At 34.3% G+C, this 144,179-nt stretch overlaps 2 protein-coding genes across 2 annotated transcripts; one reads left to right on the top strand and one right to left on the bottom strand.

Moving 5' to 3' along the window:
• Positions 1-38,335: 38,335 nt before the first annotated feature.
• LOC129316434 (uncharacterized) lies at positions 38,336-107,747 on the bottom strand. Its single transcript, XM_054960864.1, has 8 exons — positions 107,678-107,747; positions 70,880-71,175; positions 63,309-63,347; positions 62,366-62,489; positions 46,298-46,367; positions 45,113-45,229; positions 41,586-41,774; positions 38,336-38,633 (listed from the first exon to the last, which is right to left on the bottom strand). The coding sequence occupies exons 1-7, from the start codon at positions 107,745-107,747 to the stop codon at positions 41,588-41,590; spliced, it is 903 nt and encodes a 300-aa protein (XP_054816839.1). The 3' UTR covers positions 38,336-38,633; positions 41,586-41,587.
• Positions 107,748-132,586: 24,839 nt separating this feature from the next.
• Positions 132,587-133,777, top strand: LOC129316433 (uncharacterized). The gene has a single exon (XM_054960863.1). The coding sequence runs from the start codon at positions 132,587-132,589 to the stop codon at positions 133,775-133,777; it is 1,191 nt and encodes a 396-aa protein (XP_054816838.1).
• Positions 133,778-144,179: the final 10,402 nt, after the last annotated feature.

Below are 144,179 nucleotides of genomic sequence, written 5' to 3'. Positions count from 1 at the left end.
GAAAACTATGTAAAATGGTAGAGGGAAAGGCTAATTAACACTCTTATATGATTCTAGGCCCAATATAATATTTGATCAAATGCCTAAGCAATTAACTACTATTAATAAACCTTAACTACACATAATTTCCAGCCAAAATCAAAATTCAATCCTCAACATACATGTTTCCTTAATTAAACCTTAAAATAATAACAATCATAATGTAAATCCTCAATTAACCCACAATATTCCACCCTTAATTCCTAAGTTAGAAATCTGGACGTTACAATACTCATATAAATAGTGACAGCATAGAGGAGTCGCACAGAGCCAATATGCATTTATGGTTTCTTTTTATTGATATATTAGTGCAATGATACAAATGTAATGACTAAGCGGCATGATAATGGTAGATACATAGAGAGTGATGTGGCAACATGTGGTAAAGGTGGAAATCTTATGTCTTCTAAGAGAATTATTTTTGGCATTTACAAATATTGCCACTAAAAGTGTACGTTGTTGCAACCAAGAGCTAGTAGCAATAGGAGCTCCAGTAATGAATTCTTTCGAGATGAAAAGCCATTTCTAAAAGTTTTTAATGGTAACTTTTATACTTCTGGTAGTGACTTTTTGATGAAATGTGGATCCAATCTTTGAATGCATCAAGGTTTTGTTGTACGCCAACCTTGTTTTAGTATGATTAGTTATAGGATTTTATGTTTGTGGTCCCCTTCAAGGACATCATTGATTATGCTAGACTTTTTTTACCATAGAGAGTGGAACTTGACCCTCCATCAATTTAGTAGAACTAGCATATGCCTCGTGCAATACACAGAGATTGAAGCACATAATTAATAGTTTAACTAAATAATAAGATTTAAGTTATAATAAAATAATAACAAAATTAAAGTTACCTTCATTTTTACATAGTAATTTGAATTTAAATTAAATATGAAATTGATTAGTATTATTTGAATGAATTACAAAAATTAATTATTATTATTTCACATAAAGGGTTTGGTTATTCAAATTAATTCTATTTACACATATACATACATTTATAGATACACACAAACACATATAGTTGAGAGATTTCATTTATTTTTTGGAAAAAAATATTCTCATATGAATTACATAATATTACATATGACATGTTTAAATTAAAGTTAAATATAATATTATATGTTTTCTATGTACATCCGTGATGAATTGCACAGGATGTTGCCATTCTGTCACCTCCGCAATGATATTTTTTAAGTATAAATAGTATATCACTATTACCAAATGCACATAGGGAATATAAAGATAACTCTCAATAAAGTTGAAAATTTGTTTAAAAAATATAGTATAAGTTAAAATTGATTATTAATGCAAGTAAAACCAGTAAATCACAATAAAATAGTTTCAAATAGGGTTAATGAGCAAATAGTATCCAAAATTATTACTCAAAAATCACTCTAAATCCTAAATTCTTAAAATATGAAAAACAAACCCTAAATTTTAAATTCATACTAAAGTAAACCTTGACTGTTAATTTTTTAACATCGTTACTGTCCACGCAGGTATTATTTAGGGTTTATTTTTTTTATGAATTTAACCCTAACCGTTACACTATCCGTGTGCATAGTAACGGTATTAAAAAAAGTTAATGGTCAAGGTTTATTTTGTTAGGAATTTAAAAGTTTAGGATTTATTTTATATATTTTAAGAGTTCAGGGTTTAGGGCTATTTTTAAGTAAGAGTTCAGAATTCTATTTGCTCATTTACCCTTTCAAATAATAGAACAATATAAGAGCACAACATAGACAAAGTGAAAAGTACAATTGACATATTAGAACAACCTTTTTCTAATAACTTTTAAAATAAAATAAAATAATTTGGGATGTCCATGATATTTTTACATTGATTTTTTGTAATTATAATTATGATATAGTTAAGATGAATTAAATTTAAAGAAGTCATCAAATAAATTTGAAAATAATGGCAAAATTTAATCTAACAAAAAAAGGGTAGAAAGAGAATCTCATCTTTAGGACAAAATAATATATACTTCACAAATTTATGATCTAAACTTGACCATCTTTAAAGTTCTTTCTCTTTAGCAAAATTTAGACAATCACATAATTGATTTGTTGAACATAGTGCAGTTGTAGCTTTGCTACCACCTAATCTTACCCCCAGTGGGCACTTTTTTATTAATAAATCTACCTAGAATATGAATATAGGCTTCATAAATTAAATATTATATTAAAATAAGATGAACACAAAGTAGGGACAATATATCTAGGTCATGGCCCAATTTTTTTTTTTTTTACCTCCATTCTTCTTCTTGTAAAGATTAAACATCTTAATAATCAATGAAAAAAAAAACATAACAGTCACTCTCTAATAAATATGAAAAGGAAATAAAGAGAAATAATTTTGAAAACAAAACATTAGTTTTTGTTATCTTATCAAATTATTATTACCAATGGGCCACCAAAACATAATGGCAGGGCTAGGTGGAGTGATAAGCAATTGGCGGCAGGACCAGTGGTATTGTTATTCTATGTTAAAATCTTCTTCTTGTTTATCATCATGGTTATTGAGGTTGTTAGTCTCTGGCTAATTTGATATGAATGCAAAAGAAATGAAGGGGGATTTGAATTTAAACAAGAACAATTAAATTGTGTCTAGAAAATATTGAGAAGAGGCTCAATATGGCAAGGGAGTGTTCCATGATAGTTGGTAAAAGAAGTTACACAAAGTTTGTTTTTTATCAAAATTTTCTCAAGATTTTTAATATGAATAAAAAGTTGGGAAGTTAGGATAATGAAGAGAATTTTGGGAATAAGGAAGTTACACATAATTTTCTTATTATGAAAAATTTTCCCACATTCTTAAAATAGAAATTTAAAATTATGAGTAATTTTGCATGAATTTTAAGGTTAAAATTAAAATTTATGGGTAAAAAGTCAAGAAGTTAGGATAATTAAGAGATTTTTGGAGACGATGAAGTTACACATAACTTACTTATTATTTTCAGTTTTAAATTTGAAATTATAAATAAATTAAGGGGAAGTTGGGGTAGTGAGAGCTATTTGGGAGGTGGGGCAGTTCTATATTTTTGTATATCATGATTATAAGAATGATGGAATATTTTGAATAGCTAACTACATCAAAAAGAGTTATCATGGGATTAGGAAATTAGATCATGGATGAGGAAGTTATTAAAACAAAGAAATAAAAATAAATTATATTCACTAATTAAAAATAATTTTGTAAATAAAATCCTATGTGGATTCACAAAATTGAAGTATTTGAAGAAAATGACATTTATTGTCCATAGAGATATGCTTGTTATTCTTTATTATATTTATAGATAAATTTGTAACTCTTTTGTTGATAACTAGGATGTCTCATATTTGGAGTCTAATTTTTGTACATTTGATCACACCTACCTCTTCCATGGGAGGCAGTGGGTGATGATTAATGAACGCATTTTTTTAGTAAAAAAAAATTAAAATAAGTAATAAATTGATCTCAATGCAAAATTTAACAAAAAATATTGAAATAGATCATCTTATTTGATAGAGTAGATCAATCATATTATCACATTATCACAATTTATTGGAAATTCTGATATACTTTTGTTGGTTATATTGTTTTCTCATATTCACTCATAATCACTTGAGTTACTTGATTTTAATATTTTCATCAAATATTCTTGCAAAAAAAGAAAAAATCATCAAATACCCATGTTATCATAACATCACATGCATGTTATCGTATGAGTTGACTATAATATCATTAAAAAATTAATTAAATGGTATACTGACGTCTTCATCATAAATGATATCCTATACAATGCACGAGGTTTGTCGCTGAGTGTCTTCGATAGATTCATGTACATGGCTCACTTTCTGCTCTGGCTTGATACTAATCTGTTTACATCATCAAACTCATCCTTACCACCTATATTAACTTGTCACAAGGTACTATTAATTTATTATATATTTTATTTAATAATATAATTCATTTGAATTTCAATCTTGGGGTGATACTAGGTCATAAATTGTTTAAAAATATATTGATTAATAATTTGATTAAATTGAAATAATTAGAGTCAGGGAAGTGGCGTTTAATAACTATGTAATAGTGAAATTTACTTGCAATGTAACCATCTAACCTTCACTTAAGTTAAATGCTGAACTTGGAGGGGTAGAAGCTGAACTTAAGGACTTGCCTTGGAAAGACTTTACAGGGTGGGTTGATTCAAAGCATAATTCCAAGAAAAAAAAAAATTATTGGAGATTTTAATGGGCATGTTGGTAGGGAGGCAAACAAATTATGCGATATGGTGCATGAGGTTTTGGTTTTGAAGAGCAAAACAATGAAAGATAATCTGTTATTGATTTCTCTTTGGTGTATATGATTTAGAGATTGTCAAAATTTGTTTCAAGAAACAATATAAGCATCTTATCACCTACAAAAGGGTGCCTTTAAGTCACATATTGGCTTCTTCTTGGTAAGAAACATGGATAGAAAACTTAGTTAAAATTGTAAGGTGATCTCTTGGAATGGCATAACAACACAACACAGGGTTTTTGATGAGAAGTTCTTGTCCTTGATGTCCATAGTAAGAGTAAAAAAATCAAAAGCACTAACAAGTATTAAACCCAAGGATTAGGTGGTGGCAATTAAAGCGTGAGTAGCGAGAATGTTTCAAGAAGAATCTTTTGGACAAAGAAATTTAAAAATCTTAGGGAACTGCTAGTATCACATAGGAGGATATGGCTAAGAAGATAAGAAATGTTGTTAAATATGTTTTGGGAGAATCAAAAAGTTTTGGTAGGAGGCATAAGGAATTTTGGTGGTGGAATAGGAATGTATAGGAGAAAGTCAAACATAAAAAAAGAGTATTTTAAAGCCATACATTTGTGCAATAATACTGAAAATTAGAAATGGTATAGCATGGCTGAGAAAAAAAACCAAGCAATTAGTGAGTGAAGTATGTTTTAAAACATTTGAAGAGTTTTATAAGGGTCTTGAGAAGGAAGGAAAACAAAAAATTTATAAGATTGCAAAGAGTAGAAAAAGAAAATCAAAAGATTTGAAATTGGTAAGGTGCATAAAGGATGAAGAAAGAAGACTTTTGGTTTTGGTAATAGATGGTGATATTAAAGACAGACTGAAAACCTACTTTTACGAGCTTTTCAATGATAAAGGGAGTTCATCTAGTAACCTTGAGAATTAGTAATTCATAAAGGAGAACAAAATTTGTCATGCTGTGACTAATACACAATAGTGAGGTAAATGAAGTTCTTAAGAAAATAACAAATGGTAAAACTATTAGACTTGACTGTATCTCTATTGAAGTGTAGATATGTTTATGATAAGAGGGGGTGTTGTGGCTAACTAAGTTATTTAATAAGATCTTATAGTCTAAGAAAATGCTTGATGAATGAAGGAGAGGTACCTTAGTTCCTATTTACAAAAAATAAAGGGAATATTTAAAATTGTACGAACTATAGAGGATTAACCATAAGAGCCGTATAATGAAATTGTGGAAAGAGTTATTGAAAAAAAGTTGAGGCTAGTGACTAGTATATCTAAGAATCAATTTGGTTTCATTCTTTCTATTGTATCCAAAATCAAAAGAATCAATTTAGTTTTGTGCTTGGAAGGGTGATGTTTGTAACACACACACACACACACACTCATATATACAATGTATAGTATAATGTAATAAAATATATGTAAGTAGTAATAATAATAAAATAAATAAATACATAAAGAATAAAGATAGAATTCCTCTAAGAATTCTAGAAGATTCACATATTCCTTTGTATTTTATATATTGACCAAGATACTAATTATTTAATTCCCAAATTGTAGTATTAAAAAAAAAAGAAAAGAGAGAGAGAAAGTAAAGTTTTAAAAACCGGACCGGTCATTGAACCGGACTAAGCACTGGTTTACAGTTTATTGGTTCAATTGTGGTTGAACTGTGGTTGAACCGGTTGATATTAAATTAATATATTTTTAATTTATATATCATAATTAAATAAAAAATACATTTAAATATGTCTTTTTTTTAAAAAAAAATATATCATAAATGCTTTGTAATATAATTTACTATTGATGAATACATGATTAATATTAATTATAAATAAAGCTTTTTGTTAAAAAATTAAGAAGGATATTGATAGAATGATAAATATTAGATTTTTTTGAAAATATGTTTAAGCTAAATTAAAAAGATTAAGTTTAAACAAAAAATATACATAAATAATAGAAAGTATAAAAATTAAAAAAATGTGTAAGTGTACAATATTTGTTTGAGCCCCACATCGTCTATGTGAAAAAGGGGAAGAGGCGTGCATGATTATAAAAGGAGCGGAGGGCGCACGCTGACAGACAAGGGGCTGAGCTGCATTTTTGCAAAAGTTACAGCTCATGGCCCAAAGCTTTTAGTATTTTAGTTTGGAAATTTTGGTTATTTTTTTTTAAATTTTTTTATGTGGACCGGTGTTTTGAAGAAACTGGTCTGGTTTTTATTTGGTTTTATTAGTTCTTGACTGGTTCTATAATGACCGGTTTAAAAGGTTTGATCGAATTGGACTAATGATCGATTCTCGGTTTGATCGGTTGAACCGACTGGTCCGGTGTAGTTTTTAAAATTGAGAGAAAGATAGGAAAAAGGGCAAGTGCCACATAAAAATAAAAATAGGAAGGGGAAAGGAAGGGAAAAAAACATTTGATATGACAAGAAGTAGGCCAAAAAAAAAAACAGAGAGAAAGGAGAAAATAAAAGAAGACCAAGATATCGTGGCAGAAGATAAGCCTAGTAATTATGAGTAAGGGCAACCAGAATAGGGTAATAGTAAATGGTGATTTAGTTTTACCCAATGTTTTTAGAACTGAATCGAATATTGAATAGAAAATGTCAGTGATTTACAGTTCGCATGATTCAAATAGGTTGGACGAATGGTAAAACCGATGATGTAATAATTAAATTAAAAAATTATATATTTATATAATAATTTAAATATAAGAAATAAATATGAAATTGCTACTTAATATAAAAATAAAACCAAATATTTAAAGTTTATCTTAACTTAAAAAGCCACATGATACAATATGACATCAAATGATTAAAAAAAAATTAGTCATTTTCTATAAAAAATTGATAAAAAATTTTAAAAAGGATTTTTTTAATAGTTTAGCTTTTGAAAATAGGATTCAGTTCCTGGCTTGATCCCAGTTCCTGATTCGACCATCAGTCCAAAATGGTCCAATCTAACTCAACCCCCAAAATGGTTTTTACATGATGACTAAGCTGAAATTCAAACCTGTTGATGGTTAGACCAGTCCAACAACTCAGTTTGGTCTAGTTTTTTATTTACTAGTTTCACCCCAACCATTCATTTAAGCAATGTTACCACTCAAATTTTTACCATAAATAACAAGAGGTATGTGGGAAGAGGGGGAGAAAAGGCAAGAGAGAGTGAGAGATCTAGACAAAAGAAGAAAAGAACAGAGAAAATACAATAAGATCTTTTTTCAAAAATATTTTCTATCTTTTAATTATATTGAGATAATATGTTTATTTTTTTAGCTAACACCATTGTTTAGTCTCTATTAAAATCCTCTTAGATGTTTATTATTAATTATCATAGTGTTCTTATATGTATTTTAGTCACACACACCCTTTAGGTTAGAATAAAATATGATTTTTGTTCTTTGTTACTTGGCGACGAGAGAAAGAAAAGGACATGAAAAAAAGGGGCAAATCACATACAACCACTCCACTCACATGCGAGGAGTTATAGTTGTAATTTATGCTTCTTATAATATATACGTATGTGTATATGTATGTATTTTTTTAGTTAGTTAATATTCTTTTTATAAACATAATTGTTTATTTACCCTATATTTATTCATTTAAAATCAATTATGTACCTATGGTTTTAGTATTAAGTAATAATTATTTATGTGCTCATTTAGTTATATTTAGCATAATAACTCATTTAGTTATTTTTGTAATTGCTGCATTATTATTAATGATTTCTTATTTATTGTTCTATATATATAATGCATTGTTTTCTTAAATTTATTCTATTAGTTACTCCCTTTGTTAAATAATTAGTATATATTTATTTTTTCTATAATGGTCACTCATGCACATCAATATGTTTTAGTATTAGTAATAGTTGTTTAAATAATGTACTGAATCTTTAAATTTACCTTAGTTACTCAATTAATATTTATTTCTCTTTGTAGTTATTAGATTTATACATTCATTGTATTAATGTTTAGTTTTTAGTAATAATTGCTTAATTACTATGTCGATATTTATTTTTGGTATTATGACTGTTATGATTAACATTATCACTTGGATGTGTGTGTTTGTGTGTTTTTTTTCCAAGGGAATTTCTTTTATAGAAGTAGATTTAGGATAAACCTAATGGAATTTTGAATCAGGAAGAATATTCGGTTAAGAAAAACTATTTCATGGATCCACTCTAAGGATATCCCAATACAATTTCTTATGATAAAATATGATCAATTTAGTAACGTTTATTTCCAATTATTTAACAATCGTTATGGTACTATTAGCTAATGTAATTAATTATTCATGTTATGCTTCCAATAAAAAGAAGGCTTTCTGCACTTAAGGCAACTGGACCATTATTAGTTCTTAGGTCAGATCTAACTAGAATCTAAAAAATTCTCATTTGATTATTTTTATAATGTGTCTAGATGCCAACAGAGAAAATTGTCATAGAGATCAATTGGATAGCAATTATAGTGCTAGATTATGGACCAACCTGAGTGATAGTGGATACTCACACCCACTCTGAGATCATCCGGAATCCTCTATGATAGGATTTATTCATTTATCCTCGAAATTAAACTAAAGTTAACTCTAATGCAATATTAGGCCAACCCTAGGTCATTTTTCAAGGAATAGTCTTAATCTAATTAAAAGTTATCTAGTGGAATAAATCACCCAAAGTTGTAGGAATTTAGTTACCTAATTATCTAAACTAATTACCTAATATGCAAGTAATTAAAATGCTAATTACAATGAGTGAAATGAACTTCCCTCTTTACAAGAGTAGAACCCTAGAGATTAGTTAATTTTGGACTCATTATCTTCTCATGATTAGGCTAAGTTTAGCTCCCCTTTCATCTTGACTAAAGCTGTCATGGCTGGAGAAAATTATCTTAAGCTAGTTCACCTAATTAGCTAACTTTCCTAGGTCTTAGATTAAAATCCCTAGTTCAATTAATCAATTGGTGTCAAAATTAACCAAGTGAATCACTCGAAACTCTCCTTCAAATGCCACAACCAAAATAAGGAATCAAGTAAATATAAGATTATGTCAAGTTACTCAACAACTCAAGTATTAACATCACAAGATTATGCAACATTAACACATGTAATTCACTAATTGGAAAACACGAGATTATGTGCCAAACAAAGAGTGGCCAAATTCAGTCATGGCTGTTCAAGGAAGAAATTAAATGAAACAATCATCTTCTCTTTACATCAACATTAAATTAAATTAGAATTTACAAGCCAATACGAAATCTAATCATCTAGTAAAAAGAAGAGGATAGGAAACAAAAGAATTTAGCCATATTGAAGCTCAAGACTCATCCTCCATCTTCATTTCTCTAGGATTTCACCAAAAAACTTAGCCAATCTTCATCATCTTCAAGAACCCTAAGTTGGAAGCCTGTTGACCGAAATTAATGGAATTGGGATAAAGAAAATAAGCTTAGAACCTTATGAAATTAGAAGGGATAGAATGAAAATGAAGAGAGGAGAAGAATAGTGTGAGTTTTATGGAGGTTTGGTAGTTGAAAATGGAGGTTAGGGTGCTAGAAAATGAAGAATAAAAGAGAGAAAATGAAGAACACTATGAACAAGACAGAGAGAATATGGAAGATGAATGAGATGAGTGTTGGATCTGATTTGGGACTCAAAATGGCATGCTCCTAGTGTTTCCCTTCAATTGAACACTCAATTAAAAAATGGGAAAAGAAATTAGAAAGAAAATGGGAGCCTTGTCACACTTGCAAGGTGGCACCCTCCTATTAGTTTGTAGATAATTCCAATGTGTGCCTAATTTTTCATGTGTCATCCACATCACTTAAGCTAATTTAATCCATCAAAATAATCATGATTCACGTGCAAATGCTTAGCCATTGATCTCAAAGAATGTTGACCTCAATTGTCCAATTGATGCATAAGTCACATGCCATTAAGGGAGCGCTTCGGTTAAAATGGTTCGGTTTAGTCTGAAATAATTAAAATCAAAAAATTAAAGTGCAAAATTTTTCTGAACTGAATCGAACCGAACCAAAATTTTAATAAAAATGCACTGAAACTAAACCAAAATTTAATGGTTTAGTTTGGTTATTCATTTCAATTATTAGGATTTTTTGTAAATGCATTGGGCTTGCTTTTTGTCAACACATTGGGCCTTTTTTAATCAACAAATTGAGCATGTCTAAAAAAACATGATACTAGTTAAAATGTAAATCCCCCCAACTTTAATCTAGATTCTAGACTGGATCAGTCTAAATGGACCATGTAACATGAAGAGCGACACTAAATAAAGAAATCAGATCATCTAATGGTGTGGAACATTAGAAACACTGAACTAGAACTACCTAATGGTATGGGCACTACCTAAAATAATGGCATGGACAACATGAAAAGGCATACCAAAATAAAAGAAATTAGATATAATGGTGTGGGCACGACCTAACTTAGCACCTGTATTATACTTTTTTCCCCTACCCAAGAAAGTAAAAAACTAATAATTCATCTACTATAAATTCATAATAATCCATCACATAACAATAATAATCCCTTAAAAACTAAAAATAAATCCAAGAGTTTTAACATAATCCAAAATAACTAATTCAAATATCCAATACATCATCACAAAATATTAAGCAAAATAACAAAAGATAGTCAATACATTACAACTTGCAAGTTTCTAGCTGCCAATGATAATCTTTGCTTGAGCCTACATTATAAAAAATGGTTAAATTAAACATTTGCCCAAAATATTATCTTTATAGAATAAAAAGCTTACTTGGTAGCCACTAAGAAAATGAACAAGCTGTTACAGAACTAACCACTAATCAAACAACAAGAAGAGCTACACTAAATGAACCAATTGCCATAGTCTAACAACAAAAAGTAGAAGTTACAAAACTACAAAAAGCAGCAACAAAACAAAGATCATAACTGAATAAACCAATTGCCATAGCAATAATGAAAAGTTACCTTGAAGAGTTCACACAATATCTACAGCTGATTCCAATCCAATTCCTTGAAAATCTACAATTAAATCAATTTACAAGTTAAATTAAATCATAATAAAAGAATTTTAAAGGTAACACAGTACATACATAATGAAGCCAATCTTCAGCACAAATAAGGGCTTGCACAACTTTAGGAGTTAAAGAACTCCTAAATGCATCCAAAACATGTCCTCTAGTGCTGAACATAGACTCTAAAGCAATTGTGGATATTGGTATTGTCAAAACATCTCTTGCTAACCTTGAAATAAAGGGAAATTAGGACTATTCAACTTCTAACAGCCTAAAATATCAAAGTTAGCTTTATCCATTTCAATTTTTTCATTCAAATATTTATCAACTTCAGTCCTATTAGTTTTCCCACCAAGGTGGTCACTTAAAAATTTTTCCTTTTTTGATTCAAGCAACTTCCTAACCTTCACAGCAGGGTCATCTTCATCATCAAACTCAGCTTGGATTTCATCTACAAGTTACTCCTTTTTAGATTGCTTCAAGGGAGGGACATGTTCTTTGTACTCATGGAATAAAGCAATGAAAACATCCTTTACTTGCTATGCCAAATTTCACCAACTTCACTATATAACATTTTATAAAGAGCAAATTCAACCCATTCCAACTTATATTAGGGATCTAGAATAGCAGCAACATGTTACCTACTTTTATTTGTCAATTAGGACCTTCTTATTAATAATTTATCACCTCAAAGTGCACACATTGCATTAGATTTAAAATTTTGCCTAAGCTTCTAGGTTTAGTGCATTAAGGGCATTTTGGTCCAAAAAATAAAATTTTGAGAAAATGTACAAGAAAATTTGAAAAAGTACATTTTATGTCAAGTTAATGAGTTGTGAAATTATATTTTTAAAATTTATTTTAGTTTGAGAGTAATTAAGTAAAAAGTTAATACTTTCTAAAATGTCTTAGTTTAACCTAGTTTTCAATTTGCCTTTATGTGAAAATTTTTATATAATTTTGTGCAGTCTAGAAATTTGTTAATTTAATAAATTAGCCTTATAATTATGAATTTAATTATGGACATTAATTAAATTTTATAATGTCACATGTTATTTAATTGAATTATGTGATTTATGTGACATAGGTGATATGTGACTTGTACATCAATTGGGCAAATGGAGTTAAAAGTCCATGGAATCAAAGGCTGATGGTTTGGACGTGTAAGGGCTCCTATTTGGTAGTTTAGATCAACTAAAATTATAGATGACACATGGGATTAATTGTACACATATTAGAATCATTTATAAACTAATAGGAGAGTGCCACTTTGCAAGTATGACAAGGCTTCCATTTTCTTTTTATTTTATTTTCTTATTTTTTAATTAGACTTCAGCTAATCGAAAACACTTAGGAGCACTTCCATTCACCTCATTTTCAGATCCAACACTCATCTCATTCATCTTCCATATTTTCTTTTTCTTGTTCATAGTGTTCTTTATTTTCTCTCTTTTGTTCTTCATCTTTCAGCACCCTAACCTCTATTTTCAGCCACCAAACCTTCACAAAACTCACACCATTCTTCTCCTCTCCTCAATTTCGTCCTAACCCTTCAATTTTCATAAGGATTAAAGCTCATTTCCATAATTCAAGAGTTATGGAGTTTAGCCTTCACAAGTAATTACTAGGGTTCTTGAATATGATGAAGATTGGCTAATTTCTTTAGTGGAATCCTAGAAAGATGAAGATGGAGGATGAGTTTTGAACTTCAAATTGGCTAAGTTCTTTTATTTCCTATCCTCTTCTCTTTTTACTAGATGGTTAGATTCCTTAATTTAGGGTTTAATCATCTTAGCTTATAAATTATAATTTGAATTTGATGTTGATGTAAAGAGAGAGGATTGTTTCATTTAATTTCTTCCTTGGACAGCCATGACTAAATTTTGCCACTCTTTATTTGGCACATAATATTGTGTTTTTTAATTAGTGATTTACTTGTGTTAATATTGCATAATCTTGTGGTTGCTCAACTTATGTGTTTGACCATGGCTCTTGGGGGAGGATTTTGAGTGAATCACTTAGGTAATTTCTTCACCAATTGGTTAATTAAACTAAGCACTTTAATCTAAGACCTAGGAAGGTTAGCTAATTACGTTAACTGGCTTAGGATAATTTTCATACGTCATGACAGCTTTAGTCAAGAGGAAAGGAAAGCTAAACTTAGCCTAATCATGAGAAGATAATGAGTCCAAAATTAACTAATTTCTAGGGTTCCACTCTTATGAAAAGGAAAGTTCATTTTACTCACTTTAATTACCATTTTAATTACTTGCACATTGGGTAATTAGTATAGATAATTAGGTAACTAAATTTCTACAACTTTGGGTGATTTATTTCTCTAGATAACTTTTAATTAGGCTAAAATCATTACTTAGGAGATGACCTAAGGTTGGCCCTATATTACATTAGGGTTAGCTTTAGTTTTAATTTTAAAGGTAAGTGACTAATTCCTATCACAACATAAATGAGTTGGTTCATCCTTGAAGGATCTCCCCAATACTTGTCATACTTTTCTTTCATTTTAAATGCCATTGATGGTAGCTCAAAATCATCACTCTTTGTCTACTCATCCAAAAGGCAATATAGCATATAAATCTCATAAAACAAGCTATTGGATGTAGCATAGAAAGCACTAGAAACACATAAGGTCATCTCATAAAAATGACTCAAAAACTTCACCATCCTTCTAACATTCCTCCAACCAGAAGCATCAGGCACCCCCTCCCCTTGTTTAAGGTCAATTTGAAAATAAGGGTCTTTATCCTCAAACCTCTTAAAAGCTACCTCAAAATTTTGAACAGTCTCCAACATTAAATAAGTGAAGTTTTGCCTAGTAGAGATATCTAGAGTCAAGAGGTTCTCACTTTGAATCTTCTCATCCTCACAACTCTCTTTAAACTTTTTCATCCAAAGGGCAGATTGCCTAACAAATTGAACAGCCTCTCTAACTCTCTTCACAGAACTTCCTATTAATCTTAACCCATTAACAACAATCAGATTTATAATGTGAGCAATACACCTTATGTGTAGAAACTGACACTTCATAATAGAAAAGCCCCAATTAGAATTTTTTTCTTTTAAGTATAATATAGCAACATCATTAGAAGCAGTATTGTCTACTGTAATTATAAACACCTTATCAATTCCCCTTCAAGCAAACATTTCTCAATTTCTATTCCAATATCCCTCCCCTTATGACTAGATATTAGAACAAAATTCAAAATCCTCTTAGTCAAATTCCAATCAACAACAATAAAATAGGTAGTAATACACATGTAATTGATTCTTTGAATAGAAGTCCAAGTGTCAATTGTTTGACAAACCCTTTGTTTGTTTCTAATCAAGTAGTCTTTGAATCTAAGTTTTTCATCCATGTAAATTTTAAAACAATCATGAGCTACTGTCCATCTAGAAGGAACCTTAAACCTTAGTTGAGCAACAGCCATAAAGCATTTAACCTAACCCCATTAATAAATTTGAAAGGTAGCTCATCAGTTATAACCATATTTGCTAAAGATTTTCTAATTGCTTCTTGATCAAATTTCCAATTAGCAAGAATGGAAGCATTATCGTCTGCACAAAAATTTAAGTGGGTTTGTATAGCTTCCTCAGGAGGAGGTCATTTCTTACATACACCTATATGATTCTTAAGTGCAGTGGTCCCATTCTTCTTTGGATCACACAAAAACTCTCTTTCACAATAATTGCACTTACCTTTAGTCTCTCTGTGCTCATTAACATATTTGTGAAAATGATCCCAAACTTCATATCTTGGCTGTATGGCCTTCCTTTTTCTTGAACTCACTTCAGTATTAGATGTTGAAGATGGAGTTAGAGTTTGGCTCTTTAGAGTATTTGTTTATCCTTTAGCTTTACCGGGAGCAGACATCTAAACCATTAAATTTAAAAAAGTAAATAAAAAGCTAGAACAAGGAGAAAACAAAGAAAGAGAATTCTGAGACAAAGAGAGTTGCAAGTTGAAAATAGAGAGTTGAAGACATACCTTGCAAGTTGCTTGATCTGAGAAGGAAGAAGAAGCCTAAGCTAAGCGAATAAAGGGAGACGGAGAATGGTTAGAGAAGGAAGACGAAGCCTGATCTGTGAAGGAAGATAAAGCTTGAGTTGAGCTTGAGCTATGATTTATGCCTTTGTGAAATAGTGGAAACTAAATGAGAAGAGAGCCAAGCGAGTGAATAGCATAGAGAGCTTGAGTTGAGATGGAATGGACAATAAAGAACAAACGAAGGAGGAGTGGCTAGAATAGGGTTCGACGCTATGGCTGTGAGTTTGTGACAGTAAGAAGAATACTAAAAGAGTGAAACTAAGACAAACTAAATCACAATTCAATTTTGATTGTGAGTCTCTTCACCTATGTACAAACTAAGCCTGTGTCTGTGGCTAGGTTAGGATTGGCTCGGCTAGGGTTCAATTTGGTTATTGGTTTTGATTTAGTTTTGCTCACGCTTACATGCCACCTAAATCACATAATTAAAGTAAATAACATGTGATATAATAAAATATAATTAATCTCCAGAATTAAATTCATAATTATAAGGGATAATTTATTAAATTAACCAAGTTCCAGGTTGCACAAAATTATATAAGAATTTTAACACAAAAGCAAACCAAAAACAAGGTCAAACTAAGACACTTTAGAAACTGTTAACTTTTTATTTAATCACTCCTAAACTAAATGAATTTTAAAATTATAATTTCACCACTCATCAACTGGACATAAAATACACTTTGTCAAATTTTCTTGTACATTTTCTCAAAAGTTCATTTTTTTGACCAAAATGTCCCTAGTACACTAAACTTAGAAACTTAGGCAAAATTCCAAATCTAATGCAATATGTGCACTTTAAGGTGATAAATCATTAATAAAAAAAGGTCCAAATTGACAAATAAAAGTAGGTAACAAATGTGTTCTATCACTCTACTGCCACCTACTCCAAATCAAATAGTATATATCTCACCCTTATCACACCTTTCACTTTCTCTACCATCATTAGTACCCTCACTAACACTAACCTTAACCACCCCTTCACCTACCATACCACCACCACAACCACTCTTTATACTGCCACCTCCACTATTTATGTAGCTACCACCTCCATTTATGCTTCCAATGCCACCGCCTTTTTATATGAAACCCACTTTGATGCGGATGATGCCTCCTAACATGCCCAATAGGCATAATTAGATATTTTAGGAATGTATGTATGATCCCTTTCTTGGGTATATATTAGGGGATAATTTGGTATATTTTAGTATAAGTAAAAGATCTCTTTCTCTCACACTTGTTAGAAATGACTAGGAAAGCCATTAGTTACCCAATATAATTTGGCTACATGTAAACATGTAAACAAATATATATATATATATATATGTATGTATGTATGTATAAATATGTACACCTATATGACCTAACTCAAATATGTGCAGAAATAACTTAATCTATAATGTAATTTTTGTTCCTTTAACTATGGTATCATTAAAAAAAGCGTTCGATTTCCTTTAACTCTTAGATAAATCTAATTAATGACAATAATGTAGAAATATTAAAAAAAATCCATCCTTCTAACAAATGAAACCATCCTAATGGGAGAAGAGTTATAATTGTGGTATCAAAGCTAGGTTTTAGTCCTAAAGACACTATGATTTCTATGCAGCTATGTTTTATAGGAAATATGTAGGAGAGTATTAGCAAGAGTTATATCTTATATATATTTATATTGTTTGCATTTGTGATTTTGTAATTTTCATTCTTCTGACATGGTTAGAATAGTTGGCATTAAGACTGATCATCTTAATACTTACTACTTTACTATGCAAAAAGAAATGGCTTCAAATAGGAGAAGTAATTCTAGTAATGATAACAACCAAATAGAAAATAACTTAATTTATGCTATTAAAGGGATGATTACTGAAATGAAAATACAAGAAAAAAAAGTTGCTACTATTAAGGAACAAGCTATTGCCACTGCTTGATTGGTACAAATTTTTCAAGGAAGTTAAGATGAAAACATAAACTCCACTAATAGGAATTAATCGCCTGTTACAAAATTCCAAAATTTTGTCAACCTAAGGATGATTCTAGAGTTTTCCTATAACATCTTGAATTTCTTAATCCTGTGATTAGCTATTGTTGCTCACCGTAAGTGCATGGGTTGTAGCAAATAATATAAGATGAGTAAAGTATCGTTCCCTTAAGGATTTGTTTCAAAATGATAATTAAGAAAAAGACTAAATGAGTTCTACTAAGTTGAGCCAAAAATAATTAGGAAAAAGTTGATTTTGCAAATTAAGTTAACATTAGAAAATAAAGGAAAGAGATTGATTCACAAACTTCAAGCACAAATTAGGACCTATGATTATTTATCCTCCTTTCATTTCATGACACCAAAATTACCTCCTCTCATATATGCTTTTAATAAAAATAAGTGCCAACCTAGGGTTCTAAAAATACTCAGACAAGCTCTCTAAAGTCATGAACAAGTATTTAGTTAAATTAATTTCCTAATCTCTTATTACAATTAATAAAACTCAATTTTAAACACAAACCCCAATGTAGCTATGCAAAGCTAGCAAGTATATTTCTATCTTACTATCAAAACTATTCATTTAACATGTAAATATCAAGTTCTTACTCTATTTTACCTAAGTTCTATACTCAACCTAGCCCTCTCAAGCATTAATTAAGTAAACCCAATATCTAAATGGTGGCCAATCACTTAGAAGCATTAAGAAGAGAGTAAAATAAACACATATATATCATTAATCACAAAAAGAGAGGACGAACTTAGTGTTAATCCATATAAGGGTTTGAAATAATCCTAGGACAAAGAGTTTAGCTACTCATAATCATCCACAAGCTATAAATATATAAAATAATTGGACCCATTTTAGGTTATAAGATAGAAAAGGGAAGATGAATAGAAAAACCAAAGAAAAGGAGCTCCAAATGTCTTTAGAACTCTATTCCCTTGCTTCAAGCATTTTCAATGCCCAAACCCTAGCATACTAAAGCTCTAAATGTGTCTAAAAGTCCGTAGAATGCCTTTTGGGTCAAGATCTCTATATACAAGTGTCTTACTGAACTAATTTTAGATTAATAAAATGCAACATTTTTCTGACAGCGTCGAAAGTCATGAAAAAAAGTCACGACTTTAGGACAACTTTGGTAGTTTTACATTGTTTTTGAAACTAACAAAAATTATTCACTTTGCGCTTGATTTCTTCATCTAAAAGCCTTCCAAAAACATCAACAAAGCTCCAAAAATGCTTTTAATCAAGTCTTAAACCAAAATAACACAAAATTAGCCCAAAAGTATTAAATTAAAGCCAAGAATGTAAACTCAAAGCAAAATGCACCTTTTCCTAATTTGAGCAATAAAAACATATACAATTGAGCTAAAATAGATTAGAATATAAGGAAAATATGTTGAAATGATATGAAATTCTAGAGATTAACAGCTATTAATTAGGGGTAAAGTGCTAATTAGAAAAGGATTAGAGATTTGGATAATTAGTTGATGATTTGTGTCTTTAAGATGTTAAATGAGTAGATACGGGTGTAAGGATCACATTTTGAGTCAAAGCATGTACGCGTAGTGAGAATTCTTCTTACTTTGTATGGACTAAAAAATGACCTTAAAAGTCATGGATCAGCTAGTGAGCTCAGAAAGGAGAGGAGAAGAAAATGTGAAAGGAGAAGAGAAGAAGCCAAGGTTGGCTAGGGTAAGCCTTTTTCAAGCATTGGAAGGAACTTTTGACTAGTAACTTATCAGATTAGCGCATTTTGTGCGTGAGTTGTGAAATGAAGCTTGTGACAAGCTGTAGTGATAGTTGAAATCTATGGGTAACCTTTATAGTGATAAAAGGGTTGAGGTAACCGAATAACTTCATTTGTTAGACTATTTATCGTAATTGTGTATGAATATGCTATCTATTACATGAAATTGTTTAAAACTAAGCATGTTTTATAGCATTGTATGAATATTACACGAAAATGGCTTTTGATCAAATAGATGAGCAAAATTATATGATTTCATACTTTAAATATATATATATATGCTATATATTGTGGATACATATGTGAATGTGGAACCTATAAGTGGCTCAAAAAGCATGATCATAAGGGTGGGAGTTCACCCGCGTAGAGTGTAGTGATAAGACCATATGGCATATTCTTCTTAGTGCCTGACGGGATACGGTATTGGAGAATTGTATCTCCTTAGTGCCCTTCAAGGTGCGGTGTTGGAGATTATCTTTTTAGTGCCTATTGAGGTACGGTGTTAGAGATTTGGACTCCTTAGTATCGATGTGATGCAGTGTTGGAGTCAACAACACCCCATTGTGTGTATTGGGGGAAACCATAGTCCGGAAGTATGAAAGAATACCTTTGGCCTGGTGATTCTACCACTAGTAGTGAGCTCAAGGTCAATGAGAGTGTATATTGGTCTAAAACGAGCCTATGTTTTTGAGTTGGGGTGATTTAGAGGTTCGGTTGATAGTAATCATGCCATATGTGGAAAAAGTAGTGAAAAGTGAAAAATAAGTGGAAAAAGAGTGAATTGACATATGTTGTTGTAATTTGAAATGAAACATTTGATTATGCAATGTTTACTCATATATTATGCTTTACTTTTATATAGTTGCATGTGATAGTCAATAAAAGTAAGTTATTCTATGACTGAGATTTTTATCTTATCCCTTATGTTGTCATTTTTATAGGACAGAGCAGTGATCAGGGCTAGGATAAAGAGTCTAGACCGGCATAATGGTGCCATGACTGTGAGACTTTCGAGTTTGCATAATGAAATAATTGGATGTGAATATTGTGTATATATATATAAGTTGCCATAGAGTTGCATGCATGATTTGAGTATTTATAAGTTGATGAATGTAGAAATTGTGGTGAATGTTGTGAGTTTTGGTGAATCTTAGCCCATGTGTGGAATTATGTAATGAAATGAGTAATTGGGTCTAAGATTGATTTGTGGTTATGTTGTAAATGTGATAGTAGTAAGAATGAAGTGAACTTGTTGTGATTTTGTGGTGAAAAAGCCAAGTAGGCCAAAATGTGTTAGATTGTGAAAATTTATGAAATTTGGAAATGGGCTGTTGAGTGGCCAAATTGTAAAATATGTGTGTATTTGTTATATAACTTGATCAATCAGGTGTAATAGGTCCTTTTGAACTTGGTTCAAGGCCTTGTGTGGTTTAATAAGACAAATAGATCAATTTGAGTGCTTCAGTGAGTAAAATTCTTTGAAATAGTAACTTTTTCCATCGGGTGTCTAAATTTTGATCAAACCATTAGATTGTGTCCAAACTTATCTTACTAACTAGCTTATGAGATAAGCTTCATATGGGCACTTGAATCACTCTAATTGGATGTCATATGAGAAAACAATACACATCAGAAGTGCATCATTTCTGTTGTCAAATCACAACAGCAAATTCAAACTTTTATGCCGCGGTGTATGGCATGTCATGCTACAACACATGACATAGGGAAGGTTAGGCATGTGGCTTTATGCCACATGTCGTGGCGTATGTGCTCTGAAAATATTATGATTTTGATGATTTTGCAAAATGAGTCTTGTGCCCAAGCTTTTCAACAAAGTATTTGATTACTATTTAGTGTGATTAGTGTGGTGATTTAGTTAACCTTCTCTTATATCAATTGGATATAGGAAGAGGTTACATTTTAGGCCTTATTGAATTTAGAAAGGCCAAACCTCTATCCTTTCAAGGAGAATATAACCCATTTATGGTAGATGAAAGGTTAAAGCAACTTGAAAAGATCTTTGAGGTTATGCAATGTGTAGATAATCAAAAGGTTTCTTTTGCCATATATATGTTAGTAGAAGATGCTTATAACTGCTTATACTTTTAAGGAGAATATAAACTATTTGTGCACAGAATTTGATAATGGCTGACATGCTCAGTTAGTGAAACAGAGGAGAAAAGAGAAGAGAAATGTATGAGAGAGGGAGAAAAGAAGTTAGCTGTACTAGGGCATGGATTTCTAGAAGTTTGGAAGTTAGTTTATGACTAGTGACTTGCAAGGTAAGTTTTGTACCACTCGGTGCTTCATTTCTAACCTAATTTCTCTTAATTTGAGTTATAGAGAAATTGAATTTTAGAGGGATGGATTTTGAGTTAAAGGTTGAGAAAGGGCTCTTGGGTGCGAAACTAAGGTTTTATGACTAGTATGAAGTTTAATGGTTGAGTCTTAGGGATATATGCTCAAATTGATTTAAATTTGTTAAGTTAATAAGGGTAAAAGTGCTAAATTAAGTGAGCAAATGGGTGTTTTTGTCATTTTGATGGCTAAGTGTAAAGTCTCCCATATAATCAGACTTTAACATCCCATACCCATAATTATAATACAATGTCAGAATAAAAGCCTTTAATTATTTTCAAAATACAGGATCCTGCCTATATAAAAAGTATGTCTAAATAAGAGGGTCGACAAAAGTGTCAAGATAATTCCATGACTCAAAATGACAGTATTATCTTTCTTGAAAAAGGGCCATGCACTGTAGCTCACACTACCACGTGCCACGGCATGTGGTACAAAGCTACAGGCTCTTCCCTCTATGCTATGCACCATCGTGTAACACACAATACACCACATGCTGCAAACCGTCAAATGACAGTCTATAGGGGAAACTTTCACTGTACACTAATTCCACATCTAATGTTTGATTGGAGTGATTCAAGTACTCATATGAAGCTTTTAATGTATTCTAGCTAATGAGATAAGTTTGGACATGATCTAATAGTCTGATCTAAAATTAGATACTCAGGTATAAAAAGTCATTTTTTCTTTCAAAACTCACACCCTAAGTGTTCAAATCTCATTCCTAATCCTATTAGACCACTTTGGGATTTGAACTAAGTCCAAAAGAACTATTTATACCTGATTAACACAATATATCACATTTATCACATCAATTACTCATTTTGACCACTTGTGAACTTATATAAGGCACAAGACATACAACCACATACAAATATAGACTTATTCTACTTTCAATCATTGACTTCCTTTTATGGAGCTAAGCTTTAACATATGGTTAGGAATCATAAATACAATTGACTCATACAAATAGGGCTGAGCCTCATTATTTGGTCAAGTTTCCCACAATACACAATTCATATATAACACAAGTAGAACAAGTATATAATATAAAACACACTTATTTGATTAGCATCTAGGCCTGCCCACATATCCAACATTATGATACCCTTAGCGAGGTGTGATACAAGTATACATGCAAGTTCTCACAACATAGTCGCATATTCACATTTATATACAATTATGCATCTTAATTGGCAACTTAAATCTCTAACAACATATTTATAAATTCATTATATAACTAGATAGTCATACCACTACTAATAGAGGCAATAACTCTTTCCTCGCCTCCTTTCTCGACCTTCTTGTCCTCTCTTCACCTGTGTACAAACGTAACAGAGTGAGACATATGTCCCAATAACTCGAATATAACCTAAATACTGGTTAATAAGTAAAATCATAAACAAGAGATAAAGTAGCATTATTTCCATAACAATATAAATATACATGCACTTATTATTCTCATTTATGGCTATACTCATGCATTCTAGGTTCCCCTTAGTAGAGCAAGCTCTATGCTTAGACTATCAAGACTTCCTAGTCTTACACAAAGTAGGACCATAACTCCCTATCCTAATCTAAGGTACACTCATGGATTATTCTCCTAAGTCCTTCTTGGTGGAGCAAGTTCTACACTTATGACCTTTAGGACTTCCTAGCCTTAAACAGAGCCGGATCGTGACCCCCTACCTAGTCTAGGGTATACTCATGGATAAAGTGCATATGCTTATACACATGTCACTGCTCATACATTTCAAACATCACTCACACACCCACATGCATCATTCTTTCACAATATTGCTACTCTATCAGTTCATAAAATACAATGCACACTTTATATAAAGTACTTGTAAATAATTTAGTAAAATAATAAGTAAAAGGGTTACTCTAATTACCTTTTTAACCTTATTATCGAAGGTTACCATTCACACAGTTAACTTTCAAAGATGTAGATTCTCTCAAGCAACTTATCAATGCTCAATCTATATAAGGAACATTCCTCAATTAATTTCTCAATATTTATCATAGGCACTAATTTGGCTAAGCCAAATCTCTCAATGCACAAAACAACTTAACAGAGAATCTTTAAGTTTATATAATCCTTACTCTATAGTCATTATGTAACATCTTAAATTTCTTAATCCCATAATTAGTTATTAATTGAAGGTAAAATGAAAATTAGTGTAAGATTAGAGATTCAGATGATTACTTGGTGAATTGACTTGCTGGTGTGATGTATGAGTAAATACAAGTGAAAGCAAAGCATTTTGGGTCAAAGCAAGTGTACGTGGTGAGAATAAATCTCACTACACCATGCACCGCGGCTTGTGCTGGATGCGCTGCAATGCATGGACTAAAAAATCACTTTTTATGTCATGAAATCTGGTGATTTTTTGAATGAAAATTTAGAAATACATGAGAGGAAGAGAGAAGAAGTGCTAAGAAGCTAAAGCAAGCTATTTGAGGCCATTGAAAGATGCTTCGAATCGATTACTTATCAGGTAAGCTACGTATAACTCTTACCTTTCATTCTACACAAATTTCTCTAAAAATGAGTTATAGGGAAATTGAATCGGTGGAATTTGAGAGGTTTGATTCTCGCCCAATAGTAATAAAAAGGTTATTGGGATTTGAATTAGAGATTTATGATTGGTTTAAAGATGAATGTTAGAGCTTTGAACCCGTAGGCTCAATTTTAGCTTTAGAGAGAAAATGTTAGGGCAAAAATTATGTTTGAGTGAAATAAGACAGGTTGAGGTGATGTAAAGCAGTAAATGGGTAGTAATGAACTTAAAATGGATAAATAAAAAAGAGTTTACGGATGAATATACCCTAAGTAGTAAATAAGAGTTTTGGTCAAAATGAACCCAATGACTAAAATGTGCCAAATGTGTTCAAATTGGCATATTGGATGGGTGATTAGAGAAAGTAAGCTTGAAATAAGCTATAGAGGTTATTGAAATCCATAAGTAACCTTTCTAGTAATAGAAGGGTTGAGATAACCGAATAACTTCCTTTGTTTGACTATTTATTATAACTATATGTTAGGATGCTATTTAGTATATAAGCTTATTTTGGGATTAAGCATGATTTATAGCATTGTGTGAATATTGCATGAAATAGTTTTTGATTGAATAAAAGTATTGAAATGGGTGTTTTAAAATGATATGTAAATATATATATGCTATGTATGAGAAAATGAGAAAAATGGTAAATAGGAACTTTAGAAAGCATGATCATAAGGGTGGGACTTCACTTCAGTGGAGGAGATGATAAAGACCATACGATAAGGTTTCCTTAGTACCCGATAGGGTGCGGTGTTGAAACATTTTTCCTTAGTGCCTTGTAAGATGTGGTGTTGGAGAAGATCTCCTTAGTGCCTATTAAGGTGCAGAGTTTGAGATATGTGAGACTCCTTATTATCTTTGTCATACAATGTTGGAGTCAATGATTCCCCGTTGTATGTATTGGGAGAAACCATAATCCATATATGTGTTAGAACATCTTTGGCCAGGTGATTCTACTACTGTAGGTGAGGTCAAGGCTAATGAGAGTGTATATTGGCCTAAGGGAGTTTATGGTTTTGTGTTGGGGTGATTTGAAAGTTTCGTCGGTAATGGTCATGCTATATCATGTGATATAATGCTATGAGATGTTATGGAATGATATGTGAAAGTGGTGAAAAGTAAGATATGATATATATGATATAAATTCTATTTTTAATTATTTAAATGACATACTATGATTTACTTCCATATTGTTGCATGTGATAGTTAATAGGAGAGAGTTATTCTGTTACTGAGATTTTTATCTCACCCCCGTGGTTACATATTTTTAAGACTAGGCAGTAAGTAGGGCAAGGGAACAGAGTCTGGATCGGTTTGAGTTATGAACCTGTGTGTACTTTGAGTTGTGTAATGAACTTAACCAAGATCTTGTGTATATATGTGTAAATGAGTTTTTATAGGGTTGCATGCATGATTTGAATAGAAATCTTATAATATCTAGCCCGATTGTGTGTATATGTGCTAAATTGAAATAAGGGGCTATGATTTGAACTTTTGTGTTGAAATAGTTGTTAGTTTTAGTGAATCTTAAGCCCAAGTGAGAAATTATGATAAAATGAGTAATTTGGGGTTAAGATTGTAATGTCAAGGTGAATATTATGTGATTATATTAAGAAAAAGGCTAAGTAGCCTATGTTGTGCCAAGAAATGCAGGTTGTGCAAAGTTAGAAAATATGAAAATTGATCGTAGAGGGGTTAAATTTCAATATATATGTATGATTGTGTTAAATTATAGTCAATCAAGTGTCTTAGGTCCTTTTAGATTGGATTCAAGGCCTTATGTGGCCTAATGAGAGAAAGGGATCAATTTGAGTGCTTGAGTGTGCAAAATTTTTCAAAAAAAGTGTTTTTGTACTCAGGTGTCTAAATTTTGATCAAACCGTCAGAACGTGTTCAAACCTATCTCATTAATTAGCTTATGAGTTAAGCTTTGTGTGGGTACTTGAATCACTTCGATCAGAGGTTGTATGTAAAAATGGTGCATGTTGGAATTTCATCTTTTTTGCTATCAAAATGATAGCAAAAACTCAAACAAGTTCGCCATGGTACATGACACAGAACAGGCCGAGTGTGTGGCTCTGTGCCACATGCCGCAGTGCATGTACTACATGCCATGACGCATGTACCATTTCCTACTAGATTTTGTGATTTTAAGGGCATGCATTTGAACAGGGAATGCTTATGGGTTATGTCCACTATGTATTAGATGGTTGTGTAATTGCTTCCACTGTGTATTCTTTGATAGGATATGATTTTGCAAAATAAGTCTTTAACCAGAGCTTTTCAAATAAATTCTTTAATTTGTGATTGATGTGTTTGTACGGTAACTCTATAATCTTCTCTTATATTGATTGAAAATATGAGGAGGTTATGCATTAGCCCTATAGGCTATTCAAATGATCAAAACACCCTTCTAATTCATTTATTTACTAATTTCTCTCATTTTAACCTAATAACTTAGGTCACTTAAGCCTTAATTCTTAAAGTTCAACCATTTAACTTTAAACTAGTTGCAAAACCTTAGTTTTATTATCAAACACCTTTTTAAACCTTTTCTTTAGATTCCATTTCTTTAAAATATGATTCAATTTCTCCACCGATCAAATTTAAAGAAATTTAAGTAGAAATGTAGTATAGGGTTGTATGATATTTACCCAACAAGTCATTGGTCGAAGCAAGCTCCCAATCACTGGATAATGGTTGCCCTAGTAGAGAAACCTTCCTCTCATACCATAAATGCGTTTTCCCTTCCTTTCCTTTCTGATTTCATGAGCTGAAGACATAGCCTTTAAGTAAATTCTGTGCAATGTGCCATGGTACCTCAGATGCATTTCATTCCAGCTTGCCATTCCACCATTTAATCCTATCAGCATAACAGCTAAGAACCATAAAATATCAAACCAACATCCAAACCATAATCAATCCACTAATTACTAATTTACCCTTAATTAACAACTAGTTTTCTGGATTGAAATTCAAGATATTACACTAAGGGTGTGCTAATATAGTGAATGGGTTAAGTGAACACCAAGGGGTGCTAATGAGATAGTTATGTGTGCTAGGTAATGTGGGTTAGTAAAATTAGTACTTTGTATTGAGTGTTGGGAGCTGATCAAGGGTATATGATTGTGTAGATTGAATATTTAAGGATTGCATGTGAAAGTCTACATATTTTAGGAGGTTCAATGAAATGGTAACCCTTAGTATTAAGGAAGTGAGGTAACTGGATTAATCTTTTTATCTATTAGCTTATGAAATTATTTACAAGTTCTTTATGAAAATATGTGTTTCATGTTTTATAAAACAATAGACTAGCATTTTTGTGAAAATTAGTGCATGTGTGTGTGAGTATAGATGCTTGGAATGCTTATGGTGGCACATGTGCATTGGCATCCATGAATGTTGTAACATCCTAAATTCATGATTCTTGCATTAATGCTAATTAAGGAGTAAATTAGTAATTTAATGTGAGATTAGGATTTTGGATGGTGGAATCTTATTTTGACTCTTTGAGATGTTGTATGGATAGATTAGAGTGGAAAGATGTTGTTGCAAAGCAGAGCATGTGACGTGGTGAGAAGTTTCCTTACTGTGCCACACACTATGGCTAGTGATAAATGTGTTGTAGTGCATGGTGCAAAAATCTAGCAGAAAAGGATGTGGGGGACTCATGAGAAACAAAAGGAAATAAAGGAAAAATACATGAGAGAGTGAAGAAGAAAGGGAGCTCTATTAGGGCATCCATTTTTGGGGGTAAGAATGACGTTTTCGACCTGTTGCTTATCAGGTAAGTCATGTACTACCTTAACCTCCTATTCCACACTATTTTCTCTTAGTTAAACTATTGAAAAATTAAATTCAAAAGTTTTAAGGAGTTACCTTATAGTAATAAAAAGGCTCTCTGGGATTAAATTAGGAGTTTGCAACTTGTTTGAATTTAAATGATAAAGCTTTAAAGCTGTAAGCTCAAATTGGTTGAATTTAGAAAGAGGAAAATAAGGAAAATTTAAAAATGGGTGTGATATTGCTTGTATCGAGTAATGATTGGGTATAGAAGTTGGAGATGGGTTTGAGTAAAGGAAGTGATAGTATTTAGGTGCTTAATTGCTATAATTAATGCTATTAGTTAGCGTGACAATTGACATAAGACTCCAATTTTCTGTAGATTTTTTATGTATAATGTGTTGGTTAGCGAGAAGAAACTTGGAGTAAGGTTGGGTAACATAGGTAACCTTTCTTGAGACAGAAGGATTGAGGTAACTATATAATTTATTATGTTTATTAACTATTATAACTATGTAAAAGTAAATGTGTAATTATGAATTCGATGATTTGTAAGCTTTCTTTGCATGGTTTTATAATGAAAATGGTTTTGGCATGAAAGTAAATTGTGAAATGAATGTTGGATGACTGTTGATTTTTGAATAAAATGAGTATGTAAATATATGTAGTGTGTAAAATGTAGAAAAGTGGTGATACATGTGTGAAGGGAATGATCATAGGGGTGGTAGTTCACCGAGGGTATATGTGGGAGGTGTATATGTGTGTGTGTTTCTACCATGGAAGGTGTGTTCGAGTCAAAATGTGATTTATCTATGAGAGCCTATAGTTTCAAGTTGTGGGGCTTTAAAGGATCGATGGATAGATGATCATGCTAGTGGTTGTGAACATGTGAATAGGTTTATGAAGTGGAAAAAAACTATGTTGTTATTGATATATAAATTATTATTTTAGTTTTGTTTACTTATACATGCTTATTTATGTTAATGGACATTGAATGAACTATTTTGGTTACTGAGATTTTGATCTCACTCATGGTTAATTACATTTTTCAGGTTCTAGTGATAATGGTGCAAAGAAAAAGGATTTGAACTGAGATTAAAGATTTCTTATAAAAGCCTATCATAAGAATTGGTGTAATGAACTTATAGTGTATAACTTATGTATCTGTATATAAGTTGCCATAAGGAATACAATATAATGTATGAGCTTGTGAATGCAAGTTTGGATGTGATTTTGGTACCTTAGCTCATTGTGTGTATATGTGCATATTTGAGGTGAATATGGCAATGTGGGCTAGTGATTTATTACGTGAATGTGTAGATGTATTGAATATGTGATAAATGGGATGGGAATTTTGGCTATCAAAATGAATGCAGATAGAAATATGGGATTTTGGCCAATTGCGTGTGTTAGGCAATTAAGAGGCCAAGTGTGTGTATATGTGGGATATAATGTATATTATTGTTCAATCAAGTGTAAATTATCCTATTAGACATAGTCAAGGCCCTAGAAGTGGCCAATGACTTGTAGTTTTAAATGGTAATGCTTGAGTGGTTAATTTTGACTTAAAGTAGTCAAAGTGCACTTGGCTGTCCAACTTTTAAATGAAATATCAAATTTGAATGAAACTAGTATCATTAGTTAGATTTTGAAACAACTTTGTATGGGTGCTTGAATCACCTCAATCAAATATCGAATGCAAAAATAGCACACATTTATAATTTGCATGAGAAACTATTGTTTTGACAATAGAATCTGATGTATGTGCCGCAGTGAATCTGCCAACATTTTGAAATGCAATAGTTGTATATGCATAAAAAAATACTAAGTAAATACTAATATAGTTAGCTATCACCTAGGTCAGATCCCCAATGAGTTAGATTGAAAATTGAATTGAAATTTATTCAAAGTGTATAAATAGTACCAAATTGATTGATTTTGTTAACCTAGTGCAAAGAATTAAAACCTAACTAATGTTTATGAGTTTTCAATTTTTAATGAAAACAAATGAGTGAATAAGTGTTTCGAGAATGTATTATAAGTTATCTAGAGACATGTAAAATGTTTTCCTTGTCAAAGTGATTGGGATAGGTTCAATTCCACTTTCAATGGTCAAAATTTCATTTAAGGCAAGCCTAAAACAAGTAACTCAATTGCAAACCAGTAACTAGATTTCTAGTGATTAATTTGGCACCCAAGTGGTATTAAATGCATTGCCAAAGTGTAAGTTTGATTAATTGGACATAGTGATAGCCCAAAACAATATATATTCGAGTTCTAAACCTAGTTTAAAACATGAATTCAATCTATCCAATGGCATAAAAAGTGACCACACAAGGTAAAACCAAGAGAATACTCAAAAAATTAAGGCAAGTAAATAATTCCACCATGAATTCCAAAAATTCCAGCAAAAATATTTCTAATTCTGACAATCAAATTACAAGTTTAACAATCTCAAATGAATATCCAATAAGTCATATATATCGCTATAATTCCAAACTAACAATTAAATTGAAACTTAGCAATGTTGAAATAGAGAAACTTAAGTAGAATGAATTTCTCCCCTTTAAAGCCCTAAGACTCAAGCATCTCCATAAGCTCCTTGGAACCTATAGACCTTAGCCACAAATGTAATGTCTACCTTGACATTACCAAAACAACACTCTTGCACGCCGTTGTGATAACCAGTATTAGATAAAATCCAAGCAAAAGTTATCACAATCCAAGGGTTTAAAAAATATAATTAGTCTAAAACAATGAGATCCCAAAAAAATCCTTTTTAAAATATTATTTGCAAGCTAAAGTTTAAAAATCAATCAAATATGATAATAGAAGCATGAAAATCAATGGAGAAGACACCATATGAGATATGGATTGAGAAGAAACCTAGTTTGTCTTTTCTCAAGATTTGGGGAAGTGAGGTTTATGTTAAAAAACAAGCCTTAGACAAGTTAGCACCCAAATCCATAAAGTTTCTTTTTGTAGGATATCCTAAAGAAACAAAGGGATACTATATCTACAATCCTAATGATAACCAAGTGTTTGTAATTCAAAATGGTATCTTTCTAGAAAGAGAATTAATCTCTAAAAGAACCAGTAGGAGCAAGATACATCTTGAAGAAATTCAAGAACCACAAAATAGCATAGAATCATAGATGAAAAGCCGAAAAGACTCACAAGAAGTAAATGAGCCTACTCAAATAACACAAGGCCCACGAAGGTCTAATAGGACACGGCATCATCCTCAAAGATATGGATTTCTGATTAATGAATGTCGTGATATGTTTCTCATTAAACACAATGAACCAACCACCTACCAAGAAGCTATAGTGGGACTAAATTTTGAGAAATGGCTAAATGCCATAAAGTCTGAAATGCAATCCATGTATGATAATAACATATAGACCTTAATCGATCCACCTGAAGGAATAAAAACCCTTGGGTACAAGTAGGTTTTTAAAAAGAAAACTGACATGGATGGTAAAGTAAATGTCTTCAAGGCACGATTAGTTACAAAAGGATTCAGCCAAACTCATGGTGTAGACTATGATGAAACCTTTTCACCAGTCGCAATGGATAAATCAATCAAAATTCTCCTTACCATTAGAGCATATTATGACTATAAAATATGACAGATGGATGTTAAAACAACATTCCTTAATGGATGTCTACTTGAGAAAGTGTATATGACACAACTTGAAGGTTTTGTGTGTCTAAAGGGCTCTGGAAAGGTGTGAAAGCTTTAAAGATCCATTTATGGATTGAAGCAAGAATCTTAGAGCTGGAATCAACATTTTGATGAAGTAATCAAAGAGTTTAGATTGATTCAAAACATTGATGAACCTTGTGTTTATAAAAGGGTTAATGGCAGCACAGTTATATTTCTAGTGCTATATGTAGATGATATCCTACTCATTGGGAATGACATTCCTACCTTGTAAAATGTCAAGTCTTGGTTAGGAAAATCTTTCTCCATGAAGGACTTAGGTGAAGCCACTTACATCCTTGGGATTAAGATCTATAGAGATAGATCCAAAAGGTTGATAAGCCTATGTCAAAGCAGATACATAGACAAGATACTGCATAGGTTCAGTATGCAGGATTCAAAAAGGGGTTTCATCCCTATGTCTCATGGCATTCATCTTAGTAAAGACCAGTATCCTAGTATACAAAATCAGTGAGATCACATGAGTAAGGTTCCATATGCCTCGGCAATTGGATCTATTATGTATGCCATGCTGTGCACTCGACCGAGTGTTTCATTTGCCTCAAGTATGACTAGCAAATACCAAGCAGATCTAAGAGAGCATCATTAGACTGTTGTCAAGAATATCCTAAAGTACTTAAGAAGGACTAAGGATTTATTCTTGGTATATGGCGAATTGGAAAATGAGCTAGTTGTAACAGGTTACATAGATGCATCCTTCCAAACTGATCAGGATGACCTTAAATCACAATCAAGATATGTGTTCACCTTAAATGGTGGGGCAATAAGCTGGAAGAGCTCAAAGCAAAGCACAACAGCTGATTCTGCAATAGAAGCTAAGTATATAGTAGTATTAGATGCAGCTAAGGAAGCCGTTTGGATCAAGAAGTTTATTGCTCAACTAGAAGTGGTGCCTAAAATCTCAGATCCAATAAACTTGGTTTATGACAATAGCGATGCAATTGCATAGAGCAAGGAGCTAAAGTCACACCAAAAGACCAAGCATATACTCAAATGTTTCCACCTTATCAAAGAGATCAATGATAGAGGTGATATAAAAATATGCAAAGTACCAGGAGAAGACAACGTTGCTGATCCTCTTACAAAGCCTCTTGCACAGGTGAAGCATAAGCATCATGTCAGAACAATGGGAATTAGACAAATTAATGATTGTACCTAGTGCAACTAGGAGGATATTGGAAATTGTGCCCTAAAGCCAATTATTATACTATGCACATTGTTATTTAATGAATTTCTCTTTTGTTATCATAACAATTGCATGTTCAATATGATAACTATATCCCTGGACAAACTATAATGATTGTCCTAAATGTCCTTGGTCAGTCATCTTTGAGAGATCATAGATGAAACAAGACTAGTATGACTTTGATTACTAATAAAGATATAAATTAAAGTCATAAGCACTTGAAAGAGTAAAAGGTGCTAAACTGACCCGCTATGAGAAAGTTGTATGGTATAAGTCATAAGCTTATCTCATAGGTAACTATATTACTAAGCCCTTTGACTTGAGATCATCATGGACTCCTATATGATAACCACTAAACTTTGACTTATTCAAAAGTCACCTTTGACCGGGTGATCATAAAGGCTGTAATTGAGTTTAGTGATATCCATGTAGAGGAATATGAGTGGTCAAGATGGAATTTGTCCCTTACACTAAGTGAGAGATATTACTGGGCCCCTCGATGAGTAAGATTGAGAAAATATATGGTCATACTATAATGGAAAGGTTTTTTTCCATTGCTACTGTTAATCTACTCAGAGTTTGAGAAAGTAACGGACAGGTAAAGGAGAATGACAATTCCATGTCTCATACTTGATCAAAGTATTGCGTAACAAAAAGGATGTGATATGGTTGCATGATAGGTTACATTGGATCATCGATCCCCATGTGAATTAGATAGTTGCAATGTCTTGCTAGAGGCCACTTGTGACTTATGGGCTAATAGCATAATTAGCCTACTACCAATTTCATATGGGCCTACAGGGTCACACATAAGAATAGCCCAACTCAAGCTATAATGTCAAAGTTCATTGAATCTAGAATCATTCTAGATTCAATGAATATAATAGAGGGTGAATGAATTTTGGGGACCTTACTATCTAATTTTGGGAAGTAAACCTATTTCTATAACATCGTATAGGATGTCTCATCTAGAATTAAAGGAACTAAAGGTACAAATAGAAAATTTATTAGATAAAAAGTTCATTCATCCTAATGTTTATCTATAGGGAGCGATTGTAGGCAATTAAATAAAGTGACTATTAAGAATAAATACCCACTCCCTAGAATAGATTATCTTTTAGACCAATTGAGGGGAGCCTCTATTTTCTTAAAAATTGAACTTCAATTAGGATATCACCAAATTAGGGTTAGGAAAGAGGATACATCTAAAACAACCTTTAAAACCTGATATGGATATTATGAATTCTTGGTAATACCTTTCGAACTAACCAATGCCCTAACAGTATTCATGAATTATATAAATTGAACTTTTATATCCTCTTTGGATCAATTTGTAGTATTGTTTATAGATGATATCTTGATTTATTCAAGGTCCATAAGGGAGCATAAGCAACATCTTCGCATTGTGTTGCAAATCTAAAGAGACAAACAATTATTTACAAAATTTGAAAAATGTGAGCTTTGGACAAAAGAAATTAAATTCCTAGGTCATGTAATTTCTAAAGAAGGGGTATCAATAGACCCAACAAAGTATTTGCTATAGTTGAATGAAAAATACCCCAAAAATAAGAAGTTTTCTAGGATTGGTTGGTTATTATAGTAGGTTCATGAAAGAATTTTTTTCAAATAGCTTTACCCTTAATTAGACTAACTAAGGAAGGACAACCATTCATACGAACCCCAGAATGTAACACCAGTTTCTAAATTTTGAAAGAAAGAATGACCACTTCTCTAGATTAAATTCCCCCTAACTATAACCTCTTTCAATATCCACCTGACATTAGGAAAGGTTAACTTAATCGCCACTTACAAAACTAAACTGTACTGAAAAATCTTGTTTGAAAAGCTTGAGACCTAAGACTTAATTTTTCAAAATCATCAAAATCATTTGAGATGTAGTACACAATAATCATTACACTGTGGAAGACTAAATCTTGCATTCATTACAATCACTATATGCCTTTAAAACAAAGAAACAAAGTTTGAAAATAGGGGATGTGCTATAGCGTGTACCACATGTGTCGCGGCATGTGGCACAACCATGTTTAGCCCACTCCATGCCATGTGCTATAGCATGACATGAATACACCATGGTGCACATGATAGTTTTTGTTGCTATCATTTAATAGTTTGCAAGGAAAACTTCTAGAGTGTGCCGTTTCCATATACAATGTCCGATTGGAGTGATTCAAGTGCCCACATAAAGCTTTTTTTCTAAGCTAACTAATAAGATAAGTTTGAACATGATCCAACGATCCAATCAAAATTTGGATATTTGAGTGTAAAAAAAGTTACCTTTTCAAAGAAATTAATGCACCTAAGCACTTAAGTCAATCCTTTAGTCTTATTAGACCACTCTAGGCCTTGAACCAAATTCAATAGGACCTTACACACCTAATTGACCACAGGCCATAATTACTTCAATTTCACTATTACCTCATATGTTTCCATATTCACAACACATTCTCAACTAAACCTTAGCCCCTGTTTCTGGTTTCACCACATATTTTCACATAAAGGTTAAGATTTATACAATTACTATAAATCTCTACAATTTCAACATTGCACAACTTATAACAATTCAAAACATGTATGCAAATCTTATGGAATCTTTTGTTCACAACATTCATAGTAGTTGGAGCTCATTACACAAAACTCAAAGATGCACGGCTTTATCAACACTAAGCCAACTCTAAATATTTTTCCTTTCCTTGATCACTACTCTGTCCTGCAAAAATGTAACCATGAGATGTGATAATAATCTCAATAACAGAATAACTTTCTACTACTAATTATCACATGTAACTATGAGCAAGTATAGCATAATATACAATTGAACATACCATATAGCATATGTTTCATTTCAGTAAGATTATATTTCACTACTAATCACCACTTTTATAAACCATTTTCTCATCAATTCACCTCTAACAACATATAGTATGATTACTACCATCCGAACCTCCAAATCACCCTGACTCAAAACCATAGGCTCACCTTAGATCAACACACACACTCATTGGCTTTGAGCTCACATTCAATGATAGAATCACTTAACTAAATGTATTTTATCTCACTTTCAAACTATGGTTTCCTCCATTACACATAAAGGGATGTTGTTGGCTCCAACACCACATCACAAATGCTAAGGGGTTTAAATCTCTAACATCTCTCCTCAATAGGTATTAAGGAGATAATCTCCAACAAATGCACCTCAATAAGTACTAAAGAGATACAATTCTCTAACATTGCACCTTGTCGAGTACTAAAGAGAATATGCCATATAGTCTTTCACTACTTCTTTCTACGGGTGAACTCCTACCCCCACGGTTATGCTTTTATACTAATCATAAGTATACATACACATCCATACAGATATAATATAATATATATATATATATATATATAAAGTATATAATTTCATGTTTCCACTTGTTTCTTTGGTCAAAATCTATTTTCATGCAACAATCATGCAATGTCACAAAACATGCTTAGTTTAAAACAGTTTCATGCATTATCTATAGTACTTTCAAACAGTTATAGTTGATAATCAACTAGAGGAAGTTATTCAATTATTTAAACCCTTCTGTCACAAGAAAGGTTACCTTAGTACTTTCTCAATCGCTAACTAATCTCTACCAAGTTCTCTTCTTACTCTACACTTCAAATATGTTAATCTACACGCATTTGACACAATTAGTCAATTGATCCCATTGACTAAAAATACTTAATTGTTATTTAAGGCTATATTTAACCATCCATTCCTTCCCACCAAACCAATTTAGATTCATTTTCACTCAATTGCCACTAATTCACTTCTCTAAACCCCAATCTACTTCTTTCACAATTTCCAGCCTTAACCTTAACTCATTTAGGGTCAATTTAAGCTTATAGGTTCAAAGCTTTATCGGTCAACTCCAAACCAGTAACAAAGTCATAATTTAACTTCCAAGAACCTTTTTGTTACTATAGGGTAAGAAAATAACCCCTTAAATTTTTCCAATTCAATTTCTCTATAACTTATACTAAGAAAAATTATAGTAGAATTAAAGCTAAAGGTTGTATGAAGCTTACCTGAAAAGTAATTAGTTGGAAATGCCTTCCAAGCTCCCAAACTCTATTGCCCTAATAGAGATCTCCCTCTTCTCCTCTCTTTTTCATGTTTCTCTTCCCTTCCTTTCTAAATTTCACGAGCTATCCACATACTTATCAAGTCATTTTCTATACCATGCATCATGGCACGTGGCATAGTGAGGGAAATCCTTACCAAGCAAACATGCTTCACTCCGAGATGTAGTTCTTCCACCCGTATCTATTCATTAAACATCCTAAATAGTCAAATTGTCATGTTATCTTCCAAATCTCTAATCATTTACTAATTACTAATTCACCCGTGATTAGTAACTAATTACAAGATTGGAAATTTCAGATGTTACACTAACCGGCAAGAAAATTTTGATGTTTATACTAATGCATCCAAAAAGGCTTATGCATCTAGACAACTTTGGACTCATAAAGTAAACAACCCTATTCATGATTTTGAATTAGCGATTGACATGTTTGCCTTAAAAACTTAGAGGCACTAAATGTATGGAGCTAGTTTTGAGGTTTTCAATTATCATAAAATTCTTAACTATCTTTTTGATAAAAAAAGAACTGAATATGAGACAAAGGAGATGTTTAGAGTTTATTAAAGGTTATGAGTTCAATCTCAAATATCATATAGGAAAATTGAATATAGTTGTAGATGTATTTAGTAGAAAATCTCTAGAAGTTTTCCACCTAATGATAGAAGAAACTAAATTGTTAGAATACTTTGGAGACAACAGACTCTCAATGATGATCTTGCCTCATAGTGTAAGGTCTCTCATACCTAACCACGTTTGACTCCAAAATTAAGGTAATCAAGGAATTAACTCTCAGAATTACCAAAGTTGTAAAATTGCCTTAAAGAGAAGATTTTTCAAAATTATAAATAATAGAATCCTAAAACTCAATTTTCAATCTCAAATTAGACAATTAACATGTTCAAAATAGAGTTTGAAAGTAATGCAGAAGCTTAGAAAACAAATGGAACCAAAAATAATGAGCTTTAAAACTCAAAACTGGATTTTGTGCAGAAAACGACACGCGTGCTGTGGCTTGTGACTTATGCAACGCGACTCATCCTTCTATGTGCTATGCACCGTGTCGCATTGCACGAATTTGACAACATCAGTTGTTGTCATTTGATAGCACAGGGAGCAAACTTTTGATGTGTCCCAAATCTCTATCTGACGTCCTTGAGATGGTTTCAGTGTCTACACAAAGCTTTCTCCTAGCTCTAGTTAATTGTACTGGTTTCATACTCAAATTATTTTTTTATAAAAAGTTGGATATTAAAACCCATTTTACCACATTTTCAAAAAAATCTCACAATTTTGGTGCCCTAACTCAACCATAAGTGCCAAAAGCCTGCACTGACCATCTGATCACACTTAATAGACTCTAGTGGACTTGTGCAACGTACCACACACAATCAAAAACATATATATATATATATATATATCTTAAAATCACCACTCACTTGATTTTCACAAAAAACATAAGGGGGAGGAAAATGTTGCACAATATCATCATTTTCATTCCAAATCTTTCAAAAATATAAATGTTTCTACTTACACAAGTATTTTGGCCCTATCCACGAGTTTACAACCAAAACTCACTAACCCGAAGCACAAAATACATAAGTTGCACACAAACTAATGCAAGTAGTGCAAAATAATAACAAGCGATCATAGTTGGCAATTCCATTAACATATACACATAAAAATAACAAAGAGATGTATACAGAAAGGATGACTCAATAATCCTAAGCCTCAGTGTGTTTTCCCTGACTTGGAACTGATAAGCTAAGCCCTGAAAATATAGAGAATTAAGGGGTGAGTACAACCACTCAGTAACCAAATCTTTACCTAATCTATACAGTTGCGTATCAATTGTAAATAGATGCAATAGGCAAACAAGCACAACATAATCATACTAAGATGGAATTGGCCACGGTTCACAAAACTAACAACCATGTGATCGAGCCCACAACACATATAATCATGTTATTTTGTAAAGCACAACACAGGGTCACAATAATATCAACCGTGCGCCCCTAACACATGCCAGACTACAATACTGACAATCATGTGACTGGATTTATATGCATGATTGAATGCCAACCTTATACTCTCCTATTACCTCCGATATAAAACCGGTGGCTATCACATGGCTACGTCCTTCACGGACTAACCTAGCCTTTCACTTTTGAGGAGCTACTAAGCCAATGTTAACTCACTCACTTATGTAATCCAGTTTTCCTCAATACTAACAACCATGGGGTGTCGTACCCCTAACCTAGCCTCCTCATGAACTGGCAGAGACTAGTTAGGTTCGAGTCCCTCATAGAATAAGTGAGACAGTCTCAAATCAACCATGGGACAAGGACTACCCACCGATTTCAATGATTGATGCCAAGGTAAGTTCTCGATTCTAACGGTCACTGCCAATACCATGTGTATTTTAACCAACTACTCCTTTCCTTAAGCAAACTCCCACCAATGATCATGCTATGCACATTTCTTACATAATATACATTGCAAACAATCAATTCATGGCACATAAACTCACATACTCATATTCAAATTCTCCACATACTCATCACATTACACATCACAATTCTCCACCTATAAAAACAACCATAATCACATTCATAAAATCACCAATGGGTGACATAATCAAGGGTTTCCTTCACAAAACCATTTCACAAATTAAACCCAATGCCAATATGCATCATTAATTTAAATCATCAACCACATTTCACAAACACAGTTAACATTCAACTATAAAAAATTAGGTTTCCCTCAGTTACCTTAAACCTTTGAGAGGTCAATGGTTTCCCCCTCACACAAAATACTTTCAAAGCTTCTCCCAAGCTTGAATGGTACCAAAACAAAACTCACTATAATCATACATAAGTGTATCATCACAATCCCACTATTAAGGATTAACCAACATTAATTCCACATTTTCTCTACTCTACCAAACCCACAAACCTCTACCAATTCATACCCAATGGGTCCATTAGGCTCTATTAAAGTACATTATCATTGTTAACTCCTCAAGCTACCATTAATGGTCCACCAACACTTCCAACAACTATATTTATGTTAATTTTAGATATTTATTACTCCCATGCACCAACCACTTCAAAAATCATTAATGTTGTATTCCAATACCTTAAATAACTCCCATTATACACATTTTAATCAATGGGTTCAGCCCACACTCTAATGGACTAAAAACAAACTCTCCAACTCAAATCCTATCATAAGTCTTCATAAATAAGGGAGAGAAAGGAAGAAAAAGCCATAGATTATTTACTCTGAATGTTTAGGAGCTTCGATCTATCACCAATATGTTCCAACAAGCCCTAGCAAAGCCAAAGTCGAACTTTTCGCATTTCTCTTCTTTTTCTTCTCTAATTTTTCACACAAAAACAAACTGATAAAGTCAAATTTTTGTTCTTGCACTGTGACACACGTTGCCCTCCACCATGGCACATGGCACAAGGAGGCCGTTACATTTAAATATGCCCCTGTGCACTGTGGCAGATTGACCACATGCCGCGACATATGGCACAAAGGGCATTCCTTCACTTTTTCTTCCTCTTTCCTTGCCCAGGTGGCCCGCCATCGATCCTAACCCACTTCTAGGGTTGAGATTATAATAAAATACACTAATTAGGCCCCTCTGGCCACACACCTCATTAACTCACTAATCACACTCATTGGGTTAATAAATCAAGATTAAATTTTCCTAGATATACATAATGTATGATTAAGTACTCTAAGAATAGGTTGTGATTTGAAGGATTAAATTAACCAAGCTAAAAAAAAAATCCATTCCTGCATAGTCAAGTGAATCACAAGGGATTTTCCAAAACTAATGATGGAACAATTCTATTTCAAGGAAGAATTTGTGTATCAAAAACATGCAGCCTTAAAAAGAAAAGTCTAAAAAAAGCACATAAAAATAATTACACTATTCACCCAAGATCTATAAAAATGTATGAGGATCTAAGAATAATGCATTGGTGACCAAAAGTGAAGAATGAAATTGCTAAATTCGTGAGTAGATGATTGACTTATTAGAAAATCAAACTAGAGCATTAAAAACCCTCTAGTCTTCAAACGTTAGAGATTTTTGAATGGAAATGAGACCATGTTACTATAGATTTATAACTAGATTGCCCCAAGCCCAACCAAGCAAAGATACTATTTGGGTTATAGCTAATAGGTTAACCAAATCATCCCATTTCCTTCCCATAAAGATTATTGATTCCTTGGAAAAACTTTCTCAATTATACATTCAAGAAATAGTAAGATTGCATGGAATACCAACAAGTATAGTTTCTAATTGTAATCCTAGATTTACCTCAAGATCTTGGGGAGTGTTACAAGGAGCTTTTGGTACTAAATTATATTTTAATACAACTTATCATCCTTAAATAGATGGTCAATTTAAAAGGAAAATTAAACCTTAGAGGATATGCTTAGGTATTGTACAATGGATCAAGATGAAAGTTGGAAGAAACACTTATCATTAGTAAAATTTGCATATAATAATAGTTATCATCCAAGCATAGAAATGACACCTATGAAGGTCTTTATAGTAGAAAGTGTAGGTCACTTTTTTGTTGGTTTGATGGTTACTTGGACTAAAATCAATGCAAAAGCCCACTAAGCAACTTCAATTAATACAAAAAAGAAATTTAACAGCTCAAAATAGATAAAAAAAATTACGAAAATCAAAGAAGAAAACCTTTAGAGTTTGAAGAAATAGCCCATGTATTTTTGAAGATTACTACTGGCCCTCCCTCTTCTTACTGTTAGCCCTTCCGAGTACAATTTATTCAATATAGGGTACACTGGTAGTACAACTTTCCCAATGATCGAATTGCCAAGGGTTTGACATAACGCACACCTTTGGGGTTCAATCCCACAACCTCCCCTACAAAGTGAAGAAGTGGGCAACATTGATAGTGAACATTGGGTTTTAAAAAGACAATAAGAGCATAAAGTTGAAGTAACAAAGATAAGAATGTTAAAATGGACATGAGAAAATACACAAAAAGATAAAATATAAAATGTGCATGTATGAAAAAAAATGAGCATGGTAATATGAGAAAAAATGGTAAAAAAAAAATTTGGAATGACTTAGATTAAGAGAGTGGAGAAAAACCAATCATAGTTAACAATATTTTTAAGAACTTGAAAGATAATATAACCCAATAGCATTATACAATTCATGTAACAAACCCAATCTAATAAAATAAAGCTTGTTGATGCTAAACTACAAGAAAGAAAGTTGTCTTCACTATGTGAGTTGACTTGGGCCCCAAATCTGATTAATGACTTGTTCCATGCAAATAAATTAACATACATCGTTTAGATTAAATACATAATTGGACACCATATTATGAATAGAAATATTATGGAATAACATTTTCAATTTAATAATTGATACACTAAAAAATTGATGGGAGAATTATATTGAAGGACCAAATTCAAAAATTAATCATTAAGAAATACTTCACATTTACCACCCATATACTGCAAATTTATAAGACATTTCACACTATTTACCACTCATACAACAAAAATTTACAAGTGGAACAAGTATTTACCATTGACGGCTCTTAAGAGTACATAATTTGTAAATTGGTCCTTGGAAATAATGTTCCAAAATTGATTCGCAAAAAAGAGGCTAAGAGCGTCTAATGAACCTCCTCTTCTTGAGTTTTCCTTTAAAAAAAAAAAAAAAAAACTACAGGCTAGATATAAACACGCATCTCATGAGGCACCATAGAGAGTCATCCAATCATTAGATCCCTCTCCATGAATCTGATTCATTCAAGAGGCCTCAGGTGAAACTGCACAATACAATTGTCACTTAAGAGGTTTCGCAAACTGAATGACTTCTAATAAATTATTCACAATTTTCGACTGACAGTACCTGGTTTATTTTGTTTGCAGTTGATACACACTGCAATACTTTTTTTAAGAGTAATATTCAACTATAGTAAGTGGAAATTACATGGCAGCTACTGAGTAGGTTTGGAATAAGTAGGATAGGATCATCTTTAAGTCTCCGGGTTGAAAACCAGTGTGATGATCAATGAAGTAAGGAACCTGTGAAAAGAAATTTCCAGAACATGCAAGGTTTGTGAGAAAGATTTCTGGTGATGACAGTAGTTAAGGATGCCCAGTCAACAATTTAGCTGGAATACCAATGCAAATGGGATTAATATTGATTAGGGATTGATTTTATAGAGTTGAAGTACAGTTTTGCCCTAGGATGTTTTCAGAGTAGTTATGGGGACCCTAAAGAAAATTATGAAGCAATAAAGCACATAATCTTTAAAAACTAATGCAACGTTGCCATTTTTTTAACAGTTAGCATAAAGTCAACTGTTGGTATGCGTTGGGAGAAATTTTTTGACATAATATTGACTTAATGTTGGCCGTTAAAAATGGGCAACATTGCACCAGTTTTGAAGATTACATGTGACATTGCCCTACAATTTTCCTCTTTGGAAATACTCCTGAAGCAAAAATGTACTTCAACCTTCATAAATCAATCTCTAATCAATATTAATCCCTACAATCACGCCTATCATAACTAATTTATACAATTTAATCCCTAATCAATATTAATCTTCGCAAACACTCCTATTGTAATAACAAAGACATGTACATATATAGGAAATCAAAGCATATTCTCAAACCCATCGGATCATGGATATTAGTCATGTCTAACTTGTTAAAAATGTCGTCGCCATTCAAAGTTTTTGTGAAAATATCACCCAATAGATCTCATCTTTCAACATATCTTGTAGAGATAATTTTTTTCTTGAATCTTTACTCGAACAAATCTCAATCTTGCTGTGCTTGGTGTGCTCATGAAAGAAAGGATCAAAGGTGAAACATAAGATAAGATTGATCGTCACACACTAACTTTGTTGGCAATGAAAATTTAAGGCCAAACATGCTCAGCAATTGATATATCCATACAACGTCAGATCTTCCACAGGTATGTGTGGTGATTCAGCATTAGAACAATATAGTACATTGACAAACCTATTAGCTTTGTGGGCCAAGCCCAGTCGAAATCCTGTTATTTGGGGATTTGGGGATTTGTGATTTATTTTTATCTTTCTCATTTATTGTATAGGAGGATTCTTAGGGTGATTATTATCTTCGATACTAAATCAGACCCTATTTTACAGGGGAACAGTAATGGAAAATCAATTTTCACAAAAGCTCGTACCTTTTTCCACAAACCTACAAGAGAAATAGGGCCCAAGAGGCCAGCAAATATAAGAAATGAAGTCTGATGCAATGTGGGACTCTAGGGTATTGTGCAAAGGAAAATGAAGGCATTGCTTTGCAGTTGGCTTGGGAAGAGTCCTTTTTCTCGAATGTCAGGGAAGACCTCATTATTTTGGATTCATATTCTGTAACTTCGTTTCCAATTTTTGCTATGTTGCTGTTACTGTGAGGATTAGCGATTATGCGGTCATTTCTCTACCCCCGTTCTATGTTTGCATTTGGTGGGTTCATCAATCTAAAGGAAGCAATAACTTCAACCAATGGTTTCGGGTCAGAATTTTTCAGAGAACTCATGGGAATTTCAATGGGTGATGGAGAATTCATGGACTTATGGCTCAAATACCATAATGAAAATTCAAAGCACAATTCTCCATATTCTTCAATCATAGGTCAAGTTACATGTCTCGTTATTCTAAAGGATCAATATGCTAACAAGTTTCCTCAAATCAAATCCTAACATCCTGGATTCTGTTAAGTACATCAATAACAACAACAACAACAACAAGCCTTTATCCCACTAGGTGGGGTCGGCTACATGGATTGCAAGACGCCATTGTGCTCTATCATTTATCAAGCTTTTAGGAATATTATTAATTAAGAGATCGCGTTCAACAACTTCCAAGAGTGTTCTCTTAGGCCTTCCTCTACCTCTCTTAATCGGACTCAAAGTTATATGTTCCACTCTTCTCACTGGTGCCTCCCTTGGTCTTCTTTGTACATGTCCAAACCATCTCAACCGATTTTCTACCAATATTAAAATAAAAATGGAAATATAGTATTAAAATAAAACAACAACAACAATAACATGCCTTATCCCACTAGGTGGGGAGTATTAAAATAAAACAAACCACAGAAAGAAAAACTGCATATCTGGGATAAAGGAATTAGTATTTAGTACTAGAATCAGATTCGCACCCATATACCTAAGCAGTTTAAAATTTTTGGCTAAAATCTAACCTCTTTAGATCCTGAAGCAGCAAAAAGTAAGTCCTTCTGGCAAGATCCATCTCCCACATTTTGAAGAATGTAAGGGAGCTCCAGTTCACATAATGCCTCACGCACAATTCTTGCATACTTGAAAATGTAGAAGAAAATGATGGAACCAAAACCAAAATGACTCAAAGATGCTATTCTATTGAACTGATTATGAAAAACAAGATAAAAATCCTTTGCCAGTGTATGGACTAAGCAAGACGAAGACATGGCCGGTGAAAAATTAATAAAACAAAAGGTTGGCACACCCACAGATGGAAACGAATACCAAAATGACCAACTACATCATTGAAACACTAGAAGAAATGACCCCATCACAATCTAAGAATTGGACGAAAGATAGCATATAGAAACACTCCTCTTGAGACTCACCCGGCACAAAGCAAGTTTCTTCCTTCCCTTTCTCTCAGACCTTAAACCCCTTTTAAACCTCTTTCTTGCCGCCTTCTCGGCCACCCTCAACAGCATACATCCCTTCTGACAATTGATTACAACACCTATTTCTCTCTCTCTCACACCACACTAACAAATAATGCATACATTACCCCAGCACCCGAAAGTCCCAACCGTTTAGCAAATCATAGATTCCATTCCATATCTCTGTCCCAAAAAAGAAAAAATTAGTAGGGGTATATTAGAGAATGAGAAGGATTATCTTACAGCATTGTTTTCATAAGAGAAGAGCTCTAATTTTTCAGGTGGAGGACCAGGACTTGAACATTCTCATAATGTCATTCCTCTACCTGCTTGAAGTAATGTTGGCAGCCATCCAGTGAACAAAGTGCTGGCTGAGAGAGAGAGAGAGAGAGAGAACACTAAAGAGCTGCAAAATGTGGAACCATGGCATAGGAAATATGGTGAACTACCCAGCGTTTTTTGTTCAAAAGATATTTTGTATTTGCTAAGGAAACCTGTTCATAAGTCCTTAAGGGTTACTATGTTGCCCAAAGTAAAGATATAGAAATAAATTATATGCTACGATACTTTCATGTAGACTCCAGAAAATTTAGAAGTGCTATAGCCCTTTCTTGATACAGTATTACCCCAATTTTAACTAGTGATGATTCAACACTGTTCTGCTCCCCTAAAAGATATGATTTGTAGCAGTGACATATTCTCAACAAAAAAACAATCTTTCATATCTGATACCTTTCCAAAAGACCAGTTGATGGACTTCTGCCTTCTCCACATCCCTCAAATAAGTATTTCACAATGTCATCTACATAAAGAAAGACCAAAATAAGAAAGCAATGGGATATTTGATATAAGGGGTTGAGATAAGGGATACATATTTCATTTAATATATTAAATACAACAACAACCACAAGCCTTATCCCATAAGATAGGGTCGGCTACATGAATTGTATAATGCCATTGTGCTTTATCATTTAGTATATTCAAATTTGTCAAGATTTATTCATTCAAATAGTGGCTTGTATTTATTTATTTATTTATTTATTTTTAACTGTCCTAGTTTCAGTTGTCTTAATAAAAATCTTTTAACTGTCCTAGTTTCAGTTGTCCTAGTGTAATATTTATATTGAAGATAGGCTCATTCCTTTATATTAGGTCCAGTGGCTTCTCCTAATCCTATTGTCTAAGTATTATATCCCTAATTTCATGGGATCAAATAAATTATCTTTATTGCCTTTTATTATTATATTTTTATCATCTATATCTTAGGAGATTTGATGGCATGATTGTTGCTATCCAACTCCTGTATATTGTAATGCATTCTATGTTAAAGAATGAATAAAAACATTACAAATTCCCACATGGTATTAGAGCTCCAGCCTATGAACATAACTCCTTCCCTCTCACTGCACATAAACTTAACGGGGACAACTATCTACAGTGATCCGAAAGCCTGTTGATGTTCATACAAGGGAAAGAGAAGAGAACTATTTAAATGGTGATGCTCCCCAACCACCCCTGGAAGAGACCCAGAATTTGATAACTGGTACAATGGAAACTCAATGGTGATGAGATGGTTAGTGAGTTATGAGTCTCGAGACCAATGAGGAATACCTCCTAGCCAAGACCTTAAACAAGTGAAAACAATGTGATTTGTTTCAGTTAAAAGGTATGATCAAGATCTTAAACAAGGTGATCAAAGGGTTGTGATTTACTACTTTACTCTGCAGAAAATCATGCAGTAAATCAATCTACATGACAGTCAAGAGGGCATGAGCATCAGATCATGGTTTATATAAGATGTTGGTTGATCAAGAGAGAATGTATGAAGGGCTTATAAGTGTGAAATGAAGTAGGATTTATACGTGCAAAGGGCATCCCCGCCCAATCAGTTAGTCCCTAGGATGAGCTCTCTTTTTAAACTTGTGCTCATAACATTGACTCACTATTCTCAAAAAAAAAATAAATAAATAAATAAATAAATAATTGGGGTAAGTGAAGCTATGATGATTACTGCCTACCTAGCCAATAGATTGGCATCCAAAGTTCTAAATTTCCAAACTCATGCAAAAAATATCCAAAGCCTACCCTAACAATCATCTCATTTCCTCTATTTCTCAAAGGGTGTGTGACGTGCATAATTATCATGGTAGTAAATCCTAGATCATCCAAACTTGATCCATTCAAGATCATGACAGTCATGATCCACCTCTTTGTCTCCTTATGTGACAGGGGTAACACTTATTGCAAACCTAGAAGGACAATTGGAGACTAGGGATGAGATGCTGAAACTTCTAAAGGATAGTTTGCGCAAGGCATGGGATAGAATGACAGCTTATGTTGATCAACATAGAAGAGAAGTTGAATTTAAAGATGATGTTGTTTGGTTGTGATTACAACCTTTCCGTCAACGATCACTCACTAAGTGGAAGTTTGAGAAGTTGTCCCCTCATTTCTTTGGCCCTCACAAGATTCTTTGGTATTGACAAGTAGCTTATGAGTTGGAGCTACCTTAGGATTCTAGGATTCATCCCATTTGCCATTCGCCACTCATGTGCCAAGCCTATGGAAAACGGTTGACTACTCCAGATTCTTTACCATTTTGCAGATTTTGAGTTGCAATTGCAGCTTGTTCAAGTGCTAACTCATCATAAGACTCACCATAACTCCCTAGAATTGCTGGTGTAATAGCGAGATTAACCTATAGAGAAAGCAAGCTAGGAGGACTATGACCTCTTGCAAGCTCAATTGCCTTTTTTCCAACTTGAGGACAAGTTGAGTTTTTGAGGAGGATAATGATAAGAAACCTCTGCAAACTTATTTCAGAAGAGGAAAGCATCAAAAACTGAATTGTATATTTTTTTTTTATTTTGGTGTTGGTTATTTCAAATTATTTGGAATAATTCTATTTGAGAGATTTTAGGAGTTGCTCAGCAAAATAAAGAACCATATCTGTTGTTGAAGTGGTTCAATATCTAGTTTGCTATTTTCTAGCTATTGGAGTTTCCTAAGATATTTTAAGGATTACTCAGAGTTTATTTAGTTATTTGGAAATTATTCCAACTCTATAAATAGGCTTACAACTCAGAAGCTAGTAGTCATATCCAGAAATACAAGTTCATTTTATCCCTTTGGATAAAGTGAGATAATTGCTTCATATTTTCTTAGTATAATTATTTTGCCTTTATCTTTTTATCAGTTTGAGCACTTCCCATCCCAATAGAGATAGGATATCCTGCTAAGGAGATGTCCTAACAGCCAATTTGGTTCGAGGAATCATATGTAATGTCATGGGATGCAATGGTAAGAAATAGAATGTAATGTAATGATAATTATCATGGATTTGTTTGATATGACATTGGGAATGTTTAACTAAATTAATTTTTTTATATTTATTTAAATACTTATAAAAAATAAAAAGAATAATGCAACTTCAATAAAAATAAAAGAACTCCCTTCCCTTTTGTTGGTGCTTCTTCCCTATTGCCATGATCAACTCCAAAATCCAGAATCAAAATCAAAATTACAAAACAAGGATGTTAAACAAATCCTCTTCACCAAGTGCAATTGTGGGCAGTGAGTGCCAAAATGAGGGATGGTCGAGGAGAGAGAGAGGGAGAGACGAGGGGTGAATGACAATGTGGGAGAAATGGCAGAGTTAAAGCAACCAAAGTGAGAGGGTTGAACGGGGTGAGAGGCTTGCCGGAGTCATCTGCCAAAGGTGGACAACGATGATGAGGACATCACTCTATCAATAGTTGTGGACAATAAGGCTCTAGCATTGACGTGCTAGACTTTGACGAAGGTGGATGGACTTCGGTAATGAGTGAAGAGGGAAAAAGAGGAATATAGAGAAGGATATGATTGTCTTTTAGTATCAATGTAATGCCTATTACATAGTTCCATGATGAAATGAACCAAACGGGTCCTAAATATCTATAATCTATAACTATATCCTAAAAGTAGAAAATATATATATATATATATATTATTCTGATTATACTTAACAGTAAATGATAACAAAAAGACTATAAAAAAATAAACAAATAAATTCTTCCAACACATATAAATAACAAAAATGAGATATCCCCATACTTTTCTTAAATTCTTGTAAGAAAATACAAATTGATGCCATTCCACATATTTGATGAAGTTGCAAATATAGGTCTCAAAACATCTAGAAGCATTATTGTTGCAGCTATGAGAAAGAGTCATCTTCTTAAAATAGAGATTTGACAAATCAAGGGATAATTAAAAAAAAGATAATATTGATAATTTTATGTGAAGCGAATGCAGCCAAGTGCTAACCTCTATAGAAAGATCTAGCTCAGACAAGGCCTCTCGAACCCTTCTACAAAAAGGACATGCCTTTGTTGACAAATGATATTTCAAAGATTTAAGGAGGGAGATTTAACAAGGGAAAACACATATTATATAATTAAATGACTGCTATATATTGATAGGAAATATGGGAAAACTTGATATAGAAGTGTAGAAATATCAATATTTACTAATTTTTGTTAAGATATTATTATTATTATTACTACTACTACTACTACTACTGTTGTCAGAATAGATAGAATTCTTACTTGTTGTAAGGCATAAATATGCTAGTTGATAGTGCATGGTTGTATAAGGCAGGCTATGCATGTATAGGGACTCATTAGCTAGGATATTCTTTGTGTATAAATAATCCCTCTAATCAGTTGAAATAATACAATAAGTTATTCAAAATTTACTTGGTATCTGATAGAACCACTTTTGCTGCAAAGGCCTATAAGAGAAGGCTTAAGAAGATTCAAGAGAAGGGAGAGAAACTTTCTAATAGTCAGGGCATTGACCTTGAGACTCCTAACGTTAAGCAGAAAGAAACGAGCAATTAGAGTTGCTATAGGTCTGGGCTATGAGATGGTAGCATTGGAGACTATAAATGTGTTATAGTTTTATAAAATGTTAATATTAATTAGTTAAAACGGTTTAGTTAGCGGTGCTGTGAAATTAGCCGTTAGGTAAGTGAGTGAGCGCATATATATATTAAGGCATTTGTATTGTAGTTTCTTATCTCAGCAGTGACTAAATAAGATTTCCTTTGTTCCTCGATTTCTCTCGACCTCTCTTTAATCTCTCATTTCTCTCTGACTCTACCTATCTTTATGTTCTTCTCTCATCTTTTCCCTCATTTCTTCCTAGTTCCTACAAGCTCAAATTATTCCTACACAATAGTGGTATCAGAGCTAATGCTCCTCGGCCTCTCTCTCTCCCCCCCCTCCTTCTCTCTCCCCGATTCGCATGATATATGGTCAAGACTCGGAGACACATCAAACAAGATCAGCATCAGATGGAAGACTGCTTGGTCAAGATTGAAGAAAATAATGGCAAGATTGAGGCTTTGACTGACCTGGTTGATGGGCTCTCCCAGCAACTCCAACTACTGGTTAGGGACCAAGATGCTGAACAAGAGGGTAATCCTCGAAACAGACAAAACCTTGACCGGCACCATGACCCTGATGATCATAGGCACTGAGAAGGGAATGACAAAAGAGAATATAGGAGACCCACTCAGTTTACAAAGATGGAGTTTCCCAGGTTTACAAGAGAGGATGCGCTCGGCTGGCTCTTGAAGTGTGAAAGGTATTTTAAGCTAGATGAAACGCCGGAAGAATCCAAGATCAAGATTACAAGTATCCATCTTAACCACGAGCCTTCCAGTGGCATCAAGCGTACAAGAAGACGTGGGAAGGAATGTGGCCTACCTGGGAAGAATATACCGAGGAAATAAAAGACCGCTTCGGACCGATTCATGAGACCTCGATGAGCGACCTCGCTCGCCTGAAGCAACGTGGAACGCTGGCCGACTACAACGACGAGTTCGATATGATAGCGTGCAAACTTTGGTTACCCGAAGAATATCTGGTAGACATCTATCTATCGGGTCTTCGGAAGGACTATGAAGGACCAGTTCGACTATTTAAGCCGCACACTTTGAGGGAAGCTCAGAAATTGGCCAGAATGCAAGAAGTGATGACGGTGAGGCAGACTGAAAAGAAGACGCAAGGCAGGAATGGAGGATACGTGACTCAGTCACCTTCGGCCACATCGTCCTCAAGCCAGAACACGTGGGCTGTTAATAAAAATGTGTTAACAAGGAGTGGGACCCAACCGAAGGAAAAGATGCCCTCTTTATCAGTTAAAAATGTTTCTTTTAGTGAAAAAGGCAGCAGACCCACTACGAAGATCCTCTTGGCTGAAAAGGAAACTGAACATAGAATCAAAAACTTGTGCTTTTATTGCCATGAAAAATTCTCCCGCGACCACAAATGCCCTCAGAGACAAAAATTGCAGTTATATTTTATTGAGGTGCAAGAGAAGTCTGAGGAAGATGCTCAACAGGAAGAGGCCAGTGAGATAGAATAAGATGAGGACCAGTCTTTTATTTCTCTCCATGCCATTGATGGAGTGGATACTGTGTCCTCCATGAGGCTCATAGGCTATTGTGGGAAGAGACAGCTCCAGATTTTAATTGATAGTGGCAGCACTCACGATTTTTTAGATCTTAGTATAGCCCAGAAGCTGGGTTGGCAACCTGATGAAGCTCATGAAACATGGGTGGAAGTGGCAGGGAAAGAAGGCTTAGAGTACATGGCATTTGGGAAGGATTTAAATGGAAAATGCAGGGCTTAGAATTTTCTTCTGATTTTAGAGTTCTTGATTTGCATACTTATGATTTGATGCTTGGGCTTAAATGGCTCAAAAGTATTAAGAATGCTTTCTGGGATTATGAGTCTCTAACTATGTTCTTTTTGCTTGAAGGGAAAATGTATAAGCTTCAAGCTACCCCTCCCAATACCTTATGTGTGGTGTAGCCAAAGAGGCTGGAAAGTGAAGATTTTAATACTAGTCAGGTATTTTTGTTACAATTAATACCAAAAGGGCAGGAAAGGGTGGAAATTTTCTCTATCCAGTGCTATTCAGAAATTCCAGAAGTAATCTCTTCCACTTTACAAGAGTTTTCTGATCTCTTTGAAGTGCCTAAAGGGTTACCACCTTTCAGGAAGGGGCATGATCATTCTATTGTTCTTCAGAAGGGCACTAATCCTATAAACTTAAAACCTTACAGATATCCCTCAGCTCAAAAAGATGTTATTGAGGGTTTAGTGGGAGAGTTATTGCAAGGGGGGGTAATACAAGAAAGCTCAAGTCCATTTTCTGCTCCTATAGTTTTAGTTAAGAAAAAAGATGGAACTTGGAGAATGTGTATAGACTATAGAGAATTAAATAAGAAAACAGTAAAAAATCAATATCCTATTCCTTTGGTAGAGGACCTTTTTGATGAATTGAATACTGCAAAATATTTCACTAAGCTAGATCTTAGAGCTGGTTATCACAAAATTAGAATGGTGCCTCAAGATGTCAGGAAAACTGCTTTCAAAACGCATAGTGGGCACTATGAGTGGCTAGTTATGCCATTTGGCCTAACTAATGCCCCAGCCACATTTCAAGGAACCATGAATAGCATATTTCGTCCTTATTTGAGAAGGTTTGTGCTAGTATTTTTTAATGATATATTAATTTATAGTGCTAACTTGGATGACCATGTGCAGCATCTTAAGGAAGTATTTTCCATTTTGAGGAAACATCAGTATTATGTCAAGATGAGCAAGTGTTCTTTTGCAGCCAATGAGGTAGAATATTTGGGTCATCTAATTGGTAAAGGGACAGTTAAAACAGATCCAAAGAAGATTCAAGCAGTTGCTGAATGGCCTGAACCTAAGACCATGAAACAACCAAGGGCGTTTCTAAGATTGGCAGGTTACTACAGAAGGTTTATCAAGGGTTATGGAGCTTTAGCCAAGCCACTAACTTGCCTTCTTAAGAAGGATGGGTTCAGATGGTCAGAAGTGGCCTCCAAAGCATTTAATAATCTCAAAGAGGTATTAACATCAGCACCTGTCCTTTCTCTTCCTGATTTTACTAAAGAATTTGTGGTGGAGACAGATGCATATGGTTTTGGCGTGGGGGCAGTACTAATGCAGCAGGGGCAGCCAATTGCCTACTTTAGCAAAGGTTTAGCTGAAAGACACCAGCACCTTTCTATATATGAAAAGGAATTAATGGCGGTGGTCCTTGCTGTCCTTCATTGGCATCAGTACCTTGAGAGGAAACGGTTTGTAATTAGGTCTGACCAACAAAGTCTGAAATATCTACTGGGACAGAAGCTAAAGACCTCATTTCAGATGTTTTGGGTTGCAAAACTAGCTGGGTTTGACTATGAAATACAATATAAGAAGGGGAATAATAATTCAGCAGCTGATGCTCTCTCAAGAATACCCAAACAGCAACTGATGTAGATGGTTATAGATATGTCTTCTCTTGAATTGCTGGACAAAATCAAGGGAAGTTGGGGAAGTGATGCTGTGGTTTCAGAGATACAAAAGAAAGCTCAAGAAAATAGTGGTACATGGGGACATTTTTCTTGGGATGCAGAATTGTTGAGAAGGAAGGGAAAGCTAGTAATTGGGAATGAGCTTAATCTAAAATAACAAATTTTGGAGTGGTTACACTCTAGTTCCCAAGGAGGGCATTCAGGAATTTAAGCCACTTATCATAGGATTAAAGCATTATTTTGTTGGAAAAATTTGATTAATGATGTGACAGATTTTATCAAGCAATGTGATGCATGTGCTCGTTGTAAATATGAAGCTATTGCTCCACCAAGGCTGTTGCAACCTCTTCCAATTCCAAGTCCAGTTTGGGAGAGTATTACAATGGATTTTATAGAAGGACTTCCTAAATCTCATGGTAAGGATACAATTTGGGTATTAATTGATAGAATGAGTAAGTATGCCCATTTTATACCTCTTACTCATCCTTATTCCGCTTCTTCTTTAGCACAACTCTTTATGGATAATTTGTATAAATTGCATGGTGCACCCGCTGAAATTATTAGTGATCGTGACCTTATATTTGTGAGTGGATTTTGGAAGGAATTTCTGCAGGTTTTGGGAATTAAGCAACAACTTTCAACCACATATCACCCTCAAACAGATGGGCAATCTGAAGTCCTAAATAGTGCTTAGAAACCTATCTTAGATGTATGTGTTGGAAACAACCAAGGGATTGGAGCAAGTGGTTGTCACAAGCTGAATGGTGGTATAATACCACATTCCATACAGCCACAAAAGCAACTCCTCATGAGCTTTTATATGGTCAGAAAGCCCCTATTCATTGTCCTTATTTACCTAATGGTTCTGTTTTGGATGTTTTAGACAGGACTTTTTCCGCTAAAGAAGCTGTGTTAGCTGTTTTGAAGCATCATCTTCATCGAGCAGCCAATCTAATGAAACAAAAGGCTGATTCTCATAGGATTGATCGAGAGTTTGCAGTTGGTCAATGGGTTTTCCTTAAGTTATAGCCCTATAGACAAATTTTTGCTGCTGCAAGGAGTAATCAAAAGCTAGCTACTAGATATTTTGGTCCCTATAAGGTCATTGCCAGAATAGGTGCTGTTGCCTACAAATTAGAGCTACCAGCTGAATCAAGAATACATCCAACTTTCCATGTTTCTCTATTAAAGCTTTGTCCTGACCCTAAAGTAAAGCAAAGGCATCCCCCTCTTGATTGGCCAAAGCTACCTCCAGCCTTAGAACCTGAAAAAATTCTACAAAAACGAGTTGGAAGAAAGAAGGGATGGATTATTACTGAAGTTCTGATTAAGTGGAAGCAATTACCTGATGAAGAAGCATCTTGGATGCCTCTACATCAGTTGCAACAAAAATTTCCTCAGTTTGTTATCAATGATCCTTGAGGTCAAGGATCTTTTGAGGGGGGGTATTGTTATAGTTTTATAAAATGTTAATATTAGTTAGTTAAAATGCTTTAGTTAGCGGTGCTGTGAAATTAGCCGTTAGGTAAGTGAGTGAGCCTATGTATATATTAAGGCATTTGTATTGTAGTTTCTTATCTCAGCAGTGACTAAATAAGATTTCCTTTGTTCCTTGATTTCTCTCGACCTCTTTAATCTCTCATTTCTCTCTGACTCTACCTATCTTTCTGTTCTTCTCTCATCTTTTCCCTTATTTCTTCCTAGTTCCTACAAGCTCAAATTATTCCTACACAACAAAATGTTACTTTTTGGCTTATATTAGTGGTTGGAGTCTCCTAGCAAAGTCAAGTCATATTTTGTATTTGGTTGTGGAGAGAGATTGGCCTCTTGAGAGCTAGAGGGCAAGCTTAGTAAAGCTATGCTATGTTTGTGTTTTGTTATTTCTAATCTGAATATTTTGGTTGTAACAGGAGATAGGGTTTGATCTAAGTCAGTGGAGTTTCTTGTAACATTGGCTTAGTATTTTGTATACATTAATATCAAACCTCAGTATTTCCCTCAGCCTTTTCCTTTAATTTTATTTGCATTAAGCTTGGTTATTTTGTTATCAGAGCCTCCAAAAGTCTGATATCTCTATGTCTTTGAGTGTGCAAGTGAGAGGGAGTGAAGTTCATTATTTAAGGTTCTATTTAGTAGCCTTTAAAGTTCTTTTCACTACCTCAGTTTGACCATCAATCTTTCGGTGACATGAGGAAATATATTTAAGAGTAGTTCCTACCATGCTGAAAAGTTATTCCTAGAATTGACTAACAAAAAACCAAGTCTATATCTGAGACAATAGAATTAGGAAAGCCATGCAATCTGATCACTTCCTTAACAAGTACATCTGCCATGTCCTTGGCACTCTAAGGGTGGGATGCCCATACTTGGTCAATCTATCAACCACAACTAACACAGTATCTGCTAGGATAGAAAGAGATGAAGAGAGAAAAGAGATAGGTAGATGAGAAGGAGAGAACAAAGGGAAGTTTAGATGAGACGTTTTTAAATAGTGCGTTTTATTAAATGAGTTCAAAACACAACACTGCGTATCTGGACTTGGGTACTTACAGGGCTAGACTATTAGACTAAATAACAATAACATTACCGCCCCATAGAAATAACATTTATACCCCTGCCCCAACTAATTCCTATAGCCCCTAATATTTTCATATCAATACTCCCCTCCCTAACATCCTTGCCCTCAAGGATCAAAAAGAGGAAAATCTGGAAACTGTTTTTGAAATTTAAACTGAGACAGCCATGTAGCTTCCTCATCTGGCAAGCCTTTTCACTGAACTAACACTTCAATAATAATCCTTCCTTTCTTCCTTCCTATACATTTGTTCAATATTTTCTCAGGAAATAACAATTCTGGAATTTCTGGCCATTCATCAAGCGGATGTCTCTGCTTCACTGATGGGTCAAGGCATAACTTTAGGAGAGAAACATGAATAGTGGAATGAATTCTAGAACTAGGAGGTAATTCCAGTCTATACGCAACCTTCCCAATCCTCTTGAGCACTTTATAAGGCCCAAAGTACCTTGGTGCTAGCTTTTGAGTGCTTCTAGAGGCAATAGAGATTTGTCTATAAGGCTGTAATTTCAAAAATACCCATTGACCTTCTTCAAACTCTCGATCAGATCTTTTCAAATCAGCCCTTTGCCTTGTTAAATTCGCTTGCCTATGCAAATGATGCCTTAACACTCCAATCATGCATTCCCTTGCCTCAAAACTCCTGTCCATAGCTTCAGCAATTGCTGATCTGGGCAAATAAGGAACATATAGAGGAGGTTTCTACCCATAAAGTAATTCATAGGGAGTAGCCTTGATGGAAGTATGAAAACTAGTATTATACCACCATTCAGCAAGTGGTAACCATTCACTCCATTCTTTAGGATTCTCCCAACACATACAACGTAGATAAGTTTCCAAACATTGATTGAGCACCTCAGATTGACCATCGGTTTGAGGATGGTAGGAAGAAGTAAGCTTTTGCTCCACTCTAATCACCTTGAGGAACTCCTTCCAAAAATTACTAATAAACACTAGATCCCTATCACTTATCACTTCAACTGGGGCTCCATGCAATCTATATATATTATCCAAGAATGCTTGAGCTAACATAGAAGCTGAAAATGGGTGAGATAGGGCCATAAAATGGGCATACTTGCTTATTCTATCCACTACAACCCAAATGACTTCTTTCCCACATGATTTAGGGAGCCCTTCAATAAAATTCACAGTAAAACTCTCCCACACCTTACTCGGAATTGGTAGTGGCTATAATAACCCCGGACTTGCTACTGTCTCATACTTACAGCAGGCACAAGTGTCACAATTTTTGACAAAATCCTGCACATCTCATAGCATTTTCTTCCACCAAAATAACCCTTTGATTTCCTGATATGTGTCTTGTGTTCCAGAGTGTCCCCCTTGAGCACTAGCGTGTAACCATTCTAGAATAAATAGCCTCAAAGCTGGACTTTCCCCCACCACCAACTTCCCATTTCTTCTAAGGAATTTGCCATCCCAAGAATAGGCTTTAATACTGCCATTTTGTCTCTGTAACTTAGAAATAAGGCCCTTGAGATCTGGATCCAACTCCCAACTCTCCTCAAGCTTGTGTAATAATTCTGGAAATGATGCATCTAAAATCATCTAAAGTTGCTGAGGTCGTGAGAGTCAAGAAAGAGCATCTGCAGCCGTGTTATCATTCCCACTTTTATAATGAATTTCATAGTCATACCCCATTAACTTTGTAACCCAATACATCTGAAAAGGGGTCTTCAACTTCTGTCCCAACAAAAATCAAAGGATTTGCTGATCTGTTCAAGGTATTGACACCACTGCTCAACAGCTAGGACAACTGCCAATAATTCCTTATCATAAACTGCAAGCTGGAGCTATTTGGGACACAAAAGCTTGCTGAAAAATGCAATGGGTCGATTTTCTTGGAGCAGGACAGCCCCAATTCCCTTTCCACAAGCATCCATTTCCACTACAAAACTCTTTATTGAAATTTGGGAGAGATAAAACCGGTGCCGAAACAAGTATTTGTTTCATCTTCTTGAATGTGACAGCAGCTTCTTCATGCCACTTGAATGCATTTTTCTTTAAAAGGTCCATCAAGGGTTTGATTATTTGTCCATACCCTTTGATAAACCTTCTATAGTGCCCGACAAGCCCTAAAAAAGACCGCAATTGTTTAATAGTAGTTGGTGCAGGCCAATCTACCACTGCTTGAATTTTCTGAGGGTCAGTAGCCACCATTCCGTTACTAATAACGTGCCCTAAGTATTCCACCTTATTGTTGGCAAATGTACACCAGCTTCTCTTGATGAAATAATGATTTTTCTGCAAAATTTCAAACACTAGTCTTAGATGCTGAGCATGCAGATTCAAATTTGAGTTATAAACTAAAATGTCATCAAAGAAAACAAGAACAAAGTGGTGTAAGTAAGGTCTAAAAATAGAGTTCATTGCTCCCTGAAATGTTACTGGAGTGTTGGTTAAGCCAAATGGCATAACCAACCACTCATAATGACTTGAGTGAGACCGGAAGGCTGTTTTAAATGTGTCTTGAGGCTCCATTCGGATTTGATGGTATCCTACTCTCAAATCCAGCTTTGTGAACCATCTAGCTTCCCTCAATTCATCCAATAATTCTTCCACAAGTGGAATAAAATATCTATTTTTTATTGTCTTCTTATTAAGCTCACGATAGTTGATACACATGCGCCATGAGCCATCCTTCTTTTTTACCAACACAATAGGCGCAGGAAAAGGGAAGCTACTCTCTTGTATCACTCCTGTAGCTAGCAACTCTCCCACCATTTTCTCAATAAGGTCCTTTTGGGCAGAAGAATAACGATAAGGCTTGAGATTAATAGGATCTGTCCCTTCTTGTAAAAGAATAGGGTGGTTATGACCCTTCTTAAAAGGGGGCAGACCTTTAGGTTCATCAAAAAGACTATTTAATACTTCCAAAAGGTCACCAACAGCCTCTAGAATGGTTTCTGTTGGTTGCACAGGATGGATTTGACTCTAAAACTGACTATTTTCTGCCAATTGGAGTAGAAATAATTGGCACCCGTCTCCATTCTTAATTTCCAACTTGCTGGAATCAACCATTTGCCATTTTGATGGAGGTTGTGCCTGCAAAACACACATTTTCCCATCATTCCAGAAATACTTAGTAGCAGAAATATAATCCCAAAAAGCATAATGAAGGCATTTAAGCCATTCCCAGCCCAACACAATATCGTAAGTGCGTATGTTCATTATCCTGAGGTCTTGGCCAAAGTCTTCTCCTTACATTTTCCATTTAAATGCCTTCCAAACTCAATATATTTTCAATTTTCCAGCCCTTGCAACCACTGCATCAGTTCATCCATCTTCTTCTTCATTCCAGCCCAACTTCTTTGACAAATCATAATCAAGAAAATCATGGCTGCTTCCATTATCTATGAGAATTTGGATAGGTCTCCTTCCCACATATCCTTGAAGTCCTATAGAATTCATACTAACTTCACCCTCAATGGCATGCATTGAAATTTGATGGCATTCAAGAGGAATTTCTCGTTGATTAGGGTCTATCTCGTTAGGTTCCATCTCCTCTTCCTCCAGATTTTCATCCAGCCCTATTAATTGCAATTGCATCTTGCGTCTTTGAGGGCAATTATGGCCTCTAGAAAATTTTTTATGACAGTAAAAGCAGAGGTTTTGTGCTCTGTGTTCTGCCTCCTCCTTTGGTGTTAATTTTGTGGGAATTTTAATCCCAGAAATAAATTGGCGAGAAGAAGATGAATCTTTTGCTGTGTTAGACGCTAAGCTTTGCACAATTGAGGATTCTGAGGTTGGCCGCACTGTTTTAGTTGTGTTTTGGCGAGACCCATCACATGAGAAGCTCTGTTTCAGTGCTGCCTAGGCATTCGCAGAATGCAAAGAGGTTGCGGATGTCGTGATACTGCTCTGTGATGCGTAGGACACCTTTCTTGAGCACGTGTTTGCTTCTAGTGATCTCTGAAGGTATATTTCTTGAAGTCGGGCCAGACTTCTTGCATCTTGAACAGTTATGGACTTAAGTAACCTCACTAGCCTAGCACATTCTTCTTGTAAACCCTCTAAATAGGTCTGCACTAGATACTCCTCAATTAGGTCCAGCTTACATACGATTTCATCAAAAGAATCATTGTAATCTCCTAAGCTCCCTGTCTATTGCAGCCGCATCAGTTCTGCCATGGGTGCTTCATAAGTAGGTCCAAATCGGTTCTTTATGGCTTCTAAATATTCCTCCCATCCAGTCGCACGTCTCCTTTTGGTACGCATGAAGCTTTGATGCCATTGAAAAGCCTTCTCATCAAGATGAATACTAGCCATCATGACCTTCCACACGTCTAGGGTGTTATCAAGCTGGAAGTACTGATCGCACTTCATGAGCCATCCAAGAACATCTCCTCTCTGAAATCTTGGAAACTCCATCTTGGTAAATTAGGTAGGAGGTTGGTATTCTCGTTCTTGTCTTGGTCACTGGCGTCCTTCTCCAATTCTTCAATGGTGTCCTTTTGCCACATTGGAGTCTGTCTCGAGATGAGTTCGTGACTCTTCTACCGTGCGGACAAGTTCTACAATCTAGGCAGTGAACCCTTCAATCTGATTTTCAACCATCGTGAGTCTTGCATCTGTTTCTTCAACCATTCTTGTTTGCAAATGAGTGACAGGCATATGAGGGAGGAAGGACTAGCTCTAGATACCACTATTAGGATAGAAAGAGATGAAGAGAGAAGAGAGATAGGTAGACGAGAAGGAGAGAATACAGGGAAGTTTAGATGAGACATTTCTAAATAGTGCCTTTTATTAAATGAGTTTAAAACACAACACTGTGTATCTGGACTTGGGTATTTATAGGGCTAGACTATTAGACCAAAATAACAGTAACAATACCACCCCATAGAAATAACATTTACACCCCTGCCCCAACTAATTCCTATAGCCCCTAATATTTTCATATCAGTATCAAATTGATCTTTTCACTTTGTCGTATACATTGAATCAACCTCTCTAAGTCTCCCAAAACAATTCCTTAAGACCAACTTCCATTGATAGTCTCACATTCAACGATCATTTTAAAGGAAATAATTATGTCCAATTCTTCAAACAGAGGTTGTGGAATAATATGTTTGATTTGTTGATTGCTAAATCTGCATACCATGGACTTGTTAGCTTGTTAGCTTTGATCGTGTTAGCTTTGTTGATTGTTGAACCTATAAACCATGACTGGTTCAATCGCCATGCCTCAAATCTAGTTTTATATTGTTAAATAATATGTTCAATTTTGTTGAATAGAGATTGTTCGATTTTGTTGCTTATATTAGATTTTATTGATTTTCTCATAGATATGATTTATAAATCTGTTGCAATGTTACTTATTGATTTGCTTATAGATTGATGGTAATCATAGTGCATCAGATGAATCTCCATTTTGCCCTTCACAAGTCACTATACTCACTCTTCTAATAGGATCCATGTTGGATGTCACCTGGCATGTTTTGGATCATATTTCTTCCTCTCTCCTCAACTTAACAATCAATGTTTGATGATTTAATGCTAGGGGTAAAATTGCTCCCAATTAATTACTTAAAGGGCGAAAATACTATGTGAAATATCTTAGGGTACTAGGTGCTTCTTGAAGAAAACATTAAGGGCAAAAATGCACCTATACCCATTAAACAATTGGTTTAGGTCATGATACAGAATAAGTAAATTACCAACATTGAAGCTAAGAGTACTCATACTTAAAAAAAAAATAATCATCTTACGAGAGTTTAATCAGTTTAATGACTAAATGAGAGGAAAGAAAAGGAGCCTTCTCCCTATCATTAGCATCACTATAAAGTGAGGACTCTTTCCAAAAACTCAAGTAAGGTGGAAGATTTACCAAATTCATAAAGCTGCAAATGCATGGGAAAATTTGAAGCAATCTCTTTGTTCACTGAACTGTCCACTACAGATTTTGATCCCCATGCAAATCTTGCCAAGGAGGCCAAGGAAGATGTTGCTACCTAAAATTTCATCAGCATAACTACAGGGTGTGTTAGTTAAAAAGGTACATCAATAATGTAAAGAATCTCTACCACACTCACACTTTAGCCTCCATCCTCGTATGACATGTAAACACATGGAAGGGCAACAGTGTTACAGTAATATATAGCTCCATTGAAAATTATCAAACCACTAGCTGATGGATGTTGGAGAACAACATCATAGCCTTTGGTAATTTCTGTTTAGATATAATTTTATATTTTATTTATTACGTTTCTCAGTATTAGACATTTATTATTTAAATATCCAGTAGCGATTTTAACCTAGATTTCATTAAGCTATGGGGCAGTTTGCCTCTTATATTTAAACACTTTAGTTGCTCTAAACAAAATCATTGGACTGAGAAAAATATTGTGCTCAGTCATTTTCACAGCATGGAACTAGTGGATTTGACAAAAACATCCTCCTCCTTTTAAGAGCTATTAAATAGCCATTCAGGTTAATGGTAGTGAAAAATGATGAAACTCAATTGCCATGACACAATGCCTGTTTCGTGTTTGCATCAAAAATAAGAGAACTGAATCACCAACAAAAACTAGTTAAGATGGTAAAGAAAAAACAGCCCTTGTTCTTCTACCAAAGATGATGTTGTGAGCAATGAATGTCATATTTCACCTGACATGACACATAATAACGGATCTTGACTAGAATTGTGAAAGATAAACAAAAGAAAGAATAGTAATAAAATACTCATAAAAAAATAAAAAAGGGAAAAAAAGTAATAAATAAAAAGAAAAAGAAAAACCACTTCCACAATGCCAAAAGGAAGCACTACCTACCTCAAAAGCAAAATTGCGCTGTTGAGAAGGATCCCCTCCCTGCCAATAGCAAAAGATGATAAATACTGACATTTAGCTGGATAGTGTACATGATATTAAAAAAAAAAAATCAATTATCCCAATTGACATGTGAATATAGCGTTTGGACCTACACTCAAAAAATCAAAAGAACCTTTTCCTCCAAACAACATGATGCCTGTTACTAGTTAGATCAGGAAAAAATGAAATTACAAGGAGATCAAGATGGAATTAGATATATGAAGTTGTAAAAATAAAAAATGATACAAATACCATGTATGAAGCAAAATGTTAGGTTTCATCTATAATATGAATTATAAGAAAAATCTATTCCAGATGTAGGGAAAGCATAATTGTAAAATAGCGAAAATAAAACTCTAATTTCCCACATTGACACTATCCATTTAGTATTATGTTAGGTCGAAAGGCATGTAGAAATTTTACAGAACTGTAATGCATTGTAGTTTTACAATTTAATCACATATTACAACAATCTTGCAGTTTTTAGTGAAAACATCAGTTTAGAGCCACAGCATGTAGGCATGTGAACTGCATTCTATGGTGATAATTAATTCGGCAATCAAGAGGTGTAGGAAAACTACATAAGACCACATCCAAATTTCTAGGATAATTTCTAGGAGGGTTGTGTTAGGCCATCAACAGCCAATGTAAAAAATTTGTTGAATCTATCATGAACATGGACAATAGACGTTATAATGTTAATGCTAGGTCGTTGCCCGTAAGTAACGCGCTGCATGGCTCGAGTACAGTGATAAGTGAGTTAGAGCCGCTGCATCGGCGCCCGGATGTAGTGTTAAATGAGCAAGGGCTACCGCGTCATTTTGGACGCACGCGGCTAAAGAAGTTAGTCCATAAGAGCAAAATTAGATTTGGTACTTGGAATGTTGGGACATTAAATTGTAAATCTGTAGAGGTTGTAGGGGTTATGATTCAAAGGAAAATCAATATCCTTTGCTTGCAAGAAACAAACTCCGCCTATGTTTATAGCCGGTCCCAAGCCCGGGTAAAGGAGGAGGGTTGTGTTAGGCCATCAACAGCCAATGTAAAAATTTGTTGAATCTATCATGAACATGGACAATAGACGTTATAATGTTAATGCTAGGTCGTTGCCCGTAAGTAACGCGCTGCATGGCTCGAGTACAGTGATAAGTGAGTTAGAGCCGCTGCATCGGCGCCCGGATGTAGTGTTAAATGAGCAAGGGCTACCGCGTCATTTTGGACGCACGCGGCTAAAGAAGTTAGTCCATAAGAGCAAAATTAGATTTGGTACTTGGAATGTTGGGACATTAAATTGTAAATCTGTAGAGGTTGTAGGGGTTATGATTCAAAGGAAAATCAATATCCTTTGCTTGCAAGAAACAAAATGGCGTGGAGAAGAAGCTAAGGATATTCAAGGTTTCAAACTTTGGTATACAGGAAAAGTAAGTGCACGCAATGGAGTAGGCATCATTATAGATAAGGAGTGGAAGAAGAACGTTGTAGAAGTTAGCAGAATTGGAGACAGAATTATTTCTTTAAAAATGATAATTGGACGTGAGACTGTTAATATTGTTAGCGCTTATGCGCCGCAAGTCGGGACAGAAGCCAGTCTTAAGGAATTATTTTGGGAGGATCTGGAGGGGTTGATTCGACACATACCACAGAGTGAAAAGATTTTTATTGGAGGAGACTTTAATGGGCATGTCGGGAGGGAAGCTGGTCAGTATGCGAGGGTGCATGGTGGTTTTGGTTTTGGAGAGCTAAACAATGAAGGGCAAACTCTTCTTGATTTCTCATTGGCGTATGATTTTAAGATTGCCAACACTTGTTTCAAGAAGAGAGATGAGCATCTCATCACCTACAAAAGTGGAGCCTCAAGGTCGCAGATTGATTTTCTTTTGGTTAGGAACACAGATAGAAAACTTTGTAAAAATTGTAAGGTGATCCCTGGAGATGCTGTAACGACACAACATAGGGTCCTAGTCCTTGATGTGTGTATTATGAGTAAAATCCAAAAACGTCGACAAGTAGTAACACCAAGGATTAGGTGGTGGCAATTAAAAGGTGAGAAGCAAGATATTTTCAAGCGAAATCTTTTGGATAAAGGAATTTGGGATTCTCAGGGAAGTGCTAACATCATATGGGAGGATATGGCTAAAAAGATACGGGAGGTTGCAAAAGTAGTTTTGGGAGAATCGAAAGGTTCTGGTCCGAGAGATAAGGAGTCTTGGTGGTGGAATAATAGTGTACAGGACAAAATCAAGTATAAGAAGAACTGTTTTAAAGCCATACATTTGTGTAACAATGAGGAAAATTGGGAGAGGTACCGTATGGCTAAGAAGGAAACTAAGAGAGCTGTGGGTGAAGCTCGTTCTAAAGCTTTTGAAGAATTTTATAAGAACCTTGAGACGAAGGAAGGAGAGCAAAATATTTATAAGATTGCCAAGAGTAGGGAAAGAAAATCAAGAGATCTAGAACAGGTAAGGTGTATTAAGGATGAAGAGGGAAGAATTTTAGTTACAGATGATGAAATTAAAAATAGATGGGAGACTTATTTTTCTAAACTTTTCAATGATGGAGAGGATTCATCTAGTAACTTGGAGGATTTAGTAACTGGTGAAGGAGAACAAAATTTGTCATTCTATCGAAAAATACGTGATAAGGAGGTAAAGGAAGCTCTTAAGAAAATGGCAAATGGTAGAGCTAACGGACCTGATTGTATATCTATCGAAGCGTGGAAATGTTTAGGTGAAGAAGGGGTGAGATGGTTAACTAAGTTATTTAATGTGATTTTACGGTCCAAGAAAATGCCTGATGAGTGGAGGAGAAGTACATTAATTCCTATTTATAAAAATAAAGGAGATATTCAGAATTGTACTAACTATAGAGGGATTAAACTCATGAGCCACACAATGAAATTGTGGGAGAAAGTAATTGAGCACAGGTTGAGATTGGAGACAAGTATTTCTGAGAATCAATTTGGTTTTATGCCAGGTAGATCAACTACAGAGGCGATTTATCTACTAAGGGGATTAATGGAAAAGTATCGTTGTAAAGATAAAGATCTACACATGGTTTTTATTGATTTGGAAAAAGCTTATGACCGTATACCAAGAGAAGTGCTTTGGAAAGCGTTGGAAAAAAAGGGAGTACGGATTGCTTATATTAAAGCCATACAAGATATGTATGAGGGGGTAAAAACTAGTATAAGAACGCCTAGTGGTCAAACAAAGGATTTTCCTATAAAGATTGGGCTACATCAGGGATCATCTCTGAGTCCTTATTTGTTCAACTTGATTTTAAATGTTTTGACGGAACATATTCAAGAGGAAATCCCGAAATGTATGCTCTTCGCGGATGATATAGTTCTTATAGCAGAGACAAGAGAAGAGGTTAATTGCAAACTTGAGTTATGGAGGAGGACATTGGAGTCGAAAGGTTTTCGTCTGAGTAGAAGTAAGACGGAATATTTATATTGTAAATTTGATAAAGGACTATTCGAAAATAATTTGGAAGTGAAATTGGGAGATCAAATTATACCTCAAGTGGAAAAGTTTAGATATTTGGGAGCCATTATCCAAAATGATGGCGAAATCAGTGGAGATATTTCACATAGAATTCAAGCTGGGTGGTTTAATTGGAGAAAAGCTAAAGGAGTTATTTGTGACCGTAAGGTGCCTAATAAACTTAAAGGAAAGTTTTATCGTACTGCTATCAGACCGGCAATGTTATATAGTAGTGAATGCTGGGCTCTAACGGGACAGCAAGAGCATAAAGTTGGAGTAGCAGAGATGAGAATGTTACGATGGATGTGCGGACATACACGTAAAGATAAAATTCGAAATGAGCACATACGTGAAAAAGTGAGGGTGGCACCTATTGAGGAAAAAATGGTAGAAAATCGGTTGAGATGGTTTGGGCATGTACAAAGAAGACCAAGGGAGGCACCAGTGAGAAGAGTGGAACATATAACTTTGAGTCCGATTAAGAGAGGTAGAGGAAGGCCTAAGAGAACACTCTTGGAAGTTGTTGAACGTGATCTCTTAATTAATAATATTTCTAAAAGCTTAATAAATGATAGAGCACAATGGCGTCTTGCAATCCATGTAGCCGACCCCACCTAGTGGGATAAAGGCTTGTTGTTGTTGTTGTGCTTGCAAGAAACAAAATGGCGTGGAGAAGAAGCAAGATATTCAAGGTTTCAAAACTTTGGTATACAGGAAAAGTAAGTGCACGCAATGGAGTAGGCATCATTATAGATAAGGAGTGGAAGAAGAACGTTGTAGAAGTTAGCAGAATTGGAGACAGAATTATTTCTTTAAAAATGATAATTGGACGTGAGACTGTTAATATTGTTAGCGCTTATGCGCCGCAAGTCGGGATAGAAGCCAGTCTTAAGGAATTATTTTGGGAGGATCTGGAGGGGTTGATTCGACACATACCACAGAGTGAAAAGATTTTTATTGGAGGAGACTTTAATGGGCATGTCGGGAGGGAAGCTGGTCAGTATGCGAGGGTGCATGGTGGTTTTGGTTTTGGAGAGCTAAACAATGAAGGGCAAACTCTTCTTGATTTCTCATTGGCGTATGATTTTAAGATTGCCAACACTTGTTTCAAGAAGAGAGATGAGCATCTCATCACCTACAAAAGTGGAGCCTCAAGGTCGCAGATTGATTTTCTTTTGGTTAGGAACACAGATAGAAAACTTTGTAAAAATTGTAAGGTGATCCCTGAGATGCTGTAACGACACAACATAGGGTCCTAGTCCTTGATGTGTGTATTATGAGTAAAATCCAAAAACGTCGACAAGTAGTAACACCAAGGATTAGGTGGTGGCAATTAAAAGGTGAGAAGCAAGATATTTTCAAGCGAAATCTTTTGGATAAAGGAATTTGGGATTCTCAGGGAAGTGCTAACATCATATGGGAGGATATGGCTAAAAAGATACGGGAGGTTGCAAAAGTAGTTTTGGGAGAATCGAAAGGTCCTGGTCCGAGAGATAAGGAGTCTTGGTGGTGGAATAATAGTGTACAGGACAAAATCAAGTATAAGAAGAACTGTTTTAAAGCCATACATTTGTGTAACAATGAGGAAAATTGGGAGAGGTACCGTATGGCTAAGAAGGAAACTAAGAGAGCTGTGGGTGAAGCTCGTTCTAAAGCTTTTGAAGAATTTTATAAGAACCTTGAGACGAAGGAAGGAGAGCAAAATATTTATAAGATTGCCAAGAGTAGGGAAAGAAAATCAAGAGATCTAGAACAGGTAAGGTGTATTAAGGATGAAGAGGGAAGAATTTTAGTTACAGATGATGAAATTAAAAATAGATGGGAGACTTATTTTTCTAAACTTTTCAATGATGGAGAGGATTCATCTAGTAACTTGGAGGATTTAGTAACTGGTGAAGGAGAACAAAATTTGTCATTCTATCGAAAAATACGTGATAAGGAGGTAAAGGAAGCTCTTAAGAAAATGGCAAATGGTAGAGCTAACGGACCTGATTGTATATCTATCGAAGCGTGGAAATGTTTAGGTGAAGAAGGGGTGAGATGGTTAACTAAGTTATTTAATGTGATTTTACGGTCCAAGAAAATGCCTGATGAGTGGAGGAGAAGTACATTAATTCCTATTTATAAAAATAAAGGAGATATTCAGAATTGTACTAACTATAGAGGGATTAAACTCATGAGCCACACAATGAAATTGTGGGAGAAAGTAATTGAGCACAGGTTGAGATTGGAGACAAGTATTTCTGAGAATCAATTTGGTTTTATGCCAGGTAGATCAACTACAGAGGCGATTTATCTACTAAGGGGATTAATGGAAAAGTATCGTTGTAAAAATAAAGATCTACACATGATTTTTATTGATTTGGAAAAAGCTTATGACCGTATACCAAGAGAAGTGCTTTGGAAAGCGTTGGAAAAAAAGGGAGTACGGATTGCTTATATTAAAGCCATACAAGATATGTATGAGGGGGTAAAAACTAGTATAAGAACGCCTAGTGGTCAAACAAAGGATTTTCCTATAAAGATTGGGCTACATCAGGGATCATCTCTGAGTCCTTATTTGTTCAACTTGATTTTAAATGTTTTGACGGAACATATTCAAGAGGAAATCCCGAAATGTATGCTCTTCGCGGATGATATAGTTCTTATAGCAGAGACAAGAGAAGAGGTTAATTGCAAACTTGAGTTATGGAGGAGGACATTGGAGTCGAAAGGTTTTCGTCTGAGTAGAAGTAAGACGGAATATTTATATTGTAAATTTGATAAAGGACTATTCGAAAATAATTTGGAAGTGAAATTGGGAGATCAAATTATACCTCAAGTGGAAAAGTTTAGATATTTGGGAGCCATTATCCAAAATGATGGCGAAATCAGTGGAGATATTTCACATAGAATTCAAGCTGGGTGGTTTAATTGGAGAAAAGCTAAAGGAGTTATTTGTGACCGTAAGGTGCCTAATAAACTTAAAGGAAAGTTTTATCGTACTGCTATCAGACCGGCAATGTTATATAGTAGTGAATGTTGGGCTCTAACGGGACAGCAAGAGCATAAAGTTGGAGTAGCAGAGATGAGAATGTTACGATGGATGTGCGGACATACACGTAAAGATAAATTCGAAATGAGCACATACGTGAAAAAGTGAGGGTGGCACCTATTGAGGAAAAAATGGTAGAAAATCGGTTGAGATGGTTTGGGCATGTACAAAGAAGACCAAGGGAGGCACCAGTGAGAAGAGTGGAACATATAACTTTGAGTCCGATTAAGAGAGGTAGAGGAAGGCCTAAGAGAACACTCTTGGAAGTTGTTGAACGTGATCTCTTAATTAATAATATTTCTAAAAGCTTAATAAATGATAGAGCACAATGGCGTCTTGCAATCCATGTAGCCGACCCCACCTAGTGGGATAAAGGCTTGTTGTTGTTGTTGTTGTTGTTGTTGTGTGCTGTTATGTTCACTAGCCAAGTAGTTATATATTTCTAACACAATAACTGATAAACATCAATCCGGTTTGCACAAAGATAAATGTTAGCCAGCTAGCTTTTGCCTTTGTATTTCATTGATTGACTGGGAAAAACACTTGGGCACAGGTTCAAATGTCGGTAGACAAATACTGTCTATCACATTAAAGTACTGCAATGTAATTTCAGAAACGTGATTCCTTTTCAACTCAATTTGCAGAGGGGAAAAAGTTTCCAAAGCAGTAGTGTCTAATCAAAGAGGGTAAAAAAATAAGTAAATAAACAATTCAATCCCACGTTCCCCCTAGTGCTCTAGTCCATGTTTACATATCTAACTCACCACACGGTCGGTTGGACCACATAATCCAATTACTTTTCTTCTTGAGGAACTAATTCAATATACATACATTGCAACTTTACGAATAAATTTAAATTGCAAAACATAGTCAAAAATTGAAGGCTAATGGAAGTTTGTGTATTATATTTTGAGCAAGGATGAAAGATTATATTTAATTGGAAACAAATAAACAGAAAATCAAAGACAAGGTGGGTTAAGAAAGAAAGAGACAAGAAGTATAGCGGTGCATACAGATAAAAGCTTGAGTAAGGGACGAAGAAGGGATAGAAAACTTGTTGATGGGCCGTTGTTCCCAGAAATTGAGGTCGTTAGCTCGCTAGTTTCTACTTCTGCACTTGACGATTTTGCCTGGAATCTGCCGTGTCTCAGAGAAACGCAATTCTTATTGCTAAATCCTCTTATGGAAATTTTCGAAAACTTCACAGATGAAGCTGGAAGGGAAATGGTCGGAATTGTTGAGACGGCTCCAGTTTTGCAAGAAGAATTCGTGAGAGGGTGAGAGCAAAACGACGTCGTGGACACCAGAGCTTGTTCTCAGGCGGACGGGAGCCATGAGGATGAGAGGTCATTTGCGTCCGTTTATTCGTTCACCCATTTAATTTTGATTTTAATTAATAAAATTATCCATATTAATATCATCATCTACAATAGGATTTGCGGGAACCGGCATGCTGAGCACCGACGTGCTCATCACAAGAAAGTTTTTGTTTTTATTTTTATTTTATATTTATTAAAATAAAAAATTATTAAAAAATTAATATTAAATCTATCTTGTCAAGAATACATTTAAATAGTCAGTTTAAAAAAATTATAATATTAAATTGAATCACTTAAAATCTGAAATTGAATCAGCATTGTCCATATTAATAATTAATATATTTATCAAAAAATTATAAATTTAAATTTTATAAAATTAAAATTAAAATTAAAATTGAAAAAATTTGGGCCATTCATATTTTAATCTGGATGGCCCAGATCCTCTCTTGTGATGGCCAAAACCAAACTTAGGATTTATATTTCAAGGAAGATTGGGCTTCAACTTAACGTAAATTTGGTCAAAAAGACTACCCGTATATTTGGATTAAAAAATTTGTAATTAAGATTAAGATTTAGCAAATTAAAGTTAAAAAAAAAGACAATAAATATAACATAATTTATATTAAAATAAAAAATAATTGAATGAACTAAATTTTTTTAATAATTTAGTTCAAAAGCTAAAATAGACATGAATTTTTTTAAAAAAAAATTAAATTTAAGATTACAATTACAATTAATAACAAACATAGCATGATCATTTAATTTTATCTTTTTTAAAATTAAGATTTTTAAAAGAGATTATTAACTTTGAAATGGGCTTTTCAAATAAACATGTCTTCTTCTAATATTCTAGAGTCAATATTTCCTCATAACTCATTAATTGCCATTATAACAAAGAAACCCAAACCATTAGAATCAGAAATTTAAATGACAAAGATTAACTTCACCCATCTCTCAGCTAAAATCACAAGTTCTTAACTATAAAGTTTGCAATGTTAAATTAATAATAAGAAGGTTAAAACTCCATAACAGCAAAGAAAATTAAATTCTCTTGGGGTCTTGTAACCAAATATTGTTGAACTACCTAGTTGTTGCCACTTATATGGTGTTGAAACAGTCTCAAGTCAAATGGCCAAAAAAAAAGTAGCCTTTAAGTAACATTTTTCTAGCAAACTGATCAACACTAACAAACAACCAAAAATGATTATCATATTGTGATCCCAAAAAAAGCACATTTTATCAGCACAAAAATAATCTAGCAAATAGATTGCACTTCTGCTAGTAAGAAAACAACATGGGAAGGGACAAAATCAAAAGAAATAGGCATCATTTTGGGACATGAAGGATATCACAAAGCTTAGCTATTTTTGACTTTAGAGAAAAATGTATGCTCCTTTGATCATCATGCAATTTCCTTGCTTTCAGGAATTTCGATTCTTCTTGTAGCCCATCACTTTTACATCAAAACCTTCAACTTCAAGTATAAATCCATGCAAACAACGACCACCGAAGGTAGGGACATGCAAATCTAGTTGGTGATCACCATGAAAGCCCCTGCAAGAAGACGATAGGTAAACAAATGCAAGAAGAAACAAGGAACGATAATAAGCAAACCCAAACACCATATGCAAGCAACACACAGTCAACGGAATATCTAACGGCTACGATAGTAACAAGCACAATTTTCGATCAAATCTGTAGTGACGAGAAGGAGGTGAAGAGCTATCTCATGAAGACTTGTGAAGGCCAAAAGTAGAGCAAAGTTGAGCATTCTTGAAGATTGAAAAGAGAGAATGATAAAAAAAATTTAAATGTTTTCAACGTCCTCCCTAACACCCAGTAGAAAGCTCCATCTAACAACTTTGTTGAAAACGCCCATTATCCTCTAACACTAGTTCATTTTTCTTTTTATCCCAACAAACACCTATTGGACTTTTAACATCCCAACATAGGTTTAAGCCGTCCCAACCTAGGTTGGGATGTTAACCAAAATTACCCTGGGTTAGGCAACCTATAATCTAGTCTTATCCCTAAAGAACCTATGGTCAAGCTATATCAAACTTAGTCCACAAGACTGGAAGACTAATCTAAATAGTCTATTCCCTTTTTCTTATAAGAGGCAACAATTCAACCTAATAAACTCAAAGACAACAAAAATACTTATAATCATATAAAAATTATCACAAAACAAATTAATTCAAAGAGCTTTATAAAATAGATGAGATTAAGGATGGAGAAAGCTTTGCACAAAAGAATTTATCTTGGTTTAGCCTAATCACTTAGCCTACTTCCAGTCTTCAAAATCTCATTTGAGATTTTTTACTATAAATACAAGCTTCAAAGGGTACTTATTACCATAATATAGATCACAAGACTACACCAATTTTGATTTCACAAATCAGAGACTTACAACACTTGTAAGTTAAATCACACTTAGAAAAATCTCTATCTAAAATTTCAATATAAATGAAAAGGATTTTCAAATAAGAAACTCATTAAAAGAGTAGATAGAATACAATTTAAAGCTTATAAACCAAGTGAAAGCTTTTTCACATAAGTTTGAATGTAGTTGGTAATAATTCAATGCAACACACTTAATGCTCAACAAATTGTTACCTACTCACTTAAATGAGGCCCTATCTATAGCTTAGGATAATTATAACCCACTCATTTAAATGATGTCCTATTTACATCTTAAGAGAACTCAAAAAGTAGTTTAGAGCCATTGGAGATGTGTAGAAGTGAAGGAAAATAGAAAAAGCTCTTTTTCTACAAAATGTATAAAATTCATTATTAGAATCTCATTCAAGGGTGTATAAGGTAGAGACATACATGTATTAGATCTAGGCAAAAAGGCTTGGTTCACTTTTAGCTAGTTCAAGCATATGGTCTCACTAATGCAGGCATGTATCAAGAGTCAAAAGCACCTTACTTCTATTGTGAACTCAGACACGTTTGGATTAGTTCTAAGACAAGCATGTATTGGATAGTTGTTGTAACATCCCAAAATGTAAAATAGGATTAACTAAATTAATTAATAGGGGATAACTAATTAATTAAGGGTTTTTTTAGGATTTATAATAAGTAGATGACTTTTTTAGGTTTAGTGGACCCTATATAAAGCTTAAAGGGAGCTTGGGGAGCCATTAGGCCAGGCTCCCCCACTGGTGTCTTCCTTCGCAACCTTTAGCCTATATCTCCTTACTCTAGGAGCTGCAGTTCTTTTCTTCCTTATTACTGGCTCCCCTTTATGCTTGAGTTTCCTTGAGTCTTTTATAATCTCAACACTCTGTTCAGACTCAGCCTTTCTTACTTTCTCTTTTTTTTTGCTCTTCTCATTTCTTCTCCCCTTTTTGTCATTATCAATGAGCATATGAACTAACTCAACTAGATTGAAAAATCAGAGGGCAAAGTAATAGGAATAAGTAGACCTTCAGCTTTAAATTTGTCTTCAATTTCTTTATATGAAGGTTAAGGAGAGGACTGAGGTTATAGCTTAACAATTTCCCTAAATTCTAATAGTGTAGTCAGAGGCAACAGTGGCGAAAAGACAATAAGATCCTTCTGCATGAGCTTCATGAATAATTCCTTAATTAGAACCCTAGATGGCCTAATTGAAGGAGTACTAACTTCTAACTTAGACTCAGTAGATGGCTTAGCATTATCAAAATCACCATATGTCTTAGCAAAGGTTGTAACTGTATTAAAGCCACTTGCCTTTTTCACAGTATGCTCAACATCCATAACTTGAGCCTCTCCTTTTTCTTCTACAGCTTGCTCATTCTCAAACTTGCCTTTATTCACACTTTCATCTTCTTGCACTGCTTGCCTACTATTCACATCAAGATCCTTAAATTTCCTCTTCCTTAAGCCCCAAGAAATGTAATGCCCTCATTGACATTACTATTCAATCTTCCACACAATCTACCAAAAAATTTAACATCATTTTCTTTAAAGGGTTGGGATCCCAACATAAAGCATTTGAAAAACAATTCTTGAAAATACTCATGCTATAAAATATTACATAGCAGAAGCACACAAATTAGGTGCAAAAAATGCTAAAGGAAAACTTATTTAGAACAACATAATCTGGGTAAAACATAAGAATATGCCATGGCATGTGAAAGAATTCACTTAAATTCAAGTATAATGAGCAATACGCATGGCACAAAATTTACTTAAAGTTGACATTTCCAGCTCATGAAATTAGAAGAGGAAGTAAGGGAAAATGCATCTGAAGGGTGAGAAGGAGGTTTCTCTATTAGGGCATCAATTATCTAGTGATTGGGAGTTTGTTTCATGTAACATCCGAGAAAATTTAATCCTAGTTTATTAACCTAATGAGGGTGATTAGTGATTTGATGAGGTATGTGGCCAGAGGGGCTTAACTTGGTGTATTTGTGGTGATTTCAACTTTAGAAGTGGTTTTGGATTCATGGTGGGCCACCCGAGCAAGGAAAAGGGAAGAAAAAAGTGAAGAATTGTTCTCTGTGCCACATGCTACGACGCGTAGTCAGTCCACTGTGGCAGACAGAGACAAATTTGAATAATGGGCTACTTTGTGTTATGTGCCACGGTGGAGGGCAGTGTGCACCATGACATATGGCTAACAATCAAATATATCTGATTTGTTTCTACATGAGAAAAATGGAAAAGAGGAAGGAGAAACTAAAGAGCTCTTCTTTTGCTTAGCTAGGCACATTGTGGGATCACATTAAGGCTTAAAGCTCCCTAACATCTAAAGTAAGTTTATGGTGCCTTCTTCTTCCTTTCTCTCCCTCATTTATGATGATTTATGGTACAGTTTGACTTGGAATATAGATTTTCAGTTCATAGGAGTATGAATCTGATTCCATTGGTTAAAATGAGTGCAATGGGAGTTGCTTAAGGTATTGGAACACCACATTGATGATTTTGGAAGTGGATCGTCCATGGGAGTATTTAATATCCAAGAATTTGCATAAATATGGTAGTTGGGAGAGGTTTATGTACATTAATGATGGTTTGAGGTATTAATAGTGGTAATGTGCATAAATGGAATTTAATGAGCCCATTGGGTATTAATGGGTAGTGATTATGAGTTGAGAAAAATAGAGTGTGCAAAGTTATATGCTAATAAAGCTTTAAGAGCTAGACAATGATAATATTCTTGTGATATACATGTAGTGAGATTTGTTTTTGGCACCATTCGAGCTTGTTGAAACTTTAGGAAGTTGGTATAGTGAGGGTAAACTTAACTTTTATGGTTGAATATTAATTGTATTTGTAAAATATGATTAACGATTTAAATGTATGATGCATGCTGGCAAAGTTTGACTTGTGAAATGATTTTAGGAAAGAAAATGTTGATTGTGCCACTTACTTTTGATTTAAAATTTTACTTGTGGTATGTTGTTACAAAAGTGGAGATTTGTGATATATAATATGTTGAATGTGTGGAGTGATTTAAAATGAGTATGTGGGATTGTTTACCATAAATTTATTATTGAAATGCATGATATATGATAAATGTGCATAGCATGATCATTAGCGGGAGTTCGCCTAGGGAGAGGAGTAGATTGATTTAAATCCACATGGTATTGGTAGTGACCGTTGAAATCAGGAACTAGCCTTTGCACCGACCATTGGAATCGAGAGGTAGGCCTTATCCCGAGGTTGATTCAGGACTTTTTCACTTGTTCTATGAGGGACTCGAACCTAACTAGTCTTCACTGGTTCATGATGAGGCTAGATTAGGGGTATGACACCCCATGATTGTTAGTATTAGGGGAAACCGGATTACATAAGTGAGTGAGTTAACCCTGGTCCGATAGCTCCTCACAAATGAAAGGATGAGTCCGTGAAGGACATAGCCACATGATAGCTATCAGTTTTGTGTTGGAGGTAACAAGAGGATATAAAGTTTGCATATGATCATGCATATAAGTCTGGCCATATAGTTGTTAGTTTTATGGTTCAACATATATTGAGGGCACATGGTTGTTATTTTTGCAACCCTGTGTTATGTTTTGCAAAATAACATGATGAAGTATTTTGTGGCAAGCCCGATCACATAGTTGTTAGTTTTGTGAATCGTGGCCGAGTGTTATGTGTTATTTGTGTTTATTTTCCTAATTGCATCTATTTACAATTAATATCTAACTGTATGGGTTAAGTGAAACTTGATTACTGAGTGGTTGTACTTACCCCTCAATTCTTACTATTTTCAGGACCTAGCTCATCGAATTTGAGTCAGGGAAAACATACAGAGGCCTAAGATTGTAGAGTAATCCTCTATATCCCTCTCTTTTGTTACTTTCATGTGTATTTCTTATTGTAATTGCAAACTAGGATTACTTGACATGATTCATGTACTACTTGCATGATTTTATGTATAACTAGTGTATTTTGTGCTATGGGTTAGTGAGTTTTGATTGTGGACCTGTGGATAGGGCCAAAATACTTGTGCAAGTAGAAACATTTGTATCTTGAAAAATTTAAAATGAAATTGTTGATTTTGTGCAACATTTCCTCCCCTAAAATGTCTTGTGAAAATCGAGGTTGAGTGCTAATTTTATTATATAAGTGTTTTTAATTGTGTGTGGTGCATTGCACAGGTTCGTTAGAGTCTATTGAGTATAGTTGGATGGTTGGTGTAAGCTATTGGCACGAGTGGTTGAGTTGGGACACCCATTTGTGAAATTTTGTGAAAAAATTAGTCATAATGGGTTTTGGTGTCCAACTTTTTATAAAAAATAAGTTTATGAAACTAGTACCATTACCTAAAGCTAGGAGAAAGCTCTGTGTAGACACCAAAATCACCTCAATCGGACGTCAGATGGAGATTTGGGACACATTAGAAGTTCACTCTCTGTGCTGTTAAATGATAGCACTGATGCTGTCAAAATTCGTGTAATACGCCATGATGCATGGTATAGAGAAGACAAGTCATGGTGCATGTGACATATTCTACATAAAATTTATTTTTGAGTTTTAAAACTCATTATTTTAGATCTTAATTGATTTTCAAGCTTCCACTTTACTTTCAAAACTCTGATACGGACTCATTAAATAATGTTTGAGATTTGAATTGCTGAAATTGGGATTCCTTTGAAAGAATTTTGAGAAATTCTGTATAAAACTTTACAATTTGGTAATCCTTGAGGGTTAAATCTTATGTTGCCATGATTTGGAGTCAAATGTGGTTTAATAAGGGAGACTCTACGGTTTAGTCTCAAGGAGGTTATAGTTTGGTATCAATTTCTTTGGTTCTAAGAATTGGACTATGGATTTATGAATTAGGTGTAAATTTGCTTATGAGTGATGCATTTACATATAGAAAGTTGGTAATTAATAGTATACACATGTTATTTTCCCCTTTGAGCTAGTGTTAATTATTTTCCTTTTGTGGGATAACTTTCATCCTTAAGAAAGGAGAACTATGAAAATAAGAAATACGACTAGCAATATTTCAGCAAATGTATCAAGACAAGGGTAGGAAGTCTTGGTGCAGGAGGAAAATATTGTCCTTAGTGAACATGTTGAGATGGGACAAGGCTTCGGTCAAGCTAGAGAGCAACTGAGAACTATAACGGGCAATGAGAATATATTACTAAAACTGAGAAGCGTGATGGAAAGAATTGAATAGAAAATAGATGAGCATAATAAGATTTTGAAGAAAATATCGAAAGAGTCAAGTAAGACTGTAGAAAGAGTGGGCAGTTATGGTGGAGTAAGACTAGAGAGGGGAGTACTTGACCAGCAAGAGGAGGATTACTATGAAGAGAGTAGACCGAGAAGGCCTGAACCAGTAAGGCCTAAAGGAAGAGAGCAAGAGAGTTTTATTGATTTAGCCTTAAAGAAGTTTATAAGGTTGAACCCTCCATCATTTGAGGGTTCCATGGAGAATAGAGCGACTAAGAAGTGGATAGATCGGTTGGAGATGATCTTTTCCATTATGATTTGCACGTCTGAGCAATGGGTATTACTTGCTACATTCCTATTTGAGGATGCTGCCAAGCAGTGGTGGAGAGTGTAAGACCGGCGGCTAGGTCTCAGTTAACATGGAGTGAGTTCAAGAGGAGGTTCTTTTCCTACTATTTTCTTGCCTCCTTTAGAGCTGAGAAAGAGGCTGAGTTCCACCCATTACAAGAAGGAAACATGAATGAAGAAGAATTTATAGCTAAGTTCAACAAGTTATCCAAATACTCGACATACTTGAGGAATTATGATGATGAGTATTAGAAGGCCGAGCAATTACTTGAGAAGATGCGGCCTGATTATAGATAGCAATTGGCACCCTTCAACATTGTCTCATACAGTGACATGTGCAGTAAGTTGAGAGCAGTGGCCAGACGTGGTCGTGAGGCTCAGGACAACTAAAGGAGAGATGGTAAGGGTTGTTTCTCTACATATATGAGTCCTACTAGACATGTTGGCAAGAGAGTTGGATATAGCTTTGGATCGTCTGGATTGGGCAGTAGTGGTAGTAAGAAGAAAAGTTTCCATAAGGGTTCATATTTTAAAGGTTCTCAGATGAGGAGTAATGGCCCCAGAAGTATGGGTGGGTGGAGTTAAGCTTTGAGACAAGATTTTGCTCCTACGGTAACTAGATTGATTGGAGCCCCATAGTGCAACAAGTGTGGGAGACATCATACGGGGGGGTGTTGGACATGATTCAAGTGTCATAAGGTTGGGCACATTGCTTGGTATTGCTTAGAGAATGCTCCTTACACTGATCAGAGGTCTACCATTCCCAGTTGTGTGTTTCCTATGACAAGAAAAGAGGCTGAAGCTTCCCCAAAACTTATCCGAGGTATGATTTCTTTAAGCAATCAACAAATTTCTGCTTTGTTTGATTTTAGTGCCACTCACTCATTTGTTTTCGATGAGTATGCAAAAAGACTGAGTTTGCATGTTGTTGAAATGCCTTTCATGATGAATGTATCTACACTGGCTGGTCCTTCAGTGAGAACCATTCAGGCTTACTTGAAAGTAGAGTTGAAATTTGGTGAAATAGTCACAAGTGTTGACTTGATTTGTTTGCCCATACCGGGAATTGACATGATAATTGGTACGATTAGTTGTCTGCTAATGGAGCAACATTAGAATGTAATAGAAAGACAGTTTCATTACTATTATACACGGCGACCATAGCGAATGATGAGATTGCACCGCCTGTACCTGTTACTACTTCAGAGACTCCTAAGTTCCTATTAGCAATACAAGTGGAGAAATCAGTGAAAGAGGGATGTCAAGCCTTTATGGTGTTTTGTTCAATACATGGAGTATATGATGGAGTATTAGACAAGAATAGAGTTGTTAATGAGTTTCCTAAGGTGTATGATAGAGCATTAAACAAGAATAGAGTTCTCAATTGATTTGGTACCTAGTACTGAGCCAATCTCTAAGGCTTCGTATCAGATGGCTACAACAGAATTGAATGAGCTTAAGAAGCAGCTAGAGGAGTTATTAGAGAAGGGGTTGATTAGACCTAGTGTTTCACCTTAGGGTTCGCCTGTTCTATTCATTAGGAAGAAAGATGGCAGCATGAGATTGTGTATAGACTATCGGTAGTTGAACAAGGTGACAATTAAGTAGCCGTTACCCTAAATCAATGACTTATTAGATCGGTTGGCTAGAGCAGAGGTATTCTCTAAGATTGACTTGAGATTTAGCTATCATCAGTTGAGAGTGAAAATGGATGATGTGCTAAAAACTGCCTTTTGAATGAGATACGAGCATCATGAGTTTCTTGTTATGCCCTTCAGACTGATGAGTGTACCTGCAATCTTTATGGATTACATGAACTGAATCTTTAGGCCCTACTTAGACAAGTTTGTAGTAGTCGTTATAGATGATATTATGATATATTTGGTTGATGAGGAAGAACATGCTAAGCACCTGCGGATTGTGTTGCAAATTCTGAAAGAGAAGAAGCTTTATGCAAAGTTGAGGAAATTCGAATTCTAGTTGCATGAGATGAAGTTTTTAGGTCATGTAGTGTCAACAAATGGTATATTGCAGTTGATCCTCATAAGGTAGATGTGATATTACAATAAGAAAGACCCAGTTCTATGATAGAGACCTAAAGTTTCTTGGGTCTAGCAGGATACTATAGAAGATTTATGCAGGGATTTCCCTAAATTGCATTTACTTTAACCAAATTGACTAAGAAAGATCAGCCTTTAATATGGACCGACAAGTGTGAAGAGGCTTTCTAAGAGCTGAAGCAGAGATTGACGACTGCACCTGTGTTAATTGTCCCTGATTTGAAATGGCCATTTGTGGTGTATGTGGACGCTTCACTTAAGGGTCTTAGATATGTTCTAATGCAAGATGATAGAGTTGTGGCATATGCTTTGAGATAGTTAAGACCACATAAGGAGAACTATCCTACCTATGATCTTGAGCTTGCGGCAGTGGTATTTGCACTTAAAATATGGAGACATTACTATATGGTGCGCAGTTTGAGGTATACAGTGACCACAAAAGTCTCAAGTATTTAGTTGATCATAAAGAGTTGAATAAGAGACAATGGAGATGGATGGAGTTTTTACAATTTTGAGTTGAAGTACTATCCTGGCAAGGCTAATATAGTAGCTGATGCGTTAAGTTGAAAGACACTACACGTAGCATTCTTGATTATGCAAGAGCATAAGATGCTAGAGGATTTCTTTAATGAGCATAAAAATGTTCATGATTTTGCATCATGTAACATGAATGTCATGGTAATTACAAGTAAGTTTTGGAAAGAGCTGAGAAAAGCACAGTTAGAAGATGAGTACTTGTTAGAAATTTAGTGATGATGGTTTCGTGTTGTATCATGACCGTATGTGTGTTCCTGATGATAAGGAGATTAGAGAGATCATTTTATCAAAACCTCATAGGAGTAAGCTAACAATTCACCTTGGTGCCACTAAGATGTACTAAGATATGAAGAAGTAGTGTTGGTAGCACGGAATGAAGCAAGATGTGACTGAGTTCATTTCTAGGTTTTTGACATGTTAGAAAGTCAAGATAGAAGACCAGAAGCCACTTCGGTTATTACAACCTTTAGAAATCCCAATGTGAAAATGGGACAATGTGTTTATAGACTTCATAATGGGATTGCCATGTACTCAGGCAAGTCATGATGCTATATGGGTGATCGTGGATAGACTAACTAAGTTAGCTCATTTTCTAGCCATTAGAGCAGACTATACCCTAGAGAGATTTTTTGAGGTTTATGTTCAAGAGATAGTACAGTTGCATGGGGTACTGAAAGAGATTGTGTCAGATCATGATTCGAGGTTCACACCGAACTTCTAGAGAGCTTTACACCAGGCTATAGGTACTAAGTTGAAGTTTAGTACAGCCTATCACCCTCAGACTGATGGTCAAATTGAGATGATAATTTAAACTCTTAAGGATATGTTGAAAGCGTGTGCTATTAAGTTTAGTGAAAGTTGGGATAAACACTTACCACTCGCGGAGTTTCCCTATAACAACAGTTTTCATGCAAGTATTCAAATGGCTCTGTATGAAGCTTTATATGGTCGAAAGTGTCAATCATCTCTTTGCTGGACTGAGCTACGTGAGAGGAGTATTTTGGGTTTGGATTTAGTGGATCAGACCATAGAGAAGATAGAGGTAATTTGACAGAAGTTTTTGACTACCCAGAGTCGGCAGAAGAGTTATGCGAATAAAAGAAGGAGATCACTAGAGTTTATAGTTGGAGACCATGTATTTTTGAAGGTATCGCTTATGACTGGTATTGGGAGGTCTATTTGAGCTAAGAAGTTGAATCCCAAATATATTGGTCCCTTTGATATTTTAGAGAGAATTAGGCCTTTGGCGTATCGGATTGCATTACCCACATGTTTATCAGGTGTACATGACGTGTTTCATATCTTACAACTCAAGAAGTACCAACCCGATCTATCTCACATTATTGAACTAGAAGAAGTAGTGCTACAAGAGAATTTAACCTACCGTAATGAGCCAAAAATGATAGTTGATGTGAAAAATAAGCAGCTAAGAAATAGAACTATCCGCTTAGTGAAAGTGATATGGAAGGGAATGACTCCTGGAGATGCCACTTAGGAAACGGAGGAGAAAATGAGACAACAATATCCCCAACTTTTCTAGTGAGGTAAGATTTACATGATTTACTAAATTTTAGAGATAAAATTCTTAAAAGGAGGGGAGAGTTATAACATTTGAGAAAATTTAATCTTGGTTTATTAACCTAATGAGGGTGATTAGTGAGTTGATGAGGTATGTGGCCACAGGGGCTTAACTTGGTGTAGTTGTGGTGATTTCAACCCTAAAAGTGATTTTGAATCCGTGGCAGTCTACTCGAGCAAGGAAAGAGGAAGAAAAAAAGTGAAGAATTATTCTCTGTGCCACACGTTACGACTCAGTCCATTATAGCGCATAGAGACAAATTTGAATAATGGGCTCCTCTGTGCCATGCGTTGCGGTGCACAGCCAAAAAGCAGATATATCTGATTCGTTTCTACGTGAGAAAAATAGAAAAGAGGAAGGAGAAACCGAAGAGCCCATCTTTTGCTCTGCTAGGGCACACTGTTGGATCACATTGAGGCTAGATTGAAGCTCCTTACACCTAGGGTAAGTTTAAGGTGCCTTCTTCTTCCTTTCTCTCCCTCATTTATGATGATTTATGGTAGGGTTTGACTTGGAAGATGGATTTTCGGTCCACAAGAGTATGGGTTCGATTCCATTAGTTAAAATGAGTATAATAGGAGTTGTTTAAGATATCAAAGCACCACATTGATAATTTTAAAAGTGAATGGCCCATGGGAGCATTTAATATATGAAAATTTGCATAAGTATGGTAGTTGGGAGAGGTTTATGTACATTAATGATGGTTTGAGTTATTAATAGTGATAATGTGTATTAATAAAATTTAATGAGCCCATTGGGTATGAATGGGTAGTGATTATGAGTTGACAAAAATAAAGTGTGTGAAGTTATATGTTGATAAAGCTTCAAGAGTTGGGCAATGATGATATTCTTGTGGTATAGATATAGTGAGATTTGTTTTTGACACCATTCAAGCTATTTGAAGCTTTGGAAAGTTGGTATAGTGAGGGTAAACCTTTGACCTCTCAAAGGTTTCTTGAGTCTTGAGATTATATTGATGCTTTCGTTAGCCCTCTTGTTTGAACATACTTTTATGAAATCAAGATCCCACATTTTGAAAACAATTGAGGGCTATAACTTTGATATTGTATTGTTATAATGTGTTAATGTGTGTTAGTATTAGTAAAGTCCAAATTATATAGGGGACTTTACACCACATATGTCATGTCATGTGGCATAGAGGCACTAGTATTCACTCTGTGCTGTGCACTATAGTATGTTGACACATGCGTCACGGCGCACACATCGAATTTTGCTATCGAAACAATAATCTCTTATGCAAACTTTGGATATACACCATTTTCGCTTTCGAAATTTGATTGGGGGTAATTCAAGCGCCCATACAAAGCTTGTTTCAACATCTAACCAATGACATTAGTTTCATTTAAACCTAATATCTCATTCAAAAGTTAGACACCTAAGTTCATTTTGACTATTTCAAGCCAAAATTCACCACTTGAGTATCTCCATTTGAAACCACATGTTATTGACCATTTCTAGGGGTCTTGACCATGTCCAATAGGACATTATACACAATATCACACCTATACACACAATTGGTAGCTCAACTGCCCATTTCATATAAATTTAGGCATAATTTTTTCATTCATATAAAACCTACACTATGGCCAAACTTTCACATTAATCACAAGTCATTCTATCTACATACATTTGTAATCATTCTCTAGCCCATAGCCCACGTTGTCATATTTACCTCGAACATGCACATATACACACAGTGGGCTAATATGTCAAAATCACATATATATTTGCAAACACAAGCTCATACACTATAATGTATTTCCCATGGAAACTTTTATACAAATGCATAACTTATATAATACATGTTCATCACACCAATTCTTACAATGGGCTTTATTGAGAATTTTTTAATCTCGACTCGAATCTTTCCTTTTAGCACTATATATATATATATATATATATCAATTTCATTAAGAATCATTTATAATGAAGTAAACATCTCATAATGTCTTTGATGCTAAAATCATGCACATTTTAAACATTTACATCTAGAAATCTCAAATTCAACAAAATCATATTTCCCATTTACTTCTATGCAGCTATAATAGTTAATAAACATAACAAACTAAATGGTTATATCAACCCTTCTATTTGAAGAAAGGTTACACATATTACACTTTTTTACTCCAAGTTTCTTTCGTTATTTCAACACATTATATGTGAAAATCTACACAAAACTGGCTACTAAGGTCAATTTTTCTATTGACCAAAAGTGCCAATTATAGCAACTAAACATCTAAATACTACCACTTCTCTTACTCAAACACATCTTCACCTTATGTACCTAATCACCACTCCATACAAGCATTAACTCACTCATTTCCAAATCCCCCCATTTTCCTCTCTCTAAATTTAAACGATTTCAGCCTACAACTTCAAAGCTTTATTGTTCAAACTTAAACCACATACAAAGTCCTAGTTTAATCTTAGAGAACTTTTTTATTACTAAGGGTAAGAAATCAACTCTTCAAAACTTTTGAATTCAATTTCTTACTAGTTTAAACTAAGAGAAAATATTGTAGAATTAGAGGTTAAGGCAGAATGAGACTTACCTAATAAGCAACATGTAATGTCTGCCTTGACATTACTAGGATAACACTCTAACACACCATTGTGACAACCTAGATTAATTAATTCCAATTAAAAATTATCACAACCCATGGGTTTAAAAGTAAATAATTAAAAATATTAGGATCTCAAGAAAACCTTTTTGAAAAGTCATTTGAACTCAAACTATAGTTCAGAACAAATCATATGAGAAGACAGAAGCATGGAAACACAAATCAGCACTTAAAAGCACAATTAGAGCACTATAGAAAAATTTCAAAATTTTGCTCATTTGTTGCGGTGCAGGCCTTCTTCCACTGTGGTAGATGGCACATAGAGCCCTACTTTCACTTGCACATGTGCCATGGCGCAGCTACCATGCACTACAGTGCGCACTTGTTGCTATGACAGCACCCCGAACTAACTTCTAAAGTGTGTCATTTCTCCATCCAATGTTTTATTTGAGAGTTTCAAGTGTCAACAGGAAGCTCTTTGAGCTCTCTAGATATTGTCATTGGTCTCACATACAAATTTTCAACCATTAAACAGTTAGACACTTGAATCCAAAATAGTTTGTTTTCACCATATAACACACTCAAAGGTGTCCAAATCACATAACCTTGTGCTAATAGCCCTGGAATCACTTGAACTAACTCAAATGGACTGCACACAACATTTTAGTTCAATCATATCACAATAATAATAGCACAATCACAAAATGACCACCAAACCCCAAATTCACAATAATGTGAAGGGGTAGATAACATTCAACATAAATATCACCTTAACTTTTCCATGACATAATTAACACAAGAATATCACTTGCACTAGTATCTCAACTATTCACAATCATTTAACCATGAGCATCTCAATTGTAGGTTGGGATACATACACATTCCACATATTCTAATACAAGTGATAGCAAAACAATGAAATGCTCCTAAGTTGGTATAATATCATAACATATTCATTACAAAAATAAAATATGAAAGGGAAGAGCTATACAAACCAAAATTTACTTTGTTAAAAAGCTATAGTTAAAAATTTAATTTCAAAATTTGATTAAATTTTCATACAAGGGAATAAGAAAACATTGTTAATTGTTTTCCTATTTTCACAAGCACAAACAATTTTAGGTCCCATTTCCAACATCATAATAAAAAATTGTCTCTATGTTTCAATTGCTCGCCTAATATCACAACACTATTATTTTCTCATGTGATTTATACAAGCACAGAGGTAATATAATGTAATAATTTTATATTTTAAATAATATAAATGATTTATTATGAAATTATTGCTCCATTATAACAACCATGAAGTATAGGCTTCTTGTGCAATGTACAGGGTGTATAAATTGATTATAATTAATAGTGAAAGGAAGTTCAAAACAAAACAAACAACAGATGTAGACAAGCTTAATGTTAAGAAGTGCAACCAATATTGCCCATCCAAGTTTATATTTATATTGGATAATTACATGTTTTTTTAATAATGTAGAAAGAACTAATGTTTAGCATATTATTTCATATGTTATCCCATGTGGAATGAAGGATAGGACTGTGTGGTGGTTAGTTTTGTTTGTATTAAATAAATAATCTTGAAAATATTTATGTGATGTAATTTTTTTGAAATTGATGCTTCTAGTATATTGCATGGGCGAGTCAATGATTATTGTAATTTTTTTGGTAGCATTTATTTGTAAAATATAATCCATGATTGAATACAATATAAGTGTAAATACTAAATCACTACAACTATGTTATATGTTGATTAGAGCATTTTCTACTTTTAAATTTTAGTGCTGTTAGAAGTATTTTTTCTTAAATATATCTCACTAATCAATATTGAAAGGAGGATTAGAAAGAAATTTAGAAGAGAAAGGAGGGTAGGTTGAGAAGATTTGCAACAAAAATGATCAGAGTGGTAGTGATTTAATAAATTAGGTTAGGTATTGTAATTAAATGGCAAGAAAATTTGTGTATAGTATTATTACTACTCTAAAGATTAGAATGCAACATCATGTGCTTTGATGCTTTTAGTTATTTTCAATAATCATCATTTAATTGTGATTAGCATTAACATTTAAGATGCGAATTATTCCATGTTGAGTATCCTTATTATATATTGCATATTTTCTTGAGCGATGTTTTATTAAGATTATGTAGTTAGTAATCATTCATTTGTGTATAATTATGTTTGTATCAAATGCTTCCCATGCAATGCACAGGGGGAGTTAGTGCTAGTTCATTACAAAACCAAAATATGAAAGGGAAGAGTGATACAAACATAGCTCTTCACTTTTTGGTCGTTCCTTCCTTCTCCTTACCCCTATTGGAGCCCTTACCTCTAAAATATAGCCACAAGGTGAGATAAACATCTCAGTAATAGAATAACTCACTACTATAAATTAACATGTACAACTAGAAGTGGGTAAAGCTTATATATGTAAAAATACTCATTTAGCAAATTCGAACATATCCTTTTCATAAAACACAAGTCATTTTCACTCAAGCATAATCATTCTACCATCCGAGCCTCCATATGACCTCGACTAAAACCATAGGCTCTTAGACTAAGTGCACATTCTATTAGATATGGCAACATACCTAAGAGAGGGAGTGAATTGGGTGTTTAAGAAATTTTTAGTTCTTTCAAGACCTTTCTAAAAAATCTATATGCAAGGGAAAATTTAAGCAAATCCAAGTACCAAACTCTTATTGTAAGAATGCTAAAGTAATCTTCACAAGTTCAACATATGTAAAATAAATTTCTAAGTGGAAGTTTAAGTAAGAGCATATAGATATATCAAATTCAATATCTAAATCAATGGGTTTAACATAAAGACTTCTAACCTAATGATATTACACCTATCAAGTCTATGGCTTTCAAGGTGTATCCAAGCTTGTATAAATACATATTACATATTTGCATCCATTTCACATTTAACTCATATCAGGAACTTTCTCAAGTTTTCATCATTTGGGAATCATTTTAAATGCACTGAAATCCTATTTTGCAATATACAATGCTTTCAAATCACGTGTAGAAAATTTACATTTCTACTCACAGACAGTTAAGCATTTTAATCAAATAATATAAATTATTCCATTATCTCAACTCTTTTATCACAAAAAGGGTTACCATGGTCTAACATTTTCTCTACACATTTAACACACACAACCATACTCAAGAAATACTTAATTTATACAATTAAGTGATAATTATCAATTATCACTCTAATTAAACCTTAAAATTGCTAGATTTCTAGTACCCATTAAGCCTAAAATCCTTATTTAACAATATCAACCCTTCCAACACACTCCAATGATCCTATTAACATCCAAACACACTAATATCATCAATCATTTACCCACATTGTCCTAAAACTTTAAATTCTCAATAATGTTCATTCAAACCCTAGCCAAAAATTTCAAATCATCATAAAACCCATAAACTTAGGGTTAGAGGCTTAATTTAACTCTCTAAGACCTTAACTAAGTCACTAGGTTTGGTGTAAACCTAAGGAAACCAAAATCAGAACCCCATTGCCTTAAGAAGTCAAGAAATCAAAAAAAAATGGAGAGGGAGATGTGAAGGAAGCCTACCCAAGGTGTAGTAAGCTTAATGTGCCTCTAAGATGATGTTGGGAGCAAGCCCTAACAATCCTAAATCCTTCCTCTATTACTACTCTCATTTACTATCCTTCCTCTCCTCTGAAATTAGACACATTTTGCATCTGATTTATTTCTAAAATTAGTCGTGCGCTATGGAACTTTGTGCATGCATTGCCATATATGGCACAGAAATTTCCATGTGCTATTTTGGCCACCTTCTTGAGCTCGGTTGATTCATACACACCATTTTGGCTCATTTTTAAAGCTGTTTTAAGGCTGAATAACTATATCAGCGTCCTGAAAACACCATTAGCTAAAAAAATCATAAATCTTAATCAAATTACCCTTCTTAAACACTTAAAATCCTAAGTTGAAAACTTAAGATGTTACGTAACAAGTCAAAAATGTTGTCCTTGCTCTCGAAATGGGTTTCCCTAGCAGAGGTCCCTTTCTTTTTTACCCTCCCATATGTTTTCTATGTTTTCTTTTTGTTTTTCACGACTCCACCACATCCTTATCTATTAGATTTTTGCACCATGTATTATGGCGTATCAATCACTAGCTGCGGTAGGTGGTGTAATGAGGAAACTTGTAACATCCTAAGTTTCAATCTGAGAAACTAGTTGCTAATTAGGAGTAAATTAGTAATTAGTGGATTAATTGTGGTTTGGGTGTTAAATTGATGTTTTGTATTGTTTGCATGTTGTATTGATATGATTGAAAGGTAGAATGGCATTTAGAGACATAACATATTAGCACAAGTGATCAGCTCATTACATAGGAATTGCTTAAAGATGATATGATCAGCTTGTGAAAATAGAAGTGAGAAGTGTGGAAAACGTGTTTGGAGAGGAGGAAGTCTTTTGCTTTGTTAAGGCAAGTAATATCTAGAGTTTGGGAGTTTGATTCGATTAGTGACTTGTTGGGTAAGTAACGCGCAACCCTATACTTCATTTCTACCCCATTTTCATTAAATTTCATCGGTTAAGAAATTAAATCATGAAGTTTTGAGGTGTTATAATCTAAAAGAAGTGTTAAAAACGGGCTATCGAATATGAAACTAAGATTTTGTGACTAGTATGGAGTTGAATAGTTAGGCTTTGAGGATTTAGACTTAAAATAGTCTAAAAATTAGGTTAAATGGTAAAATTTTAATTGAATAAATGAATTAGGAGGTTGTTATAGTCATTTGAATAGCCTATGAGGCTAATGACTATAAAAAAGACTTGTGAATTTGAAAGGTGTTAATTAGGCTTTTGTGCATGTTAAAGGATTCAATTTAGCTAAATTAATGTTTATATAGAATATTGTGAATTGATTGAAGGGCATTGTGTTGTGTAGATTGAGCACCCATGACATTACTCATGATAATCTATGCCGTTAGAAACTTTGTGTGATTGGTAACCCTTAGTAGCAAGGGTTAAAGGTAATTGAAGTAATTACTTGTTTGTTTGTGAAATTATTTACAAGTGTTTTTATATAACTATGTACATAATATTGTGAATTGATAGAGTAGCAACATTGTGAAAGAATGCATGCGAGTGTGTGAGTATTGGTTGAAATGAATTTGAGGTAGCATGTGCATTGCCGTGCATTGCATCCACAAGAATACCCTAGCTTATGATAGGGGGACATGGCCTTATAACATCCTGAATTTCTTAATCCGAAGTTTAGAAGTTAATCGAGGATGAAGTAAAAATTAAAGTAGGATTAGAGATTTAGATGACTAATTAGTATTTTGACTTGTTTGTGTGTTATATGCACAGATATGGGTGATAGGAGAGTTTTGGGTCGAAGTAAGTGGGCGTGGTGAGAATAAATCTCACTGTGCCACACGTCGTGGCTTGTACTACATGCACCGCAACGCATGGACCAAAATTTGGCTTCGTAAGTTGTGAATTTTAGAAAATTTCAGCAGAGAGAAATTGAGTAACACATGAAATAGAGAGAGAAGAAGGGCTGAGAAGATAGGTTAAGTCATTTTGGAGTAATAAAAGGTGATTTAGATCGATAACTTGCCAAGTAAGCTATGTATAACTCTTATCTTCCATTTTACACAAATTTATCTAAAAATGAGTTATAAGGAAATTGAATCGATGGAATTTAATGGTTTTGATTCTTTTCCAATAGTAATAAAAAGGTTCTTGAAAGTTAAATTAGAGCTTTATGACTGGTTTAGAGTTGAATGGTAGAGCTTTGAACCCAAAGGCTCAATTTTAGCCTTTAGAGAGAGAAAGTTAGGGCAAAAATTTGTCTTGAGTAAAATAAGATTGGTTAAGGTGATGTAAAGTAGTAATTGGGTAGTTATGAACTTAGAATGGATAAATGAAAAAGAGTTTACGGATAAATATAGCCTTAAATAGTAAAAATGAGTTTTTGGTCAAAATAGGCCAAATGACTAAAATGTGTTCAGATTAGCATATTGGACTCGTGAATAGAGAAAGGAAGCTTGAGAAAAGCTTGAGTGATAGTTAAAATCCACGGGTAACCTTTCTTTTGACAGAAGGGTTGAGGTAACCAAATAACTTCATTTGCTTGACTGTTTATTGTAACTGTATGTTAGTATGCTCTGTAATGCATGAACTTGTTTTAAATTGAGCATGTTTTGTGGCATTGAGTGATTGTGTGTGTAAAATGAATTTTGGTCAAAATGAGCAATGAAATTGTATTTTGTAATGTAAAGTGCTATATATATGTGTTGTGTATAATAAAAAGTAAATTGTGAAAAGGAAACTTTAAATGGTTCGAGAAAGCATGGTTTGAGTGGTGGGAGTTCACTCGAGTATAGGAGATGATAAAGACCATATGGCAAGGTTTTCTTAGTACCCTATTAGGGTGCGGTGTTGGAAACAATTCTCCTTAGTGCCTTGAAAATGCCTATTAAGGTACTGTGTTGGAGATGAGAGATTCCTTAGTATCTTTGTGATACGGGTTGGAGTTAACGATGCCCAATTGTGTGTATTAGGGGAAAACCACAGTTCGTATTATGCATTAGAACATCTTTAGCTGGGTGACTCTACCACTACAGGTGAGCTTAAGACTAATGAGAGTGTGCATTGGTCTAAGATGAGCCTATGGTTTCATGTCGGGGTGATTTAGAGGTTTGGTTAGTAGAGATCATGCTAGTATTTTATGTGATATGATGAAATATCTTGAGATAACACGAAATCCTTTGGGATTAATGAAAAGTGAAAAATGAAATGTGATATGATGTAAATACTACTTTATGAGGTTTTAATGGTATACTATATTTACTTTCATATAGTTACATGTGATAGTCAATAGGAGTGAGTTATTCTGTTATTGAAATATTTATCTCATCCTCATGGTTACATGTTTATAGGACTAGGAAGTGATTAGGCTAAGGGAAGAGAGTCTAGACTGGCTTGAGTTGAAAAGCCGTGTACTCTGAGGTTGTGTAATGAACTGAATTGAAAGATTGTATACATAAGTATATATGAGTTGCCATAGGTTGCATGTATGTATTGAATTGAGTTTTTATAAGATCAAGCCTGAATTATGTGTATATGTGTTGTTTGAGATAAAGGGGCTTTGATTTGAATATGTTTGAGTTGGAATGATTGTTTATGTTGGTGAATCTTAAGCCAAAGGACAAATTATGAGGAAATAAGTAATTTGGGGGCTAAGATTGTATTGTGATTATGATTGGTCAATCTTAAGCCAGGGATGAAATGAATAATTTAGGGGCTAAGATTGTATTGTGGATATGATTGTATATGTATGAGTTGAGAAATAGCCGAGTGAGCTAAGTTATGCCGAGAAATGGCATAATATGTTAAATTAGTGAATTGTGAAAATTGGCTGTAGAAGGGTTAAATTTCAATATGTGAGTATAATTGTGATAATTTGTGGTCAATCAGGTGTATTAGATCCTTTTGGACTTGGTTCAAGGCCTAGTGTGGTCTAATGAGAGAAAGGAATTGATTTGAGTGCTTGAGTGCGCAAAATTTTCATAAAAAGTAACTTTTTGCACCTGGTGTCTAAATTTTGATCAGACCGTTAGATCGTATCCAAACCTATCTCATTGGTTAGTATACGAGCTAAGTTTTGTGTGGGCGATTGAATCACTCTGATCGGATGTTGTATGAGAAATTGGCGCATGTAGGAAGTTCATCACTTTTGCTATCAAAATAACAATAGAGAAATAGACAGGCACGCCGCGGTGCATGGAGGCACATGCCACAACCCATGCCATAAACAGGATGAGCGTGTGGCTTTATGCCACATGCCGCAGCACATTAACCGTCCGCTGCGATGCACATACCAAAATTTAGTTTTATTTTGTGTGCTAAAATGCATGAATTTGAGTTAGGAGTGTTGGTGGGTTAAGTCCACTATGTATTTGGAAAGTGTCATTTATTTCTGTTATGTTTTCTCTAATTGAATTTAGATTTAATTGATTTTATAAAGTAAGTCTTCGACCGAAGCTTTTAAAAATGAAATTTGTTATGAAGAATGATAAGAGATAATGGTAACACTATAGTCTTCTCTTAGATTAAGTGGATATAGGAGGAGGTTATAGGCCCTATGTGAGAAGAATCCTAATGATTCAGAGCTTAGAGCTTGGCTCTGCTATGATGGACTCAAGATATTAAATGATCTACAAGGTTATACTAAACTAGTGTAAGGGGTTGTGGTCTTACTCTGTATAAGGCTAAGAAGTCTTGATGATCCAGAGCGCAAAGTTTAACTCCCTTATGACGGACCTAGGAGACCACCCATATGTGAAGAGGATTACATGGTATAAACAGTGGTATGGTGGGCCCTGTTCCATGTGACTGAAAGTCTTGGTCCAAGTATAGAGATTACTCTGCTAAGTAGAACTAGGAAAGCATTGGCATGAGTATGATGAAATTGATGAAAATGAATTCCTGTATATGCATGTGATATTACTTTTTCTGATACACATGTTACTTTATCTCTTATTTATGATTTTGCTTACTAATTGATAATTGGGGTTACCTTTGAGTTAATAGGACCTGTCTTACTCCATTACTTTTGAATACAGGTAAAGAGAGCATGAGAAAGTTAGGAAAAAAGTGATGAAAGAGTAGTTTCACTTGGTAGTGATATGACTACCTTTGAGTCAAATGAATGTATAATATGTTGTTAAAGCTTGAGTTGCCAACTATGATGCATAAGTGAGTGTGTATATGAATTGTATTGTGAAACCTTACTTGTATATGTATATAATGTTGTAGCTCACCGAGGGTGACCTAGTGAAGGGTATGTGGGTAGGCCTAGATGCCAATCAAGTAAGTATATGTTATGTGTAACTTGTTCCACTTGTTTATATGTGAATTAATGTGATGATTATGTGTTGAATGTGAAATTAATTGTCATTTGCGTATATATGTGAGAACTTGGCACAAATGGTGAGCAGAAGCCCTATTTGAAAGAGTCAACTATATTGTGATTCTCGACTATATGGTAAGGTGAAACCTTATATGTAAGAATCAGAGGGTTAAATGTTGAACAAGTCTAATTGTATATATGTGAATATGTATTGTATATATTGTGCCTCATATAAGTCCACAAGTATGTAATGTAGCATTGAGAGGTCAACTTGAGTAAATAATGTGATATATGTGATTAGTAGTGTCAATTAGGTGTATATGGTCCTTTTAAACTTGGTTTAAGGCTTGAAGTGGTCCAATAGGACAAAGAATGAGAATTGAGTGCTTAGGGCGCAAGTTTTTGAAAGAAAAAGTGACTTTTTGCACCTCAGATGTCCAATTTTAGATCGGACCATCATATTAAGTCCAAACTTATTCCATTATGTCACACCCAGAAAAATGCGATGCGGACGGCGCGCGAGCGGAGGTCCCGACCTTCGCGGCGGGAACCGGATCAAACGAGGAGTCGCCACCAAGATTTTGAGGTAAATCTCGAGAAACCGTTTAATGGAGGATAAGGATGGTCTACGAAATCAGAGAATAGGTTCGGGAGTTGATTAAGTGTGGGGAAGATGTTAGGCATCCCACAAGACCTGTTCGTCAGAACGGTTACCTGAAATTTACTGTGCTTTAGTAATATGGTTTTATAATTATTTTAATTATCCCTTTTATATTTATGTGTTTGATAAAAATGATAAGAATTAGGTGAGAAATATTTATTTATTTATGAGGAGGACGGACTTGACTTAGAATCTGACTCTGAGGCTTACGTACCCTGTGATGGGAATCAAAGTCCACGTAGTTTGGGCCTAAAGGTTTGTTGGTGAAAATATTTTTTAAGTAGAAATTAATTAAAAATAATTCACCATTTTGCAAATAAAACAATTTCTGAAATTTTGATATGTATGTTTTAAATTGCAAAAGGTAATTTAATTTTAATTATTTTCTCCATTTTTGAATTTTTAGAATAAAGAAAGAAAAGGGTTTAAAATTATTTTTATTATTTTTTTATGCTTTATGATTGAGAATTTTAACTGCTATACTTGCAGAGCCTTATTGGTTTATACAATAATGCAACTATTCTAAGTATCTGCGGAGATTCCGAAACCTCACACGATAAAAGAATTTAACAATTTAATGTATTTATTTAAGTGTTAATAATAGTTTGCTTAAGTATGTATATATGTTTCTAAAGAATTTTAATCATCATACCTGCAAAGCCTTATTGGCTTATATGATAATATGATTTATTTTAAATATTTGCGGAGATTTCAAAATCTCACACGATAAAGGAATTAAATTTAATTAATTGATTTAATTAATTAATTAAATATATAACTTATATATATATATATATTTTAAAAACTTAATCGTTATATCTGTAGAGTCTTATTGACTCATACGATAATACGATTATCTTAGAAGTCTACAGAAATTCCAAAAATCTCACATGACCAAAAGATTTAATTAGAAAATGTGATTACATTTTAAATTTATTAATTTAATTAAAATCATAAAACATTTATTATCTTATTTACAAAAATTCGTTTATGTAATATATATAAATTGAGAATCATGATATCTGCGAGGATTTATTATCCTACATGATAATGTGATTAATTTAAGTCTCTACGAAGATTCTTAAAATCTCACAACAACAACAATAACAACAATAAGCTTTTATCCCACTAGGTGGGGTTGGCTACATGGATTGCAAGACGCCATTGTGCTCTATCATTTATCAAGCTTTTAGGAATATTATTAATTAAGAGATTGCGTTCAATAACTTCCAAGAGTATTCTCTTAGGCCTTCCTCTACCTCTCTTAATCGGACTCAAAGTTATATGTTCCACTCTTCTCACTGGTGCCTCCCTTGGTCTTCTTTGTACATACCCAAACCATCTCAACCGATTTTCTACCATTTTTTCCTTAATAGGTGCCACCCTCACTTTTTCACGTATGTGCCCATTTCGAATTTTATCTTTACGTATATGTCCGCACATCCATCATAACATTCTCATCTCTGCTACTCCAACTTTATGCTCTTACTGTCCCGTTAGAGCCCAGCATTCACTACTATATAACATTGCCGGTCTGATAGCAGTGCGATAAAACTTTCCTTTAAGTTTATTAGGCACCTTACGGTCGTAAATAACTCCTTTAGCTTTTCTCCAATTAAACCATCCAGCTTAAATTCTATGTGAAATATCTCCACTGATTTCGCCATCATTTTAAATAATGGCTCCCAAATATCTAAACTTTTTCACTTGAGTTATAATTTGATCTCCTAATTTTACTTCCAAATTATTGTCAAATAGTCCTTTACCAAATTTACAATATAAATATTCCATCTTACTTCTACTCAGATGAAAACCTTTTGACTCCAATGTCCTTCTCCATAACTCAAGTTTGCAATTAACCTCTTCTCTTGTCTCTGCTATAAGAACTATATCATCCGTGAAGAGCATACATTTCAGAATTTCCCCTTGAATATGTTCCGTCAAAACATTTAAGATCAAGTTGAACAAATAAGGACTCAGAGATGATCCCTGATGTAGTCCAATCTTTATAAGAAAATCCTTTGTTTGACCACTAGGCATTCTTATACTAGTTTTTACCCCCTCATACATATCTTGTATGGCTTTAATATAAGCAATCCGTACTCCCTTTTTTTCTAATACTTTCCAAAGCACTTCTCTTGGTATACGGTCATAAGCTTTTTCCAAATCAATAAAAACCATGTGTAGATCTTTATCTTTACAACAATACTTTTCCATTAATCCCCTTAGTAGATAAATCGCCTCTGTAGTTGATCTACTTGGCATAAAACCAAACTGATTCTCAGAAATACTCATCTCCAATCTCAACCTGTGCTCAATTACTTTCTCCCACAATTTCATTGTGTGGCTCATGAGTTTAATCCCTCTATAGTTAGTACAATTCTAAATATCTCCTTTATTTTTATAAATAGAAATTAATGTACTTCTCTTCCACTCATTAGGCATTTTCTTGGACTGTAAAATCACATTAAATAACTTAGTTAACCTTCTCACCCCTTCTTCACCTAAACATTTCCACGCTTCGATAGATATACAATCAGGTCCGTTAGCTCTATCATTTGCCATTTTCTTAAGAGCTTCCTTTACCTACTTATCACGTATTATTCAATAGAATGACAAATTTTGTTCTCCTTCACTAGTTACTAAATCCTCCAAGTTACTAGATGAACCCTCTCCATCATTGAAAAGTTTAGAAAAGTAAGTCTCCCATCTATTTTTAATTTCATCATCTATAACTAAAGTTCTTCCCTCTTCATCCTTAATACACCTTACCTGCTCTAGATCTCTTGATTTTCTTTCCCTATTCTTGGCAATCTTATAAATATTTTGCTCTCCTTCCTTCGTCTCAAGGTTCTTATAAAATTCTTCAAAAGCTTTAGAACGAGCTTCACCCACAGCTCTCTTAGTTTCCTTCTTAGCCATACGATACCTCTCCCAATTTTCCTTATTGTTACACAAATGTATGGCTTTAAAATAGTTCTTCTTATACTTGATTTTATCCTATACACTATTATTCCACCACCAAGACTCCTTATCTCTTGGACCAGAACGTTTTGATTCTCCCAAAACTACTTTTGCAACCTCTCGTATTTTTTTAGTCATATCCTCCCACATGATGTTAGCATTTTCCTGAGATTCCCAAATTCCTTTATCCAAAAGATTTCGCTTGAAAATATCTTGCTTCTTACCTTTTAATTGCCACCACCTAATCCTTGGTGCTACTATTTGTCGATGTTTTTAGATTTTACTCATAATACACACATCAAGGACTAGGACCCTATGTTTTGTCGTTACAGCATCTCCGGGGATCACCTTGCAATTTTTACAAAGTCTTCTATCTATGTTCCTAACTAAAAGAAAATCAATCTGTGACCTTGAGGCTCCACTTTTGTAAGTGATGAGATGCTCATCTCTCTTCTTGAAACAAGTATTGGCAATCTTAAAATCATACGCCAATGAGAAATCAAGAAGAGTTTGTCCTTCATTGTTTAGCTCTCTAAAACCAAAACCACCATGCACTCTTGCATACTGACCAGCTTCCCTCCCGACAAGCCCATTAAAGTCTCCTCCAATAAAAATCTTTTCACTCTGTGGTATGTGTCGAATTAACCCCTCCAGATCCTCTTAAAATAATTCCTTAAGACTGGCTTCTGTCCTGACTTGCGGCGCATAAGCGCTAACAATATTAATAGTCTCACGTCCAATTATCATTTTTAAGGAAATAATTCTGTCTCCAATTCTGCTAACTTTTACAACGTTCTTCTTCTACTCCTTATCTATAATAATGCCTACTCCATTGCGTGCACTTACTTTTCCTATATACCAAAGTTTGAAACCTTGAATATCCTTAGCTTCTTCTCCACGCCATTTTGTTTCTTGTAGGCAAAGGATATTGATTTTCCTTTAAATCATAACCCTTACAACCTCTACAGATTTACAATTCAATGTCCCAACATTCCAAGTACCAAATCTAATTTTACTCTTATGGACTAACTTCTTTAGCCGCGTGTGTCCAAAATGACGCGGTAGCCCTTGCTCATTTAACACTACATCCGGGCGCCGATGTAGCGGCTCTAACTCACTTATCACTGTACTCGAGCCATGCAGCGTGTTACTTACGGGCAACGACCTAGCATTAACATTATAATGTCTATTGTCCATGTTCATGATAGATTCAACAAAGTTTTACATTGGCTGTTGATGGCTTAACACAACCCTCTTCCTTTACCCGGGCTTGGGACCGGCTATAAACATAGGCGGAGTTTCTTAAAATCTCACATGAGACTTAAATATTTATTATAAAGAGAGAATTAATTTCAATAATAGGCCTTTGAAACCCATATAAATACATACAAGGTTGATCCTCATACCTGCAAAATCTTATTGATTTACACAGTACAAAATCTTCTAAATGTCTACGGAGATTCTTAAAATCTCACACGACAAATAAACCATAAATATGTGTGTGTGTATACATTTCTCTCTCTTTTCTTTTTTATACTTTAGCCTCTTATAAGGAAATCATGACAACACATGGAAATAGAAAACACCATGAAGTATTATGCATGTATAAATTTCCACAAATGAACAAAGATTAATATAAGGATCAACCTATGCCATCACATGTTACATTTAGTAACAAAAGATTGAAAGGCAATTTGGGAATCAAACGTGTAAAACTAAACATACTTAGATTAAACCCCTTGAATATCATATAATACAAACCATCACGAGTCTATTTTGCAGACACCAAAATCACAAGATAAAGAACTCATCAAATTTTCAAAATTAGTAGACGAACTTGATAATTAATTTTCAAGTGTCAAGAATCTCAAAACTTGAATAGAGCTGTACCTTTAAATTATTAAAAGATACAAGATTACATAAGATATTTTACAAATAACTAGTTAAGAAGTTATGCAAACTTATGTCCTCCATGCATACGATATTGTAAAGAAAAGGAGAAAAGAGAACAATATTATTCAATCAAACCCTACCTTTTAACCGTTACCTCCTCGCATAACCTTCACTACCTCTATCTTGATCCAACAAGGTGACATTGAGACATGTGAACACATAATTGGTAGCCCCATTGCAGCCTTTGAGTGGGGATGGCACGACTGAAACGAGTGAGAGATGGATCACGTTAACGGAATCCTCAACGAGCTCCAGGCAGTCCTCATATGTCGAATGTACGTGCTGATCCTTTTGGACTTTGGAGATGATAGTGGAGGAATAAAGGAGGCTGATGCAAATGTGGAAGAGGATTGAGGCTTGGAGAGAGGCCAGAGGTAAAGCTCTTTTTTTTTTCATTTTTCTCATCCAGCTTTCTTCGTGTTCTCTCGGTCTCCTTCTCGTTTTTCTCTTCTTCTTTCTCTTCCCTTTTTTTGCTCCTTCTTCATGCTCTGTTCAAGCTTCTCCCCTTTCCTCCTTTGGTCACTGCTTCCTTTTCGTCTTTTATGCTCTGTTTTTGTTCTTTTTTCTGTCCGATTTTCTCTCTCCAATTCTAGTTTTTCTCTCTGTCTCTTCTCTCTAGATTTTTTGTCCTTTCTTTGAACTGTTTTTCTAGTATTCTTCTCGTGTGTACGTGGCTATGTGTTTTGCTTTTCTGTCACTGTGTTTTCATGTGTGCTTGCTGCTCTGTCTCCTTTTGTGTTTTGTGTGCACTTTTTTTGCTTTTTTCATGTACTGTAACGTGCATATCCAGCTTTTGTTTCTTTGGCTCTATTTTTTCCTTCTGTTGGCAAAAAGTGTATCTGGTTGCTTGCTGTGTTTTTCTCTGTGAAGATTTTTCTGCAATATGTGATTTCGTGTTTTTGCTTCTTCTGCGTTTTGTGTTCGTGTGTTCCTTCTGCTTTTTGCGTACTGTGCTTAACCGAGTGCCTTTGGTTCTTTTGGCGTCTGCAGCTCAGGTTTCTTCATGTGTTCATGTGTTCTGCTGGTTGTGTTTGCGTGAGTGTGTGTCTTTGCATGGCCACCCTTCTCTGTGTTTTTTTCATGTGTGTCCCAGTTTTTCCAGTGCATGCCTCTGCTTCTTCTGTTTTTCCTTCTCCTGTCCATGTCTAACCGAGAGTGGAGAGATTTTGGAATATTATTTTTTTTTTTAAAAATAAAAAACTATAATTCTTTTCTTTTTGATTTTTGATAATGTTTATTAATTTCTAAAATTGGTTTAAGAAACAAATATTTTTTGAAAATATAACCATAAAAAGGATTAAAATTTTTCATATTTTTATATATTTTTTGTTTTTTTAACTAAAAGAACTAAAATCCTAGCCAATAAAAGATTCTCTAAAATAAAATTAAATCCTATCAATTAGATTAAATTTTTTTGTTTTGAAAATATAATCCTAAAAAAGATTAAATTTTATTTTTATATTTTTTAGTTATTTATTATTATTATTTTATTAAATTTAAAAAAAAATATTCGGACAAAATGTGGTGTTCACACATTAGCTAGTATATGTTGCAAGCTTCATATGGGCACTTGAATCGCTCCAATTAGACATTAGATGTGGCAATGGCGTGCGGCGAAAGTTTGTCTTCCAAGCTATCATATAACAGCAGGTACCACAATGCATGATATGGCACAAACAGAAACAGAGCACGTGGCTTTTAGTCAAAGGAGTCATTGACTTTAGGCCCTTAAATTGTGTATATTCTTGCATGTGACGAGTTGAAAAGTAAAAGGAACTCGAATAGGGTTGTGGAACACGGATAAGCCTTTTCGTTGAACAGAAGGATTGAGGTAACCATATAGTTTGTTAGCTCATATAACTATGTAGAAGTATATGTATGATTATTTTATGAGGTTTTGTGCATGATTTTATTATGAAAACAAGTTTAGCATGAAATTGATTTATGAAAAGAAATTTTAAGGATTTCTAGCTTTATGAACATATATATATATATTGTATAAATGTGTATGGTGTGGAAACATGAAAAGAGCAGTAAATTTTATATGAAAATCATGATCATAGGGGGTGGGAGTTCACCTAGGGTATGTATGGATATGTGTATGTGGAGATGGGAGTGAATAAATCTATATGGTCGGATTAGCACCATGGAACATTTGGTATAGCATATTATGGGCTAATACCATTGGTAATCATGTACAACACTATATTGGCACTATTATTATGGGACATCCGGGCAGTCTGGCAATTCCTTGGTGCTCATTAGGGTGCAATTAGAAGTCAATGATGCCTTTATCTCAAGTGTGTGAAAAGAGGGAAACTATAGTCGTAGGTTGGATAGAATATTTTTGGCTAGGTGTTTCTACCACTGAAAGTGTGCTCGGGTCAATAAGTAATTGACCCAATAGAGCCTATGATTTCATGTCAGGGAGCTTTTGAGGATCAGTAGATAGAGGATCATACTAGTGTGTGAAAACGTGTGAAAAAGATTGAAATGGGGAAAATTATGAGTAAGGCTTTGTTATGATAAATATATTTTCTATACTTTGATTTTACTACTTTAGCATGATTATTTTTACTAATAGACATTCAATGAACTATACTAGTTACTAAGATTTTAATCTCACTTATGATTATTTATATTTTTCAGGTTCTAATGATAGTAGTGCGACAGGGAAGGAACTGAGTTGAGAATAGAGATTTCTCGATTAAGCCTTATAAGAATCAGTGTAATAAATTTGTATATAATAAATGGTTATGTGTATAAGTTTCCATAGGAAACAATACTTGTGCATAACATGTGAATGTATATATATGTGTGTGTATGTGTGTGATTTTGACATCCTAGTCTCTTTGTGTGTTTATGTGTATAAATGGTGTGAATGGCCATGCGGGCTAGTGATTGAGTATATGTGGTTATGGCATGGTGATATGTGAGATGTATATGCAAAATGTGGCCTTGTATGAGATTGAGAATGAAAAATGGAATTTTTGTCCAAAAGTGTGTAATGGGTAGTTTACAGGCCAATTGTGTGTATGTGTATTATATTGTAGATATAATTAGTCAATCAAGTGTATATTGTCTATTTGGACGTGGTTGAGGCCCTAAAAGTAGCCAATGACTTTTGATTTCAATTGGAGATGTTCAAGTGGCAAATTTTGACTTAAAATGGTCAAAATATACTTGGGTATCCAATTTTCAAATGGGATATCAGATTTTAATGAAACCCAGTGTCATTGGTTAGATTTTTTAAAAAACTTCGTGTAGGCACATGAATCACCCAAATCGGATGTCGAATGTGAAAACGATGAACTTTTGAAGTTTGTAATCTGAAATTTAATAGTAGATTTTGATACATGTGCCATGGTGCATATGGTAATAATGGGCAACATGCCACGAAATTTGGCAGAGAGTGACACTGAGGTCTCTATGTCATATGCCATGGCGCAAGTGGCACGAGCCATGACGCGTGGCCCCTATTTGACTTGATTTGATTAAAATGCACAAGTTTTCATGTTCTATGATGTACATTTGCATATTGCTTCCACTGTGTTGGGTTTTTATAACTTGAGTAATTTATCGAATGATTTTGGAAATTTTTTACTTGGGATCCCAAACTTTTAAAATAAATGATTTTAGTTTGATTTGTAATGCCCTCGCTGACATTACCATATGCTCCACTATAATCTTATTAAACAAATCAAAATCATTTAACTTGAAATGTTTGAAAATATTAGGATCCTAAGAAAAGAGTACAAATCATTTTATAACTTACTCAAGTATAAATCTTTACACATATAGCAAAAGCAATAAACCTATATGCATCAAGGATTAGGAAAAAGCATGTGTATCACTAAAAAAAATAAAGTGAAATTTGACACCATGTGCCGCAGCTCATGCCACATGCACCATGGCATGTGGCATAAGGGCCACAGTTGCTCACTTTGTGTCACGCGCTACGACATGTGAGTACATGCGTCACGGCATATACACCTGAATTTGTTGTTAAATGGCAGTTTCTGATATGAAATTCAAATGCATGCCATTTCTACATACAATATCTGGTTGAGATGGTTCAAGTGCCCGCATGAAGCTTGTTTCAAAATCTAACTAATGACACTGTTTTCATCTCAATCCAATATTTCTATAAAAAATTGGACACTCGAGCATTTTGATCAATTTCTGTCAAAATTTTGCTACTTAAATGTCTCAATTCAAAACCAATTGTCATTAGCTACTTTTTGGGCCTTGACCAAGTTCAAATGGAAATACACATTTGATTGACCACACACATGCACAATATATCATGCATACATATATTTGGCTTATAAACCACCCATTTCACACTTTGGGCCAAAATCATATTTTTATTTATTTATCTCATGCATGGTCAATTCATCACATATAATCTCCACCTATCTCATATTCATACACAATTACATTTATCCACTAGCCTATCCAATCATTTCATTGTTCACACATATACAAGGGCTAAGGAGCTCAAAATCATTAGATACCAAAATATGCACATGTACAAATCTTATGGCAACTTATACATATTCTTGGCTAATAATTTACAAATCATTACACCACATCTCACAAAGATTTAAGCGAGAGATGTCAACTCAACTTATATCCTTTCCCTTTGACCCGCTAGTACCAGAACCTGAAAAATGTAAATAATCAAGGGTGAGATAAAAATCTCAATAACCAAATATAGTTCATTAAATGTCTATTACCACAAATAACCATGCTAAAGTATAAACATTAAAGTAATATCATATATATATATATATATATCAAAATATGAAATAATTCATCTTTTCAAAGTAATTCCATATAAATACACACTAGCATGATCGTCTAACAACTGAACCTCCAATGCTTCCCAACATGAAACCATAGGCTCTCCTGGATCAACCACTTGTTGATCCAAGCACACTTTCAGTGGTAGAAACACTCAGCCAAAGGTAATCTAACCCACCTACAGACTATGGTTTTCCGTCTTCACACACTTGTGATAGAGGTGTCGTTGACTCCTGTAATGTCCACCTTGACATTACCAAAATTCACTACATAGTCACAATAAACAATCATAATTAGGAGCAAGGATTGCTCCTAAGCTCACATTATCTATATAAGGGTTAAAACTAATAATCTTTTAAAAATGATTGTGGAATAATTAGGATCTCATAAAAACCCTTCAAATTAATAGTTTAAACTCAGACTTAAAGATTTAGATAGGTATTGGAAGCATGGAAAAGTTTTGGGAAGCAAACCACTTCAAAACAGGGCCAAAAATGTCATTTTTAAGTGTTTTGGTCCATGAGCCGTGGCTCGTGGTCTGTGCGCTGCGGCATGTGGCACAGAGTGCCAAATTTTCTCACTCTACCATGCACTGCGGCTTGCGCAAAATGCGCCGCGGCGTACCTGTCTATGACAGCAATGCTGTCATGATAGCTTTTATGGATGAACTTTGAATGCGTGCCATTTTCACATCCAATGTCCTATTGGAGTGATTCAAGCGCCCACGCGAAGTGTTGCTCACCGTAAGTGTACGGGTCATAGTAAGTAATATAAGATAAGTAAAGTATCGTTCCCTTGAGGATTTGTTTAAAAACTATAATCAAGCAAAAGACTAAGCAAATTTGATCAAGTTGAGCTACACATAGTTAGGTAAAAATGATTTTGCAAATGAAACTAACACTAGAAAATAAAGAAAAATGAGTGATTCACAAACTTCCAACATAATTTAGGACCTAGGATTATTTATCCCCCTTGCATTTCATAACACCAAAATTACCTCCTCTCATAAATGTTTTTAATGAAAATAAGTACTAACTTAAGGTTCTAAAAATACTTGGACAAACTCTCTCAAGTCATGAACAAGTGTTTAGTTAAATTAATTGCTGAATCTCTTGTTACAATTAATAAAACTCAATTTTAAATATTAACCCTAATGTGGCTACGTAAAGCTAGCAAGTATATCTCTATCTTACTAGCAAAACCATCCATTCAACATGCAAATATCAAGTTCTTATACAATTTTACCCAAGTTCTACACTCAACCTAGCCCTCTCAAGCATCAATTAAGTGAACCCAACATCTAAATGGTAGCCAATCAAGTAGAAGCATTAAGGAAAGAGTAAAATAAACACATATATATCATTAATCACAAAAAGAGAGGAGAAATATAGTGTTAATCCATACAAGGGTTCCCAATAATTCTAGAACAAAGGGTTTAGCTACTCATAATCATCCACAAGCTACAAATATATAAAATAAGTAGACCCATTTCAGATTACCAGAGAGGAAAGGGAAGAGGAATAGAAAAATCAAAGAAAATGAGCTCCAAATATCTTTAAAGCTTCAATCAGGTGTAAATGGTCTTTTTGGACTTGGTTCTTAGCCTAAAATGGCCTAATGAGATAATAGGGGTAATTAGAACACTTTGGTGCTAAAATTTCAAAGAAAGTAGCTTTTTACACTTGAATGTCCAAATTTAGATTGGATTGTTGGATTGTGTCCTAACCTATCTCATTAGTTAGATTATAAAATAAGCTCTATTGGGCACTTGAATCATTTCAATCGGACGTTGTATATGAAAATGATGCACATCAAAAGTTTACTTTTGTGAATTATCATATGATGATAGAAAATGTCGTGTGTTGCAATGCATGGTGCCACATGCCATAGCACATGACATAAACAAGAAGCCTTTGGCTCTGTGCCACATACTATGTCATATATGGTGCATACCGTAGCATATGGCTCCTCTTCTTATCTTGATTCTTTTGTTTTGAATCATATATTAGGAGTAATGAATGCAAGAACTATTTTTTGTTGTGTGCTGCTCTAATATGTGATTGTTTTTGAATGATTTTAATAAAGAAGTTGTGGATTCCTAGGTTTTTTAGACTGAATATTTTTTTAGTTATGTATTATGTGGTGTAGTGATTTTGTTAACCCTTTCTTGTATTAGATTTGTGGTGAGACTACAGTTTGGTATGGGGAGAGGTTACATGGGTTCACTTAAGGAAAGAGAGGTTTCTTGAATAAAGGAAATTCAAGTTATAGCCTCGTGCAGATGGACCTTATCATGTTCTATAACACCTTGAAGGCAATGCTTATAGAATTGGTTTACCTAGCTCTTATAGGAATGTTAGTACCACTTTTAATGTTTTTTATCTTTCCCTACTCCCTCCTTCTCCATTATTGATTTAGACTCCTTTATGCTGATGTTGAACTTTTTTCTAAAATAGTCACCTCCAGTCTTAACATCCTTAGCATCGAACATGGCCACGTCATCATGCTCTTCCTTCTCAACTCTCCCCATTCTGTCTTCTCTTTCCTTGGAGCTTCCTACCTTAGAGCCATCATCACCACAACTAACCCATTTTATACTATAGCTAAGGTCGCAAAGCAAGCGACTGCTTCTAATACCAACCTCATCAGCACGCTATCGATAAGGTTAAGGATCTCACAAAAGACAACAATGTTAAAGTTGTGTTAGTCATTTATGCACTTTATGTATAGTTCACAAGCAAAAATGACTTTTAACCCTATAAACAATTTAGGCACACTCAATAAACTATCTTAAAAGAATAAATAATACTCCCTCTATTTCTATATATGAGAGAAAAAAAACTGTATCACATAGTTTAAAAAAGTTAGTTAACCATACTAATTATGTTTGAAAATAAAGAAATTGGACTAAAATGCCTTGTGTTAATCAACATAAACATCCATTAATTATTTCTTATTAATGTAAAATGTGAGGGGCGATTTAGAAAATGTGTAATAAATGCTTATTGAAATATGTGATTTTGCTTATTAAAAAAAAAGTAAAAATTGGTAGTCTCTCTTACAAGTAGAAACGGAGTAGTACATTGATGGCTTATAAACAAACTAAGAATTTGTTTCACTTGAATTGAATGCAAGATGATATAATTTGAACTCTTTAACACTTAATACATGATAAGTAGTTACCCACTCACTTAAATGAGGTCCTATATATAGTTTGAGGTGGTTTAAACCATTAAGAACACTCAGAGAAAGGATTATAGTCATTGGAAAAAGCCAATTTTCCCATAAAGCATTTAATTTTTTATAGAGGCCAATTCAAGCATGAATTAGAGCATATCACACATGGAATGGCATGAGGCTTAAGGCTTTAGTTCACTCTTAGCCAATTCAAGTGTGAGGCTATGATGACTTCAAACATGTTTTATAAGATAGAAGAACCTAGCTTCTATGTGTGTCAAAACATGTGTGGGTACTCTCGGTGTTCAGGCATGGGATAATATGTAGAAATACCTTGCTTCTATATGTTTCAAAACACGCTTGACTCACTTCTAAAACAAGCATAATTTGGCTTGTTCAATTCTAAGGTTCTCTATGTTAGACTTGAATACTTCTAAGGCAAACTCTATTTCAAGCATGAATCATCTAGACTCAAACATGAAATATCACTAATGTAAACTTCAAACTAACATTATGGACAATTCAAGCATCGTCACAAAGTTCATTCAAGTGTGAATCAGAACATAAAAGCATCTCCAAGACACTTCCTCACATTAGGCACCAAAACACACTTGTGCCATTCTCTAGCTCAAGTGTGAAATGACTCATAGTGTAGTTGTTTGCTATAAAGTGTTACCACAAGCACAATAGAATATTCCAAAAGTATTGTTCCCATGGATATTTAAACAAAAGAGGGCTAAGAATTTTTTATTTAACTTTGAATTAGGTTAAGCAAAATCAAATGTAAGGCTTGCATGAATGTATGAAAATTGAATTAAAAAGTGTTTTAAAGAAAGTAAATTAGATGAAACTTCAAGAGCTAAGAACCTAGGATTATCTCTCCCTTTTGTATTTCATAAGACTTAAATTAATGCCTTTCAAAATGATTTTTAATAAAAATAAGTGTTAGTTTAAGACTCTAATTTACTTGAAAAAGCTTTCTCAAGTTAAAATCAAGTATTTTTGTGAACACTAAAAATTTTCAATCTCTTGAAAATAATTAATGAAAATAAGTGTGAAGGTTCCTTAATTTGACTATGAAGGACTAGTAAAATATCTCAATTTTGCCAACAAAACTATCCATTTAATTTTGTAAATTTCAAATTCAACACTATTTTATCCAAGTTCTATATCCAAGTTAGCTTTCTCAAGCACAACTTATATAAACAAAACAATCAAAATGATGGTCAAACACTTAGGAGTATTAAGCATAGGATAAAATAAACATATATATTTTATTAGCTATCAAAAGAGAGTAACCAATTCTTAATCCATACAATGGTTCCAAAAAATTCTAGAATAAACAAACTGTAACATCCTTAATTTCTTAATCTCGTGATCATCTATTGATCAAGGGTAAAGTGATAATTAGTATGGGATCAGATATTTGGATGATTATGTAATGATTTGATTTGTTGGGATGTTGTATGAATAGATACGGGTTGAAAGATTGCATTTCTGGTCGAAACAAGTACGTGTGGTGAGAATTATTCTCACTGTGCCACGCACCATGGTGCATAGACTAGAAAATGACCCCTTAAGTCATGAATTTCAGAAGGGAGAAATTAGAATCACATGAAAAGAGAAGAGAAGAAGGGTTGGTGTGCTAGGGCAAGAGATTTCGAAGTGGTGAAAGGTGCTTTTGATAAGTAACTTAGCAGGTAAGCTACATATAACCCTTACCCTCCATTCTACCTAAGTTTCTATGAATATGAGTTGTAGAGAAATTAAATTGATGAGATTTTAGAGGTTTGATTCTTGCCCAATAGTAATAAAAAGATTCTCGAGAGTTAAGTTAGAGCATTGTGATTGGTTTAAAGCTAAACAATAGAGCTTTAAACCTGCAGGCTCCATTTGACCTTAAATCAAGAGGAAATTAGGGTGAAAATATTATTTAACTGAAATGACAATAGTTGAGCTGATGTAAAGTAGCAATCAAGTAGTAATGGATCTAAAACGGATAAATGGAAAAGAATAGATGGCTAATATAGCCATAAGTAGTAATTATGTGCTTTTGGTCAAATTAGATCAAATGATTAAATTGTGTTAATTGTGTTCAGATTGGCATATTAAGTGTGTGAGATCAGAAAGGCTTGTGTTAAGCTGTAGTAGTGGTTGAAATCCACGGGTAACCTTTTTAGTGACAGAAGGGTTAAGGTAACCGGATAACTTTCTCTATTTAGCTATTTATCATAACAGTGTGTGAGTATGCTATTTATTGCATAAAATTATTTTAAACTAAGTATGTTTCATAGTATTGCATGAATATTGCATGAAAATGGCTTTTAATCAAATAAATGAGTAAGAACATGTGTTTCTATACTTTATATAAATATATGCTATGTATTGAGGACATGTGTATAAATAAGGAACCCATATGGTTCAGAAAGCATGATCATAGGGGTGGGAGTTCATTTGTGTGGAGTGTGGCGATAAGACCACATGGCATATTCTCCTTGGCGCCCAACGGGGTGTGATGTTGGAGAATTATACCTCCTTAGTGCCTTTCGAGGTATGGTGTTGGAGATGATCTTCTTAATGAATATTGAAGTACGGTGGTGGAGACTTGGACTCCTTAGTGTCTATGTGATATGGTGTTGGAGTCAATGACACCCTATTGTGTGTATTGGACGAAACCATAGTACAGAAGTAAGACAGAAAACCTTTGGCTGGGTGATTCTACCACTAAAGATGAGCTCCTGGCCAATGAGAGTGTACATTAGTCTAAGGAGAGCTTATGGTTTCATATCGGGTGATTTAGAGGTTTGGTCAGTAATGATCATGATATATGTTGTATATGTGGAAAAATAGTAAAAAATGGTGATTATGGTAGTAAAAAAAGTGATTTGACACATGTTGTGTGATTTGAAGTGAAACATGTGATATATGTTATGTTAAATAGTATATTATGCTTTACTTTTATATAGTTACATGTGATAGTCAATAGGAGTAAGTTATTCTATTACTAGTATTTTTAACTCACCCTCATGGTTACATTTTTATAGGACCAAGCAGTGATTAGGGCAAAAGAAAAGAGACAAGATTGGCACAGGGGTGCCGTTGTCATATGTAATAAACTATAATGAATGTTGTGAGTTTTTAGTGAATCTTAGCCCATGTGTGAAAATTATAATGAAACAGGTAATTTAGGGCTAAGATTGAGTTGTGATTATGTAGTGAATATGGATAGATGTGATTTTGGTAAGAAAAGGGCCCAGTGAACCAAGTTGTGCCAAATTGTAACAAATTATGAAAAGTTGAGAAATGTGGAAATTAGCTATTAAGGGCTTAAATTTCGATATAAGTGTATCTATATTATATATTTGGGTAATCAGGTGTGTTAAGTCCTTTTGGACTTAGTTCAAGGCCTTGTGTAGTCTAATGAGGGAAAGGGATTGATTTAACTGCTTGGGTGTGCAAAATTTTTTAAAAAAGTGACTTTTTACACCCAAGTGTCCAAATTTTGATTAGACCATTTGATTGTGTATCTAAACCTGTCTCATTAGTTAGCTCATGAGATAAGCTACGTATGGGCACTTAAATCACTCCAATTGGATGTTGTATATGGAAATGATGGACACTGAAAGTTTATCATTTTTACTATTAAATGACAGTAGAAAATTCAGATTGCCACGCTACGGTGCATGGATTCTCATGCTGTGGCACATGACATTGAAGTCAAGCGTGTGGCTTTGTGCCACATGCCACAGTGCATGTACGGTATGCTGTGGTACATGTCCTATATTCTAACCTGATTTTGTAATTTAAGATGCATGCATTTGGTGCTATGAATTTTGCATGTGATTTGCTTTCACTGTGTATTGTTTAAATGTGTTGTGATTTTATTGATTTTGCAAACGAGTCTTGGGCCTGAGCTTTTCAAACAAAATATTTAATTATTGATTAGTGTGTTTGACATGGTAATTTTATTAATCTTTTACTATATTTAGAGGATATGGGAGGAGCTTACATTTTGGTGTCAGTTTTTCGAGTTTCAACACCTAATTGTGGTGATTTTCTGATGCATTCATTCTAGATTAGATGTGGGAACTTATTATTATTCATTACACAACTCTTTCCCTAATGTTCTTTGTGTTTCTTATTTTCATCCTTAGGAGGGAAGAAAATAGTACAGTATGAGGAGAGCCACTCATGCTAGAAATGTTGTGTCTAGATTGGTTGTTGAGGAGGAGCAAGAACTAAAAGTTCAACCAGTTTAGGCATGAAAGATAGACATGATGAGCTGCTTTAAGAGCTCAGAGATATGGTAGTGGATATAAGGTAGACGGTTAAGGATCATGACATGATCTTGAGAGGTAGAGAACAAGAGGAGAGTATTGAGGCTCAAGATATCCCAATGCATAAGGAAGTACACAGTAGACCTGGACTATCTTAATGTTCAGGTAGCAGGCAAGAGATTCTTGGCATTATTCCATCAATTGAACATGCTTGGAAGATGTTTGTTCGGTTCAACCCACTGACTTTTGACAGTAGTATGAGAAAGGGAGAAGCAGATCTAGAGATCAAGTAACTGGAAACCATCTTTGAAGTGGTGATTTGTACCCTTGAGCTGAAGGTATTTTGGCTACAATGTAACTAGTTAATGCTGCCATGAGGTGGTAGGAGTCCATAAGGCCTTCAAGTGGTATCTGGTTAAGTTAGGATGAATTCAAGAAAGTTTTCTTTGATCAGTAGTTTGTAGTCTCATTTAGAACTAAGAAGGAAGAGGAGTTTCATGCGTTCAGGTAAAGAGATCTAGACGAAGATTATAAGAAGTTTATAAGAAGATTTAATGACCTATCAGTTTATTCCATATACCTCTAGCATAGCAGTGATACAAAGTGAAAACCTGAGAGGCTACGAAAAAAGATGAGACCTAAGTATCACCAGTCGATTGTGTTGTTGGATGTGACAACATATAAGGAGATGTGCCATAAGTTGAGTGTGGTAACTAGGCATGGTGGAGAGGTAGATGTCGAGGGGAGGCGAGATAGTATAGGAAGATTTTTATTTCCTTTGGGTTCAACATTTGAAATTTTGAAGAGGCCTGGGTTTAGTATTGGTAGTTCTAGTTCCTTGGGAAGGAGAGGTTTTGTTAGAGGATCTCAATCTTGATCTGTGTAGAGGGAGTCCATAGAGAGAAGTGGGGGTGTGAGAATTGGGCCTCCACAATCTTCGAGGCAAGTGTCAAATGTTCCAGTACTAACTTTGGGTAATGGAAGGACACCCTAGTGTAACATTTACGGCTGATCTCATCTAGGAAGATGTTGGGCTTGTTTTAAGTGTGGCAAGTTAGGACATAGAGCGAGGCAGTGCTCAGAGGGCAGGGTTGAGAGGACTGAGCAAAGATCTACAATTCCTAACCGAGTGTTTGTAGTCACACAGGAAGAGGCCAGAGCATCTTCAAACTTGATTAGAGGTATGATTTTTGTTTGTGGTCACCGAGCAAAGGCATTATGTGATTCTAGTGCTTGAGGAGTATATGGATAGACTAAGTTTGTCTTTACAAGAGTTGCCTATGCTCATTAGAGTGACGATGCCTTTTGGATCATCTAGTATTACAAGTAGAGCTTGTTAAGGTGTGGAAATTTTATTTGAGGATAGAATTTCAAAGATCTGATTTATATTCCTATGAAAGGAATAGTGTAATCATTAGCATGGATTAGCTATTAGTAAATAATGCTATCTTGATTATGCCAGAAAGGTGGTTTCACTACCAGTATTGTGTGCAACAATAGATTCCTCAAACAATTTAAGTTCTTGTCAGTAGTAAGTGTGGAGAGGTTAATCTGGCAAGGTTGTAATGCGTATATAGTGTTCTTTGTAGCCAGTATGGTGTATGATGGTGGAATCGAGAAGATTGGGGTAGTAGGTGAGTTCCTTGAGGTATTTTTCAATGAAGTGATTAGATTACCTCTTGAAAGGGAAGTAGAGTTTTCAATTGATTTGGTTCCTAGAATTGAACTAATATTAAAGGGTCTGTATAGAATGTCACCATCAGAATTGGATGAGTTAAAGAAGCAAATTGAAGACTTTCTAGACAAAGGGTTTATCAAACCGAGTATGGCACCCTGGAGGTCACCAGAGTTGTTTGTGAAAAAGAAGGACAGTTGTCTGCGTCTTTACATCGATTACCAGCAGTTAAATAAAGTAACTATGAAGAACAAGTATCCTTTACTAAGAGTCAGTGTGGTAGATGTACCCAAGATAGCTTTTAGAACTCAGAATGGCCATTATGAGTTTTTGGTTATGTCATTTGGTTTGACCAATGCACTTGCAATGTTAATGGACTATTTAAACCTTATATTCAGGCTATACTTGGATCAATTTTGTAGTGGCCTTCATAGATGACATCTTGATCTATTCTGAGGATGAAGAGCAACATACGAAGCATTTGAGGACAGTGTGTCAAGTTCTGAGAGATAAGAAGTTGGCCAAACTTAGTAAGTATAAGTTTTGGCTAAGAGAAGTCTAATTTTTAGGACACGTAGTGTGTGTGAATGGAATATCAGTGGATCCGTATAAGGTTGATATAGTATTGAAATGGGAATGTCCTAGTTCAGTCATAAAGATAAGTAGTTTTCTAAAATTAGCTGGGTATTATTGACAATTTATCCAGAGATTTTCTTAAATAGTTTCTTCTCTGACTAAGTTAATGTGAAAAGATCATCCTTACATTAGGGATAACCAGTGTGAAGTAGCATTTCAACAGTTAAAAGAGAAGTTGACTACATCTCTAGTGTTGATTATACCTAATCAAAGGTTACACTACGAGGTGTACACAAATGCATTATTGAGAGGTCTTGGATGTGTCTTGATGCAAGATGGTCAAGTTGTAGTATATACTTCTCGATAGTTGAGACCATATAAAGAGAACTATCCTGTGCATGACTTAGAGCTTGCAACAGTGGTGTTTGCTCAAAACATTTGATGCCATTACCTATATAGTATAGTGTTTACTGTATTTAGCAACCATAAAGAGTCTGAAATACTTAGTGGATCAAAAGGAGATGAATATAAGGCAGAGGAGATAGATGGAACTCTTTAAGGATTAGAACTTTAAGTTGAAATACCATCCGAGTAATGCTAATGTGGTTGCTAATGCATTGAGCTAGAAGATGTTACATGTGGCAAGTCTTATTGTAAGAAAGTATATATTGATGGACTCATTTGTTGAGTCACAGTAGGATGTGCCACTGAAGGCATTAGTTGGTGCCTATTCTATGAAGGTCAGTAATGATTTCTAGAGAGAATTGAGAATTGCAAAACTAAAAGATGAGAGTCTTCTAATGATCAGAGAAGAAATTGAAGCAAATCAAGATGTAGATTTTGGTTTCAATGATGATGGTTTGGTTGTTTACTGGGTTAAAATTTGTGTGCCCAATGATATAGACCTGAGAAGAGTGATATTGAGTGAAGCTTATTATAGTAAGTACACAATCCATCTGAGAGCTATAAAGATGTACCAAGATGTGAAGTGATATTAGTAGTAGCCTAGTATGAAGATGTTACAGAGTTTGTGACTTGATGTTTGACCTGTCAGAAGATTAAGATAAAGCACCAAAGACCAGCAGGAATGTTACAACCATTGGATATTCCTAAGTGAAAATGGGATAGTATTTCTATGGATTTTATAACTAGGTTGCCGAGAACCCAGTCAGGGCACGATGCCATTTGGGTTACAGTTGATAGACTCATGAAATTACCTAACTTTCTTGCTATTCAGATTAGTGATTCTTTGGAAAAGTTAGTAGAGATTTATATTTGAGAAGTGGTGAGGCTGCATGGTATGCTGAAGAGTATAGTATCTGATAGAGATCCAAGATTTACTTCCAAGTTCTAGGGAGCTTTGCAGAGTGTATGGATACTGAGTTGAGATTCAATATGGCATATCACCTACAGACAGATGGGCAAACAAAGTGAACCATACAGACCCTAGAGGATATGTTGAGAGCCTGTGTATTGGAGCTAAGAGGTAGTTGGGATAGCCATCTTCCTTTAGCTGAATTTGCTTACAATAATAGTTACTACTCCAGTATTCAAATGGCATCATATGAAGCATTGTATGGAAGGAAGTATAGATCACCTCTTTATTGGACAAAATTGAGTGAGAGGAGTATATTGGGACCAGATATTATGGATTAGACTGCTCAAAAGATTGAGTTAATCAGGCAAAAGTTGTTGATGGCTCAAAGCAGGCAGAAGAGTTATACAGATAGGCCTAGAAGGCTGTCAGAGTTCCTAATAGGAGACCATGTGTTTCTAAGGGTTACATTAGTTATAGGAATTAGGAGGTTAATTAGAGCTAAGATATTGACTCCTTGATTTATTAGTCCATTTGAGATTTCAGAAGGAATTGGACCACTTGCCTATGAATCACTTTGCCACTACAGTTGTCTGGTGTGCATGATGTGTTCCACGTATCGCAACTCAAGAAATATCAAGCAGATCCTTCACATCTGATAAAGCTAGAGGAGATTGAGCTTTAAGAGGATTTGACCTTTAAGATCGAGCCAGAGCGAATTATAGATGTGAAAGAGAAACAATTGAGGAACAAACCATATGACTGGTTAAGGTTTTCTAGTAAGACATGGCTCTTAGTGATACTACCTAGGAGACAGAAAATAAGATGAGGAAGAAGTATCCCCATCTATTTCTATAGGTGTGTATTTAAGTGTTTTAAGAATTTTGGTGGAAAAATTCTTAAAAGGAGGGGAGAATTGTAACATCCTAAATTTCTTAATTCCATGATTATCTGTTGATTAGGGGTAAAGTGGTAATTAGTATGGGATTAGAGATTTGGATAATTATGTGATGATTTGATTCATCGGGATGTTGTATGAACAGGTATGAGTTGAAGGATGGCATTTTGGGTCGAAGTAAGTGCGCGTGGTGAGAATTATTCTCACTGTGCCACGCACTGTGGCTTATGTTGCGTACGCCCTAGCATGGACCAGACAATGACCCCTTAAGTCGTGAATTTTAGGTGAATTTCATTAGGGAGAAATTAAAAACACACAAAAGGAGAAGAGAAGAAGGGCTAGTGTGTTAGGGCAAGAGATTTCAAAGTGATGAAAGGTGTTTCTAATCAATAACTTAGTGGGTAAGCTACGTATAACCCTTATGTAACCTCCTTAAAGTTAAATCACACTTAACTCTAAATTATGGTAATCCAGGGCTTAACTCACAAGAATTACCAAACTGTAGGGTTTATATGAATTTTTCAAAATCTATTTTAAAGGAATCCCAATTTTCTATTTCAAATCTCAAATATAATTTAAGGACTCTAAATCAGAGTTTTAAAAGCAAAGTAGAAGCTTAGAAATCAATTGGGACCCAAAAATGAGTTTTAAAACTCAAAACAGATTTTTTACACAGAATTTGACACGTGTGCCATGACTTAAGGTTAATGCCTCGCGGCGTGTCTCCTTTGTGCCATGTGTCACGGCGTGAGGCTCCATGCGCCACGGTGTGAGGCTCCATACGCCACGGTGCATTGGACGAAATTTGACAGATCAGTACTGTCATTTGACAGCACAAGGAGCAAACTTCCGACGCGTCCCAAATCTCTGTTCGACGTCCGATTGAGGTGGCTTTGGTGTCTACATAGAGCTTTCTCCATACTCTAACTAATGGCACTAGGTTTACACTCAAACTCATTTTCTATAAAAAGTTGAACACGAAAACCCATTTCTACCACATTTTCACAAAATTTCCCAAATGGGGTGTCCTAACTCAACCACACGTGCCAATAGCCTACACCAACCCTTTGAACATACTCAATAGACTCTTGCAAACTCATGCAACACACCACACAACCAAAAACACTTGTTTCACAAAATCATCACTCAACCCCAATTTTCATAAAACATAGAGGAGGAGGAAAAGTTGCACAAAATCAACCATTTTATTCATATTTCTCAAAAATATATATGTTTCTACTTGCATAAATATTTTGGCCCTATCCTCAGGTTTACAATAAAAACTAACTAACCTAGGGCATAAAATACACTAGTTAAACACAAAATCATGCAAGTAGTACACCAATCATGACAATTTATCCTATTTGGCAATTACATTGACAAATACACATGTAAACAACTAAAAAGAGACATAAAGGAGATTTACTCTACAAATCCTAAGTCTCTGTGTGTTTTCCCCAACTCAAATCTAATGAGCTAGTCCTTAAAAATATTGAGAATTTGAGGGGTAAGTACAACCACTCAGTAACTAAGTTTCACGTAACCCTTATAGTTACATATTAATTGTAAATAGATACAAATAGGCACATAGCACATATATCATATAGTATTAGGCCATGGCTCACAAAACTAACAACCATATGACTGAGCTTGCCATAAAATACTATATCATGTTGTTTTCAAAAAAAAAACATAACTTAGGGTCACAAAAATAACAACCATGTACCCTTAACACTTGTTAGACCACAAAACTAACAACCATATGGCCAGACTTATATGTATGATCATGTGCTAACCTTATATCTTCCTGTTACCTTCGACATGAAATCGGTGGCTATCATATAGCTACGTCCTTCACGGACTAACCCAGCCTTCCACTTATGAGGAGCTACCGGGCTAGGGTTAACTCACTCACTTATGTAATTCGGTTTCCCCCAATACTAACAATTATAGGGTGTCGTACCCCTAATCTAGCCTTCTCATGAATCAATGGTTACTAGTTAGGTTTGAGTTCCTCATAGAATAAGTGGGACAGTCTCGAATCAACCATGGGACAAGGGCTACCTCCTAATTCCAATGGTCAGTATTAAGGGTAGTTCTCGATTCCAACAGTCATTGCCAATACCATGTGGATTTCTAATCAAACTACTCCTCTCCCTAGGTGAACTCTGTCAATGATCATGCCATACACATTTCACACATTTTATGCATTTCAACATTTATTACTCAACACAATAACTCACATAACACGTATACTCCACATTTTAACACATTATTCATCATAGTTCTCCACCCATAGTAATAAATCACAATTAATTTTATAAAACATCAAGGGTGGTAGAATCAAGATTTTCTTTCTCAAAACCATTTCATACTCAAGCATTTGCCAATATGTGTCATCAAATTAACTCATAAATCACATTTTACAACATAATTAACATTTAACTATATAAATTAAGTTTCCCCTGGTTACCTTATACCTTTGAGAGGTCAAAGGTTTACCCCTTACTATAGCAACTTCTACAAGCTTCAACAAGCTTTATCAATATAAAAACTCCTCATACACTATTTTACCAACTCATAACCACTACCCATTTATACCTAATAGGCTCATTAGATTCCACTAATTCACATTATCATTAATAACACCTCAAACCATCATTAATGCACATTAGCCTCTCCCAACTACCTCATAAATACCAATTTTCAGATATTAAATGCTCCTATGGACCAACCACTTTTAAAATCATCAATGTAGTGTTCCAATACATTAAATCACTCACATTAGTCTTATTTTAACTAATGAAATTAGACCCATACTCCTATGGATTGAAAATCCATCTCCCAACTCAAACCCTACCATAAATAATCATAAATGAGAGAGGGAAGGGAAGAAGAAAACACCATAATCTTACCTTGGGTGTTTAGGAGCTTCAATTTATCCACAATGGGGCCAAATATCATGCCTCAGCAGAGCCAAAACCAAGCTCTTCATTTTCCTCCTCTCTTCCTCTTATGTTTCCACACAGCTCATGAATCAGATTTATTAGATTTTTAGCCGTGCGCCTCGACGCACGATGCCCTCCGCTACAGCGCATAGCACAGAGGAGCCTGTTACATTTAAATTATGACCATGTGCTTCTTGGACTAACCATGGGCCACAACGTGTGGCACAGAGCACAACTCTTTAATTTTTCATCCTCTTTCATTGCCTGGGTAGCCTGCCATCGATTCAGACCCACTTCTAGGGCTGAAATCACAACAATTATGCCAAGTTAAGCCCCTCTGGCCACACACCTCATTAACTCACTAACTACTTTAATTAAGTTAATAATTCAGGGTTAAAATTTTTCAGATATTACACCTTACCTTCCATTCTACCCAAGTTTATAGGGGTTTGATTCTTGCCCAATAGTAATAAAAAAGGTTATCGGGAGTTAAATTAGAGTTTTGTGATTAGTTTAAAGTTGAACAATAGAGCTTTGAACTCGTAAGCTTTATTTGACATTAAATCAAAGGGAAATTAGGGTGGAAATATTGTTTAACTAAAATGCGACTAGTTGAGGTGATGTAAGTAGTAATTGAGTACTAATGGATCTAGAACGGATAATTGGAAAAGAATAGACTGCTAAATGTAGCCATATATAGTAATTATATGCTTTTGGTCAAATTAGACCAAATGACTAAATTATGTGAATTTTGCTTAGATTGGCATATTGAGAGTGTGATTGAGAAAGTAAGCTTGTGATAAGTTATAGAGGTGGTTGAAATCCACGGGTAACCTTTCTAGTGACAGAAAGGTTGAGGTAACCAGATAGCTTCCTTTATTTGGCTATTTATTGTAATTGTATGTGAGTATGCTATCTATTACACGAAATTATTTTAAACTAAGTATGTTTCATAGCATTGTGTGAATGTTGCATGAAAATAGCTTTTGATCAAATAAATGAGTAAAAACATGTGTTTCCATACTTTATATAAATATATGATGTGCAATAAAGACATGTGTATAAATGAAGAACCTATATGGTTCGGAAAGCATGATCATAGGGGTAGGAGTTCACCCTTGCAAAGTGTGGTTGTAAGACTATATAGCATATTCTTCTTAGTGCTTGACGAGGTGCGATGTTGGGAAATTATACCTCCTTAGTGCCTTTCAAGGTGTGGTGTTGGAGATGATTTCTTTAGTGCTTGTTGAAGTTCGGTGTTGGAGATTTGGACTCCTTAGTGTCTTTGTAATATAGTGTTAGAGTTAAGGACACCCGATTGTGTGTATTAGGGGAAACTATAGTCTAGTAGTGAGATGTTCACCTTTAGCCAGGTGATTCTACCACTAAAAGTGAGCTCAAGTCCAATGAGAGTGTACATTGGTCTAAGGTGAGCCTATGGTTTTATGTTAGGGTGATTTGGAGTTTCGGTTGATAATGATCATGCTATATGTTGTATATGTGGAAAAGTGGTGATTATGGTAGTAAAAGAAATGATTTGACATATGTTGTGTGATTTGAAGTGAAACATGCTATGTATGTTATGTTAAATGATATATTATACTTTACTTTCATACAATTGCATGTGATAGTCAATAAGAGTGAGTTATTCTATTATTGAGATTTTTATCTCACCCCTGTGGTTACATTTTTACAGGACTAAGCAGTGATCAGGGCAAAGGAAAAGAGACAGGATTGGCATAAGGGTGCCATTATCATGGGAGTCTTTGAGATTGTGTAATGAACTAAAAGCTTGTGCATATATATGTAAATAAGTTGCCATAGGGTTGCATGTATGATTTGAATGGTTAAGTTGTGTTTTGTTGGGATTGTAGAAATTGTAATGAATGTTGTGAGTTTTTAGTGAATCTTAGCCCATATGTGGAAATTATGATGAAATGAGTAATTTAGGGCTAAGATTGAGTTGTTAGTATATTGTGAATATAAATAGATGTGATTTTAGTGAGAAAAGGGTCAAGTGGGCCAAGTTGTGCCAAATTGTAACAAATTATGAAAATTTGAGAAATGTAAAAATTGGCCATTGAGGGGTCAAATTTCAGTATAGGAGTGTATATATATAATATTTTATGGGTAATTAGGTGTGTTAGGTCTTTTTGGACTTGGTTTAACACCTTGTGTGGTCTAATGAGAGAAAGGGATTGATTTGAGCGCTTGGATGCACAAAATTTTTAGAAAAAGTAATTTTTTTGCACCTAGGTGTCTAAATTTTAATCAGACCATTTGATCATGTCCAAACTTGCCTCATTAGCTTATGAAATAAGCTACATGTGGGCGCTTGAATTACTCCAATTAGACGTTGTATGTGGAAATGGCGCAAACCAAAAGTTTGTCATTTTTGTTGTCAAATGATAGTAGAAAATTCAAACTAGCGTGTTGTGGTGCATGATATTGAAAGTCAGGCGTGTAGCTCTATGCCACATGCTGCAGTACAGGTACAGCACACAGCGACGTATGTCCTATATTCCAACCTAATTTTGTAATTTGACATGCATGCATTTCATGCTATGAATGCATGTGATTTGCTTCCACTATGTATTGTTTAAACGTGTTGTGATTTTATTGATTTTGCAAATGAGTCTTAGGCCTAACCTTTTCAAACAAAATATTTGATTACTGATTGGTGTGTTTGATATGGTGATTTTGTTAATCTTTTCTTGAATCTAGAGGATATGGGAGGAGGTTACATAAACTAACTACTCATGTTAAAAAAAAAACAACAAACATCAAACAGTTTAGTACCCATATTATAAACACAGAGAGAAAAGGGAAGAGAAGCAAAAAAAAAAATTAAAGGAAATGCACTTGAATCTTTTCAAATTTTCATTCCTTGGCCAAATCTCCTTTAAAAACCTAAAACACTAGTAGAGCTAGCCTTCAAGAACATCTAAAAGTTGTGTTTATGGTTAGAGGTATGGAAATGAGCTTATGTAAACCTAATTTTTCTTTTTTACAACTCAAAACACTTAGCAAAATTTAAGTCTTGCATCATGGCATGTCGTCATTGCACTATGGTGCATGTGGAAAAATTGGGATGTGCACTACGGAATGTTGTACCTACGCCATAGCACACGTGTAGTTCTTAAAACCACTTCTTTGTGCCACATGCCAACACATACTGTGCATACACCACACCATATGGCATAGAGAGCTTAATCTTCTTTTGTGGCCTACTTTTGGCTGCCTTTATGCTTCCAAATACATTCTCAAGCATTATTTGGCTATCCATTAACAAGATTACTTATTAAAAGTCACCTAAAGCAATAGATAAAATTGAGATCTTTCAAAGATTAAATTAGGGCAAGATTTATTTTTTATTTTACAAAAATTGCCAATAAATTCTATCATCATAGCTAAATTCAACCAAAGCCCATTTTCTTATATTTGAACTCAAAATATTCACAATTGAATCAAATAGTATATGAAAGTGTAGGAAAATGTGCTGAATTAGTATCAATTCCAATAGGTTATCACACACCTAAACTTAGATCTTTACTCATTCTCGAGTAAAACAACTAAAAACATAGCCAAATTAACAGAATATTTGTCCATCACGAGTGCATGATTTTGTCCTCATTAGTTGCTTAAACTAGTTTTCCAAAAAGGAAGATAGTAGATCATCAATGAATGTATGATTTATAAAATTAAAACTAGATTTTCAAGAATTTTGAAGCATGAGTGTGTGAATAGAGTCAAGATATATTTATCCTATAATTGCTATAGTCAATAGCATCAATTCAACATGTATAAAACAATGTCAATCACTGGAACTCCATCACCTAACTTCTCCCTATTTCTCCACCCACAAGTTATCTTACTAGATTTAAAAATCAAAGGGACTTTATGAGCTAGTAACATGACAAGGGGTGAAGGTAATTGGAAGAACAGGAATAAGGGGTAATTCAAATAATTTGAGATAAATGCACTTAGCTCTCCCTCCTTTAGCAAACAAAATTTTCTTCTACCACACAAACACCTCCCCCCAAACTTGAATCAAATTGATCTTCATATAAACCAAGCTTTATTGAATTCAGAATGTAAAATACTATTATTTTTTTAATGAAATAAACGTATATGTGTGTGTGTGTGTACATTTGATTTTTTTTTTCTTGAATGAGAATTACAATAGCTTGGATTACAAAAATCCCCATAATTTCTTCCACAACATCATACCTAACTTAGAAGAGTATATCATATCAGCCACAATCAATTTCAATCAGCTATCACAAATATTCAATTATCTCAAAGCCAAGGTAATTCATGGTCTTTCAGGCTCAATAAGTTAGGGTATAATGTGGGTAGCTAAACGAACTGATTGGTTTTTTTTTTATGGCTCAAATTATAACCCAAAGTTTTGAGAAAATTCAAAGAAAATCATGAAATCCATTGGACAAAATTGAACATACAAATTAATTTGGTGCCATTTTCCCCAACAAAAATATTCAAAATAGAATTGAGTCTTATGCACAAAAGCTTTCTTTAGAAATGATGAAACGCAAGATTTAATAATACAACTCACGCAAACTTAGATGTTAACTGCATCTTCCTGTTAGAATACTTGCTAAGTGACTTTTCAATTATCAGTCATACACCTAGTTCAATTAATAATCCATCAACTCAACTCAAAGATAAAACGAACAAGCACAAATTAAAGTTTGCCATGTGAAATTTTAGCCAAGTTAGCCAAAAATGCTTTCAAAAATTTTAAAAGATTTTACCCCTTACCCCTAAACTTAAAAAAAAATAGTGTCCCTAATATTTAAGGGTTAAATAAGGGTCTTCTCTTAATAAAAAACTAAGCATAAAATTATCAGAGTTTGATTGTAAGAGAGCACAAAATTTTTCTCTAGCTAACTAAACCTATACAGATATATCTAAAATAGTAGCCAAAGGTAATTTTAAGTAACAACCCATATCAACCATAAATCCATAAAGTAGGCTATGCCAAGTAGTCAAGAAACAAAAATTAGAGCAGTTAAAATGTCCTTAAGTTAAGCAACATATTCAAATGAGCCATCAATAGCCGATACTCGTCTAAAGTCCATTACCAGACTATTTAAAGTATCCAAATACATTAAAAGCTAAAAGAGACAATAAACAAAAAAAACATAAAAAAATTACAAGAAATGGTCCTCAACAATCATACGTATCTTCATCGCACTCAGCGACAACATCATTGTTGTAACACTTGCCTTGAGTGTTATCCAAAAATCACACAATTCAAATAAACTAAGTGTGGTTAAGGAGTTAATCTTAAAACCAACTTAGGAAACAAATTATTTAAATCACTAAGCAAATACACGATTTCAAAATAAACATTTAAAAATTTTTTTAAAAAAATAATTGATAGATTTTACCTATAGCTCACAGAAGCAAGCTAGGCGAAAGCAGAGTACACTTATAGTGCCCTTTGAATTTGATATGTGAGCTTTAAAATTATTTTGATCGGGGATCGGATGACAGAACAGTGCCTCCCGAAAGTTGGTCTGAGAGGGCTGTCATAATAGCACCTCCAGACTAACTTTCAGAGTGTACCATTTCATCATCTCACCTCCGATCAGAGTGATTCCAAAGCCCACATGTCACTTTTAAATAGTACTATTAGCATACCAAATTTTAAAAAGATCCAATGGACAAATTGAATTTCATACACGTTGCAACATCATCATTGTTGCTGTCATGATAGCTTCTCCGGACCAAATTCTGGAGTGCACCGTTTCTCCATCTGAAATCCGATCGATGTGATTCCAAATCCCACACAAAGCTTATAAAAGGTTTTACTTGTGACCAAAATTTTAGAAAAATCCAACAGTCGGATTAAGATTTGGATACCCGGATGTAAAAGTGTAGTTTTTTCTGGTAAAAATCATTTTCAAAATTGTCCAAATCTCATCCTAATGGTCATAAACCTGTGGGAACAATTTGGACACATCATAGGACTAAAAAAATATGATAGAACATTTAAACAATAGAAAAACCCTTTATACCAAAATTAACTCCACGGGTGCCATTTCTTAAAATGGACCCTAAACCCCCAAAATGTACAAATCACACAAGAGTGGCCAAAAATCAATCCAAATACCATGTATTTATATGAATACACATGCTAAACATTTTCACTTGGCTTAGAGCTCCCCGTGGGGTTCACATACCTACTCTCTCTATCCAAGGTACATGTTTGCCTTTAGCATACAATTTGCAATGCAACCACTTTACAATTGCAGGTAGAATCACACATATTTATATATGTACACCAAAATAAATATTTGCTTGTAGTAGAAATTTGGTTTATCAAATGAATCCATCAAAACCACATAGCATAATCAAGTTTCCTAAACACAAGTTTATAAGTGGCAAAAATTCATACACAAGCATACAATCAACACATATTCACATATCTGTATAGTCACGTTCTACTGGCACCCTAATCCTAAATACATTATAATGTACTTGCTCAAAAGAAAGGGGCATTCCAAGCAAACCGTTAGCTTAGCTCTTTTCCCCATCTACCACTAGATCCTTCACCTAGACCTATAAATATTGTAAAGAAAGGGGTGAGACAATCACAGTCTCAGTAACAGAGAAATTGATATTCCTTATTATAAGGAAAGCCATAGTCAAGTAAATAAATAATAGATTCAAAATAACATATAATTAACTAATTAAAATGCTTGAATGCATGAGATAGGCCGATATAGCCTTTCCTGACCAATAGAATGCCCCCTGGCACTCTTTAGCTTGTAGCTAAACCTTATACCCACTGTACCTCCATAGGCACAACATATAAATCAAGGCATGATCTGATTTATCGAATCGCCTGTGCCCCTTTGACATGAATCCTGATCAGTCAAAGCTAACTCCCTCCTAGAGCCAGCTTGACTTACTCTCCATGTGAGGGCTACCTTAGCCTAGGCACTCAACCTCACACTTCATATGTTGGATTCCCTCTCCCACTAAGAGGTGTCGAACACTCAATCCATTAAACACTTTAGTGTACTGAGCCCACAATACGAAAGGCAACATTAAGTATTGATAGTAAGCTATAGAATATCACAAGACCACATCTCTCCATTGGTGAACTCCCACCGAGATCATGCTTCCTACCCTTTTTCTACCTTTCTCAAGTTTTGACCACTTTAACACTTAAGGTAGTATAACACTCATAATTCATCCCTTAAGCGGTTCCTTAGCCTATCTAAGGTACCAAACCTAGTTGTACTTCCCTAATTGCAACTCCTCATTTTTTATGATCACAATGCATGCTAATAATCTTATTTCCATAAGTAATATCATTATTAAATAGATAGTAAACATAGATGCATTATTATTAAAGCAATACCCCATAAACCTTTCTAAAAAACATTTTATTTACATTCAATTATTTAAAACATGAAATGCATGCTAGATAATATTATCTACTCAAAAATAGCTAAACAAAGTAATAAGAAATATAAATTCCCCTGTTACCTCAACCTTTTGGTATCAAAAGGGTTCCTCTTGTATAAAATAAGACTTGGCTTGTTCTTTAACTTCTCAATAAGTTTCACCAACAATTTCCTACAACATATAAGTGATCCACATCACTTATCATGACAAATAGCATTAATGAAGACTATAGCTCATACCACACAACTTGGGTTAATGAGCCATAATCTATCTCAGTGGTCCATATATTAAACCAACCATTCACATAATACTACTTAACCACCAAAACCATTTATTAGCCATCAATAGGCTAATTTTTAATTCATATAATTTTTAATCAATTAAAAACCTTCACTTAGTATCACCAACTTTTACCATTATCCCTTATAATGAAAATCAAACCTTAATTTAAATCTTATTGGGCTCAAATAGCAAAATTATAACTAAATCAATAGACTTAAACTATTGAGGAGCAAAACCCAACCTCTTGGGGTTTAAATTTTGCCTAAAACTCTATTTTTAATTCAATTACCCGCTCAAAACATTAAGGCATCATTTAGAAACTCAAAACAACCTCCCAAGGATCCAAAGAAATCCAAGCTTACAAGAATAAAGCCTTTGGGATCAAAATCTAGAAATTTCTTCTTCCAAAAATTGAAGAAAATCAAGAGGGAAGGAAGATGATTGAAGTAGGGAGTTTACCTATTGTGTAGCTAAGCTCGCAACGGTCGCAAAGCCTCCTAGATCCAGGCCTAACTCCCTCTTTTTCTCCACTATTCTTCCTCTCACTCTCTCGTGCTCTTTGTTTGTGCATTTCTTTCCTTTTTAATTTCTATTTATAGATTCTTTTTTCCTCTTAAATTGTTGGTATAAGACTTTAGGAAAAATTACAATAAAGGGCCCAACATTTTTTATTATAGCACAAAAGCCCGAGTCAACTTTGGTAATTTTTTCCATAGTTAAAAATAAAATAAAACCTAACTTTTACTTAATAAAATTCAAACCCTGGAGCTCTACCAAATTATTCTAAATTTTAATTTAAGTATAGATATTTTATTTTATTTTTTAAATAAATCCGAGTCTTATAATTTTCGAGATGTTACAATTGTCATCTTTATCATAATCCTCTTTACCTTTTCCTCTTCTTCCCCCATAATTGCCTCCTCTTCTTCCTACACTTTAGCTGCCTCTCTTTCTTCCTCCTTTGTATTGACTACCTCCTCTTTAGATTAGAGGTTAATTTCCTAATATGCAACCATCTTGCACAATATTTAGTCCACTTTGGATTAGCCAACTTGAACATGTATCACCTTAAATGTGAGATAATCCAAGCACTGATAGACACCCTTAGGGGAGTAGTTGGGCCTTGCTTGCTCCATATTTTCACCCTTAATGTCCATATGATCTTCCTCTTCATGCTCTTCCTCTTCATGCTCTTCATCACTTTAAAGTACATACTTCTTGATGCTATTGTAAATCAAGGGTTTATTGTAACATCCTGATTTTTTAATCCCGAAACTAGTTTTTAGTTAAGGGTGAATTAGTAATTAGTAAGCGATTAGGATTTGGGATGATAACTTGATGTTTTGATTCATTGGCATGTTAAATAAGAAGATATAGGTAGAAGAACGGTGCCTCAGAATGAAGTGTGTGTGTGTGTGATGAGGATTTTCCTCACTGTGCCATAAGCCATAGCTAATGTTGCCTACGTCATGGTGCATGCCACAGAAAATAAAGTGATAAGTGTGTGGCCAGCTCTTTAGATGTGGTTTAAAGTAATAATTAAGTACTTTTAGTCAATTTGGTTAATTGATTAATAGTGTCAATTATGTGTAGATTGGCGCATTGTGTATGTAAGTTAAAAAGGAAGCTTATAGAGAAGTGATGGTAGTTATGAAATCCACGGGTAATTTTTCTTATGATAGAAGGGTTAAGGTAACTAAATAACTTTCTCTATGTGATTATCTATTGTAACTATTTGAAATTATGAATAGTACTATATGAAAATGTTTTAGAATGTGCATATTTAAAAAGTGGATATTTGACGCATGAAATTGATTTCTAAAGTGATAAGTTTATGAAATTACATGGTTATGTGATTCTATACACACACACACACACATTTATGAATCCTTATGCAAACATGTGGCTTTTACGACAGCATGATCATAGGGGGTGGGAGTTCACCTATAAGGAGAAGTAGTGAGAAGTCCATATGGCATTATTCTCCTTAGTATTTGAAAGGGTTTGGTGTTGGAGAATTTTATCTTCTTAGTGACTATTTAGGTGCGGTGTTGGAGAATTTTATCTCTTTAGTGCCTATTGAGATGTGGTGTTGGAGAGATTATCTCCTTAGTGCCCATGAGGGGTGTGGTATTGGAGATCTAAGCTCACTAACATTTATGTGATACGATGTTGGAGTAATAAGACCCTAATTAGTGTGATAAGCGTAAATATAGTTCGAAAGTGGGACAGAATACCTTTAGCTGAGTATTTCTACCACTAAAGGTGAGCTCAGGTTAATGAGTATGTATTGACCTAATATGAGCCTTTAGTTATAATCAAGGTGATTCGGAGGTTCTAATGGTAGTGACCATGCTATTAGTATTGATTTATTGTGAAAATGATTTTGTGAAGTGAAACTTATATTATATGCTATGCTTAAATGTATATTATGTGATGCTTATAGTTACTTGTGCTAGTTAGTAGTAGTATATTATTCTATTATTGAGATTATTATCTCACCCTATGGTTATATTTTTATAGGTCAAAGTAGTGATCTGGGCAAAGGGAAAGACTCAGGGCCGGCTTGGTGTTGTTAAAGCCATCACTACTATAAAATTGCATATACAGGATGCCTTATATAAGACGGTTTTATAGAAAACCGTCCTATATCCAGCAGGCAGACTATTAGGCACGTATTTTTAAAAATTTTAAAAACCATATAGGATGGTTGTATAAAGAACCGTCCTCTATATTGAAATTATAAAGGACGGTTCTAAGCTTAACCGTCCTATATTTTACTTTGATTTTTAAATTTTTTTAAACAATAGAGGACGGTTGTAATATTTAACCGTCCTGTATGTGGTAGCTATAGAGGACAGTTTTCATTTCAACCATCTTATATAAGCAACCCTATATCACAACTGATGCTCTGCTTCTATTCTTCGATCATTTTTGTTCTCAAAAAAACCAGAATCAGTCACATTCATCATTACTCTCAGAAACTCAGAACCCCATCATCATTTTTATCAAAAACCCAGAACCAAAACCCACTAATCCTTTCAGTTTGTCTTTGTTTGGGCTATGATTTCTAGAATTTTATGTTCATCTTTAGTAGCAACTTCTCGACTTCAATTTATCGTAAGCTCCTTTAACTTCTTAGGTCTGCTCTATGTGTTTATCTATGCTTGAATTAACTAGAAATTTTGTCTCTTTACTACTCACTTCTAAATTTATTGGGACGATATTTGGGGAGAAAAGAAATTAGATTTATAGGTTGAACGTTGATGCGTATAAGGTGTTTAATAAAATGTTTGAAAGGAGAAAATTTTAATGTTATAAGCTCAGATTAAATCGAGTTAGTTGGTTAAACAATTCTGCTTGATCTAGGCTTCAAATTAAACCCAGAATCACAAAGCTTGAAACTCAAAATTGTGCTTGTGCTTATGTATTTCGTCTTCTCTCTTCCTCCCTCATGCTCGTGCTGTAGCTGCATTTAGTGTTCATTTTTTTTCTTTTTAATTTTTCTTGTGGGCAACTTTAATTCTTGCTTGTGGTTGCCTTTCAAGCTTTAATCCTTACTTCCATGTCCTGCTTAGCTTTAAGGTTTATAGGTACTTTAAGCTTTGTTTTGGTTTAATTTATGGATTAAATTTCATGAGCTTCATCTTGAATTTGCTTCTATGACTTTTTTGTGAGCTTGATGTTGATTTTAAATTAAAAAAATAAAGCTTGTAAGCTTTAATGATTGAATTCTAGGAAGTGCATTCAAATTTTTGTACCAAAACAAAGAACTTTGTAATAGAAAAAATTGCATATCACCAAAAACAATTGTCAAATGTAACTAAAAGTGAAGAATATGAAGAGAGGGTTAAGTACCTAGGAAAATCCTAATTTTAAGCCGTTATGCTGCCGAATTTTTGTTTAAAAGTACTAACAACTAGCTAGCACTCTTAAACAAAAAAATATGGCCTTCAGACATACCCTTTTAACCCACGGGCTTGGTTTTCCCATTTTACTCTTCTCAAACAATTCATCTTAATATTCTTTTATTCATATAGTATCATTTACTATCGATCTTTGACTCATTGAAGAGAGGGTTTTGAGTTATTATTGTTATTGATGATTGAATTGGGTTAAAATTAGATTATATAGCGATGATTTTAAGTATGAAGAGAGAGCTAAGTGCTTGGGAAAGTTTTTATTTTAAACCTTTATAGTGCCAAATTTTCTTTTAAGAGTACTGACAACTAGTTAGTACTCTAAAATGAAAATTGTGGCTTATTAGACAATTAAAAGAACTGCAAGTCAAAATATACTTAAATTTATTCTTAATAGTGGGGATGTTTTTATTAGGGATCCCCACTATTTTTAATCAAGTGGTTCATGAGTAATGCATTGATGAGTTAGTAGTTAATTTATTATCTTGCAATACGATGATTGAGCCACTCATCACATGTCCCTTAACAATTTTTTATAGATTTGAGATTATAGATAAAGAATGAATGTCTAAGGATCGACTATCGAGGGAATATATGGAGGGGGTGAGCCACTTTATTAAGGTTGGTGTTGAGCATGAGGGAGATAGTAAGAGCATTGTGTGCCCTTGTCTAAGATGTGGACTTATGAGGTGGGTCACTGCATGAGAATTGGAAGACCATTTAGTGGTTAATGGAATCGATCAAAATTATAAGTGTTGGTATAACCATGAAGAGGTAAGGGACTTGACCAGAACAAGCCATAGCTATGTGTCAAATGACTTTGACATAAGTGTAGGTAAGGTAGATCGTGTTGAAAAGATGGCCAATGTGGTTGAAATGGAACTCAATGATTGTCCTCAAATGCTTGAAAGGTTGAAAAGTGATGCAAGGACATCATTGTACACTAGTGCTAGGGAACACGCGTCAAAGTTAACTGTAGTGTTAAAATTATACCAATTGAAAGCAGAAGGTGGGTGGAGTGATACGAGCTTCACAAACTTGCTTTCATATTTACATGATGAAATGCTATCGAAGGACAACAAACTTCCAAGGAGGTTATATGATGCAAAGATGATGTTGAAATTTGTTGGCTTGAGCTATGAGAAGATACACGCTTGCCCGAATGATTGCATTTTATTTAGGAAAGAACATGAATCATTATTTGAGTTCCTTAAATGTTTAGCATCACGTTATAAGGAGAATGGGAAGAGTCCAAAGAAGGTGTTATGGTACTTTCCTATAGTATCGAGATTTAGACGATTGTATAGAAGTGAAGTGGAATCGAGAAATTTGACTTGGCATAAGGATGGGAGAATTAAAGATACAATGCTAAGGCATCTTACTGACTCTCCACAGTGGAAAAGGATTGATAGTGAGTATCCTAACTTTGTAAAAGACAATAGAAACCTACGGCTTGAGTTATCTACTGACAGAATGAATCTATTTGGGCTTCAGAGTAGTACCCATAGCACATGGCCAGTGATTTTGATAAATTATAGCCTACCTCTATGGTTATGCATGAAGCGCAAGTATTTGATGTTGAGCTTGCTAATTTCAAGGCTAAAACAACCTGAAAATGACATAGACATGTATTTGGCTCCTCTGGTTGAAGATTTAAAGATATTGTGGGAGACTAGTGTTGAGGTGTATGATGGGTACAAGAAGGAAAGTTTTAATTTAAGAGCCTTGTTGTTTGGTACAATTAATGACTTCCTGGCCTATGGTAATTTGTCAGGGTATAGTGTCAAAGGAAAACTTGGGTGCCCTATTTGCAAAGATAGCACACATTTTGTGAGGTTGGAACATAGTATGAAGAATGTCTATTTAGGACATCGTAGATGGTTACCCAAAGGGCATTATTACCGAAGATTAAGAAAATCTTTCAATAGGAAACCAGAAGAAGAGGTAGCACCTCTAATATTATCTAGCAATGAGCTATTTGAAAAAGTTAAGGATTTGGATATTAAGTTTGGGAAACCTTTTGCAAAGCATGTTGGGATAGGTAGGTAGAAGAAGAAGTCAATTTTCTTTGTATTGCCTTATTGGAGGAAGTTAGATGTGAGGCATTTTATTGATTTGATGCACGTTAAGAAAAATGTATGTGATAGTATTATGGGTACGTTACTCCACATTACAGGAAAGACCAAAGATGGCATTAATGTAAGGTTAGACATGGTGGCTATGGGAATATGAGAAGACTTGGCACCAGAAGAGAGGGGAAGCCGTACATACCTTTGTCTGGCTGCCTATACACTTTCTAAAAGAGAAAAACAATTTTTCTGTGAGTTTTTGGCCAGAGTTAAAGTTTCAAAAAGTTACTCTTCCAATATTAGAAATATTATATCTGTAAAGGACTTAAAGTTAAAGGGTTTAAAAACACATGACTGCCATGTGTTGATGGAGACTTTTATTTATGTAGACATATGCTCAATTTTACCAGATAGGGTGTGAGTTGCAATTAATAAACTATGCTTCTTCTTCAAGTCAATTTGTAGTAAAGTGATCAACCCCATAAAGTTAAGAAGCTTGCAATTCCAAATTGTGAGGACATTATGTGAGCTTGAGATGTATTTTCCGCCCACATTCTTTGACATAATGATTCACTTGACTGTTCACTTAGTTAGGGAAGTTGAAAAGTGTGGCCCAGCTTATATAAGGTGGATGTACCCTATTGAGCATAATATGAAGGTTCTAAAAGGATATGTGAAAAATTGAAGTCGACCTAACAGTTTTATTGCTAAAAGGTACATAAGTAAAGAGGCAATTGAATTTTATCAGGAGTACTTAAAAGATGGGAAAAATTTTAGGCTTCCAGTGGACAGGCACGTAGGAAGGGAAGATGGGAAAGTGATAGTTGGAAAGAAATTAATCACTATTTCACAAAACCATTGGGAGCAAGCACACCTTTTTGTATTGCATAACTCAGATGAGATTCTTGAGTATGTTGACAAGCACAATGCTAAACTTAGGAAGGACAACCTTGAAAGAAATGACACTGCAATTGCAACAATTTATAACAAGTACTTCGAATATTGGTTGAAGGCACACATTGTGGCTATGTATAATGTTGACAAAAATTCGGTACTAGAAAGGGTTAGATGCTTGTCTAGGGGCCAAAATGTACAAGTCCTTCCTTATACTAGTTATGTAATCAATGGCTTCACATTTTATACTAAAGAGCAGGATGAAAGAAGCACAATGCAAAATAGTAGTGTAACTATGATTGGTGAAGCAATGTGTGTATCCAGTAGTAAAGACAAAAATCTCATGTATGTAAGAATGTCATATTTCAGAGTTATTGAGCATATTTGGGAGTTAGACTATAGTAAGTTCAAGATTTTAGTTTTTGGTTCAAATGGATTGATAATGAGAATGGTCTTCACATAGACGATAATTTAAGGTTCATACAGGTGAATTTAAATATGTTGGCTTACAAGACCGAGCCTTTTATTTTTGCATCACAAGCTAGGCAAGTGTTTTATGTCATTGATCCTGGTTCACCAGGTTGGTTGATTGTGTTATTGTCAAATAAAGAATTTGGAGAGGCCATCAATCCGCTAGATACTACAGTTGATGATGATCCATTTCAAGGGACAACACTTCAATGTAATGTCATTGAAGATGGCACCAACTATATTAGAAATGATCATAAAGATGGTATTTGGATTTCAAAAAGAGGAAAAAGAATAAAAGAGAAGATTAAGAAATTAAATCAAGCTATTAAGTTGAAAAAGGTTCAGAAGGAGACAAGGAAAAGAAAAAGACCAACTTACACATGTATTAGTTATTTGTGTTTCCATCAATTAATTTTATCTATAACTTAGTTTGTTTGCTTTAGTTATTTATGCTATTTTTGCTTCTATCAATTAATTTTATTTGTGACTTAGCTTGTAAGCTTTAGTTATTTATGCTATTTGTGCTTCTATCAATTAATTTTATTTGTGACTTAGCTTGTAAGCTTTAGTTATTTATGCTATTTGTGTTTCTATCAATTAATTTTATTTGTGACTTGTGTGATAGGTAAATGGCTCCGAAAATAGCTCTAAAGAGATGTAGAGTCACTTCTACTGCCACTTCCCCTGTTGACCCTACTCTTCCTACCACTTCTCCAATTGACATGGCTCCTACTGCCACTGCTCTCATAGCCACTACTCCAGTTTACATTGGTCTTGTTGACATTAAGCATGCAGGCTTGTTGAACAATCCTCCCAGTGCTACTTCTAGTCCTAACAATGAGGGACTTTCTTCTATTCCTAATGGCATGAATGACAAAGAGGTGGATCAAATATTTAAAACAATCAAGAAAGGTCTAGTGATGATGGAGACGGTGTCTAAGAAGAGGTTGGCTGGACTTAAGTATTCCCTTAAATAGAATCCCAAGGGTCAACCAATAAAGGAGAATAAGCATAAATTTAATAGTTACATCCATGCAGTGACTCGATCACAGCTTGGTCTATCAGTTAATGACTGGCGTGATGTTGATGAAGCAATGAGGGAATCGATATGAGAATTGATTGAGGCAAAATTAAAATTCTTAATTAAATGATTGTGTTTTTGAATAGGTGGCATTTCATATAAATTATTCCTTGATTGTGTTATTAAACAGGCGGCATTTCATATTGACACTACTCAAAAGAAATATGTCTTTCATTCAGCTGCTAAGGCACATCGACAGTTTTGATACTACATGGGATTGAAATATATCACATTGGTTGAAAGAATTAGTGGTGAGATTCTTAAGCCACTGAGAGCAATTGTTAGACAAGATCAATGGGATGCATTTGTTGCTAACTGTCTCAGCAATGAGTTCCAATCACTGAGCCAGTGAAACAGGGATTTAAGGGTTAAGAATAATGATATGCCCTACTTAGGATCTCGCATAGGTTATTTAGGCATTGAGCAAGAAGAGATGTGTTTACACACACACACACACACACACACACATATATAAATTTAATAGTTTTTATTAGATTAAATAATATGTAAATCTTTTCTATCATTAACTTATTATTGCATTAATTCATTGCATAGCTCACGAGATTAGGCACGGGACAGACTTCTGTTTCGCGTGCTAGGCTTTTCATTCTAGCCCCAACAGACAAAAAGGGCACGATTACTTCTCCACATGTTCAAGAACTTGTTGAAAAAGTTGTAAGTACAATCTTTAAATAATTTAAATATTTTAATTTAATATTTCCTTACTTAATTTAATATATATATATATATATATATCATTTATAGAGTGCCCTCTCAGAGGAAGTCTCTAGAGGTCAACTTCCAGAGAATGAAGATATCTTGGAGAAGGCATTGGGCAGTAAGGATCACCCCAGTCGTGTTAGGGGTGTTGGCATGGGTTTTACCAGAAAACAAATTGTGGGTGAAAAGAAGGCTCAAAAAAAAATGTCGATACTGAGCTTGAGGCATTGAAAGGATGAATAGCGCAGCAAGAAGAATTTATTGCAATAACAATGAAGACCCATAGACTTGGAAAGTCAACCTTAGAGCCTGTCCATACTCAAAAAGATAGCTGTGCTTTAGCCTTTTCATCGTCATCTCCCAGAGGTATTTAAATTATTTTAGTTTCTTAATTGCAATCCATAATTATTATTTCCTTATTAACTTATATTTCTTTTATGTTCAAGGTGAGGCTGAGTGTTTGTTCCAGGTTGATAGTCCAGATAGACATAGAGTTGCCATGGGAAAAATGTACAATGTCTTGGGGCAACAAGTTCACAATGAGCCCGTGCTCGAGGATGGGTCAAAGGGCTGATTATCAAGCCTAATGATGCCAACTATAAGCTACTCAAACAAAACTATGAGTTAAAAATTATAGTAGACGTGGTTGGCGCTTATATTATATGGCCCAAGCATCTCGTCTGGTTGGGAACAAAAGAAACTCCACCACAGGTATGCCATTAATTTTCACTATCTTAATTCAAATTCAAGTTACAGTCAATTAAAATTCAAATTCTAATAATTGATGTTAATTGGCACCTAGTCTAAGGGGAATGACCCCCCAAACAATTAGGTCAGCTATCAAAGATCAAGAAACAATCAACCTCCAAGCCAGCACTAGTAGATGTTGCTCCTCCTTTACCAAAGATAAATCAAAATATGTTGGCAAAGTATGCGCGATTGGCCAAGATCATGGTGGCACAATTTGTACTACCAAATGATGACGTGTATCGAAAAGAGGTCAATGAGATTGTTGACTTTAACATCATCAATACTGTCCTGACGCGCAATGAGGTTGTCCACAGCCTAGTGAACATTTATATGGGTACCTAATTACTCTTCTTATTTATATATCTAGATTACGGTTTTTATTCATATTTACTTTTGTTAACTTCTTCATTCAAGTACTTGTATGATACCTTCATCATTCCTAGTAACTTGAGATCAAGGTTCATGTTTGTCAATCCCCATAAGTTCCCAAGTTTTAAAGGTGGTCAGAAGGATAAGCGTTTGCAGTAGCAATCTCAAACATTGACCACATACTTTAAGGAAAGACCGGCTTCAAAGGGGATGTTATTTTTGATTCCTTATCTCAATGGGTTAGTTACTTAGTTTTCTAAAACATTGATTGCATTTTATTGTCTTTCTCAAATTTGAATTATAGCATACATCATCCAATTCTCTAAGGGGACACTGGATGTTCATTGTGATTGAGCCAGCAGATCTTAAAGCTCTAAAGGTGTACTATTTGGATTTAGCTCCTCATGGTGGGGATCCAACTAACTGACTAGATATGATGGACCTATTTAATAGGCAAGTATATTTAGTAACTAATATTTTATTTATTTCTAAAATTCTACATTTCTAACATGTTTGTCTTTTGTATATTAGGGCTATTGTGCTATATCGTATCGATGCAAATCTTCCAAACAAGAGATCATTCAACAAATACAAGGATGCCATTAAATGGAATGTAATACAGGTATCTTTAAATTACTACCAATTAATCAATTTTTTCATTTTTTTAATGTCAATAACATATATATTTATGGTTTTCTTCATGTAGTGCCCCTGACAAATCAACAACAGTCATGACTAGGTGTATTTAATATAACTAAGTGACTAAAACTAAAGTAATAGAGAAGGGACCAAATTAGCTAAGTTGTGATCTTACAAGGAGAGATGACCTAATTCATATAGGAGTTCCTACTTCTTAATATGTTTATATTCATTAACTTCACCATTCCAGTAATTAGGTGTATTTACTTAATTAGTTTTAAGTCTAAATCTATCCTAAACACTCCATAATTTATAGCACATCTTAATTAAGCTTATCCAACTAAGCCTCCTCATAGAGATTGACCTAGGTTCACACTACTACTATATTAGTATAGCTTAGTATTATTTTGTCAAGGTATCAACAACTCTAGTCAGTTGCCTCCTAAGAGTGCTTGGTTTATAGTCTTTTAATGTAACTCTTCAACTTCTTAAGTTACATCAGATAATTAGACGATAGATGCTTGAAAATCCATGTAACATCCTAATTTTACAAGTGACAACCAGAATCTGAGCTTATTTCCTTATATCAAAGGCATACAACGATTGATATGAATGCAACTGTGTGTTTTCTGCTATGTGTGGCTCTTTTATATTAAGATTTTGATGGTTTTGCAAAACAAGTCTCAGATCTAAGCTTTTCAAACAAATTATTTGATTATTGTTAGGTTTTGTTGTAGTGGTGATTTAGTTAATCCTTTCCTATATAAGGGAGGGTTACAATCCACATCTCCACCCCAATAGTGCTTTAGTGACTAGCCATTCACCTTGAACTTTTCACCATCTTGACCTTCCAATTCAACAATTTTGTTTATGAATGCTTGTACTCCAGCAAAAGAACCCAATCATCTAGATTTCAACTTCTCAAGAAACAACCTCAATTTTGAATTCAAGAGTAAAACTTGTTGTCTAACCTCAAATTTCCTTAGGAGAATTTTCTTGTCAAGTAACCTCTTGGTCTTTTTCTATAAAGCCTTAAACTTTTATAGGCATGCATCCAATATTCTTTAAGCCTATTAAGTTGAAAGAGCCTTTTCTTAACCATAGCCTTAGAGTCAAAATTCAGTTTTTTTCATAGCCCAATATGCATTATGCTCTAACTCCACTAAAAAATGGCAAACTTTCCCAAACACTAACTCATAAGGTGACATACCAATTAAGTTTTATAAGCTATGTGATAGGTCCACAAGGCATCATCTAATTTCGTTGACCAATCCCTTCGAGTCACCGCTACTGTCTTCTCAAGAATAGACTTGATTTCTCTATTTGAAATTTCTTCTTGGCTATTAGATTGTGGATGATAAGCCAATGTCACCTTGTGCCTCACCCCATATTTCTTTAAAAGAGCTTGAAATTGATTGTTACAGAAGTAAGTTCCTTTATCACTCATAATAGCACTCAGGGCTCTACATCTTGTGAAAATATGCTTCTTTAAAATTTAATCATGGTTTGAGCATCATTCTTTACACTAGCAATAGCCTCTACACCTTTGGGCACAAAATCAATAGCTACCAGAATGTATTCATTGTTGATTGATTTTGGAAATGGCCCTATAAAGTCAATCCCTTATACATCAAAGTGTTCTACCTCTACTATAACGTATTCCTCCTTTAAAGGTTACCAATTCTTTGACAACAATTGCAATGGAGCATAAAATGATAAGCATCCTTGAATAAGGATGGCCAATAAAAACTGCTCTAAAGGATGTTGTATGTAGTCTTCTCTCCTCCAAAATGTCCTTCATACTCAGAAGAATGTTAACTATAGGAATGTATCATGTTGCTCACGCTTTAGCTCATTCCATATGTAATGCCTGACTTTATATGAAAATTTCTTCTTTTGATATGGCTTAAGGTCATAAGGGAGAACATGGCATACCAACTAATTTACAATATGTACATACCAAGGTGCCCTATTGAAATTCATAGCAAAGAGTTGCTCATTCGAGAACTCTTCATTATTCTCATCATTATCTTTTAATTGAGAATTAGTACTCAACTGTAACAAACGATCAACCACTTGATTCTGAATGCCTTTTTTATCCACAATCTCTTGATCAAATTCGTTTAGCAACAACACCCATTGAATTAGGTGATCTTTTAAGTCTTTCTTGCTAAAGAGATACTTTAAAGTAAAGTGATCCATGTAGATAGTCACTGTGGTTCCCACAATATAGGTCTAAGATTTCTCACAGGCAAAAATTACTAGCAACTCCTTAGTATAGTTAAGCTAAGCACCATCAAGTATCTGGCTAGTATAATAGATGGGATGCAACACTTTCTCTTTCTTTTGCGTAAGCACCGCACTAACTACGTAGTTACTAGCATCACACATGATAATAAAAGGTAGACTCTACTCTAGAACCATAAGAATTGGTGTAAAGACAAGCCTCTTTTTCAGCTCTTCAAAGGCTTTTAAGCACTCCTCATCAAACTTGAATTCAACATCCTTCTCAAGTAATTTGCACAAAGGCTTAGCTATGTTTTTGAAATCCTTAATGAATTAGGATTGTTGATAAATATTTGTCATACTATTCCACATAGATTGTGTTGTTGCTATCAATTATGTTTTATCCTTTATTACCATATGATAACGATACATAACTCTAAACTATTTTACTTATAGATAGGTGGTAGAAGGAGCATGTGACTAGTTGTTAGCTCACTTCACTAAACCATTTACTTTTGGCCTAGTAATAGAAGGTGTTGGAGCTAGAGCACCACACTTAAGTGGTACATTTGAATTCAAAAGGTTTAGACCTACTAGTGCCTGAATTATAAAGTACTTATCATAGAAAGGAAATGGCAAGGATGTATCATCACTAAATTAGGACTTAGTCCTAGAAAGTGATGAGGATTATTATGATAATGTTGATTTATTAGTAATCTTAATTAACATGGTTAAGAATGTTAAGAAATTTACTTCTAGCTAAGGAGATTTTTTTTATTTTTCCTCCATTTAATATTTTTCAAGTGATTGCTCTAGTAACGTAGGGAAGGCACCTGAGCAGTGACCTCCCTTTCCTTGACATAGGCCATATTGCCCTATTCTATATATTTGGTATATGTAATATTAATAGAGAGTTTATTATACTAATGCCTAGTATTAGGTTTTGTCATCTATTGACTTTTGAAATTATGTAATACCCTTTATGTAATTTCCACCTAATATTATCAAATTATCACACTTAGTTCGAACAAACACAATCAAGAGTCCTACTAATATCTCATGTTATCAAAATTATATTTATTCAAAAATATTGGAAACAAGCACTTTTCAATAATTGGGATCCCAAAATCGATCAACCTAAGTGTCCCAAGTCTAATCCACACATTATTAGCCACTTTCAAGGGCTTGACCATGTTCAATAGGATATATTCCACCTGATTAAGCAATAATATCAAAGAAATCGCACAACTACACAAATTTGGCCAACAAACTGCCCTTTTTGACACAGTAGGACTTGTTTTCACAATTTTTCATATATACACAATCCTGGCCAAATCTTCACATGTTTATCACTATCACACATTTACTATACAAGTGTATCACTCTCTTAGCCCTACAAGTCACATTTCACTACATTACACACCAAGGCTAAGCTACACATATCAATCACACAAGCATATTAAAACATGTTAATGCATCCTTTGGCAACTTATAACATTAAATATTTATAATAAAAATTCATTATACAAAACCCTCATAGTATGGTAGTAGCACTACTAAGCTTGTCCTAGATCTTTCCCTTTACTTGCTTACTATCATAACCTATGAAAATGTAACTATAGGGTGAGATAATTATTTTAGTAATAGAATAACTCACACCTATCAATTAATATGCATAACTATAAACAAATAAAACTTATATAAATAAATATATCCATATAAACACAAATCCTTTCCCATAAAGCTATTGTCACACTAGTATAATTATTCTATCATCCAATCCTCTATGAGACTCGACTAAAACCATAAGCTTCACTAGACCAATCACACACACACTAATCCAAGCACACCATCAGTGGTAGGTGTTCTATTTTACTTTCAAACTATGATTTCTCCCTATCACACACATGATCGAGGTGTTATTACTCCAACATCACATTGCACAGATGCTTAGGTGAATAAATATCCAACACCATACTCATATGGGTACTCAAGATAAAATCTACAACATCATACCTAAATAGGCACTCAAAAGAAGAATTCTCTAACACCGTGCCTCATTGAGCACTCAAGAGAATATATGCCATATGGTCTTTTACTATTCCTTTCTATAGGTGAACTCTCACCGCTGACATGATCATGCTTACATTTCTTATATACAAACCACATGTTATAATTTAAGCTATATATATATACATATATATTTTTATAAATCCAATTCTTTAAAATCATTTTCATAGTAACATACTTATAATTCAAAAATTCCTATGTTTAATATGCCTATTTCACAAACATGCAACAATTTCAAAACACTTATATATATATATATATATATATAGTATTACATAATTACTCATAAACAATTAAGTGAATTAATCAAGTAAAGTGAATGATTCAATTACCTTAATGCTTCTGTCACTAGAAATATTACTCCTGGTATTCTTTTTCTCACTTAATGGCACAATTGGTGAAACGTCCACCTTGACATAGCCAAAATAACACTCTAACACACCGCTGTAATAACCATAAAAAAAATTAGTTCAAGCATCAACACGTGGCTCTTCGAGCCTTCTAACTATTGGTACTAGTCTCACACCCAAATATTCAACCATTTCAAAGTTAAACACCCAAACCCAAATTGATCCGTTTTCAAATCAAAACACATACAAGAGTGTCCAAAACCCTCAACCTAGTGCCAATAAGTTTAAAATCACTTATACCAACTCAAATAGACCACACACCACCTAACAAACCAATTATATCACATCAACAACAGTCTATACATAATTTAGCCATCAAAACCTCAATTTCACGGCAATATCAAGGGGTAATAATATAATCCCAAATACTATACTTGGCCAATCACACATGCAAAACATTAATAAATCATCACTTGCACTAGTATCTTGTCCTCTTACAATCATTTCATCACAAATTCATCATTTTAGGTCGAGATACACACATTACACTATTTGTCATGCAAGTGACCTAAAATATGCATGAAATACTAAGTTGGCACAAAACTCATAAGCTATTCGTTATAATATCAAAACATAAATGGAAGAGCTATACAAACTAAAGCTCCTCAATCCTCAATAGTTCCTTCCTTCCTTTTACCCATATCGAAGCCTTTTCCTGTAAAATATAACCACGGGGTTGGATAAATATCTCAGTAATAGAATAATTCACAACTATCAATTAACATGTACAACTATAAGTAAGTAAAGCTCAT

This window comes from Prosopis cineraria, unplaced genomic scaffold (assembly GCF_029017545.1).
Source record: "Prosopis cineraria cultivar Desert tree isolate PC_DT_omini unplaced genomic scaffold, ASM2901754v1 PC7, whole genome shotgun sequence".
In the NCBI taxonomy this organism is placed as follows: Eukaryota; Viridiplantae; Streptophyta; class Magnoliopsida; order Fabales; family Fabaceae; genus Prosopis; species Prosopis cineraria.
The sequence above is the reverse complement of the archived record's forward strand: the minus strand, read 5'-3'. Positions and strand labels throughout refer to the sequence as shown.

Coding starts and splice junctions, on each gene's coding strand:
- LOC129316434 (XM_054960864.1), bottom strand. CDS start 107,747: ATGGGGAGAGTTGAGAAGGAAGAGCATGATGACGTGGCCATGTTCGAT. Junction 63,348..70,879: donor CCTTACTCAAGCTTTTATCT/GTATGCACCGCT, acceptor TGCTATTGGCAG/GGAGGGGATCCTTCTCAACA. Junction 46,368..62,365: donor TTTGCAGCTTTATGAATTTG/GTAAATCTTCCA, acceptor TTCTTTATGTAG/ATGACATTGTGAAATACTTA.
- LOC129316433 (XM_054960863.1), top strand. CDS start 132,587: ATGGCCAATGTGGTTGAAATGGAACTCAATGATTGTCCTCAAATGCTT.